We start from the raw sequence: 121,896 nt of genomic DNA on the forward strand, positions 1-121,896 counted from the left end.
CCGAAGCAGGCTCCAGGCTCTGATCTGTCAGCACAGAGACTGATGTGGGGCTTGAACCCCAGAACCATGGGATCATGACCTGAGCCGAAGTCAGACACTTAACCGACTGCGCCACCCAGGTGCCTCTGTCCTAAAGTCTTAAATGTTGGACTATCTTCAGCAAAGTTCAAAATGTGTCTCTATTCAAATAGCAAGTTGGAGCACCTATGATTAAAAATCCCTTCTTTCGGGGCGCCTGGGTGGCTCAGTCCGTTGGGCGTCCGACTTCAGCTCAGGTCATGATCTCACAATCCGTGAGTTCAAGCCCCGCGTCGGGCTCTGGGCTGATGGCTCAGAGCCTGGAGTCTGCTTCCGATTCTGTGTCTCCCTCTCTCTCTGACCTTCCCCCATTCATGCTCTGTCTCTCTCTGTCTCAAAAATGAATAAACGTTAAAAAAAAATGTCTCCTTTCTTCAGAATAGGAATGAGAAATGTTACTCTAGAAGTATTGTCAGTGGAGAGTTTAGCTGTGGCATTAAAAACCCTGTTTCCAGACCCACAAATTGCAGATCTATCTGGATGAATCTTTTACACACATGGGGCTTTTCCCCTCAATCCTGGAAAATTATGCAAACAAAAATGTATTTGTCTGGGTCTGTTTATAAAATAGAATCCTTAGCTGCAACATCATTTATCAATAAAGGGCATTCCAGAGTAGCTTTCTGTTCTCTTTATTTAGGAGGGAGATACCTAAGCATTTACACATCCCTATTTTTCTAAAGCGACCTTCCTCTCCAGCGTTAAGCAGAGTTGCTTGTGATAACACTTGCTATCATAACATAAAATCAAGCAAACAGAGATGTTTGGTATCATCTGTAAATACTAAAAGATCTGATTTTTAAGAGGTTAAAGAGGGAGAGAGCCAAAGCATAAGAGAATCATAAAAACTGAGAACAAACTGAGGGTTGATGGGGGGTGGGAGGGAATCTGTGGCACATTATTATCTACCCCTAATATATATATATATATATATATATATATATATATATATATATATATATATGGGTGGGTGGGTTATGGGCATTATCTACCCCTAATATATATATCTATATATATGGGTGGGTGGGTGATGGGTATTGAGGAGGGCACATTTTGGGATGAGCACTGGGTGTTGTATGGAAACCAATTTGACAATAAATTTCATATTAAAAAAAAAAGATCTGATTTTTAATGATAATCACATGGTGTAAACTCTGATGTGGTCCTCACTACTCTCTAATTGCTTCACAAATATTAACTCATTTAAGCCCCACATTCTATGAGGCAGGTGAAAAAACTGAGGCCAAGAGGCAAGGTGCCACGCCCAAGGTCATGTGACTGGAGACCGAAGTTGAGCCCGCGCTCAGACTCAGTGAATCCCAGTCTCTAGGCAGTGGAGGGTAGGGGAAGTCTGGAGAATCAGATAGTTTTCAAAGGTTCCCAGAGATTCTGATGAGCAGGCAGGGCTGAGAACCTTTCTTCCTTTCATTACGCAAGTGTAAGAACCACCTGGAAGGCCCATCAAAGCACAGACTGGGGGGCTCCACCCCAGAGTTTCCGATCGAGTGCTCCCAAGGCGATGTTGGTACCATTGGTCTAGGGACCACACCTGAAGAACCACAGATCTAGGACGCTTAGGACAGTGGCTCCCAGGGCATTGCTTTTCAAATTATATCTTACCACATCCTTGCATTTGAAGAGAGAAAAAATTAGTGGTAGTGGCATGAAGAACAAAGTCTATGGAGCTTTGTTCTCCTTGCCTGACGCACCATCATTCCTACCTACCCCTGCTGACTCAACTGTAGGATACATAAATCAGTAAAACCTTGAGCATCTTGTTATATGTTGCTGCCGTAGCCTCAGTTTTTTTCTTTATGTAGAAGACCAATAATACCTACCTCATTGTTGTGAGGATGTAGCCACAGATTAATGTACGTAAACATCCAACACGGTACTTGACACAAACATGTCACCTGAACAATCTTAGGAGTTTTTAGCAAAACATCTTTTAAAAACCATAGCTTATGACTGCTTTCATCCCACATACTTTGGAAAAAAAAAAAACAACTAAGGGATACTTACCACCGAATTATCTTTCGCAGATCTGTATGTTTTTATACCGGGAATGTTTTTCTCAAAGAGTGCTAAGAGCCACTTTTTGGATTTCGACCAGTGACTGGGTGAGGAAAAAGCAGGTGCGTAAGTTAACGGGAAAGCACTTCAGGAATAACCGGTCACGGCGCGAAAGGGGGAATATCTATGGAATTATTTCTCCAAATTTCTTCTTCAGTTTTGCCAGAATTTCATGCGAGGTCTTCCTTCATACTTACTAGTCCACAAGAAAAATCGAGGGGGCAAGGCAGCCACATTTTTAGTGATTTTTTTTTCTTTTGCGAATAAATGTTTGCATTCTTACAGGATTGGCATCGAATATGAAAAAAAAAAAAAAAAGAGTATGACCTGCTTGCCCTACTTTTACTCGGGCTGTTGTCAGTTGCTAGAGGATGAAAAACTTGCACAGGGACCGAGGACTGGCTTAAGCCGGGTGAAACAAACTGGCTATGATTTTTTTAATATTATCTGACCAGCCACTACTACAGACCAGCTGCTAAGGCATTTAAGAATTCATGTGTTATTTTGCATTCAAACCATGGGAGCCAACCGTGAGAAATACATTTGACCATGTCTCCTTTTGCCTCAGAGAGACTAAACACAACAACATCTATGATCGGTGATACTTGGTCATTTAGCATGGTTCCAAACTATAGCCACGAGTGTGATAATAATAAGCAGTAAATGAGAGAAATTCTTCGCTTCATTCTGACACTCTCTCTCGCTTTCCCTCTCTTCCGTCTCATTTTTGCTCCTCAAAATTAAAAAAAAAAAAAAAGGAAAGAATGCATCTCTCTCTTCTTCAGTTCCTCCAACAATTTAAACACAAACCACAAACAAAAACTGATCATGAGAAGTAGCTTTTGTGTCTTCCACTTGGATGCTGCTCTCCTACTCAGAAGAGGAAAATGAGACAGGTATGTATTTCTGGGAGGAGCTTGGTTGGTTAATTAATTATAGGGAAAATCTCTCTACCTTAGGAGACACTCTGGCATCTGGGACCCGTACTCGAAACCTTCGTCGTAAGCTTGAAAATGCTGATGGAACTCCCTGATTTTTCTCTCATTTGTGGGGAACAAACCTTTTTGAAAGAGTATATTCACTGAAACCGGATAAAGCAGATGCCTACAAAGATAAAAACACATAAAAAGTCAGACCCAATGACCAAAGAAGAAAGGTACAGGATACAAAAAAAGGGAGTTACTTTAATAGATATATATTAGGGGTAGATAATAATGTGCCACAGATTCTTTTGGGAAAGTGTTACTCTTAAAAGGTTTTAATATTTGCTCACTGTGGTCAAGATAACTTAGGGGTAACTGAAATTTTGGTTTATTTCTCTGAAGATTTTAAAATGCTTTTTAAGCAAGCATTGTTAGATCTTGACAAATGTGAGATGATACGCCAGAAATAAATTGACTCAATAATTTCAACAAGCGCTTACCTAGCAAGTAATACCAATAACTAAGATACAGCCCATGATTTTAGAGAGCAGCAAAAAATAACCAAAGACTCAGGGCAACACTAGTTACCAAATTTCCTAAGCTCTCACAGGATCCCACAGAGCTGAACCACTGCGTACTGAAATATAGTACCTATCATCATTAAGTTTTGCCATAAGTAAATAAAATGATTACTGTGGCATACTTAAGTGAAAAAAAATCAAAGATTATTAATAAGACTTAGACTAGTGACACCAAGTACTGTTTCATTTTTATTTACCATCCCTTCTTCACTAGTTTTTCAGGATCTGCTTCCCCCAAAGTTTCAAAGACATCCAAGAATTTGCTTTGTTTTGTTGTAGGTACTGGGCATGCTACAAGTTTGGATGGCTGCTTATTTTGTTTTTGGTTTGTTTTCCTCTCTCTCTCTTGTTGTACCTCTAACAAAATATTAAACGCTGTTCTTTTATTATGAATCTGAATTATTGAATCCTGCCCTCGGCATCCCAATGAGATGGAAAAATGGCCGACGCGGTAACTTCAATTTACCAAATCTCCTTATGCATGCTGGGAATTTTTCTCATGGCTCCCTATGCCCAGCCCTGACCTTTGCCAGAAAGCTTCAGAACACAGCTGAGGCCATTTGGCTTCCTCCACTGCCCTTCCTTGTCTCACCTATCAGCATCCCCTCTAGGTAGATGTGTTCTATGTGGCATGGCATCACTAAAGAGAAATTACTATAAATGTTTTTAAATGATTGTATGGGCTTATTTGCTCACCTTAAAATTGGTGTGCTAACTAAAAACTACCTGTTAATTAGAATTGAAAAGATGAATATAATCTCATAATTACCTAGTTAGACTTCATTAATCCACCAGATAATTTTTTACGTTCAATGCACTGGCTGCAGAATTTTTTATCCCCCCCCCCCAAAAAAAGACCCACATGCAAGAACCCTACAAGATTAAACCATACTAATGCAACAATTTACCTTACGAAGTTGTTCAGCTCCATTGTCCCATGAGTGCCTAATTTCTCCAGTTGCTCATGTAGTTCCTCAGTCAGTTGTCCAGTGAGTTGATATAGGTTCACAGTCCCTATTTTCCCTTTGATCGTGACATAAAGTTTTTCATGCAGTGTAAAAAAAGTATCTTTTGGAATTGATGCTATAAACAGAGAAAACTATTTTCAAAAGAAGCAATGACTCCTTGAAGCAAATAGTCAACGTACATCTACTATTACTTGGTCAGGAAGGACTAGATCCAAAGTCCTCCCCTTACATAAAATGGCCTCCTGCAAATAAGAGCAGATGAAGATTCGACCTATCCTGTGAGTCAGTAAAAGTCTGTAGGGAGATTCACTCTAAGGGGTGATCTACAAGTGGGTGATTCGGAGGACCTCTGGGAAACATAAATGTAGTGATTTTATTTTTATCTTTATTTATTTAAAAAAAAAGTTTTGATGTTTATTTTTGAGAGAGAGAGAGAGAGAGAGACAGAGCATGAGTGGGGGAGGTGCAGAGAGAGAGGGAGACACAGAATCTGAAGCAGGCTCTAGGCTCCAAGCTCTCAGCACAGAGCCCAACGCAGGGCTCCAACTCAGAAACTGAGGTGAGATCACGACCTGAGCCGAAGTCGGACCCTTAACCGACTGAGCCACCCAGGCACCACTTATTTCCATGTTAGGCTTTCGTTGGCTTCCTATCCTTAACAAAGTTTACAAGGCATTCTACTACCTTTCTAGTTTTCCCGTGACATTTCCAGCCCCTTCCTGCCCCCCCTCCTGAGATTTGTATTCCAGGTACAGTGTATTCTAATATTTATATTTCCCATCATTTTTATAAGATGTACTATCTGCTCAAAACTCTTTACTTGACCAGCCTCACCCCATTCCCACACACCCGCAACTATAAGCCACACATTTATCCTGCCAACTTCTTTTTCTCCTTCAAGTGTTTTACTGAATATCACTTCCACCAGGAGGCCTTTCCTAATCCCATGAGTAGCTCTTGTTCCTTTGCATTAGTGTTTGTTCATGATCCTTCCATGATACATACACACTCTGGCTTGAGTTTGGCCAGTAAGAGTATGAATTTTTAAACTCACTAGTCTTACATATTTTTCTTTAATCCTCTTTTATTGTCTGCAAAGTAACTTTTGCAAAAAAATAATGTTTGGTTTTATATTTCATCAGCCTATTATGGGTAGGTTACATTTTATACAAGTTCATTAAAAATAATGTTTAGATCTCCTGAGCATACATCTCTGTAGTAGGGGAATGTACGAGAGGCAAAGGAAGCTGGCTCAAGAGTACTTATATTGACATATTTTGTCTATTAAATAGAAATATTTAAACATGAAAGTCCCCAATGGAGGCAGAGGTGAAAAAACTTGGCCACTTCTATGCAGCCCTAACACAGGAGAGGTTGGCACATTTTTCTGGAGGGATATATGAAGATACAGATCAAGAGCCTTCAGAATATTTCTATTCTTTGATCTGGAATTCCATAGTTTATTTATTTAACTTTTTAAAGTTTATTTATTCTGAGAGAGAGAGAGAGAGAGAGAGAGAGAGAGAGAGAGATGAGACAGCATGAGTGGGGGAGGGGCTCGGAGGGAGAGGGAGAGAGAGAGAATCCCAAGCAGGCTCTGCACAGTGTGGAGTCCTACGCGGGGCCTGAACCGCGAACCGTGAGATCATGACCTGAGCCGAAGTCGGACGCTTAACCAAATGAGCCACCCAGGTGCCTCTGGACTTCCACAGTTTAAATATTAAGAAGCACTAAATCATCAAAGAATTTGGCCAACATGTTGTGATTTTCATGCAAGCAAAAAGAAATGATCATCATGCTATCGGTCACTCACAGCTTTTAAAACTGTTCTGTTTTAATGGTAAGAAATGCATGAGAGGCTACATGAAGAGAAAAACTAAGAAAGAAGCAAAAACAAAAAACAAAACAGAAAAGAAAAGAAAAAGAAACCAAGGAAAAGAAGAATCAGGCACAAAAATGCAATCGCTCTGCATTCTTGGGAGGACAAATGGCTTCAGCACCACACATTTGCAGCCTGGGAAGAAATAAAGTGGACGGTCACACCAGAAGCATGCTGACAAGTACAATCCAGCAGTCTCTGAGGATGGAGAACAAAAGGCCGCCGATTACATGACGCCAAGCCCCACTTACCTTAATAGCCCTATGGAATGTGCCAGGCAATGCCATAGTAAAGGGCTTACTAAGCAGTGGAATTCTACTTTCAGTGAGCAGAGTAGCAACATGTGATCAAGCCAAGAGCTATAGCCTGAAGAACACTGTATACACGGCAGCAGATGTTCATGTCCCAGCGAACATCGTGGGAGCTGTAACAGGATACAGATTCCGAATATTTTCCAAATAAACAGCAGCGAGGTAACCTCGTCTCTTACACACGTCTAGTTAAGACTGAAATGAGGCTGCCAAGAATTCGTTTGTCAACTACCAAAATCATCAGATGTTCTTTCTATCTTACGTTCCCACTTTAGAGCATAAAATAAGGGCTGTCATCATTCTCGGTAGAGGAGTGAGGGGCTGTTACCCAAAGCTGCTCTTGGACCAATGCTGTATTCAAACAAACTATCTGAAAATATTCTTTACCTGTACGATAGACGGGCTTTTGCACTGCTAGTTCAAAATTTACTTCTTTGGATTTTAGAAACACATTAATTCCCTCTTCTTCAGTAACAAAGGTCATTCGGGTGCCCATAACAAAGACTGTAAATATTGGTCCATACTGGAAGAAAACACATAAATACAGATATTAGGAAGCATTTCTAATAAAAAGTTATGGGCCACGGGTTACACAAGAACCCCAGTGCTGAAGTTATAGACAAGACACAAATTATTATGCTTATATATAGTAACATTATACATTTTGGCAGATTCAGCCAAATATAAATTATATAAATCATGATTTCTTCTGTCCTGATACTTAACCTTCCTTTTGATCATGTTATTTGTTTGAAGCTTCCTTTCTTGTAGTAAGAAATAATAATTAGAAATAACTATTAGAAATCATGTCAACAGTGATGTTTGAACCTTGTTTTCCAGATAGCAGTAGGCTTACGAGCAATCTACTGCTCAATTTTGTTCAAGAAAAACATACAAAACAGCTGACTGATTTTACCTTAAATCTGTGGGCACGCAACAATGTCCTGCGATCCTGAAAAGTCCTCTAATGTGTTCACTGTCTCACTTTCCAAAATTACTATTTCCCTAGGATACCTGCCCTACCCATGCCACACAGAGATAGTTCTGGCTTCGTAGCTCACGAGGAAAACGGAGGCAATCAAGTAAGGGCACTCTCAAATTGTCACCACCAGATCTTGCAAAGATACACATTTGTATCCATTCTCCATGCTTCCCTTTGGGTTAGGACAGAGGGGACGTCCTGCTCCTGTGGAATGTCTGCACTTGCTCACTTGCATCATGGATTCCACACTCTTACCTTCTCTTAACTCCATGTTTATGCACCCTGTCATCCCACATCATCACTCCTGCCCTCCATCAGGTCACCAGCAGCCTACAAACACTAGCCCAGAGTTTGATTTCGGGAAGTCTGTGACTTTATTGGGAGAAAAATATATCATTATTTTCATTGACTTCAAATTGTAATTTAGTATTTTTTTCGATGATGAATGCAGGCAACAAACCCCAATCTTATCTGTGACTCTATCATCGAAAGAAACCATTGTTCCAACTATATTCTCTTATATTCTGTGTCTCTTTGGCATCCATTCATCACAGGGCCATTATATTATATATATTTCTTATTCTTGATGCTCTGGCATTGGAGTTTCACTACTGGGTAGAGATTGTCCTCCTGGGGCTAGCCAATTCTTTGAGGGAGCAAAGGGCTCAGCCATCCAGGAGCATACCTTTCACATGCAAAATAACCAACCTTGAGTTTATATCACCATCTACTTCCTTATCTAACCCTCACACACCAAGTCAGTATTTCCCCTGCCCGAAATCATCCAAAGGCCAGGTACCAGGCAACTAGACCCCACCAGTATGGCCCGACACCTGCAAGAATTATTCAAACTAGCCAGTCCTAAATTGTTTTCCCTGCCCTGCTTGCCTTTCTTGAGGAAGCCCCAACAAAGGCTCAGGCACAGGCTTTTCTCTTGCTGTTAATGTCTGCCTCCTGACTCTTTCTTCCCTGTGGCCCTGCATGGTACCCAGTGGCCACACTCTCGGACCTGTGAGTATAATACACTTCTTCCTTCCAATCCCTCCTTCTCATTTCCTCCTATGGCAGCTCTGACTTTACAATATCACATGCAACATATACATTCTTAGAACAATTACCCATACTTTCATATCCCATCATTGTCACTGTAAGTATTTCGAAATATTATGCTTGTCACTACTTCGATATTACAACCATTTCTAGGACCACCCTGAAATGGCACGAGATCATTCCTCTGACACACTGTTGGGCCCCATCAGGCAACTGCGGGCTTGTAACCGTTAAGCCACCTAACAGTGAAGTCTCATTTTCTTACACTGGTGATCTGGACATCTGCATTACTTTCCAGTATTCCTTATCTATAGTTATTTGTTAGTCGATATTTAGAAGCAGATGAAGGATTTCCATTGTTGGTTAAAGTTTTGTTCAAATGAGAATTCCAATTAGGAAAGTGGCCTCTGTAACACATATAGGTACCCAGGCCACAGTGCAGAGCAGATGAGTTCAAACACATTGAATAACTGAGGTAACTGCTGATGCATGGTATTTAAGGTAACTTATCGCAAAACTGTATCGTGCAAATGATCATGTGCGATGTTATAAATCCGTTTTTTGGGTCTTATTTGATTTGCTTTTGTTCTTCTGTGCATGATGTCTGAGTGTTATGAAGCAAAGGCAAGCACATACAGTATGTCATAGACATGGCCCTTGTGTGTTGTTTCATTAAAATTTTTATTTTGAGATAATTACGGACTAGTGCACAGTTATAAGAAATAATACAGAGCAACCCCACGTAGCCATTACTCTGTTGTGCCTAGTGTTAACATCTTGCAAAACTACAGTATGGTGTCACATTGGTATTGTGGCCGCTGGTATTGATGAAGTCAAGGTACAGAGCGTTTCCATCATCACAAAGATGCCTCATGCTGTCCTTTTATAGTCGCTTCCATTTCCCTCTCACCCCCACCTCTTCCTTAACCCTTGGCAATTGCTAACCTGGTCTTCATTTCTATAATACTGAATTTCCAGAATGTTATACAAAGAGAATCAGATAGTATAGAAATTTCTCAGATTGGCTTTTTTTTTTTACTTGGCAGAATAATTCTTTCCTTCCTTGGGGCACCTGGGTGGCTCAGTTAGTTAAGTGTCCAACTTCCACTCAGGTCATGATCTCACGGTTCATGAGTTTGAGTTCTGCATCAGGCTCTCTGCTGTCAGCACAGAGCCCACTTGGGAACCTCTGTCCTCCACTTTCTCCGCCCCTCCCTCACTCTCTCTTTCTCAAAAATAAATATAAATATTTAAATAAAATAATTCATTCCTTTACATTTCTGAGTAGTACTCCATGGTATGGATGTACTACAGTGTTTTTTAAACATGTTGAAGGGCATTTGTGTTCTTTTCAGTTTGGGACTATTATAAATACAGTTGCCATAAACATTAATGCACAGATTTTTGTGCGAACGTAAGTTTTCATTTCTCTAGGATAAGGGCCCGGAAGTGAAATGGCTGGGTCATATGGCACCTGCATGCTTCATTGTTGAAAGAACTGCCAGAGTGCTTTCCAGAGTAGTTGTACCATTTGACATTTCCACCAGCAAGATATGAGTGATCTGTATGAGTTTCAATATATGAGTTTCTCTGTATCCTTACTAGATCTGAGGTTGTCACTATTTTTTATTTAGCCATTCTTATAGGTGTGTAGTGATAGCTCATTGTGGCTTTAATGTTTATTTGTTTATTTATTTATTTTTGAGAGAGAGATACCGTACACACGAGCCGGGGAAGGGCAGAGAGAGAGGAAGACAAATCTGAAGCAGGCCGCAGGCTCTGAGCTATCAGCGTAGAGCCTGATGCGGGGCTCAAACTCCCGAACCATGGGATTACGACCTGAGCCCAAGTCAGACACTCAACCAACTGAGCCACCCAGGCAGTCCTCATTGTGGTTTTCATTTGCATATCCTTATTGTCTAATGATGTTGAATGTTTTTTCATGTGTTTATTTACCATCTGCATATCCCCTTCAATAACCTGTTCCTATGTCATTTGCCATTTCTTTAGTTGACTTGGGGTTTTTTCAATGCTCAGTGTCGAGAGTTCTTTATATATTCTAGATAGCAGTCCCTTGTTGGATATGTGGTTTACAAATATTTTCTCTCAGTCTACAGCCTGTCTTTTCAGTCTCCTAACAGGGTCTTTCACAAACAAAAGCTTTTAATTTGGATGAGGTCCAATTTATCAGTTTTTGTTTTTATACATTGTGCTCTTGGTGTCAAGTCTAAGAACTAGTTTTTTTGGCCCCAGACATTCTCATTCTTTTCTAAAAGTCATATAGTGTTATGTTTCACATAGAAGTCTACGATCTAGTTTGAGTTAATTTTTATATAGATGGAAGACTTAGGTCAAGGTTCATTTTGTTTTGTTTTTGGCTTAATGGTGTCTGATTGCTTCACTGCTATTTGCTGAAAAAGCTATCTTTATTTCATTAAATTGCATTTGCAATTAAATTGAACATTTAGCGCATCTGAGCTCTCTATTTTGTTTCATCAATCTCTGTATCTATCATTCCACCCACATAATCTTGATTAATGTAGCTATGTAATGAGTCTTGAAATCGAGAAGAATGACTCTTCCCATTTTATTCTTCTTTTTAAGATTATTTTAGCTATTCTAGTTCTTTTGTTTTTCCATATAAATTCTGAAATGATCTTGTCTATATCCACACCTTACAGGAAATTTGGTAGGATTTGCATTAAACCTGTATATCAATCTGGGAAGAATTGGCATCTTTACTATGTCGACTTCTGCAATATGTGAACACAGTATGTCTCTTCATTAACATCTTTGATTTCTCTCATCAATGTTTTGTAGTTTCCAGAATAAAGTCCTATACACATTTCATAATTTTTACACCTATTTCTCTTTTTGAGCAACGGCACTGAATTTTTAACTACCATTTGTACATGTTCATTGTTACTATGTAGCGATACAACTAATTTTTGTGTGTTGACTTTGTATCCTGTGACCTTGCTGGATTTACCGGTTAATTCCAGATTCTTTAAGTAAACAGCCACAGCATGTGCAGAGACAGTTTTATTCGTTCCTTTCCCTCTGACTCTTATTTATTTTTCTTGCTTTATTGCACTCATGGAACTTCCAGTACCATGTGGAATAATAGTGGTGGCAGTAGACATCCTTGCTTTTTTTCCAATCAGAGATGAAGCATTTATTCTTTCACCATTAAGATTGCTGTTAGCTGTAAATTTTTTGTAGATATTCTTTATCGAGTTGAAGAAGGCTCCTCCTATTACTACTTTTCTGAGAGTTTTTAAAAATCATGAACGGGTGTGGGATTTTGTCAAATGCTTTTTCTGTACAAATTAATGTTAATGTGTTGGTTTTTTTTTTCTCCTCTTACCTATTAATATGGGAGCTTGGACTAACTGATTTTCAAATATTGTACCAGTCTTAAACCCCTGGAATAGACCTCACTTGGTCATAGGTCATATAATTCACTTATACATTGCTGGATTTTATTTGCTGATATTTTAAGGATTTTGCATCTTTATTCATAAGGAATAGTGATCTGTAGCTTTCTTCTTTTGTGCTGTCTTTATCTGGTTTGGTATCAGGGTAATCCTAGCTTCATAAAATACACTGGGACATGATCCCTTCTTTTCTACTTTCTGGAGATTGTAGAAAATTGATGTCAACTCTTCCTTAAACATTTGGCATAATTTCCAGTAGAACAATCTGGGTCTTAAGATTTCCTTTTTTGGGAGTTTTGAAATTATGAACTCAATTTCCTAAATAGTATAGGGCTATTTAAATTATCTAATTTATACTGAATAGTTGTGGTAGTTTGCATTTTGGGGGGGGAACTTGGTTCATTTCATCTAAGTTGCCAAAATTTCTATGTGTAGGGTTGCTTATGGTGTCCCCTTATCATCCATTTGATGTCTGCAGTGATATGCCCCATTCTATTCCTGACATTAATAATTTGTGTCTTCTTTTTCTTGCATAAGGTCTTTCAAAGTAATTGATCTTGTCAGGGATTGGCTCTTTCTTTCACTGGTTTTCTCTATTTTTTTCCTGATTTCAATTTCATTGATTTCTGTTCTTTAATATTTCCTTCCTTTTGCTTGCTTGGGGTTTATTTTGCTCTTTCGTGGGGAAGGGGTTGAAAGACAAGCTTTATTCATTTCACACTTATGTGCTTTTATAATGAAAATATTTAGTGATAATAATTTCCCTCTCAGCACTTCTTTAGCTGTGCCCCCAACTTCTGATAGGTTGCATTTTTATTTTCTTTCGATTCAGCATGATTTCTTATTTCGCTCAAGAATTTCCCTTCAACTCATAGGTTATTTACAAATATGCTGTTTGTTTCCAAGTGTTCAGAGTTTCCTGTCATCTTTCTGTTATTGATTTCTAGTTTCATTCCACTGTAGTCAGAGAATACATTGTACAATTTGAATCATTTTAAATTTTGTGCGGTCTTGTGGACCTGAATATAGTCTATCTTGTCCTATGTCTCATGGGCACTTGAAACGAATACATAACCTGCTTTGTTAGGTAGAATGCTCTACACATATTCATTAGATCTGTTGGGTTGGTGGTCTTTTATAGTCTAGCTGATTTTCTGCCTAGCTGTTCTACCCATTGTTAAGAGAGCATTGTTGAAATGTCTAATTATAACTGGATTTGTCTGTTTCTTCTTTCAGGTCTGGTTTTTGGTTCACATAATTTACAGCTCTGTTGTTTGGTGCGTACAAATTTAGAATTGCTAATTCCTTCTGACCATTTTATAATGGTCATAAATTATCTCATAATGTCTCCCTCTGTCTCTGGTAATTTTACTTGCTCTGAAGGTACTTTTTCTGCTATTAATATAGCCACTCCTACTTTCTTTTGACTGATGCTTACATAATATATCTTTTTCCATTGTTTTTTGTTTTTCACCTGCCTATTTCATTATACTTGAAGTGAGTTTCTAGTATATATCATAGAGGTGGATCACTTTTAAATCCATTTTGCAAATGTCTATCTTTCAATAATTGTATTTGTACCATTTATAACTTAAATTATTGATATATTACGGTTTAAGTCTCTGCTATTTTATTTTTATTTTTCTGTTTATTCTCCCTGGGTTTTGTTTTTCTGTTTTATCTCCTTTCCTGTGTGTTATTTTAACATTGTTTAGAATTCCATTTTAACTTATTTATACTATTTTTAAGGGGACCTTTTGTGTAGAGTTTTTTAGTGATTACTCTAGGTATTACATTAGATATATATAACTTATAGTCAGTTAGTATAGTCACTTTTTAAAGTTTTTTATTTTAATTTCAGTATAGCTAACATACCGTGTTATATTAGTTTCAGGTGTGCAATATAGTGATTCAACAATTCTATACATTACTCAATGCTCATCATGATAACTGTACTCTTTAATCCCCATCACCAATCTCACCCATCCCTCCACCGCCTCCCCTCTGGTAACCATCAGTTTGTTCTCTCTAGTTAAGAGTCTATTTCTTGGTTTGTCGCTCTTCTTCTTTTGTTTGTTTGTTCCTTAAATTCCACATTTAAGTGAAACCACATGGTATTTGTCTTTGTCTGCCTGACTTATTTTGCTTAGCATTTTACTGTTTAGTTTCATCCATGTTGTTGCAAATGACAAGACTTCATTCTTTTTTATGGCTGAATAATATTCCACTGTATGTATATGTGTGCATGCGTGTGTGTGTGTGTGTGTGTGTGTGTGTGTGTGTATCATTTCATCTTTATCCATTCATCTGTTAATGGACACTTGGGCTCCTATATCTTGGCTATTGTAAATAAATACCGCAATAAATACTGGAGTGCATGTATCCGTTTGAGTTAGTGTTTTTGTATGTGGAGGGTAAATACCCAGTAGTGCAATTACTGGATTATAGGGTAGCTCTATTTTTAACTTTTTGAGGAAACTTCATACTGTCTTCCACAGTGGCTGCATAGTGTAGCCATTTTATCAACTCAAGCAAATCTCTCTTTATGTCCCTTTACCCTCTCCCATTTGTAATGTAATTTTCTTAGGTAGTTCCCTTACATACAACTAGGACAATATCAAATAGTGTTATAATTGTTGCTTCAGGCACCGATAATAATTTAGAAATCTCAAGAAGAGAAGTCTGTTGTACTTACACATCTTCTGTTTCCTGTGTCCTTTCTTCCTTCTTGATGTCCAAGATTCCTTCTTTCATTGGTCCTTTTCTGTTTAAAGAACTACTTCTACTCATTTGTTTAGGCTAGTCTTCTCGCAGCAGATTCTCTTAATTTTCCTTTAACTGAGAATGCCTTGATTCCTCCTTAATTCCTACAGAATATTTGTCCTGGAGATAGGACTCTAGGCAGACAGTTCTTTTCTTTGAGCCCTTGAAAAATGGTATGCTAGTCCTCCTGGCCTACATGGTTTCTGATGAAGAATCTATCATTCCAGTTTCTTTTCCTACCATAATAAGGTTCCATTTGTCTTTTGCTGCTTTTAAAAATTATCTCTGTCTTTAGTTTTCAGAAGTTTGACTTTCATTCGCTTTGCTATGGATTTCCTTGGGTTTATCCTGTTTGGGATTAGCTTGGCTTTTCAAATCTGTAGGCTTATGTCTGTTACCACACTTGGGAAGTTTTCAGTGCTACTTTCTACAAATACTTTTTCAGCTCCACCCTCTTTCTCCTTTCTAGGACTCTGATGACATAAATACTAGGTCTTTTACAGTCCCTGAAGTTCTGCTCATTTGCTTTCAATCTTTCTTCTCTTTGTTTTTCATATCGGGTAACTTTTATTGACCTATGTTGAAGTTCACAGATTCTTTTCACTCTTCTCCATTGTGCCATTGCACTCATCCACTAAGTTATTTTTTTCTTTTTTAGTTATTGTATTTTTCAGTTCTAAAATTTCCATGTTTCCTCTTTATATGTACTATTTCTTCGCAGAGACTCTCTGTTTTTTCCTAAGACTTTGTTTTTTTTTTTTTCATTTGTTTCCAGCATGCTTATAATTGCTTGTTGAAGCATTTTTATTATAGCTGTCTTAAAATCCTTGTCAGATAATTCTAATATCTGTGTCATCTGTTGATTGTCTCTTCTTATTCAAGTTGAAATCCTCCTGGTTCTTGGTATGAGGAGTGATTTTCTACTAAAATCTGAACATTTTGGATATAATGTTATGACACTGCATTTTATTTAACGGTTACATTTTTCCAGGCTTCCTTTGGCATTATTCTGATATGGGAAAGGGGATGCCACCTCATTGTTGCCAGGTAGGGGGATGGAAATTCAGGTTCATCACTCAGCATGGGGAGAGAAGAACTCCTTATTACTGCTGAGTAGGGGTGAATGCTAAGTCTCCCTTCTAGGTTCTTCTTATATCACTCTGGCTGGGAGAAGAAGGGGTTCTTCATGACTGCTCTCACATGACACCACTGGCCTGGAGGTGAGGTGTTTGAAGAGCAGCCTCTTTATTGCTGAATGGTGGTGAAAATCCTGGCTCACCCTCTAAGGTTCATGGGTCACCACCTCAGTGAGTAGCAGAGGGACTGCTTGTTATTCCTCAGTGGTGGTACAGTCCATGCTCTAGGTGTGGTCTCCATTAACACTGTTGTGGGGGTGGCCTCATTATTGCTGAGCAGTATGGAAAGTCAAGATCCCCCTCTAGGTCTCTTTTGCCACTACCATTGCTAGGAGGGGACGAGTTTTACTTCATTTCACCCTGGCTAGGAGTCAGGGGTAGCCTTTCCACTTGGCACTTGCTGACTGTGGTGACACCATGTTTTTTTTTTTCTTCCCTGTGGTGTTTGCCTGGAGCAGTTACAGCCGAAAATTTTTCTATCTTGCTAGGCTGCTCTTTTTTGGACCTTTACCTAGAGAGAGTCGGCTTTTCTTGGGGCTTACTTTTTTGCCTGTGCCCACTGGCATCTCTAGGTTGCTGGCGTTTCTAGAGCCCAATCCAGATATATGATGCAGAAAAAAAAAATCAAGGAAATTCACTACCATATTGTTCATCAGATCCTGTCCATAGGTCACTAGCCTATCAGCCCTCCTCTCTCCACCTTGCAAAATCATCTCACGTTTGTTTTATATATAATGTTTAATTCATATTTAGCTGTACTTAGTGGGAGGAATAGGGGAAAGTACAACTACCCCATCTTTTCAGAAGCAAACATCCCTAATTCGTTTTGTTTTATTTTTTCACTCACAGAATATCTCTGAAAGTGATACAAGAGAATGGAAACATTCTTGTTGGAAGAGAAAGTAGGCATTTAGAGGACAGAGATGAGACGAAGACCTTTCGTTGTATATATGTTCACGCCTTTAGAATATGGACCTATTTGAAAAAAAAAACACACATTTCTTTAAAGAAGCACACAGCCTTTCAATTCTGGTGGTGATGTCACAGCGACGTGTTTCTTAATTGTTCTACTTCTTTCTTGGAAACCACACAGAGCCACAAGGAGAAAAACATATGTGCACAAGCAACATTATTGAGCTAGACAACAAGAAGAAAATCTACTAACTACAAAAAGCATGACCCACGGCACTTGAAACCAGTAGAACTCTTCTCTCTGCTCTTAGAAGCTATCACAGCACCGTGAGAAAGACGAGGAGCATGTGCAAGGAGTTCGACAATGGAAAAGCCCAGAAACACCCACTCTGAGATAGGAGAAGGAAGTCTACAGAGTTGGAACCACTATGAGATGGGCTAGGATAAACAGCCCATGGATACTGAGGGACGTAGCAAAAGATAACACAGAGAGTGGGCTCCCAAAAGCACTTTCTTGTAAAAGCGAAGAGTACACCTGAGAAGACAAGGGTCACCTCTTTTCCTAGCAGCCGCTATTGAAGAAAGGCAGTGAGAGCTCAAGCGTGAAAGATTGCATCCTAAAAAGCAGAGGAGCCATGGGTGCACAGAGGCACTATATTTTCACTGTAGCAAGGGAGGATAGGATAAAAGAGCTCTGTCAAGAAACCTGGAAAGCAACTGCCCCCAGCCAAAACCTCCTGCTGACAGCTGGTCCAAGACAACTTAACGCCTTAAAATACAGTTAAATGGAGGCACTTAGGCATCCGACTTCGGCTCAGGTCATGATCTCACAGTTCTTGGGTTCGAGCCCCACGTCGGGCTCTGTGCTGACAGCTCGGAGCCTGGAACCTGCTTCAGATTCTGTCTCCCTCTCTCTCTTTCTCTGCCCCTCCCCTGCTCATGTTCTGTCTCTCTCTGTCTCTCAGAAATAAATGAATGGTAAAAAAAAAAATAAAAATATGGTTAAACAAAAAAGAAAAATGTCACCACTGTAAGAAAAATTCTTTAAAAAAGGGCAAAAAAGGACATCAGAACTTCCTTACAGATGAAGTAACTCACCAAAAACATTCTGCCATAGGGCACCTAAAACCTGTAATGCAAAATTATTTTTGGAATAAAAAAAAATTAATCTAATAATTTTGCCAACTGCGAAAGAAATAAGCAAAGAAGAAACATAAGAAGCCATGGAAGAAACAGCCAGACAATAGAGAAAAATTAGGAGATAAAGGAACTGAGGAAAGAAACAAACAATAAAGACATTTCTAAATAAAAGATAATAATTACAAGAAGCACAAAGGAGACTATAGGAAATAGTCTAAAGACAATACAATATAGAAATGCAAAAAATATTAAATAGAATTATGTGAAAAGAATTTTAGGGGAAATGATAGCTATAGAAAACAGGCAAAAGAAGTTGAACCTGTGCATCACGGGACGTCTTTTGCAACTCCAAATTCATTTATCCAACTACTTAACTCAGCATTTCCACTTAGATGTCAACATTCCAAACTCCTATGTATCTAAAGCTGCACGTCTGATAACGTCTTCCCTTCCAGTAAGTTCTTGCAATCATGGCGATCTCACTGGACTCCCATTCCCTAGCTACTCAGACCAAACTTCTTGGAGCCATCTTGGACCCTTCACATTCTTCTACACACCACGTGCAATTAACCAGGAAATCCTGCTGCTTCCACCCTCAACATATACCCAGCCGCTTCTCAAGTTTCCACTGCTTTCTCCAAACCACTTGACCTCAAGTTTGAATTACTGCAAAGAACCTTCAAATTATCCTGCTTTTATTCTTACAGTCCTGTTTTTAACAGAGCAGCCAAAGTGAACCTTTAAGATTTAAATCAAATCCCATCATTCCTCTGCTCAAAACACTCTCAAAAGATTTCCTACTTCACTCTAAATTATAAATGCTTTTATACTTTGAATCTGATCATTCATTCTATGGATACATTTTCACACATACAAATGGGAAACAAACTACGGTATGTCAATTATTAAGTCACTGTTGAAGGAAACTATAATTTAGGGAATACTCTGCAGCTTTTAAAACAAATGCAAAGGCTTCTGTTTTGGTGTAGGACGAGGTAGAACCAGGTGAGATAAAGATTTCACTGGCAGTTAGGAAAAGATGAACAGGTGATAAATCACTATTTAATTCCCTGGTGGCATCTGTGAATTCTTGGTATGGATTGAAGGTCAGGACTGAAATAGGCACCTTTGAAAAATCTACTGCTAACATCACACTCAAATGTGAGATACTGAATGTGTTTCCGCTAACATTAGGAAAAAGACAAGCTTGTCTAGTCTCACCACTTCTAGTCAACAGCATGTTATGAGTCCTACTGATGGTAATAATATAGGAGAAAGAAACAAAAAGCATAAAGATCAGAAAAAAAGGAAGTACATTTATCTTTTTGTAAGACATATCGTTTATGTATAAAAATCCTAAGGAATCTCCAAATTAGCTAGTAGAACTAATAGGGTGAATTTAGCAAAGTCACAGGGAATAAAGTTAACATAAAGAGAACAGATTGTATTTTTTATGTTTCAACGGGATACAACTGGAAAACAAAAATTAAGGCAATTTTATCCACGAGTGCCTCCAAATATAAAATACTTAAAATAACTAACAATCGCATCACAAAAAACTACAGAATATTTCTGAAAGAAATTATATAGCTAAAAAATGGAGAGATAGACAGTATTCACAGCTTTGGAGACTTAATATTATTATGAAGTCAATTCTCCCTAATTTCCTAATAGATTTAACAAACTTCCAATCATAATTCCAGCAGTCTTTATGATACATATTGACAAGCCAATTCTAAAACTTATAATAACATGCAAAGAATCTTGAATGCCAAGTCAATTACAGAGAAATATGGACGGCTATCACTGCCTGGTTTAAACACTTACTATAAAACTACAGTATTTAAGACAGTGTACTAGTAACAAAGGAGTGGGCATATAAATCAATGGACTAGGATATAAAGGTTAGAAATAGATCTACATGTATATGGTCAACTAATTTTTGAGAAGCGGCAAAGGCAACCAATGAGGAAAGGAGAGTGGAACAATTAGAATAACGAGACCATCCAGATTGGGGAAAAAAATTAACTTCACCCCTGACTCTTACCACACACAAACACACACCAAAAAAGTAATCACTCAAAATGGATCATAGGCCTAAATGTAAAATACAAAATCACACACCTTTTAGAAGAAAACAATAATCTTTTTGACCTTGCTTGACCTTCTGAGACAAGCCAGTGAAAACGTTCCTTAAAATTTATTAAAATCATATGCCTAAGAAAGGCTACCAGAGACAAAGAAACATTCTTTTAAGATATCATTTTTCCTATATCTGGCTCTCAATAATTATGGTATCTAGAGTGGGCTAGAATATGAGGAGGTAGGCAATCCCGAACACTCAAAGGAAAAGGTGTATATTGTTACATTTTTTTTTTTTGCAAGGGTAACACAATAATATAAACAATTTAAATATTTATGTCACTGGACTAGGCACTTCCACTTTTAGGAATTTATTCTGAGGAAACAACTGGATAAGTGCCAACATCACAACCACACGACACACATACAGCAATGCACACTGAAGCACTGGTAGCAATAAAGGGAAAAAGTTGGCAGTAACTTATATCCTGTTTTTGAAAGATACACTGTATTTAAAAGCTATTTTAAGGACAAAAACGTCTCTACAACAACATTACTAATCTTAGTATGCAGTGAAAATGGATCTCATCATCATCAAATAAGAACACCAGCTGAAAATACAGCGCAGGCTAAATTTGAAAAGACCGTTTGTAAGCAATTTTTACAGCAGCCTGGTGTTCATCTCAGTTCGGACACGTATTTACTACACGTTTTCATAAATTTAATTTAACTGTATTTCACTTCTGTGTTTCTGAATTATTGCAAGTTGTTAGCTAATGTGTATACACTTAGAACTTTTAAACTACGGTGAAGTAACTAGCATTTATAAATTATGTATCTACTTCCAAAAGGGCAGCTACGAGCTGATAAAAATCTGTTCATAATCGATAAAAATCTATTTCTTTCGAAAACTCTTGCATAAGGTACAGCTGTCAATATTTGAGTAATGATCGTCTTTATCTGTGGATCTAGGTATGTTCTCCGTATTCTAGTACTGCATTTGAGAACCCGGGAAAGAAAATAAAAAAGAAAACATTACCTCCTCCGCAAACCCCACCTGCTAAGGCCACATACCTTGATTCTTGCTTTCTCTATAAATTCTAGAGGGGCTTTCCCAAACTCAAATCCAGCTCCAATCCAAGGAATCCAGCCCCTTATGCACGGGGGTCCACGCAAATTCTTCCGCTGAAAGAATAATAAAAGAGCAAGGAAACCCAGGATTATAATCACTGTTGGGGAAATTAGTTCCATGTTTTTGTCTAGCGCCTTCCACAATCAGAGAAGGTAAAAATCCTGCCGCCGTGGCACTTGCTCATTCCCTCTTGGGAGGGTGCACCTACTGGACCTGCCAACTTGTCTGCTACAACTTCCGCAGTTTGTCTGCCTTCTAAACTGTAGCCTCTTTTCCCCGCCCCAATTTTTAGATGACTTTTGCAGCATCGCTCCCTCCTCCCACCTCCACTTGTCTTTCCTGCCCTGGCCACCCCGGACCAAACGCTGGGGCTGGACCGAACGGGCGCGGGTGAGGCGGGGTGGAGGGCGGGGCGAACTTGCGCCGTTGCCATGGAGACCGGGGCCGGCGGCGCGGCGGGAGCTTCGCTCCCGGCCAATTGGAGAATGGCGCCCAAGAGGCGCGCAGCCCGGCGGACTACATTTCCCAGAAGCCTCGTGGGCTTCGCGTTGTTGTTCTGCTCTCAGTCCGGTGCACCGCTGCAGCCGGGGCTGCTAGGAAGGCTGCAGGTTCGCGGGGCTGCCTGACTGAGCCGAGCGAGGGAAATGGTCCCCGGCCCGCCACTCGCCGCTTGAGGACGGGCTGCCCTGGCAGAGGGGCAGGCCAGCCGCGGCGCGGGGCGCCGGCCAGAAGGGGTGCACTGTCGTCCTGTCTTGCTGCTGAATGTCGGTTCCAGAGGATGAGGAGAGGCTTTTGCCGCTCGCCCAGAGATGGCCCCGGGCGAGCAAGTTCCTTCTGTCGGGCTGCGCGGCTACCGTGGCCGAGCTAGGTACCCGGCCGCCCCCGCCTGGGCCTCCCCCGCGAGTCGTCGAGGTGCCGCGCTGGGGGTGGGGGTGAGGGGCACGGGGGTGTTCGGCCGGCTGGGTTGCGCCCTCTTCTTGCACACCTGCCTGGCAGATGTGGCAGGGCGGGGGCAAGGCCGGCCTTGCGAGGAGGACTGGAGGTCACCAAGGTCTTTTCCTTCCAATTGCGTCTCCCTCAGAGGTGTGCCATTGTGCCTGAGTGTCTACTCTTGGAAGCTTCATGAGCGGTCATTCCTCTGTAGGAATCCTTTTCCCTTCCGCGAGGATGACCTTCTAATAAAAACACAATCCACTTTTCATCCTTACTGAGATCATCTGATTCATATTCTTACATAGCTTCACTAGATCATTGTCTTTTGGGTCCAAGTTGTGGAACCAACTTGTGGGACTTACGTTATTAACCTGTCACTTACGGATCGTCTACTCAACATCCGTCAGTTGTCCTCCTTGAGCTTAGCTCATCTATACTGTGGTTACCTTGCAGGATTCTGAGAAGTCAAATGCTAAGTCCAAAGCAGGGCACTTATTAATTGCAACATTGTCATAATAGCTACAGTACTAGACTGTGGTGATAGAGCTTAAAAGACTCAACCCTGACCTTACAGGCGGGTGGGGACACATGCAGAGACAGACAGTTCCATTGTGCTAATTATTAGTAATGAAGATATCAAGTACCATAAGAGCGTAGAAGATGGACAGTTACATATGCATAAGCAAGTCAGAGAAAACTCGAGACCACCTGGAGAGAATTTGGATGCCCTTGCATGAGCAGGTGGCGTTCTTTCCAAGGATTTTGTAAGCGGAGTGCCTATGTGTTCCCTCTGAAGCCTTCTGTGTGCATTTTAAGAATACCCTTTCATTTTCTTGCCTGTTGCGGGGGGGGGGGGGGGGGCGGGGAGCAACGGCTTTGATGTGTTACCGTTAGGCAATGGTAGTTTGTCCTCTTGTGAAATGAGTGTATTATTATGTATTTCTGCAGAGCCAGAACGGTCTGTTGTTTTGCCCTTTATGCTCCTCCACTCTTGCCCTTTGGACCCTCTATGTTTTCTTCATTCTTTTCTAAAGCTGATGGGAAATTTTTGTTATTCATTGCTTTTATTGAGATACACTTCATCGGCTTTTTAAAACATGCAAAATCAGATTGCTGAATTAGGTATTTGCACTTCGTTTGTTTGCTGGTTTGTTTTTTAACTTGCTAGTTTCCCCCTGTGACCAATGGCTTTGGCACAGAACCCTTCCTTTTGTTAAAAATTTGTGGAGAATGGTGTGGGGGCTGGGCATGAGAGGTGGGGAAATCAGAGTATGAGATGGTTTGAGTACAAAACAATTTAGGATCGGAACCTGAAGCGTTATTTAAGTAACCAGCAAGTAAACGAAAATTATTTTGAGAGGCACATGGTATAGACGTGCCTATATCATAAGACTTTTCGGGGCTCATCTGTTAAGAAAGCATGGCTTAAATTCTCTTCATGCAAACGACTTCTGTTTTAGGGGAACTATCAGCAAGATATTTTTTCCAAAGACCAGTGGTAAGATTTAATATTCCCTTCCCCCCTACTGTCTTCTCTTAGAAAAAGCGTAACTATGGTTTTGTGTCAGGCTGTGGTCATTGAAAAGACTCATGTAATGTCAATAATGTGCATGAACTTCTCTGAATCTGGTTATTTAAGTTATTCAAGACATTATGCCTATAAAGTTATGAGCTTGATCTTCCTAATGTGGGCCAGTTAGCTTCATCGTTTCGAGGTAAAATGTCTAGCTTGAATTCAGAATATAATTATTAGAAAAATTGTTTTCAAGTACAGTGGGTACTTGTGAGGAGGCCATACATAAAACTTAGTGCTGGAAAAACGATTCAGTATGTGCCTTAATCGAAAGTATATTGAGCATGCTGCCCTTGTATAAAAAGACAACATTATAAACTCTGTATTACATCTTCCATATCTCAAACTTGGGGTCAGTGAGCATCACCCATGAAATTATAGAATTCAGCTTCACCTGCATTTATTAGGAACCTGTCATAAGTAGTATAGTATTCTAAAAGTCACATTGTGTCCCAATCATGGTTGCAGTCAAGGGGGCATCACAGAATATGAATCTCTGAAGTTATTCCTATGGGAATGCAAAAATTAAGGACTGAAGTATATTTTAGGCTGAAATTTCTGAGTAAAAAAAGCCCAAATCTTGTCACTTACCCCCCCCCCACCCCCAGTGATCTGGGGGGTAATCTGGGACAATGATTCTTAAATTTGGGAGTGCATAAGAATCAGCTGATTTCTAAACCCCCCTCAACCTACTGAGAATCCATAAGCATGGGGCTGGGAAATAAATACTTTTTCACAATTTCCCCAGCTGATTCTGATGTACTCTAAAATTTGAGAACCGCCCATCTTGTAGTGACTAAAATATTAGACCTATGACTTTAGAATTTTAGAATTTTTGTTGGTTTCTCTGAATGTTGCGGGTTTCCCCCTCATTTTGTTTTTCTTTGTTAGCAACCTTTCCCCTCGATCTCACAAAAACTCGACTCCAAATGCAAGGAGAAGCGGCTCTTGCTCGGTTGGGAGACGGTGCAAGAGAGTCGGCTCCCTATAGGGGCATGGTGCGCACAGCCCTAGGGATTGTTCAAGAAGAAGGCTTCCTAAAGCTTTGGCAAGGAGTGACACCTGCCATTTACAGACACGTAGGTATTTATCTTGATTCCATCTGGTAAGTTTGTTATGAGTGCTGTGTTTGTGTCCTCTGCTTTTGTGTTTAGCCGTGTCCAAAAACCAGTAGCTTTTTTCCTATTAATGTGATAAATGAATATATATTCTCTTAAGAAAATTGACTACCAATTTAAGGCAGTTAAGGAACGATCACCTTAAATTTTTAGAAATGCACATACAAGTGTTTAGGGATGAACTGTCATGATGTCTGTAATGGACTTTAATTAAGAAAAAAATGAGTCATAAATATGGAGAACAAACTGAGGGTTACGGGAGGGGTTGTGGGGGGGGGATGGGCTAAATGGGTAAGGGGCACTAAGGAATCTACTCCTGAAATCATTGTTGCACTATATGCTAATGAATTTGGATATAAATTTTAAAAAATAAAAAATAAAATTTAAAAAAAGAAAGAAAAAAATGAGTCAAATATGGCAAAAATGTTAGCAATTGATCAATCTCAAGGATATAGAGGGAGTTATTTTCTCTACTTCTTCTACATTTTTGAGATTTTTTTAACGTTTATTTATTTTTGAGAGAGAGAGAGACAGCATGAAGGGGAGAGGGGCAGAGAGAGGGAGACACAGAATCTGAAGCAGGCTTCAGGCTCTGAGCTGTCAGCACAGAGCCCATGGTGGGGCTCGAACCGCGAGACCATGACCTGAGCCGAAGTCAGACACTTAACTGACCGAGCTACCCAGGCGCCCCACATTTGAAGATTTTTAAGAAAAAAAATGAATAATCGATACATTTGTCTACTTTGGAAACTTTAAAGCACAAAATTTAAATTTTTCATGTTCTTTGCAAATTAAAATTTATTTGACTTAAATGCCAAATCTCGCTAGTGTCTGTCCCGTGTGTTAAGACTAGGTAACTCTGAAAGAAAACAAGGATGACTAATCCTATTCTGGCAATGGAGTAATTGCAGCGCAGCTGATTTTTGCCTCAGTTTCCAAGGCTACCTAACTACCTGTGTGGGCCTTCAGTCATTCTTCAAGGAAAATAGTTGTAACTATGTCATAGCCAGTAAAGATGCTTTTCTGCCCTGCTTCTAAAGTGGCACTGACAAACATAATAGTTGTTGGGTTTTCAGCTTGTGCACGGGAGAACGTAAAACTTGGTTTCAAAAGGAGGTAGGACAGACATGGCATTTTACTCCTCTACATTCATAATATTTCCTCAAATATGTAGGGACCTTTGACCAGAAAAGTGTCCAGACTTAATATTCACCAGCTTATTATTTTTAAAGTTTCAGTTCTTCAGATGAGTAAGTTAAGAGTGTATATATCAAGAGCTATCCAGAAGTATGTACAGAGACTGTTGGTGTTTTGGTGCTTCGTATATTTTTGCATACATTAAAACCCTTGATCAGACTTCCTGAAATATCACGAAAAGTGCTCTCTGTGAATACCATGTACTGATTTTAATGATTTTTATTTTCCATTCTTTTTTTTTTTTTAATTTTCTCCTTTGCTTCCCATGATTGTTCTGATTTCTTTTCATTGTATTTTGTTGATCATCATATATGGCTTTCCAGTTACGATTCATGTCATATGTTTGATACTTGACTGAAAAATTAATATAATAAGTTATCTGGTGAAGTTATGCATGTTTGTTCAAGGAAAATCCCTGCTGTGTACCAAGCTCTGTCCTTGAGAGGGCACACAGAGTAATGAAAACACACAAAGCCTGCCCTGAAAAGCTCACGGTCTGATGGAAAGATAAGCAACAAAGCCAAGTTAATCTCCAATTAATGTGATAAAAGTCCTATTAGATGTATGCCTGGGTGGTTCTGGGAGAACAGAGGAGAAGCATGGCAGGTGCAACGGCAGCCTAGAACAGAGCACTTTTTAGACAACATGTTCTTTGAATTGAATCTTGGAGGACTAGGAGGAGTTAGCAAAGCAGAGAAGGGAGAATCCATTCAAGAAAGATCAGCCAGCCCGTGAGAAGGCCTGAGGCTTGATGCGTGCCACATTTAGAGAAACATCAAGAAAAACCCACATGTTTGAAGCATAGGGCGCATGAGGGAAAGACACAGCTAAAGAGATCCACTAGCTCAGGTCAAAATGTCCTCTTGTCTTATTAAACATGTAGCCGAATTCACGTTTTAAATGATCTGTTTTACACAGTGTACTCTGGAGGGCGCATGGTCACTTATGAACATCTCCGTGAAGTTGTGTTTGGCAAAAGTGAAGATAAGCATTATCCTCTTTGGTAAGTTTTGTTTTGAAAATAGTCTGTGCTCTTGCCCCCGAGGCTTTCATGTTTACCCATCAGATACATATAAAATTGTACATTTATGCCACAACTGCCTTGTCATAGGCTTAAAATAAAGAATAATTATAATGTAAATTCAAGTAATTGAGCGTTTACTGCATACAGCATAAAACAAACATGTACATATGTATATTAAGGTTTTATATATAGTATTTAATATTTTAATGTTAAAAGAACTCTTACAGAGCACCTCCTTTATGCCTCTTTCTACTGAGAAAAGAGCTTTCGAGTCAGAGAGAGGCTCAAAAATTCCTGCTCTACTAGTATATATGTAAGCTGATTAAATTACTTGATCATTTTTATCTTCAGTTTTCTTAGCTGTAGAAGTAATACCTACCATCAGGCTTTTGTGTTTGTACAATTAGATGAGATAATGTATGTAAGTGCATATCACTTACAGTGTTTATAACAGGAACAGAAACACAGGTTATTATAAATAGATTAAATATAAATAAATTAAAAACATATAAAAACACAAAGAAAAATAGGGAAAGGATATCAACAGGCAAAATTCACAAAGGGAAAACTATGTGTTTGTTAAACATGTAAAGTGTTCAACCTCACCAGTAATCAAAGAAATTAATTAAAATTATCTTTTAGCCATTACATTAAGCTATTAATGGGAATATAAGTTATTAGAGAGCTTTTTTTTGAGAATAAAATTTCTGTTAAAATGTTTAAATGTGTAATTCTTTGACCCAGCAACTCTTCCTTTATGATATAATCACATTCAGAAATACTTGTACCTATGCATAAACACACACACACACAAAGATATCGACTGTAGCAGTGTTGATAATAGTATTTTTTTCTTTTTTTAATGAAATATATTTTTAAATTTTAAATTCAAGTTAGTTAACATACAGTGTAGCGTTGATTGCAGGAGTAGAATTTAGTGACTCATCATTTACATATAGCACCCAGTGCTCATTCCAAGAAGTGCCCTCCTTAATGCCCATCACCCATTTAGTAATTTTTTTTAAAAAGTAAATATCGGGGCACCCGGGTGGCTCAGTTGGTTAGATGACCGACTTCGGCTCAGGTCTTGATCTCGCAGTTTCTGAGTTCAAGCCCCGTGTTAGGCTCTGTGCTGACAGCTCAGAATCTGGAGCCTACTTCAGATTCTGTTCTTCCCCTCTCTCTACCCCTCCCCTGCTACGCTCTGTGTCTCTCTGTCTCTCAGTAATAATAAATAAATGTTAAAAAAATCTAAAAAAAATAAAATAATAAAAAAAGTAAATATCAATTGGGAAGTGGGTAAATTTTGATATATTTATACAGAAAAGCATAATGCAGAGCTTTGAAAGACTGAGGTAAGTTTTATATAACTAACCAATAATGATGTCTGTAATAATATCTTTCCTGGCCTAAAAAAAAAAGTCGAAGTCACAACTGTAAGGAAAGGGCAATAAGCAGAATTTCACCTTCCACGTGAAATCTGTTGGCTTTGTTTTTTAAAAAGTATAATGTACTAAGTTACACTAATTGCTTTCCCAGAACTAGTGATAGAATAGATTAATAGTCCTTGCATTTTGTAATCCCCCCCCCCCAGCAGAGAAAGGTATAGATAAGGGGTTCAAAGGAAATATTTCACTATGAAGTCACCTCTCAGGGTGGATGGGCTTGATGTCCTTTGACCCGGTCCGAACAATTAATTCAGTCAGTAAGTATTTATTGAATGATCATGGCATGCCAGTTCTGTATTTAATACTGAGGCTATTCTAATGAAAAAGATACAGTCCCTGCCATCACTGAGCACACAGTAGTAGAGACAGATGCCTAAAGAATTACAATTATGTCACAATTACCAAGGAGGCCATGGTTATGAGATTCTCACAGAGAAAAACAATCATGGTGTACCATGTTCATGATTGTGAGAACCAGGCACTCTGGTAGGCCACTGGTGGCAGTGGAGATTGATATAAAGTCTATGGAAGATAATTTGGCAGGGCCTATCAAACATCCTGTAAATCTTCAAATTTTTTTAAACATTACGCCGTTTAAATAAATTGTGGTGTGTCCATAAAGTGGGATGCTATGAAACAATCTTTTTAAACGAGGCAGCTCTATATGAATTGATAACCTTTGAGATACAGTATTAGGAAAAAATATCTTAAAAGATATTATTAGGGAAAAATCAAAGTGTGAAACAGCATACAGCCTGGCATTCTACATTTATGCCTTTAAATAGGAGTATTTATGCATACATGTTTGTGTGTGCACTATCAGTTGTAACTTAGTGCTTAAGACTCTGTGGTCCAGGGGCTCCTGGGTGGCTCAGTCGGTTAAGTGTCCTACTTCAGCTCAGGTCATGATCTCACAGTTCATGGATTCAAGCCCCACATCAGGCTCTGTGCTGACAGCTCCGAGCCTGGAGCCGCTTCGGATTCTGTGTCCCCGCCCCCCTCTTGTCCCTTCCCTGCTTGCACTCTGTGTCTGTCTGTCTGTCTGTCTGTCTCTCTCTCTCTCAAAAATAAATAAACATAAAAAAAAAAAAAAAGACTGGGTGGTCTGCACTCAGACTTCCTGGCATTATTTCTTGGCTGTTCCACTTATATATAATATATATGTTCCACTCACTTATGTATAATATATAATATAATAACTTATATTCCCATTAATAGCTTAATGTAATGGCTAAAAGATAATTCTAATTAATTTCTTTGATTACTAGTTGTGTGATTTGAGTTATCATTTAACTGCTTTTATGTCTCAGTTTCCTTATCTGTGAAGAGAACGTAACAGCTGTACTAATATCATAGATTTGACATAAGAATGAAATGATGTTTTTAAACCTGCTTAGAACAGTGCCTGACATAATAAGCATTCAGTGAATGCATTACTGTTACGTCCAGGACACCATAAGAAACTAGCAATTGTGATTACTTCAGAGGAGGGGAACTGGTGATAGGGACCCTTTTTACTCTATACCCATTTGTACCTCTTCTAATATTGTTTTAGGGTAAAAGGAAAGAAAATACCCCCTGTCTCCTAAGAAAAGGTAAAGCATGTTTAAGTGCAGTAGTCTAGACATGATCACTATTGGCTTTGGGAGGTGAGGAGAAGAAAGTCTAGGGACAGAGAGAGCTTCTTCAAAGAGAGGAAAGTTTTCAAACCCCTTTTACTTTGCAAGTACTAAAATGGTAGTTTACAAAATTTGACCAGCTTCTGTCTGTTAGACTGATTACATCTATGCTCTTTTTATTTCCCTGTGGTCAGAATTAAGCAACGATTAAATGGTCAGTTCATGTATTTATGTCTTTGAAGCAACTGCCCTTCCTTTGAATTTCAGGCTATGGAAGGCCCCTGAAACCAGATTTGAATCTCAACTCCTTCTAGTCCTTTAACCCTCCCTTCAGTAAACAGACAAACCATCTGCCTTCCCCTGTGATTTGTTTGGGTCTATCCTTTTCTGCACTTTGTCTGAAGTCCCCTATGCAGGGGCTGTACCAGCTTGGTACTGTTCACTACAACATTTGTGAAATTGATAGAAACTATTAAAAATGTATCTCCTTTTACAATTAGGAAGTCAGTGATTGGAGGTATGATGGCTGGTGTTGTTGGCCAATTTTTAGCCAACCCAACTGATCTAGTGAAGGTTCAGATGCAAATGGAAGGAAAAAGGAAACTTGAAGGGAAGCCTTTGCGGTAAGTTCTCCAATTAACTGATTGATACCTTTCCTCTCCCCCATCATACTTTGAACACTTACCTAATGATTTATGCATTTCTGCAATCCACTGTTCAGTAGAGACATTAGTTCTGACTTTTTCAGCTTGGAAGATATATTCATTAAGAGGAGAGTTAACATGGATCATTTCTTTGCATGTTAAGGTGCACGTGTTCTCTACCAGACAAATTCTATGCGTGCGTAGCTCTTAGCTGCTTTTCCCAGCCAAGTCAGCTAGACTTGTTTCCTGCTACAGCTTTTGATATAGTGTCTGATCACTAAAATTTGCCCTAGTGTGAATCCCAATTTTGCCGTTATGGGTTACTGCTCTGGAGGTCACTTAGCACTCCTCGTCTCTGTTTTTTCATCTTTGAAAAGGTTAATATCAGAAGGTTTGCACGACAGATTGCCTGGCTCATCCATGTCTAAAAGCTAGGTTTCATTCCCTTTCTCCCTGAAAGAAGGGAAATAGCAAGACTGACCTTGCAAGTTCTTTCCACTTCCCTAATTCTGTTCCGTCTCTTTTCCCCAAGTTGAAGGAAGGTTTTCATTTTGACTTTGTGATATAAAATTCTCCTATAGCATTACTCTACATTATTGAAGTCTGCCTTTCTTCAAAGGTTTTATGTTAAATAATTTATGAAAACACCACTTGGACTGTTTCCCTGGAAAAAGGGCAAAACCTTAGAGATTGATAGACCTCTGTCAGAAAAGAGGAAAAGTGCAGGATGCCTTGGACTGAGTACAAAGAGGTCTGCTCCTCTGAACACTGCAGGTCTGTGACTGGGCCAGAGGGGAAGGAGGCTTTGGCGGCCCCTTCGAGAGCCCACCACTGACCACTGCTCTCCATTCAGCCCCTCCTCCAGCTGGCTCCGTGAAAAATGAGGTTGGGCTTGGCAGTCCACATCCCCCTTGAGCCCTGCAAACAGAGAGGACACCCACCACAGAGGACAAAAGGGTACCACTCTGACTTAACCGAGCAGTTTACAGAATCCCAGGGCCCATTTGATTGTCTTGTAACAACTTTGAGTTAATTACTAAGTAGCAGGGCACAGCTATGTTGCCATGGTTGGATATATGGAGAGAATTATTGGGATCCATAAAAATCTGACTTTTTAACTAATCTCCTCAATTTTTCCCCCTTGTCTCCACTGTTGGAAATTTTTGGTTTGATGTAGTAGTAAAACATTTCATGTACAGAACATCAACCTTGGGGTCACACATCCTGGGATTCATATCCAGCCTTTGCCACCTTTTAGCTCCAACCCTAGTCAAGTTCCTTAACCTCTCTAAGCCTCAGTTTCCTCAGATGGAAATTGAAATATTAATACATATTTCATAGAGTTTTCAGGAATAAAATTTATCTTATGTATATAAAAAGTCTTGTGCTTAATAAGTGCACAACAGATTTTAGCTACAAGGGCCATCATTTGTGAGTATCGCTTCCCATGTAGCATAAGAGCCATTATGCATGCCCAGTAAATATGTCATACTATCTTTTTGCCGAGACTTAGGGAATGTAATGCCTAAGTAAAAGCCACTCAGCTAGTAATGGTAAAGGAGGCATGGAACTCCAGGTCTTTCTGACTATATAAAACCCAGACTTTTATTTTATAGCAGAGGTTTCCAGATTTGATTCATGGTTCAGCCTCATTTTTTACTTGTGTACCATAAACAAGAGCAAAATCAGGATAGGATAGTAAATTTTTATAAAGCCGTAAGTACTCAATTTTAAGAACTCTTATTATGACGTTACCCTCCCTACTCTTTGGGCTAAAAATGTCATTTCCTTTCTGAGAATATTTGGGGATTGATTTTGTAACATTATTTGGTGAAATTACAAAATTTGCAGGTCTCACGTAGTACTAGTCAAATGAACCCAGACATTTGATAGCTTCCCTCCTGGATTTAATATGTGCGTTGATGGCTAAATATCAAGAAAGGAATTTTAACCTGTTTAATAATCTAAGAAGAGGATGAGAGTTGATAAAGACTTCAGTAAAAAAATGTTTAAGTCAAATGTCAGCTTTTTTTCCCTAAAAAAAAATGTGTTTTTTTGGAAATTGACTTATATGGATTGCTTTAATTTCTAACAATTCTGGATAATTAAGATGTTATTTTACTCCAAATCATAACAGCTATAGGCAAAGCTTATCCAGCTGCATTCCATGCACAGAAATGCATAGAATTTTCACATTTAATTATTATTTTTCCTTTAGATTTCGTGGTGTGCATCATGCATTTGCAAAAATCTTATCTGAAGGAGGAATACGTGGGCTTTGGGCAGGCTGGGTACCCAATATACAAAGAGCAGCACTGGTGAATATGGGAGGTAATGGAAACTTTATTGAATTCTGAGAAGTCATACTGCCTTGATCACCGTAAGGTTAAGCACTTACATTGGGGAAAATGAAATTTTTTTTATCAGTTTTAGTAATGTATATTGGCAACAGTCTTATTTTATGTTGTTAATATTTTAATTGAATATTTTCCCTAGAGCATTTTTACTTTTCTCCATGGTGATCTATGAAAAGGATTTCCTAAAACAAGCAAATTGTGACAATAAGGATATTAAGACTAAATAATTTCTGAGGTCTCCTCTCCACCTATACCCTCCTCTAAGACTCAAAGTGGCACATGTAACCATGTGGTAATCACTCTATCCAGACTGTCCAAATCGTTCCCCCAGTAACCCTGCTCCTACTGCTGTATAACCCAGCTTGTGCAGCCAGGCACCCCAGGCTGGAAGCCTGAACATTTCCTTAACTCATCCTGTCCCTCACCTTTGATATTCAGTCACTAATTGCTTCTGTCTTCTAAGTATTTCTTAAAAGCGTCCCCCCCCCCCAATACATAACACCATAGTGTCCTTAAAACCACCATTTTTACTATACTCACCATCAAAGCCACATAGCTAGAGCACTGACACAGCCATCCAGCAGATGTCATTCTTTGTCCTCATTATTTGTACCCAATACCCAGAGGGATTTATCGAAAATACACATCTGAACATGGTACTGGGACCCTTAAAACCCTTCACTGGCTTCTCATCCCTCACAGAACAAAGTGGAAATTTCATCACATAACTCAGAAAGTCTGCACAATCCAACTGGTGCTTCGGGGAATTGAGCAATTCATTGATGGAGGAGTAAAGAATGAAGTAGAGAGTCACGAACTAGAAGGTTCCACTGCCTACACATATCACACTGTTCTTTACCTCATACTTTGTTCTTCCCTCTCTTCTTCTATCTAGTTTTCTCCTGCAGATCACTTAGCACCAGCTGAAGTGTCTCTCCACCATGTGATTTTCCTGAACCCCACAACCACCCTGCCCTAGCCATGTTGTGTTAGATGTCCTTTCATGTGTTTCTGAAGTTCCCGGTGCTTATCTCTGTTATTGCTTGTACCTCATTCCATTGCTTTCTAGTATATGTTTATCTCCACTAGATTATGAGTTCTCTGAAGGCAAGGACCATGTTTTATTTATCATTATTTTCCTAGTCCCTTACATGTAGTCACTAAACAGTTGATGAATGAATTAATGAGTGAAAGAATCATTTCTAAGACCAAAATTATATGATTCTAGGAAATTAACAGATAGCCTTTTTGAGGGGTGTAGGAACATATCACATAAACCTCAAAGAAAGCAAATCTGTTTTTTTATTATTATTATTTTGCCATTTCAGTCCATCCATGTCTACTGTATCATACTTGTGGATATTTTGGTATCAGGAATCTTGTCTGATTGTAGTTTCTCAATTCGATGCTTCAAAATCTCTTGTAGCTCAGATTTCTCTCCTAGGTTCCCAGTTATTTACTCAGAATGTTCACTTAGGTTTTCTCAAATACATTGCTTTGTGTCCAAACCACACTCATTTATCAAACCACTTCCTTCTCCATTCTTCCCAATCTCAGAATATGATAAAATCACCTTCTCATCTGACCAACGCAGAAACCTAAGCATGATTTTTGTCTGTTTCCTTTCACTTCAAGTCCAGCCACTTCTGTCTCCTAGCTAAATCTCACATCCACCTACTTCTTCTTGTCCAAGGAGCCACTCCTTTGTCCAAGTATAATTTATCTTCCCTCACTGGATCACTACAAAAGCCTCCAAACTGGTCTCCCCATACCCACCCTACAGCCATTGTGTGCCACCTTGCATCTGAAAGTGCTCCCATCAAGGTCACCAATCCATCATCTTACTTAAAACATTTTAAATTGGCCAGTTCTCATTTTCACCATCTCCAAAAATGTCAGCACTGCTGACAGACAGAGTGTTAAACCCAAAATGTTATAGTCCCCTTTGATCCCTTTCTTTCGATCTCTATACAGTCTGCTGGCTAATCCTGTTGATTCTGCCTTTAAAACTTGTCCTGAATCTGACCAGCGCTCCACAACTCCCTTGTCCAAAGCATCATCATCTCTTCCCAGAATAAATGCAATCGTCTCATGTCTCATCTGCCTTGTCTCCCTATAGTCTCCTCACAGCCAAATAAGCAGAGTAGTCCTTGTAAAGAATAGCTTAGATCAGTTCACTGCTCTGCTCAAAACCCTCCCTTGGCTTCTGTTGCTCTCCATCTCTGGACTCGTACTTCTCTGACACTTACTTGCTTCTGTTAGACCAGTATTCTTGCTGTTCCTCCAACGCACAAAGCTGACTGTCACCTCAGGGATATAATGCATACTGTTGTTTTTCCTGGAACACTTTCTCTTAGATTATCTCCAAGGTCTATTTTCTCATGTTTTCTTTAGGCTGCTGCTCAGGTGTTATTAAGAAGCCTTCTCTGATCACCATCTTTAAAATTGATATACATCCTTCTTCTCCACCCTCTGGTCGTCTTATCCCCCTTGCTTTGCCTTATTGGTTATTTGTATCTGAAATGCCATGTGGTTTACTTCTTTGTTCATTGTTCATCCCTCAACAAAGAATGAGAATTTTGTTCGGTTTGTCCATGGCTCTTTCCCCAGCGTCTAGAATAATGCCTACCACATGCTAGACACTCACACATTTAGTGAATGATCAAATGCATCTATCCATTCTTGCCTCTTTACAGTTCACTTCCCTGTGCTTCACTGTAGGTAATCTTTATAAGACTCCAGTGTTGTGAGATACCACTGCCCTGTTTAAAACTCTTTAACAGCTCTGCATTGTCATTAGGAAAGAAAAAAAACATAAAAAGCTTAACAGAGAGTAATAGTCAGGACCTTTTATTATAAGTGACAGAATTGCAACTCAAGTTAAATTAGGATTAAAAAAAGGAATTTATCAGCTCAAATACTGAGAAAGGCCACCAGTTGAGCTGACTTTATGCTTAGCTGGATTCAGATGTTCAAACGATATAATTGAGTGTCTGTCTCTCTTCCTCTTCTCCTCCCCCTCCATCTGTGGCTTGCTTTCCTCTGCTTGAGAACAATAATGGTATCTTTCATTCCTGCCCCCAGCCTAACATATTCACAACATGAAAGACATTTGTTGTCAAATGAATGAATATTCCAGCCTTCTTTTTCTTGTTAATTGCCAGATTTAACCACTTATGATACAGTGAAACACTATTTGGTACTGAATACACCACTTGAGGACAATATCACGACTCATGGTTTATCAAGGTAAGTGATTATTTTAGTTTGATTGATTTTTTGTGTGTGTCACTTTCCTTGCATATTTGGCATCAATTCTAACCTTCTGTCTCTTTTGATTGAGAATCTAGTGATATTGGGGCGCCTGGGTGGCGCAGTCGGTTAAGCGTCCGACTTCAGCCAGGTCACGATCTCGCGGTCTGTGAGTTTGAGCCCCGCGTCGGGCTCTGGGCTGATGGCTGGGAGCCTGGAGCCTGTTTCCGATTCTGTGTCTCCCTCTCTCTCTGCCCCTCCCCCGTTCATGCTCTGTCTCTCTCTGTCCCAAAAATAAATAAAAAACATTGAAAAAAAAATTAAAAAAAAAAAAAAAAGAATCTAGTGATATTACCCTTAGAGTAAGGTGATAGTACAAAGGACAGATTTTCTTTACAAAGGACAATTTTCTTAAAGATAGTTGCAGTTATTATGCTAAGTGAAATTAGTCAGAGAAAAGACAAATATCTCATGACTTCACTCATATGATGACTTTAAGATACAAAACAGGTGAACATATGGGAAGGGAAGCAAAAATAATATAAAAACAGGGAGGGGGACAAAACATAAGAGACTCTTAAATACAGAGAACAAACAGGGTTGCTGGAGGGGTTGTGGGAGGGAGGATGGGCTAAGTGGGTAAGGGGCGTTAAGGAATCTACTCCTGAAATCATTGTTGCACTATATGCTAACTAACTTGGATGTAAATTTAAAAATAAATAGATTATTGGGGCGCCTGGGTGGCTCAGTCGGTTGAGTGTCCGACCTCAGCTCAGTTCATCATCTCGCAGTTTGTGAGTTTGGGCCCCGCGTCGGGCTCTGTGCTGACAGCTCGGAGCCTGGAGCCTGCTTTGGATTCTGTGTCTCCCTCTCTCTCTGCCCCTCCCCCACTGTTCTCTGTCTCTCTCTGTCTATCAAAAATAAATAAATGTAAAAAAAATACATTAAAAAATAGATTATTAAAATTAAAAAAAAATAGTTGCAGTTAAAACGGGGGAGAGACAGAGGTGCAGAATGTTTCATATTAAACCTTTCCAAATATTTGCACCTTGATGGGACCCTCCTGGGGTCAGATTCTGGTGATTCAGTTCTCAAATTCAGTCCCACAGATATGTTTGAGCATCTTTTTGATAAAGGCACCTGCAGGGCTCCGCAGTGGGTACAGAAGGTAACCCAGGCTCCTTTGCAAGGAGCTGACCAAGGGGAAAGCAAGACAAGTATAAAAACAACATAAGGTAAATGCTGAAAGAAAGTGATTACTTACTGTAGCATTCAAAGAGGAAGAAAAAAGTAACCATCTGGAGGGGCCTATAAAGAAGACAGGATTAGCTAAGTGTTTTGAAGGGCTGGAGTGTTGACAGAGACAGGAAGTAGAACACTCCAGGAAGGAGCAGTACCTTAATCTCTTTGCAACACAATTTCAAATTATCCATTGGAGTGGTTACTTTATAAATATCTAGTATCCTGAACATTATGATGATTTTATTTAGCTTCTGATCATGTGTCCAAATTCCAGGACCTTTATGCCATTTAAAGAACCCCAAAAGTATATTAATAGTGTCAAACCAATGACATTTGGAGATATAGAGATAGAAGTCATTCCTCATTTCAGATTCACCTTAATATTCCTTGAGTGGCTTTTCTTTATTCCTCCACTTTAAATATAAGTGTTATCCTTAGTGCTACTAGGGCAATCTCTGTATATGTCTTTGCTTACCATCCTTTCCATTCCAAATTCTCACCCACGTGTGTTCCCAAGCTACACCATACTTTCTGTAGCCAGTAGTCTGGCCTCCTCTTTCAGAGGAAACTGAGGATTTCGGCTTCCTTCTGCTTCTTACTTCCATCCTTGTACACATATGTATTACACGTGTACCCACCCTTACCATCTTTCCTGCACCGTCTTTGTTCATGCTGTTCACTCTGCCCAGGAGTTGTTCGTCTCCCATTTTGACCTAGTCAGGTCATCTTGTGAGACTCTCTCATCTTTCCAGACACTGTGTGTTCCAGTGTTATGATCTACTCTAGGAGCAGGATATTCAGATCTGTCCTGGGGTCCCACACTGATATTGCCACTCTTTCCTTTTCATTGTCTTTCTATCCAAATGGTCTCTGAGGTACCACACTTCTAACCAAAGAACCATGGATTTCCCAGCGAGCATAAATCTTCCTACCGTATACTACTCCACCAAACAAGTCTGTCTTTTTTAGAAAGACATAAGATTTTCAGCTATATATATTCCAGCCCTAATCTGAAATAACATAGTCTGATTATTCTCTAATTCAGGTTTTAGGAAAATGAATTCTCTAATTCAGGTTTTAGGGCATTTGGTTCATTTTTGAGCTCTACCCACCAGATCAGGTTTTTTAATGGGTTGATATGAATATGTGTGGTATAATGAGGCAGCTCAAAATTTGCTAACCATGAACTCTAAGTAGGTAAACAGTGCTGTGTGATCTGGAAGTTCTGGATACTGTGTCATAGAATAAAATGAATGCTCATGGAGGCTTGAAGGGGATTGCAGCTGTACAATCAGAGAGCTTTATATGAGCCATCAACACCGAGGGAAAAATGAGTTTGATATAAATAAAAATGATATAAGCACTGAACTGCGCACTTAAAAGTGGTCAAAATGGTAAATTTTGTGTTGTGTCTATTTAACCACAATTTTTAAAAATGGTGTAAGTAAAAGTACCTCTCCCAGGGTAGAGCAGGAACAGTAAAAGACAAGTCAGGATTTTAGTGAGGTGAGAAAGCAGGTGACACGTTATGTTTAATAAAGAAAGCAGAGGAACAGTGGAGAGTTGAATTAATGGTCAGGCGATGATAAAGAACAGAAAGGCCAGAATAATCTTTTTTTTTTCTTATTTTTTTAATGTTTTTTTTTTTTTTTTGAGAGGATGGGGTGGGGGGGGGGGGGGGGGAGGGGGAGAGAGAGAGAGAGAGAGAGAGAGAAAAGAAGAAGGAGAAGAAGAAGGAGGAGGAGGGGGAGGGGGAGGAGGAGGAGGGGAGGGGGAGGGGGAGGAGGAGGAGGAGGAGGAGGAAGAGAGGGAATCCCAAGCAGGCTCTGATCAGGCTCTGCTTTCTGACCAAAGTGGGGCTCAGTCTCAAGAACCACGAGATCACGACCTGAGCCGAAACCAAGAGCTGGACTCTTACCTGACTAAACCACCCAGGCACGCCTTTTTTCTTCTTTTCAAATCATGAGGCTATTGAGAGGTAAAACTGGCTAGTTTACTCTCTGTGAAGACGATACATGAGCATGATTATTTAGTTCATCCTTGAGAGGATCACTTTCTCTGAAACGGTGCTGATGGAATATCTGACACTGGTCTTGCAGATAAGCCATTGGGCCTTCTGGAGAAGACTCCCCCGGTCACTTTCTGTCCATTATCACTTCAGCTGTGGCCTGGGCTTCATTTGGGGGTATTACTCGCAAGGAGCGATAAAGGCCAATAGCAAAAAGCTGCAACGTCCATTTCAGTGCAAGTAGCTTGAGCAAAATCCATGTTCCTTTTATTGCCCTATCTTTTCATTTTGACCCTAGATACCAGCTTATTTGAGGCCTCTTTAACACATTATTTGCTCGTTCAATGTTTATTTTTTTAAAGAAGTCTAGCCAAAGCACACTATATCCTTAGGTGTTAGTTAAGATTTTCTGTGTGAAAATATGAAGGTGTATTAAAATTGATGGTATTGGGGCGCCTGGGTGGCTCGGTCGGTTGAGCATCCGACTTCGGCTCAGGTCATGATCTCACGGTCCGTGAGTTCGAGCCCCGCGTCAGGCTCTGTGCTGACAGCTCAGAGCCTGGAGCCTGTTTCAGATTCTGTGTCTCCCTCTCTCTCTGCCCCTCCCCTGCTCATGCTCTGTCTCTCTGTGTCTCAAAAAAAAAAATAAATAAAAAAACGTTAAAAAAAAAATTAAAATTGATGGTATTAAGCTTTCAAAGAATCTGAACTAACAGGAAAGAATATGAAAAGAGCAGTTGTGTGCACCTACTGGAAAGTATATGGTGAAACAAGAGCTCTTCCCATAGACAATGGCTGTTATGTGGACAGAGACACAAGGAGTTATTAGGTCACTTGCTGTAGTATATGAAATAGGCTGTATGTATATGACATACAGTTGGGTCATTTGCTGTAATATGAAATAGGTTATATGATTTCCTTCTCTCGAATTCAAGTATTTCTAAAGTAATTTTCTCCTTTGAATTATAAATCCTGGCTGGAAAGAGGTAGACAGAGTCTGGGTACTTCCTAGAGTGAGAGAGAGTATGAAAATTCCTAAGGTAGCTTCAACTTCCTGCCATAGAGCCTTCAGAGATTTCAAAAGCCTTGGCACAGAAGCCAGTGGTCCCTGTATTTGTGAGGTATTTGATGTCCTAGAAGGACCTAAAAGTTTTCCACGGTTTTCCTTTCCAGCTTTCCATTGGCCGTTTATGTTTATAAGCCATTATGCTTACTTCCAGGATCCCAGTCTGCGGATTCGGCTTCTGGGACATGGGACTTCCATTCTCTATGACTCAGGTCAACCACCCTTTTACTCATCATATGTCTTTCTCATGGAAAAGTTTCAAGAAGTTCATGGGTTTTCAGTGTGTGGATGCTCATGCTCTGTAATTGCCTCTCATGCCCACATATATAATGAACTGCTGGTGGTTTCTTCACTTCTCAGTCTCTTGATTAACTTCTCAGTATCTTCTCAGAATCTTGATTTACTCTGCAGTAGGCTGACCATATCCATTTTGTCTTTTCTGAGTAACTGACATGCCATGTTCAAGAAGCAGTGATTAGCCTTGGTGGATAAAGGAAGAAGGGATAAGCCTAAACTTCTTAGCCCTTATGCCTGAACATAGATTCAAAGAAAAACAGGAATTTTCCTACTGGATGGGGGTGCAGAACATTCCAAATGGAAGAACTGAAGACACGGAGGTGTTACATAGTATGGGAAGTAGAGAGAACTACACTTAGTTATGTTGTTAGAGCATAATGGGCAAAGAGGGATGTGATTTTGGAGTAATGTGTGCGGCAGCCAGTGTAGAAGCTAAATCAGGTAATAGGGAATGAGTCTTAGATGCCTCTAAGTAGGGAAAAATGGCATAGTTAGACTTGTATTTTAGAAAGATCCTTTAGGCTGGCGGGAAAAGGTAAGGTTATTATATTCAAATCAAATAGCTTAGTGAAGTGAGGCTTAAACAGTGGTCAGAGTGAACTTTTTCTTATTTGTTAACTATTAACCAAAGTAGGTGATTCCCTTGCTTCCGATCCTCTCGATGACTTCCTTTCATATCTAAGATAAAATCAGACTCCTTAAACAAGCTTCATGGGCTGATCTCTGCCTGCTTCTTTAGTCTTTCCCATGGCTGGCCTCCCTCCTTCAGGACGCCATAGCCCTGCTGGCCGCCTTCTGGCTGTTAAGCACACCAAGGGCACTTTCCGACTCACGGCTTCTCCTGGGCTGTTCCTCTTGCCCGCAACATTCTTCCTCCGTGTCTTCACACGGATGCTTCTCACCAGTCAGGTCTCGGTTCTGCTGCTGCCCCAGAGCCTCTCCCCGGCTGCCTGTCACCCAGTTACTCCCTAGCACACTGTCCCATTTTGTTTTTTTGTTTTTTTTTCATTGCACTTACCTGCATCTGAAATTATTCATTTCCTCTCTGCCCCTTCCCAACTAAGTGCCTCAGGGACAGGACCGGGTGTGTCTTCCCCACTGCCTAGAAGAGTGCCTGCCACCAGCAGGTGTTCCGTGTATACTTGTCGACCGGACATTATTTTTAGTTTTTCTTTTTTCTACCTCTTTAGTGAATTCATTAAGCATTGACTTTAAGGTAAACTAAGATCATTATGAAGAATAATACAATGGTACATACATTCTTTCTGTCTACATATCAAATTTCCCTTTCTCAAAATTTAGAAACCCCTATGTTTATTATCTTTCAAATTCGTTTCTTTGTATTTACAGTTTATGTTCTGGACTGGTAGCTTCTATTCTGGGAACACCTGCTGATGTCATCAAAAGCCGAATAATGAATCAACCACGAGATAAACAAGGAAGGTAGATAGAAAGTCTTCGCTATTCATGTGTTCGAATGTCTGTAATAATAATGTTTCTTTAAGATGTTTCCCTGCATTTATTCTTGTTAGAAATGAATACGTGTGTTCGTGTGTTCAACCAGCAAACTGTTTGTATGTAATTACTTGCTCTTTGTCTGAGGGAAAAGTACTGTGCATTTGAGGATATAAACTAATTTAATGATCATATTATTTAGACACAAGGTATTTATTGTGATTTTATTGTTTTCAAAGAGTTTATGAAAATATACTCTGCTGAGAATTTACAGAGCACTTTCTTCAGAAGCTTATGACTTACAGGTAACACGGAGAATTTGATTTGATATAAAACACTATATTCTCTCTGGAAGAGATCAGGTAGAGCGAATTCTAAGTATAAGACTAAGGGTGGGATGAATCAGAAGAGTCAGCCTTAGACATCTAAAGAAAATACCTTTAAACTCAAAAGAGGTGATTTATATATACTGAACTACAAATATTATTTGTTCTAAGCTAGCAGAAAATATTTAAGTTTCATTAGAGTAACTTTGCTTAGACTATTTTTTATTTATGTTTTCTTTACACATCCATTTACACACAAGAAATTTAGTAGAACTGTCTTCTTTCCTTTTTAGGGGACTTTTGTATAAATCATCAACTGACTGCTTGATTCAGGCTGTTCAAGGAGAAGGATTCATGAGTCTATATAAAGGCTTTTTACCGTCTTGGCTGAGAATGGTAACGTCAGGTTTTTCCTTTGTTTTTGTTTTCTTTGTACTTAAATTGCTTTTAATCTGTAAATATTTTCCCCTTTCTCTTTTAGTTTTTAGCATGGCTCTGCCCCCAAACCACAATTCTTTCTCTTTTTTTATATCTTTTTTTGTTTTCTTTTTACCTCTCCTCAGAGTCCTGTTACCTTTCTTGGTAGAATAAAGTAAAATAATTCAGTTACATCCAGAAATAAATAAGTTGATATTCTGTTGTTATAAAGCCAGAGGAGAGGGTTTTTCTGCAATTTAAAAACCTTTAGTGGTCTATTTAGTCAAAGTACTGTAGTTTGGGACAGGTATAAAGATTTTATGCTAGAGACCATTCCTATGGAAATGTTACTGTTTCAAACAAATTTTTGTTACTTTGATGGCAAATGTTGCATTATCCATTAATACTTATCACCACAAAGCTCTGCTTAGTAAGAAAGCCTTATGTCATTTTTATTAGGTCTGGATGTTATTTTTTATGGAGGTGAACAAAGATGTAGTGTGAGACTTATTCAAGCAACAACATATATAATAAACGCAGGGTACTCAAGGATTTTGTAAGTTGGAACATATTTGAAAGACTGAGTCGTGCATTTAGAAATTCAAACAATCAATACTTTACACAATATGATAATATTAATTGAGCACCTACTCCATGCAAAGCCCTGTACTCAACGCCTGGTTTGGGGGGATGAACAGAAGAGTCTCACCCCCTGCCCTAGTGCCAGAGCTGCTGGTTTGATAAGGGCCAAACACTGAATAAAAAACTGGAAGTGATGAGTGGTAGAGGAAAAGTGCATGGTGCTATGGCAATATATAGCAAGTGCATACAGCCTAGGCCTGGAGATTAAGAATACCTCCATGGACAATGGACTTTAGAATTGAGTTTTGAAGAATGGGTAGGACTTAGCCAGATAAAAAGAGCAGAAAAAACATTCTAGGTAGAGGGAATCATTGGAATGGACAGAGAACATGAGGAGTTCGAGGAACTGAAGGAAACCCAGCCGGCCGAGGCATGAAGACATGGAGGAGAGAGGTACAAGGTGAGGCCAGAGAGAGGCAGAGATCGGTGTGGGAAGGGTCATAGGACCCATAAGAGTGAGGGGCACCGGCTTGATGATACGTGTATTTTTAAAAAGATCATTCCAGCTGCCATGTGGATTAGAGAAAGGCCAGGAACAGTAGTAGATGAGACATAATGATAGTGCGGACTAGAGTATCACAATGGGGAAAGAAAAAGATAGATCTACAAAATAATTTAGGAGAAAGCAAGGAGCTGGAAGCATGACAAGCATGAGTGGATGAGGAGGGGAAGATGGTCAAAGAAGGCAAGAAATGCTGGGTTTCATTCCCAGGTTCCCAACCTGAGCAACAGATGATGTAATATCCTAACACGGAGATCATTTGTAGGGATGATTTCATGGTAGAATAACAAGTTTAGCTCTAGATTTGTTAAGTTTTGAATACTCATAGGACATCTAAGACCAGAGGTCTAGATAACTAGCTTCGTATATTGATCTGGATCTTACAGAAAATATGGGGATGGAGATTTAGAGGGGAGCACTGTCTACATATAGATGGGAATTGAAGCTCTGAGAATAAGTGACATCACCAAGCAATAGTAGGTATCTATTAACATGGATTTAGTAGCCAAAGCCCTGGGCAATAGCTGGTCCAAAAGTGTACCCAAGTGTAAAACCTTATTTTGATTGTCTAGATTATATCTTGAAATTATCTCAAATCTATGGATGTTTCTTAATGGAAAGGAGGATTTTGATTTGGCCTGCCATGAACCAGGCACTATCGTAAGTGCTGGTAGCCCTAGGGAATAAGTTTTTTGCCTGAGACGAGCTTATAATGTGATGGAAAATGTAGACATGTAAATAGTGAAAATTACAGAATAAAGTTAACATTATTAAATCACTTGGTAAGAGCACCAACACCGTGCTAATCATTTTCACGGATTAACTCACTGAACTCTCCCAACAATCTCTTCAGTAGGTTATTGTGATTTCTCTCTTAGAGAGGAGTAACAAAAGCTTAGAGTATAAAGAACTCAGCCAGGCTAGGTAGTTATCAATTCGTGGCATCAGGGAGGCAAACCCAGCAAGTCTGACTCCAGAGGACATGGTCTTACTAAGCAGTTTGTATTACTGCTCTACTAGTGGTATAAACAAAATGTGTTGGGAACACGGGTAATGAAGTAAACATGGCTCTGACTGTTTGGGAAGGCACAAAAGTCTTCTGCAGAGGTACGTTTGATCCGAGCTTTGAAAGATCAGTAGGCATTTATCAAGAAAAGCTGTATGAGCCTAGGGATCAATTCATGCGTGGACCCAGTAGGTTGGGGCAACTGCAGAAAATTCGGTGTAGCTGGAGAATAGGTCCTCGGGGGAGACGTGGTGGGACAGAATTCTAAAGAAGTACCTATGGACTGGGTTATAAAAGGACCTTACCGGGGTCAGTTTGCTGGTTTAGGTAAAACCCCGGAGCAAGCAAGCAGCTGTTTAATCATGGGAGGAAAGTACTAAGGTTTGTATGGGGACAGGACTACTTTGGCAGCAATATAGAAGATACATTTAAAGCCAGGACCCAAGAAAGGAAGTTTTATCCGTGCTCTATCCTGGAGATGATTGTAAAAATGGAGCAAAGACATATTCTAGAGACATATATGGTTAACTCCATAGGACCATATGGTTAACTGACTCTATGTAAAAGGTGGGGAGGGAACAAAGGAAATGGGACTTTTGTATGTCTAGTGTGGGAGACTGTGAGGATGGTGAGGCCATTGGTGAAAAAATCAGGGGCAGGAGGCGTGAGGGCAGGGAGAATATCCAAGTCCAAAGGAATACCGAGACCACTGAATCTGACCCATTCTCTTTGTGCGTGAGACTCAGGAAATATAAATGAGAAAAAAAAGAGTACTTCATATAGGACAGGCACTGTGAGAAGTCTTTGAGAACCTAGTAAAACAGGTGGTGTTATCCTCATTTTTCAGGTGAGAAAAACATGGCTCAAAGGATGAGACGCTTGCCCAAGTTCATTTAGCTGGTATGTGGCAGAGCTGGGAACTAGCTGTGGGTCTGTTCAGCTCTGAAGCCATGCTCCTAGCTAATACAGTGTAGTGAATCTCTCAAGATCCCGCAGGTAGCTATGGAAGTCGTCAGGGAAAAGAGACAGTGCGTGCTGATAGAGAGATGTTCCTAAAACAGCCGGCTAACCAGCAGAGATCTCCAGGGTGGCACTGCCTTGTTGGTCTGCCACAGTGCATGACCCTGAGCTTAGAAACCTGACTCATGAAACCTCCAAGTAAATTGGCCTTGCAAATACAGATTCACTTTGACCGTACTCGTTGAAACTGATGATCGGACCACGGCACTGGCCCCTTCACACTGAGAAACACACTTGGCAAGTGATCCAGACGCTGAAGTCCTTTGGACAGTGTGCTTCCTAAATTCAAGCTGTACGTGAAGGCAGGTCACAATCAGGAGGCTGCTTGCTGCACACAGAAAAGTAACAGGAAGAGCTTGTTTGTAATCTTAGTATTTAAGAATATCAACCCAAGAGCCCTTATGTGTTCAGCCCCACAGTGAAAGGCATGGAGAAGGACTCTTTTGAGCAGTCACAGCAATAGCCAGACCAGAGCAGACCACATGGGTTCATATTCACTTGGATTCTTTACGGCAGTATAACTATACTGGTGAAGAGAAAACAAGTGCACATGCACCACCCACGTGTGATCCTGCGCAGACGCTCCAAGGATCCCATCTATGTAGTACCCCTGTTAGTGGCTGTTTGCTCTCCCTGTCCAACTCCCATTCATAGGCCAGCTAAACTCAAGCCCAGTCCCTTCCACTACGTGAAAGTAGTATGGCCTTGCTTTGCTCAATCCCTAATTAATATTTCTTTCATTCGCATACAGAAGTCTGATTACCAGAGCAGTTAGGAAGGATTATATAGTCCAGTCTTAACCAAGACCTCTAATTGCTTGATCTGATTGCAATTGTATCCGTGGCTCACTTGATTTTTGTTGTCACAAGGATATGATACCGTCATGGCTTCACCTTCTTTACTTTGTGTCCATCTTCACACATTTAACTAATCAAGATGTGTTCTCCTAAGCCCACCGGTAAAGTCTCCGTCTCCCATATAACATACTCCGTATTTCTAAACACGTGACCTAAATATTGCTTCACAAAGTGTCTAACCAAATACATTTTATAGTCTAATTGCTCAGGCTTCTATTTTGATCCTAGTGTGATAGTTTTTGTCTGATCTATATTACCTATAACCTATGAACTAAACCATACGGGAACTGGATCCAAGATACTCTTTCCCTGACGATTCCTTCCAGTGTTTCCTCTGTGATTTCCTTCCACGTTTATATCTTCTATTGTTGAATAACCCCCTTCCCTTTAATTCCTTTTGACACAGGTATATCAAGATAGGCATGTCTCCCTGAGCTGGAAGCTCTTTTCTCTCTTTAGTGTGAATTTTTCTATCCACTTTGTGAGAGATCAGGTGTTGAGTTTATGGTTTATATCTCAGGGGCTAATCTTCTGTCTTCAGTTTCAAGTTCTTAAATGTCTCCTTGTCCATCTCCACACAGAAAGTACACACAGAAGAGCCCAGCCTAGAATTCAGGCATGGCGAGTCCTAGCCTTTTAGCTAGTAATGGTTCAGTGAAAAGAACCCTAGAATGGAAGCCAGAAGCCTGTAGTCTAGCTCTATCATATGTTAATAGGTATTCGATTGCCGAGCCTTAGTGCCCTCATCTGTAAAATAGGGGTGTCAGTACCTTTCCTTTCTATTGTAAATTGTTCAGAGAAATCTATGAAAAATAAGATATGAAAATGCTTTGTCAACTATAAAGTGCTCTCTAAAGGTGAAATACCAAAATATTTGTTTGCAGCCTAAGTGGATTCAAAATGACTTCGTCATTCAAAGATGTATATGCATATATGTAGAATATTCATAATCGCTTTGAAATACGCACTAACTTCTTTGGTTAATCTTTCAGACCCCTTGGTCACTGGTGTTCTGGCTTACTTATGAAAAAATCAGAGAGATGAGTGGAGTCAGTCCATTTTAAGCCCTTAAAGATACAGTGTTCAGTATCATTGAAATATGGGCACCTACAACACACACCCCTATTATTTCTACCTCTTTAGGAAGACACTGTACTCCACAGAGACTGTGATTTATAGGGGGCAGCACTTTATTTTTCTCTGGAAACCCAAGTTCTCTTTGACTCCTCTTTTTGTTCAAAAGCAATCTGGTTGGATTACACAAGGCCACCCAGTGAGACCCAGCACAGAATTTTCAAGAAGATTGAATCCTGAGCACTTCCCTTGGGCCAGAAGATTTGACCTTTGAGATGCTTTTCTGTGCTGAGGAGCCTACTTAGAGAAGTGCCACAAGGGGGCATCTCAGACCTGAAGTAGACAATAGGAATGTGGAAGAATACATACATACTTAGTGATTAAGAAATACATTGAAACTGTTGTATTTTCAGCTGAAACTCGGGGATTCATTTTTGTTGTTAACATGCACATATTGTAAATTAAAGGGAGGTGACTGAAAATTCATGAATAAACATTTTGAGTCTCCCTAGTGGTGACGGAAGTTGATGCACCTTTTCTTGCCAAGAGGACCAAAAAAACGTCAATTTGACATGATGTTTGGATTTCAAGGAAAGAAGCTCCTTTCTGTCAGTGTCCCATCTTTAGTTAGATCTGCGTTATTGGTCAGCACTCCACTGCACACGCTTAGGACTTCCTGCCAGCTACAGACCGAGTCTTGATGAAAGCAGAGAAGAGTGTCTGCTTCGTTACATATGCCATTGCGACCAGAGTTTGCTGCTTGCTCCTGAGAATCTCGATATATAAGAACATGCAACTTGTTTGATTAACGCTTAAGCGGACAGCTTAAGTTGCTTGAGTTGCTCAAGCTTAAGTTGCTTTTCATAAAGCAACTTGTTATTATCATTATCAGCCTTTGAATTTTAAACCGTGGCATTTTAAAAGCAAGGCTGAGATGATGTCAGCCACTTTTGACAAGCATCCTTTCTTATCTTCCCTTCCTTAACACTAAGGGCCCGAAGGAGAGATAACTAAGGAATCATACTGAAGCCGTCTCTGGCCTGAACCTTACTCCATTTTGTCAAAGCTTCCTGCCTAGTGAGAAGTATAAATTGCCTGTGATATATGGTTATGTCTCTAATCATCAGATCAAACCCTTTTTCTTACTTTATAAAGCTGAGAGATTTCTTCAGATTGACCTGTATACCACCTGCTCCCACACCCACAGACAGTGGGCATTTCTGGATAGATGGATACAGTTGTAGGTAGAGGCTATGACTGTCAACATAGGAAAACCCAAAACGCTTAGACCCAAGAAAGACAGTGGAGTTGACCAAACAGAATTTGTTGTCATGGACATGGGTGATGTTGAGCCACAAAAAAAAAGTTTACAAGTGCTCTGTGGTTGCACTAATGTATAATCACTGCCATTTAAAAGAGGATGTATACTTTAAATATATATTTTAATGTGATGTACGAATATGCAGTGGCTTATTGTTTTTCTATGAAATTTTCAGATTGTGGAGTTTAATCAAAATCTGTTGGTGGTCTACTTTTCCATTGCATCTGTCAATCTGTGTGAATTGAGTTGTTAAATATATTTAAAATAATATTGTGTTCTTAAATTCCCAAGTGTTCTGCATTGGGACCACTTTGGGGGACTCTTGGGTTTTCATGTTTTATAACTTTTAAAATTAAGTAAAGACTGGATCAAAATATGCAAACTGGACCATGAAAAGTTTGTTTAGCTTTATTCTTTGAGGGGTTTGGGGGTAAAAACACTGCTTAAGTACTGAGTACTATTCCTTGATCTGTGGATTCAACATGAATAATTGGAATTTTTAAACCTGAAGTGACTCCTTGGGATCATCTGGTTTAACCTTCTCATTGTACATGTTGTGAAACAGAGGGCCAGAGAAGTAGAGATGTTCATGCTCATAGGTCACTTGATAGCAGAGCCTGAATAAAAATACAGATCTCCTAATTATTACTATAATTGGCAGTTATTATATTCTAATTAGGTATACAGCAAATGCCTTATGTTATCTTCACAACAACCCAGTCCAGTGCTCTTGAATCTTCTAAAAGTAGATTTTTCTTTATGGCATTTTTTTTTTTGTCTCGTACATTTTAAATAAATTTGAATGGTCTTTAATCCAAATTTTAGAATGGAGTCACCATGCCTTATCTCGAGCATTAAGACCCTCCATAATCTGACCAAATCCTTTATATCCAACACATATGTCTCTTCCCATTTCATACTTTTCCAGTGAAGTCATTTTCATTAATGTATCTTGGAATTTCACTTTATTTATACCAACTTGAAATCATCTTGATCTGCTTCAAAATAATCCACAGTAAATAAAAAGGAATTAAAATTTCAGTAAAGACGTAACCATTTCAATCTCACTTTCTTATACTAATACTGTATGTAGTATTTATCTTCAGTATTGATAATAACTAACATTTAAGTTTGTTTCGCTTCTAGCTTCCACATTTTTCTCTTCCCAAATGATTTTCTCTCATTGAAAAATATATAGCGATTGTTAGTTACATACAATTCTTTGTTCTTTATACATATAAGTGAATTAGCATATATATCTAAAGAGAGATAACATTACTGAAATTTGATTTCAGTAAGGAATAAAGTATCTGTCAAGTGCTCCAAATCCTATTTGATTATAAGCCACTAGTGGTGGGGCCATGTCTTATTTTTATATACGTCTTTATGCTCATTGGCAGCATTTCTTTGCTGTGAGGTACTCAACAATTTTTTTTTTTTTACAGCTACAGATAACATAAATCAATTAATTTTGTCTTCATTATTTTAAGAATGTCCATCATAAGACTAGTCTGAAATTTCTTTCACTTTGCTAAGAAAAAAAGGAAACAGGGAGAATTTAATTTTAAATGTCAAAAAATGCTATTCTGCCATCATCTTCAATTTTTTAACCACAACATTTATTTACAGTCAAAATAGTTATACATGTTCTTTTCTGTTTGTGAAAACAGATTACCTCCACTGGAAAAAAAAATGTGTATTTTAATATATGAGGGTTAAAAATTGGGTGGGAGGAGGGAAGTATTCAATTCTCTTCTCCTCAGTTAAACTAGGATTCTTTAAAAATGATTACCAAACAAATATATGTTATTATTAAATGCCAGGTAATGTGGAGGAATGACTGAGCTTGAATTCTAAAGACCTATATCCAACTCAGGTTCTACTTATGACAAAGTAGTATAACTAGATTAAGTCCTTTCACTTCTCTTGATTTCCATTCCTTTATAAGATGAAGTGCTGGAACTCTAGAATCTTCTAGAATCTTAACTTGCACATACTTGAAGGGGGCCATTATATTGATGTCATGTGGAAAAAAAAAAAAAAAACAAGATTAAAAATTTGTTGGGATTTGCTTTTTCCTGAATTTGATTAACTTCTCATATTTCAAGCTTGGCTAAGGTTTACTCAGGCCTTAAAGTACAATGCAAATTTTTATATAGATGGCCTGCGTCACGGGAAAATCCTCCCTCACAGAGTGGCAGCCTCTTCTTCCTTTAAGCAATACTGGACATGTCACTCTATGTTCTTACCTTCAGCTGCTCCTCATACACACATAATAAAGGCAAAAATCTTTAATACCACGTCCGAGCCCCTCTCAATCTGACTCCAAGCCATTTTCCTAACCTTTGCATTTCACCGCATACCTGCACTCCACCTTCTTGCAAAGGCATTCCTCCACTTCTTTCTCTGGAGCTGTTCTTCACTTGGCCGCTTCTCATGCCACGTTCCCACTGTGTGCTCCCGTCACCACTGCCCATTCATCCTCAGGTTGGGGTTAAAGCCTACTTTAATATCTAGAATGACCTCCGGAGACTTCCACATTTGCAACACCTCTGTGCTCCCATTGCCTCCCCTCCTAAGAACACATGACTGTGTATATGGATTTATGCCTCCTTCCCCCGTACAGAATGAACTGCTTGCAAGCAAGGACCATGTAATACATCTCTGTTTCTCTTAAAACTCCAAATAGAAGCCACTCAGAAGGTATTTGTTGCATTCAGAGAATTTTTGGGGGGTGGAGAGAGAAAAACATTTATGCACACACAGGATTCTTTAAAAACGATTCCCCCAAAATATATATGATTACTAAATGCCAGGTCGTGTGGAGGAATGATTGAGCATCAATTCTAAAGACCTTATATCCATAAAAACTCATGTGTTGTTTTCCTCCTACCTTCAGAATAATTGTGTTGGGTCAGTAACACTTGATTTCATGAGATTCTTCACCAAACTAACTGTTTAGCTGCATTTTCAAAAGATCGTGTGTTTTTGAACGTACGTAATTATTACAATGTTTACGAAGTAGTCATCAGTTTAATAGCTATTCCACAAAACTCTAGGGTTTAACACAAAGTATTTGGTGAGTTAATAGTTAATAATGGGACAAGTTTATATTATTCATTTTTGAGTGTGTATGGAAATTACATCACTATTTTGGCCTTCGTTGGTGACATACAAATGCACATGTACCCGCTCAAGTGTTTTATTATTTCTGAATTTTGAGGAATACGTGATTATTTTTCTCTCCCCATACTTTACCCCCAACAGGCTGCTGTGATTGTCAACAGCAGCAGGAGCCACTTTGAAGGTTTGATAAAAGCAGATGAAGAGGCTTAAAGATGTCTGTTTGCTGAAAATATCTGGTAACAAACAGGAATATATGTGAGTAAATATAGCGCATTATTCTGATTTTTAAAATAAATGTTTTAAAAACGCCTGATGGGTTGTAAAAGGTTTTGTTGTGTCCTGGTGCGGCTTTGCCCTGGTGTTATTTTTAAATGATGATAATAAATTTAGAGATGATTTTTAAGTCTTAATCTGTACTTTTCACAACTGAAATAAAAACAGGCTTAATTTAGATGTCAGCTTTGAAATATTAGCAAAAAGGATGCTCACACCTTGTCACTACAAGCTTGTTAATTTATAATAAATCCAGCTCTGCCATTGACCCAGTTTTCCTATTAATTCGGTTCTGCTGGGACTAGAAAGGATATCTAATAAATTACAGTGATGGACATGATCACTGGCTGAGGATCGAAGGGGAAAATAACACTGGAATTCCTTGAAACATTGGAGAATCAGCTCTCCTTTTTAAATACCATATTTTACTTTGATTTCAAAATACTATTCCCTCCTGCTGCTTCCTATTTTGCAGTCTCTATTGGCTATTTCTTTGCTGCACAGTACTTAAATTTTGGTTCTTTGGGGTTCTGTTCTTGGCCCTCTTGCCAACTGTCACTCTCTCTGTCTCTCGGGAGAGTCCTGCAGTTCTGTGACTCCAGCTACTACACTTAGGCTGGGAATTCGTGAACATTTACCATTACTCAATAAATGGCAGATGCTCCCATCATCTGTCTTCCTGGTTCTTACTCGTTCTCAAGTTTCGATCATGTTCCCTCAGCTGCCAACTATATACCTCCTCCAGGAGGGCCACAGTCCTTGTGAGCTGAACTTTCCCAATATTACAACAGTACTTTTTGTACACATCCTTCCTCCCTGTCCTTTAAAATCTGGTCCTGCTCCAGGATTCTCTGTGGCACTAGAAACTCACCAACACAACCAAGAAACCTCAGGACAGCCCTGACTTTTTTTTTTTTTTTATTGTCCCAAATGCTTAAATCTGTTTATAAAAAAGACCACTACAGACCAACGTCTTTTATGAACATAGGTGCAAAATTCATGAGTACCACTTCATACCCATGAGGATGACTGTTAAAAACAACAACAGAAAATAACAAGTGCTGGTGAGAACGTGGGGAAACGTGGCTGATGAGAATGTAAAACTATACAAAACAGTGTAGAGGTTCCTCAAAAAAAAACTGAACATGGCATTATCGTATGACCCAGCAATCCGGGTCTAGGTCCCTACCCCAAAGAATTGAAATCAGGGACTTGAACAGCTACTTGCACACCAATGTCCATAGCAGCGTTTTTCACAGAGCCAAAAGGTGGAAACCCAAATGTCTGCTGACAGACGATGTATGAAGGGATAAACAAAATGTGGTGTGTGTGTGTGTGTGTGTGTGTGCGCGTGTGTGTGTGTGCGCGCGCGCACACACACACAATGTAATATTACTCCACCTTAAAAAGCAGGGGAATTCTGAGACATGCTGCAACACGGATGAATCTTGAAAACGTGGTGCCGAGTGAAGTAAGCCAGGCAGAAACGGACACAGACCGTATGATCCTACTTATGGGAGATAACCCGGGGTAACCGAATTCATAGAAAGGAGAATCGTGGTTACTAATGGGCTGGAATGGGAGAGAATGAGAAGTCTGTGTTTAATGGCTACAGAGTTTGGGATGAGGAAGACGTTCTGGAGATGGACGGTGGTAGCAGGAGCTTAATCCTCACGGCACAGTGGTCTGATTTTTTAAGCTCCCTGTCCAGCAGCAGAGCAATGCAGGGCAAATAAAGCTACCTCCCCCAGACACAGAAGAGGGGGGACATTGGGAACATCTGGAAGGATGGGAGGAACAGGTTCTCAGCCCATTATAGCCACATGATATGCCCTGACATTCAGGAGTCAAGGCACTGAGCCATGGAAGGAGGTTAGGAGACAAGTTCAACAGAAGACAGAAGTCATTTCCTCTATCTACAGCCCTGTGCTCTCTGTAAGGGTTTGGTTATACTGCTTGAGCTGAAACAGAGAATTGAAACCTCCATTATTCCGTGGGATGATCAAACAATTCCAGATGATAATAAGACCATTTTATAATGAACTCCTTCCTTCCACCATAAAGGACACAGTGCCAGATAATCTGCGTATTCTCTTGTTCAACATTTATTGCGTGCTGACTAAAAGTCCAGTACTGTGCTAGGCCCTGAGAATATAAAAAATGAGAGGAGTTCTTGCCTTTAAGAAGTTCATACCCGGGTAAAAAGGAGAAATAGTAAACAATTGCATGGTGTGACATCATATGTCACAAAAACTAAATGTAACAGAGGGGGCGGGGGACTAGCCAGTTCTGCCTGGGTGAATAGTAGAGTCACGAAGAAGAGACATTTGAGCTACATCTTGCTATATTTTTTTAACGTTTATTTTTGAGAAGGAGAGACAGAGCACACGCGGGGGCAGGGGCAGAGAGACAGAGACACAGAATCTGAAGCAGGCTCCAGGCTCTGAGCTGTCAGCACAGAGCCTGACGTGGGGCTGGAACCACAAACCGGGAGATCATGACCTGAGCCGAAGTCGGAAGCTTAACCGACTGAACCACCCAGGTACCCCTAGATCTTGCTAGATGTTTTTAAATCAAATGTTTTTCTTCTATCATGAATATAAAACATTACAGAAAAATTGGAAACCGAAACTGAATTGTCAAGGATGAGTTTATCAGATAAAAATCTAACTTCTTAAAGAAACCAAATGATTCTTGTATTTATTCATCCAGCAAGTACTTACTGTGTCAGCCCCATGTTAGGTCCCAGGAATGCAACCAACATTTATTGCCACAAGGAGTGTTTAAGTTGGCGGGATGCCAAAGTGCTCAAAGCCAACGGCAACACAATGTGAAAGTGCCATTAAAAAGTATGGGGGGAGAAGGCTGGGGGATACTCAGTCTCTAGTCCCCTCAGACTGAGGGGATGCTCATTCCCTAGAGCATGTGCCTCTTGATCCCAGGGATATGAGTTGAAGCCCCACCTAGAGCTTACTTTAAAAAAATAAATATTAAAAAAAAAAACTTGAAAGAAGTAAGCATGGGAGGTTTCGGCAGAAGGAGGTTACTTCTAACCTGGATAGATTGAAAACGCTGAGATTTAATAGCCCAGGATTATATTAAGAACTTTCTTGATTTTATTTACATTGTATTTGATGGTATTTATTTTTCTTTTTTCTTGTTTTAATTTTTTTCATGCTTATTTTTTGAAATAGAGAGCAGGGGAGGGGCAGAGAGAGAGAGAGAGAGAGAGAGAGAAAGAGAGCAGCACAGAATCTGAAGCAGGTGCAGGCTCTGAGCTGTCAGCACACAGCTGGGAGGGACCGGAGAACCCACAAACCGTGAGATCATGACCTGGGTGAAGACCCACCCTTAACCGACTGAGCCACCCAGGCGCCCCTTGATGATATTTCAAAATGTGAAGGAGTGACACGAGAAACTCCCACGAACGTGACTGGCTTTGCGAATGAACAAAAATCTATTCTAGGCATATGTCTGGGAGCTACTCACAGTCCCCCCGACCACCACCACCCTGCACTTTCCCCTTCCACTCCCTCCCCCTGCAGTCTTCTAAGGGTTATCTTGCTAAGATTTCAATGAGGGAACAGAACAAGAGGACAGCCAAGAGGTCCCCTGCCGTAGTAGATACAGCAAGATACCAAGCCGTGTTTCTTCCGTTCCTCTAGACCTCCTTTTGTTAAGTCCGGTTCTGCGCTAGCCCTGTGAGTAAAAGAATAAATGCCTGCAAAACCGAGAAGCCGGAATTAGGCCAAAAAAGCAGAGCGAGTCAAGCCCAGTAGCTGTGGGGAAGATGTAACAGTCTCCAGATACATTCATACTTTACTGTAACCCTCTTAACAACTTCATCAATTCAAGCTACTAAACAGGTTCAAGAAGAGGGTAAGCAACTTGCTCAACGTCACAACACCGAAAGGGGAATGGGCCGCACGCAAGCACCCCGCCCGCGGGACGCAGGGGCATCCCGGTCGGCCTCCGCCCTTGAGCCCCGGGCCCTCTGAGCGTTAGGCCCTAACGCCCAGGCACGTGCCCTCGGCGCCCCCAGGTCTCCTCCCGTTCCTTCGGAGCCTAGCATGGGCACACGGGGCTCCAGCAGCACTAGGTGGACGGCCAAGAGCCAGCCCCCCTTCGGTGTCGCCCCCCACCCCCACCCCGCCCTCCGCCAGGCCCGCCCACTGCGCCCTCCGCGACGGAAGGCGCTCTTTCGAGAAGTAGGTTGGATCGCGACCCCGCCACCGCGTGGCCCCGGGGACAGCCCTCCCAGCCCCTTCGGCAAACCCGCAGGCCTCGCCCCGCGCCGCGCCGCGGCCCAGCTCCCCCGCGCCGCGCCGCGCCCGCGGGCCCGGCCGGCCTCCCGCACCCGGAAGTGGGGCGCCGCGCGCTGCAAATGCCTGCGCGGCGCGACCGCGGCGGTTGGTCCCGCCGCCGGTCTTACCAGTCGGCGCGAGTCCCGGAGATCCGGCGTCGGGGATCTCGCCGTGGGGGCGCCTCGCCGGGCGTCCTTCCCGGTCCCTCTGTGCCGGGAGCCTGGGGCCGTGGGGCCGTCCCTCCCGCGGCACGGGTGCGGGGGCGCTGGCGGGCCTGGCGGCTGGGTGCGCCAGCGCGGAACCGCGCCGCGGAGATGTCCTCGACGCCCGGGCTGCCCACCCCGGGGACCTCGCTGGTCCTGCGGGTGTCGTTCGTGGACGTGCGCCCTGAGGTGATCCCCGTGCAGCTCTGGGGGCTGGTGGGCGAGCGGCGGGAGGAGTACTTGCGCCTGAACCGGGAGATTCAGGAAGCGGCGGCCACGCGCCTCCCGTGGGCGCCGGGCAGCGCCACGGCCTCTCCGGGCGAGCTGTGCCTGGTGCAGGTGGGGCTCGTATGGCACCGCTGCCGCGTGGTCAGCCAGCAGGCGCAGGAGAGCCGCGTCTTCCTGCTCGACGAGGGCCGCACCGTCACGGCGGACGCGGGCTCCCTGGCGCCGGGGCGCAGCGAGTTCTTCCACCTGCCCTCCGAGGTGCTGGGCTGCGTGCTGGCCGGCCTGGTGCCGGCGGGCGGCGGCGGCGCGGGCGGGGGCGAGCCCCAGCACTGGCCGCCCGGCGCCGTGGACTTCCTCAGCAGCCTGCAGGGCGGGCAGGTGCACGGGCGCGTGCTGGACGTGCTGCTGCTCCATCGCCTGGTCCTTCTGGAGGTGCCCGGGCTGTCGCAGCAGATGCAGGAGCTCAGCCTGGCGCGGCAGGTGCCCGACAGCCTCTTCCGCTCGCTGCTCAAGCGCTACGTGACGGCTGCCGCTGCCGGCCTAGGCTCGGGGGCCCGGGTCCTCCCGCGAGTCCCTCCGAAGCAGGAGCACCCTGGCCTGGACTATTTCTACCCGCAGCTGCAGCTGGGCGTGACAGAGCCGGTGGTGGTGACCCAGGTGTGCCACCCCCACCGCATTCACTGCCAGCTCCGGAGCCTCTCGCAGGAGATCCACCGCCTGTCCGAGAGCATGGCCCAGATATACTGGGGTTCCACGGGGACGGGGGATGAGAACTCTACCAGTGCCACCCGGGAGGAGAGGGAGGAGAGCCCAGACAAGCCTGGCTCTCCGTGTGCCTCCTGTGGGTTGGACGGACATTGGTACAGAGCGCTCTTGCTGGAGACGTTTCGGCCCCAGTGCTGTGCCCAGGTGCTCCACGTAGACTATGGAAGGAAGGAGTTAGTGAGCTGCAGCAGTCTCCGCTACTTGCTGCCCGAGTATTTTCGAATGCCCGTGGTGACCTACCCCTGTGCCTTGTATGGGCTCTGGGACGGTGGGAGAGGCTGGTCCCGGTCACAGGTGGGTGACCTGAAGACACTGATACTGGGCCAGGCGGTGAATGCCAAGATTGAATTTTACTGTTCCTTTGAGCACGTGTATTATGTCACTCTGTATGGAGAAGATGGGACCAACCTGAACTGTGTATTCGGGCTACAGTCCTGTTGCCTGGCCGACCAATTCCTGCAGAGCCAGGGAAGGGAGGAGGAGGAGGAGGAAGGGGAAGAAGAGGAGGAAGAGGAGAAGGGACAAGCCACAGCTCTTCAGTCTCAGTCTCCTGCTGAAGAAGCGGATGAAGAGATTCCACTCCCGGCCTTAAGATCTACCAGGTTGAAGATAAACGCCTTCTATGATGCCCAGGTAGAGTTTGTTAAAAATCCGTCCGAGTTTTGGATTAGGTTGAGGAAGCACAACGGCACCTTCAGCAAGCTGATGAGGAGGATGTGCAGGTTCTATTCCTCAGCCAGTAAGCTGGAGGGGGTGGTGTTGAAACCCAAACCCGATGACCTTTGCTGCGTCAAATGGAAAGAGAACGGCTATTATCGGGCCATGGTCACCAGATTAGATGACAAGAGTGTGGCCGTATTCCTAGTTGACCGGGGCAGTTTGGAAAATGTGGATTGGTACGACGTGAGGATGCTGCTTCCTCAGTTTAGACGACTGCCAGTGTTGGCTCTGAGGTGCACGCTGGCCGATATTTGGCCTTTGGGGAAAAGCTGGAGCCAGGAGGCAGTTTCCTTTTTCAAAAAGACTGTGCTCCACAAAGAATTGGTTATCCATGTCCTTGATAAGCAGGATAAGCAATATGTTATTGAGATTCTTGATGAATCAAGAACAGGGGAAGAGAACATTAGTAAGGTAATGGCTCAAGCCGGATATGCAAAGTATCAGGAATTTGAAACACAGGAGAACATTCCCGTAAGTGCCCATTCTCCAGGGCGTGTTTCAAACCATTTTACTGCCAAGAATAACAAAATCTCTCCTGCCAAGAGGGGAGACGTAGAACAGAAGGCCCAGAGAGACAACACAACTAGCTCTGTTGCAGAAATTTTGACTGATCCACCAGTCGCTGCAGATACCCCAGCTGGACTAGTGGTGCAGGAAAAAGAAAAAAGAGTATCTGTTTATTCTCCTCTAGTGCAGAACTTCCTGGAAATTACGCCAGACTCTTCTTGTAAAGGAGAGGTGAGAGTCGGAAGTACAGTAGGAGTCAAAGTGTCTTCTGTTGAAAACCCTGGCTACTTCTGGTGCCAGCTGACCAGGAACATTCAAGACTTTAAAACTTTGATGTGTGATATCCAGGACTACTGCGAGAATACAGCTGCTCCTTACCAGGGGACCACCCCCGCTTGTCTGGCAAAACGCACGGTAAATGGAAAATGGTCCAGAGCTGTGATCCGCGGGGCACAATCTTCACAGCGCGTCAGAGTAATGTTTGTAGATTATGGAGACGAAGATGTGGTAGCTGTGAAGAATATTTGCTCAATTAGTGAAGAGTTTCTCAAGGTTAAGGCTCAGGCTTTTCGGTGCAGTCTTTATAATTTAATTCAACCAACGGGTCAAAATCCTTTTGCTTGGAATGAAAAGGCAATCCAAGCTTTTAGGGAATTTGTAGACAACGCATGGGAAGACAATCTCGAGTTGAAATGCACAGTATTTGCTTTGGCTTCAGCACATGACGAAGAGCCGTTTAACATAGTGGATTTGCTAACACCGTTTCAGAGTGCCTGCCACTTTTTGGTAGAAAAGAGACTCGCAAGGCCAGTGAAACTTCAGAAGCCCCTGGAGTCCTCCGTTCAGCTACATTCTTACTACTATTCGACACACGAGATGAAAATTGGAAGTGAAGAATTGGTGTATATAACGCATGTGGATGACCCTTGGACATTTTATTGCCAACTGGGAAGAAACGCAAATATTTTAGAACAGTTGTCCTGTAATATTACACAATTGAGTAAAGTTTTGCCAAATTTAAAAACATCCCCCTTGACCCCTGGAACCTTGTGCCTTGCCAGGTACACTGATGGAAACTGGTATAGGGGGATGACAATAGGAAAAGAACCAAAGAAAGTCTTTTTTGTTGATTTTGGAAACATACATGTGGTAACCAGCGATGATCTGCTTCCGCTACCTAAGGATGCGTATGATGTCTTACTTCTGCCCATGCAAGCTGTTAAGTGTTCATTGTCTGACATACCCGCTCACATACCAGACGAAATTACAACATGGTTCCAGGAGACTGTTTTAGATAAGTCATTGAAGGCTTTGGTGGTGGCAAAAGATCCAGATGGGAGACTGATTATAGAACTCTATGACGACAGTATCCAAATCAACGCTAATATCAATGAGAAGTTAGGGTTACTTGGCTACAAGGGTGGGACAAGAAAAAAAGAAGAAAGCAAAGATCTCCTCACCGCGACAGAAACTCTTGAAGTAAAGAAGGAAAATCTCAAGTTGTCACCTACAGAGTATTCAAGTAGATCAGTAGAGAACTCTGCATTATGTAGCATGGAGATCTTGGGAGAACCACACAAATCTAAGACCAGCCCAGCATGTAGGGAACCCAAGCTTTTACGAAGTTTGACCAAGACAAACTTCGTCACTCAGTATCAGGACTCCGTGGGAAATAAAGATAATCAAATGTGTCCCTTCACAGCCGAGAAGAAAGAAGAAAGTTTTGCTGAGTCGCCTTTGAAAGCCACAAGACTAGAAGCTACCCTTTCAGAGAGAAACATAGGAGATTCGTGTAACAAAGATTTGCCTCTAAAATTTTCTGAGCTCCCTCAGAAGATTATAATGCCTGGCTTTAAAACAGTGGTGTATGTTTCCCACATAAATGACCTTTCAGACTTTTATGTTCAACTAACAGATGACGAAGCTGAAATCACTAGTCTTTCAGAGAGATTAAACGATGTTAGGACCAGGCCAGAATTTTATTCAGGTCCACCTTTGCAGAGAGGAGATGTAACATGTGCCATTTTTCCAGAAGACAGTTTGTGGTATCGGGCTGTGGTCAGGGAACAACAACCCAATGACCTTCTGTGTGTACAGTTTATAGATTATGGCAATGTTTCTGTGGTCCATACTAACAAGATAGGTAAGCTGGACCTTCTTAACGCACTGGTACCAGCCCTGTGCATTCACTGCTCCTTGAGAGGACTTTGGGCTCCTGAGATTTTAAACTGTAAGGCAGTGACGCGTTACTTTTCCCGAAGGACAGACGAGGTTCAAATAAGATGTGAATTTGTTCAGTTCCAAGACAGATGGGAAGTTATTCTTGCTGATGAACATGGGATCATAGCAGAAGACATGATTAGCAGATATGCTTTCAGTGAAAAATCTCAAGTAGGACTTTCTGACCAAATCACTAAAGGTGCCTGTTCAAAGTCTGTCCACAAAACAGACATTGGCACTTCACTGTTTCTTAACTGGTACAACCCAAATATGAAGATGATAAGAGCATACGCCACGGTGATAGATGGACCTGAATATTTTTGGTGTCAGTTTGCTGATACCGAGAAACTTCAGTTTTTAGAAGCAGAAGTACAAACCGCTGGAGAACAAGTAACGGCTTGGAGGAGTTGTGTCCCATGCCCTCATATCGGAGATCCTTGCATAGTGAGATATAGAGAAGATGGGCATTATTACAGGGCACTTATCGCCAATATTTGCGATGATTATCTGGTATCTGTCAGGCTTGTGGACTTTGGAAACGTCGAAGACTGCGTGGACCCCAAAGCACTCTGGAATATCCCTTCTGAACTCTTGGTGGTTCCCATGCAAGCCTTTCCATGTTGCCTCTCAGGATTTAATATTTCAGAAGGTGCGTGCCCTCAAGAGGGAAATGACTATTTTTATGAAATAGTAACAGAAGATGTGTTGGAGATAACAATATTAGAAATCAAAAGGGATGTTTGTAATATCCCTTTAGCAATCGTTGACTTGAAAAGCAAAGGCGAAAGTATTAACCAGAAGATGAAGAAATATTCTAAGATTGGCATCAGTAACAGTGATCTGCCCTATGAAAAACATGACCCGGAGATAAAGGGAGCTCTGGGGTCCCTCAGTCCTGAGGTTGGATTTAAGAAACCAAGTAGTAAAGCTGGACAAGAGAAAGCCCTATATGTCGAGTCACAGACAGATAAGCTCTCTGAAAGAACTGAAAAAGATTTAAACATCACTGAAGCCAAACCAACTAAGTTCTATGACCCTGACACTGACAACCTTTTTGAAGCTTTCGAAAACCCATGCAAAGATAAAATTGGCGTCGAGGTACTGGAAGGTAAAAGAGAGTGCCGTCTGGTCGACGAAGCAAAGTTTGATGATAAACACCTCATGACAGGATTTAACACGTTACTACCACTGCAGGCTAGTGAAACAAAGGAGATATTAGAACTGAACTCACTTGAGGTACCACTTTCTCCTGATGATGAATCAAAAGAGTTCCTGGAGCTGGAGTCCATTGAGTTACAGCATTCTCTAGTCGGGGATGAAGAAAAAGAGCCAGGCCGGGTGCCTCCACTTGTGCCCCTCCCCCAAGGCTGTGACACAGAAGCCACCCTGCATCCGTTTACAGTGCAGCTTCCCCTCAACTGTGAATCTGAGAAACAGCCGGAACTAGAATTACCCACAGCCCAGCTGTGTTTAGATGACAAAATAAACCCTTTGTCTCTACCAGTTGGTCAGAGAGCCCAAGACCCCATGTGCGCTGAGGACACAAGGAAGTCAAGCTGTATGGAATGTTTTGACGACCAGCCTAGGTTACCCTTGCACCTACACGGAAGGAATTGCGATCCCAACAGGCAAATTGAAATGAACATATATAAAGAAGAATTTACAGAGTACAAAAGCAGAGATGCCATTTCACCACTGACTTTGTTCTCCGAAGAAGAATCCAGAGACGGAAGGAAGCGCAATAATGCTTTACAAGATCATGTCTCAGGTATGTAATTTCTTCTACTTTTACTTAACTTAGTGTTTTTCAAAAAATACCTACTTGTCTTCAAGACAATAATTCTTATTTACTTTTTGCCTTGTTTTCTTCTTAATTAATTTTTTGGGGAAAAGATTAAAACCTGAAAAGAGAATCAGATTTGGATTTCATGACGAGCATTTTAAGTGTGGGGAGATGAAGTTGCGAAATCAATGTAGAACCATACCTTGTAGGCTGGATGAAATGCTGCTAAATTATTAATTTTGTGTTTAAGAATAAAATGCTTAGAATCAGTGTTTCCAAAAAGTAATCAGGTTTCAAATGTAAGCAAATAATCTTTAAAATCAAAAGTTCCGTTTTTTGGTAAGTCTTAAAAAAACATGTTGTTCCTTTGCTAAGCACTACTGTAGGCGTGAATTGACGATAGGGATCATTTTTGCAGAGTTTTCAAATTTAACCATTTTGTTTCATGCATACACCTTGTCATTTATTTCGAAACCCCTAAACAAACACTAGATTTGGGGAGCTTATAGTAACCAAGCAAGAGACCGGCCATGAGTAAATATTGGAGAAAATTTATTATGAACTTTTTAAGTAAGCTACATGTATTGCCGTTTTCTTTCTACTTAATAAGATTTAAAAGTTACATGAAATGGGGGCCCCTGGGTGGCTCAGTTGGCTGAGCATCCAACTCTTGATTTGGGCTCAGGTCGTGATCCCAGAGTCGTGGGACTGAGCCCCACGTCTGGCTCCGCGCTGAGCATGGAGTGTGTTTAAGATTCTCACACTCTAAATTAAACAAGCAAACAAACAAACAAACAAAACAAAGTTACACGAAATGCCTAACTTTTAGGGTTTGGGAAATAATCAATGTTAGACTTCTTATATGTCAATTTTTACTTATTATCATTATTATTATTATTATTTTTATCTGAGAGAGAGAATGTGTCCTGGGGGGTGGGGGGAGGGTGGGCAGAGGTGGGGAGAGAGAGAGAATCTTAGATGGTCTCCATGCTCAGCACAGAGCTCGATCCCAAGACCCTGGGATCATGAGCTGAGCCGAAATCAAGGGTCGGACGCTGAACCGACCGAGCCAGGTGCCCCATATGTCAATTTTTAGATTATTAAATTTGAGCCATCGTACAAAATAGAGAAAACAGTAGTCTAGGGAGAATGAAAATCTCCCATATCACCATAAGCCTGCCACTATTAAAACTGCAGTGCACTTCTTTCCTTTTGTCTTTCACCCTGTGTCTATTTACATACAGTTTAAAGAACTAAATAGAAATCACATTATTGGGGCGCCTGGGTGGCTTGGTCGGTTAAGCATCTGACTTTGGCTCAGGTCATGATCTCAGCGCTTGTGAGTTCGAGCCCCGCGTCGGGCTCTGTGCTGACAGCTCAGAGCCTGGAACCTGTTTCGGATTCTGTGTGTCTCTCTCTCTGCCCCTCCCCTGTTCACGCTCTGTCTCTCTCTGTCTCAAAAATAAATAAACGTTAAAAAAAAAATCATATTATCATAGTGTCAAATCCTGCATTTTAATCCCTTAAACATGTTTTCCAAATATTTTAACTCTCTAGGATTCCATTCAGTGGCTGTACTACAATTCATTTAAATATTACCCTAGGTTTTTAGTCCCCCTTGCCACATTTTATTAATAATAAGTAATAGCTCTGTGATAAGAATGTCTACCAATTTGTAATATGCTGCTTCAGAAACAGCTGTTGTAACCATAGACCACATCGCATGTGGCAACAATAACCAGCTGCCAACAGTAAGTTTCGAAGTCAGGAATCAGATTCATATATTTTTTTTTAATGTTTTACTTATTTTTGAGAAAGAGAGAGAGACAGAGCATAAGCGAGGGAGGGGCAGAGAGAGAGAGGGACACAGAATCCAGAGCAGGCTCCAGGCTCTGAGCTGTTGGCACAGAGCCCGACGCGGGGCTCGAACTCACAAGCGCTGAGATCATGACCTGAGCCGAAGTTGGACGCCCAACCAACTGAGCCACCCAGGCGCCCCCAGATTCATATTCTTAAAAGACGCATCACATCATGCTGGTATTTTTTGAAGAAAGCGATAAGGAATTTTATTGGGAAAGGGCCCTGGAAGAATTTAAAATAAAATCCAGGAAAAGATACAGACTGAGACCATCCATGATCTTGATTATATAGGAATAGTCAATGCAGATAAGAAAATGCTTTGCTTGTGTATTTAACATCAAGGGATTAAGAGGTACACACTGAGTCTTTATTCAATTTGGCAGCTCAAGCAGAGAAGACCTACACTCTGGAAGGATTTGCTGTTGGATCCAAGTGTGTTGTGTGGTCAAGTCTAAGAAACACATGGTCTAAATGTGAGATTCTGGAAATAGGTGAAGAAGGCACAAGGGTAAGTGAAATGGAAGCACTTTATCTCAAAAGATACTGACTGTTGAGGAAATTTTAGCCAACTTTACCACACTAGAAAATGCACTTGAACAGACGTTTACCTGATCATTCCCCTTAAAAATTTGGTGCAGTGCAGAACTCATCTCAAAGGTCAGATGTAAGCATCCTGGCAAGAAATCATCCCCGACTCTTGTATCTCCCTTGCCTCTGAAATCCTATCAGTCACCAAATCCTATCAGTCACACTTTCCACTTCTTATCACTTAGTTAAAACTTGTTACACCTACTGTCACTGCCTTGGTGTGAAGTCCCTTATTTTACAAGTGGATTACTCTATTAACCTATTTTGGTTTACTTCTTCTAGTGTTCCTTCAGCTGAGTCTCTACACTACCAGTGTGACACTTGTCAGATGCAAATCTGACGGCAGGATTCCTGTGTGTAAAACTTCTTGGGGACGTCCAGTTGATTGAGTTTCTCCTGTGGTCCCAAAAAACCACCTGTGTCAGAATCACCTGGTGGGTTTCTTAAGCTGTAGATTCCTGCACCTTGCCCTGGCTGGCTACTACAGAATTTCTGGGGGTAGGACCAGGAATGAGCATTCTCTTACCATTAAAATTTGAGAGCCACTGGTCTAGGATAGAAAAGCCAAGCCATGCTCACTAACATGGCATGGTCCTCTAGGGGACCTGAGGTCTTCTAGGGCTGAGTGTCCATATTCTTCTCCAGTCTTAGGTTCACTCCTTTGTGTTTTGTAACTTATATTGGATGGGCACCAAATTGCTTGCTTTCTCTTATATATATCATTCCCCAGGGCTTCTTCAATATATTTCATAATGCAGATCCAGTCACTTGTATTCTATCCCCCTCCCACACTGGCTCATTTTCACTTTTATTTTTATTTTGTTATTATTTTATTTTTAGATAGGCCTTATTTTTGGAAGAGTTTTAGGTTACAGAAAAATCATGAAGATAGTACAAAGACACCTAATTTCCACTATTGTTTTTTTTGTTGTTTTTTTTAAATTTTACATCCAAATTAGCATCTAGTGCAACAATGATTTCAGGAGTAGATTCCTTAGTGCCCCTTAGCCATTTAGCCCATCCCCCCTCCCACACCCCTCCCGTAACCCTCAGCTGGTTCTCCGTATTTATGAGTCTCTTCTGTTTTGTCCCCCTCCCTGTTTTTACCTTATTTTTGTTTCCCTTCCCTTATGTTCCTCTGTTTTGTCTCTTAGAGTCCTCATATGAGTGAAGTCATATGATTTTTGTCTTTCTCTGACTGACTAATTTCACTTAGCATCATACCCTCCAGTTCCATCCACGTAGTTGCAATATTTTTATTTTTTTGAGAGAGGAGAGAGTGTGAGCAGGAGAGAGGGACAGAGGGAGAGAGAGAATGAATCTTAAACAGGCTCTGTGCTCAGCGAGGAGCCCAATGCAGGGCTTAATCCCATGATCCTGGAATCATGGCCTGAGCTGAAATCAAGAACCAGACTCTCGCCAACTGATCCACCTGAGTGCCCCGATTTTCACTTATTTTTGGAAGATTTTCATTGCGTCTTCATTTTCGTTTTGCATTGCCTCTTCCAGGGAGCATTCACTAGCATTATTTCTAAATCTCTCCATCTCTTCACCCTCCCCACACACCAAAAACTTTATACCTATATTATATTCCCGTTTCTCCTGCTACAGAGGTCTGTACTTACTACGATGTAATGGTCTGCTTAGAGATCTGTTTCTCCACAAAATGTTGAGCTTCTTAAGATCTCATTTTTAGCTACCTTTGATATCTAGGCATACTCAATATGTTTTTTGACCAGAAGTTCCATAGAGTTAAAAGCGTAAAGTTGAAGTTTAATAAAATTATTTTCATTGCCTTTTGAGGTATTTCAGTTGAAGAAGGATTGCCATGGTCCATAAATCAGTTACAGTTTTTGGAAACTACCAAGTTTTATTAAATACCTTTTTTCTCTTGTAGGTTCTGAACCTTTCAAATGGTATGGAGGAGATAGTGAACCCTGAGAATGTCTGGAATGGCATACCCAAATTAGATAAGAGTCCATCTGAGGTATGGATATAAATACTAATTAATGAGAGCATTGTGTTTCATTTTGAAAGGTAGTTTAAACTATTTCCAAAGCCCTTGTGTTTGGGAATAATCAAGAAAAAAGAATACTAATACTGGAATTAATGACAATGAAAAGGAGCAATAACAAAATCAGTGATTCTGGACTTTATGCCAAGCATCCCTTTGGGCAAACTGGTTATTAATGTTTTACACCTTGATTTGGGGAAGAGGGGGATTTTAAAAATGAAAATTGTTTGGTGTCTGAGATCTTTATAAAATACATCTGATGTAGAAAATCTGGAAAAATGGCAAATTTGAAACAAAGTATCTATCACCTGTAATACATCCATCTAAGACAAAGAGCTTGATCGGTTTCATTTTATTTCATAATTTTTCTGTTTATATGGAATGTACGTATGTCATCGAAATATTTTGTGCATAATTGATTTCATTCTGCATAGTTTTATATTTTGTGTTCTGTGTTCTATATTTTATATTTTGTGTTCAATTTCCCACGCCATTATAATATCTGGGCATTTGAGTTTATTCTGTTTGACATTTGTTGACGTTTTTACTTTAAAATATGTATCTAATAGTTCCAATATCTGGTCGCCTCAGGGCTTGCCATCTACTGATCACCTTGAAATATGATTAGCTTTTCCTAGTTCTTTGTATGTTGAGTAATTTTGGATTATGTCCCAAATGTTTTGAACATTATGTTGCAAGACTTTGGATCCTATTAAAATCTTCTAGAAAATATTGAAGTCTTTATTTTAGCAGGTGGTCAACCCAGTTGGGTTCATACCACAAGTTCTGTCTCTCCTTCTTTGCTTGTGGGTTCCAATGTCAGTTTAGTTTTCAGAGACTTTGCTTTGGTGTTTGCATCCGCCCAGAGCACAAGCCTCCCAGGGACTTAGGTAGCAGTTTATATAGTAGATCGGCTGTTAAAGATTGCTATCTTTAGTTGGTTCTCTTCTGCATATGCATAGTTGAGGGTTGACCTTGGGATTTATATCAGTTCATTTATAGTATCAGGGATTCATATTTTTCAATTCCTTTTCTCTCTGAGATTTCCTCCACACTTGCTGGCCTCAAGGATCTTCTTTATTATTATTATTATTATTATTATTATTATTAATGTTTATTCATTTTTGAGAGACACAGAGTGTGAATGGGAGAGGGGCAGAGAGAGAGGGAGACACAGAATCTGAAGCAGGCTCCAGGCTCTGAGCTGTCAACACAGAGCCCGACGCAGGGCTCGAACTCAAGAACTGTGAGATCATGACCTGAGCTAAAGTTGAGTGCTTAACTGACTGAGCCACCCAGGTGTCCCTCAAGGATCTTCTTTAATCCAGCTCCTAGGGGCTCTTTTTCTTGCTCCTCTAGACAGAGAGTATGTTTCTCTCAAGGTTTCCTTCTTTGCTGTCATGCAGTTCTGTTTGACTGAGCCTGCCTTTGGAGTGAAGCAGAGAGAGAAACAAGAAAAATCAATCCCCACCCCCCATTTCCAGATAACAAACAGCCCTTTTCCCGTTCCACTGGTCAGAGTCTTCTCTCAGACTTTCAGTTGGGGCTGCTCTCATGACAGGGTCAGAAGGTAAAAAAGAAAAATAGTGAAGAGATTTCCCATTCATTCGTCACTTTCTAGCATTCAGGGGGCCTCTTTTCCCAATCTGCTGGCTAGAAATAGGGATCTCCCTCAGAGTTTTGCCATCCACACAGGCTGGGCAGCTCTGATTTGGTCCAGGCTCAAGTCAAAACTAAGAGACAAAGAAGGAAAAAAATAAGGAAAGGAAAGGAGAGGAGAGGAGAGGAATGAAGAGGAGAGGAGAGAAGAAGGAGGGGAGGTGAGAGAGGAGGAAGAAGGAAGGAAGGAAGGAAGGAAGGGAGGGAGGGAGGGAGGGAGGGAGGGAGGAAGGAAGGAAGGAAGAAAGGAAGGAAGGAAGGAAGGAAGGAAGGAAGGAAGGAAAGAAACATCTGTGAATCCACCCCTGTTATGAGTCATTATTCAGGTTTTTACTTCAGTCCTCAATCTGCCTGTTCCTATTTACTTTTCAGAGCCCACGGTTACTTTTTGTATACTTTCCAGAATTTTTAGTTGTAGCAAGTATAAGAGAGGCAGGCTATAGTCAACTTACTCCATCTTGGCCACAGCCAGAAGGCCATAGTTGCATAATCTTATATGACACAAATGGTCAGTCATTTGTTAAACCATTTCTTGTAGTGGTGCACATTTAAGTCATTTGAAATTTTTCCACTATGAAAAACCACTGAACATCTTTCTTCGCCTTCTTATATTAATTTCATGTTTTTGTTTACTTGTCAAAAATAACAGCTTACTTCACTTAGGTTGCATAAGTATTTACTAAAGTTTTTCTTTTACATTCTGATCTTTTCCGTTCATTACTTTTCAAGAATCCACAGCCAAATGCATAGATGTACACATATGGGATTCTATTTGGATAAACTACCCTATGCCTGCCAAATAGAGAACTATGTAAGGCAACTCAGAGTGTTCATAAGATAGTGTAGACACAACTGGCTTTTACATCAGTTAGCAAATATAGAAGCTACTTATGGATAAGGCTTTACTTTTTAAAATTTGGTTATTAATTTTATTTATTAAATGATCCTTTCCTCAAATTTGAAGGAACTCTTAGATATGTGTCTACAAATAAGCTGGTTTTCCTTTACAAGTGGATATTGTGAGGTATTAAATTATGCATGACTTTTTTGGTCAAGTCACTGTGATCTGATTGCATTTTTTAAGGATTTTTTTTGTATGTGAGAGATTTCATTTTATTGTAAGAATATGTCTCATGAATCAATTTCTGTATAGACTTCATGCATACACACAATGCTATTATTTGTTGAAAGGAATATAGGAGAAATATCCCTCTTCAGTAAGTCTTTAGTAAAGGATCTGTGGCTCACCGTGGATAATGTGTTTGCATAGGAGCCCTTTGAGAAAGGTATCAGACACCAAAGTTGTGGGAGATTGGGAGCTGAAAATTGGAAAAGGCCACTTTACTCCCGGTATGGGACACTCCAGTAGAGATGTTCCAGAGAAATGAGTATTGGAAGGATAGAAAATGTTCTTGGGTGATTCTTCACTACAAAATCAGATTGCCACACTTTCAAGAGGCTTCGTTTTTCATTGTTTACCATTTTTTCCTGGCTTTTCTACGGTCCCTTTCTGATTTTAATCATTTTGTGTCTGTAACAAAGAATTGGTGGTAATGCAAAGGTTCCTTTTGTTAGGCTGTATTCCAAACAGTGGGGAAAGATCTCTACTTCATGTCATTAGATTGCACTACAATCGAAGGTGATTTGTGTTTTTAAAAGAAAATAGCTTTTATCAACAGATTGCCAAGCCTTAAAGGTACCATTATTCTGAATCCTCAAACAAAAATGGTTTATCAATTTCCTTGGATGTTAGTAGTAGAAAATTTTTAGCTAAAAATGTTAAATGTGCATCTGGGAATAAATAACGAAGAAGAGGATTTCTTGAAATATCATAGAAAATTTGTTTGTGGGTTGAATTAATCTTGAAAGTTAAATTGTGAATATGATAAATTTATATTTTAAAGGATTTTAAAGAATTTTCTCAGCGTTGACTAGCTCATACATTCAAGTGACCTTCATATATTAAATGATCTCTCAGAATTTCTTTCTGGGTTTTTAGTTTATCTCGTGATAAGATTCAATTTGTTGGAAGTTACTGGTTATTGCATGATCTTGTTCATAAGTAGCACATGGTCCTTAGAACTGAGGTACATTCAGAGTGAAATCCGCTCTTTGTGGCTTTCCCATTATTTGAAAAACACATACTAGTGAAAGAGAACAAAGGACTGTTCAGTTATCAGCTTTACTAACATCATTCTAGAAAAATATAAAATATGCCAGTTATATATTTTAGAGAAACTTTGATAATAGGTAGAGTGTGAGAACCAAAATGCTAAAAGACAAAAAACGTTTCTGTAGGAATAATTCTCCATAGAATAATTCTCACCATTTTGAAAGGACATTAAATTTGTTGTGGTAGCACTTGTGTAGATAATTTTCTTGTTTTTCTTTCTCAACTTGAGGTTTCTCTCTCCTCTCTCTCTCTCTCTTTTTTTCCAGAAAAGGGGTCTGGAGGTGATATAAATTTAACTGTGGATCTATAGACGTGGCCAATCTGTCCGAAACTGCTCTTAAACATGTGGCATCTTGCCCAGACCGGCAGAGTATTTGAGCAAGTCGAGAGCATATGATCACAAGAAGTTGTCATTTTTGAAAACTCTGATATGCACTGAAAACAAAATAGATCTCAGGGCCACTACGAAATGTATTTACAGTGGTTTTGCCATACATATGGATCTGGGATCTTTCTTCTCCCTTTAAATATGTTATGTTTCTAATCAGTTAGGTGGATTTATTTTGCTAAACAATATGCTAACACATTACTCAAATTTAAAAAAACAAAAAACAAAAAAAAACAACCCACCCCTATTTCTGTTTCTTTTGAATATAGTGTTTAAATTAAAATAGAAAATGCTAGGTTTATGGCAAGTATATTATATGATACTACTTACAGGGATGGCTTTGTTAGCAATAACTCCTTCAGATTTTTGTTTTGTTTCTGAGCTTTGTCTTGTCAGTCTAGTTAACATTTGATTAATATTCTGTTTGATTTTGGAAGTATTCTAATATGACACAACATTTGAATAAAGTTTCTCCTTAAAGGTGTGGTAGTCTCATTTTATTAAAAAAGAGGGGCGCTGGGGTGGCTCAGTCAGTTAAGATTGCGATTCTTAGTCTTGGCTCAGGTCATGATCTCACAGTTCCTGAGATCAAGCCCCACATTGGGCTCTATGCTGATTGTGCAGAGTCTGCTTGGGATTCTCTCTTTCCCTCTCTCTGTCCCTCTCCGACTTGTTCTCTTTCCCTCCCTCCCTCCATCCCTCCCTCTCTCTCAAAATAAATAAATAAATAAATAGACTTAAAAAAAAATAAAAAGGAGGGGTGCCTGGGCAGCTCAGTCGGTTAAGCGTCCGACTCCAGCTCAGGTCATAATCTCACGGCTCATGAGTTCAAGCCCTGCATCAAGCTCTGTGCTGACAGATCAGAGCCTGGAGCCTGCTCTGGATTCTGTGACTCCCTCTCTCTCTCTGCCCCTCCCCTGCTCATGCTCTGTCTCTCAAAAAATAAATAAATGTTAAAAAAAATTTTTTAAAGTTAAAAAGGAAATATGGGACACAGCAAAGGCAGTCATAAGAGGGAAGTATATAGCAATCCAGGCCTTCCTAAAGAAGGAAGAAATGTCTCAAACATATAATCTAACCTTACACCTAAAGGAGCTGGAAAAAGAACTGCAAATAAAATCCAAAACCAGCAGAAGAAGGAAAATAATAAAGATTAGAGCAGAAATCAATGATAAAAAAAAAAAAAAAAAAAAAAACCAGAACAGATCAACGAAACTAGGGGCTGTTTCTTTGAAAGAATTAACAAAATTGACAAGCCCCTAGCCAGACTTATCAAAAAGAAAAATGAAAGGACCTAAATACATAAAATCATGAATGAAAGAGGAGAGATCACAACCAACACTGCAGAAATACAAACAATAATAAGAGAATATTATGAGCAATTATATGCCAACAAATTGGGCAATCCGGAAGAAATGGATAAATTCCTAGAAACATGTAAACTACCAAAACTGAAACAGGAAGAAACAGAAGATTTGAATAGACCCACAATCAGTAAAAATATGTTGAGTCCGTAATCAAAAATCTCCCAACAAACAAAGAGTCCAGGGCTGGATGACTTCCCAGGGGAATTCTACCAAACATTTAAGGAAGAGTTAATACCTATTCTTTTGAAACTGTTCCAAAAAATAGAAATGGAAGGAAAACTTCCAAACTCATTCTATTAGCCCAGTATTACCTTGATTCCAAAACCAGACAGAGACCCCACTAAAAAAGAATTACAGACCAGAGACCCCACTAAAAAAGAATTATAGACCAGAGACCCCACTAAAAAAGAATTACAGACCAATTTCCTTGATGAACATGGATGCAAAAATTCTCAACAAGGTACTAGGAAAATGAATCCCATAATACATTAAAAGAATTATTCACCACAATCAACTGGGATTTATTCCCGGGCTGCAGGGGTGGTTCAATATCCACAAATCAATCAATGTGATACATCACATTAATAAAAGAAAAGATAAGAACCTCTCAATAGATGCTGAAAAAGCATTTAACAAAATACAACATCCTTTCTTTATAAAAACCCTCAAGAAAGTAGGGATACAAGGAACATACCTCAACATCATAAAGACCATATACAAAAGACCCACAGCTAATATCTATCATCCTTGATGGGGAAAAATGAGAGCTTTCCCCCTAAGGTCAGGAATGTCCTAACGACAGGGATGTCCACTCTCACCACTGTTGTTCAACATAGTATTGGAAGTCCTAGCCTCCGCGATCAGACAACAAAATGAAATAAAAGGCATCCAAATTGACAAGGAAAAAGTCAAGCTTTCACTCTTCACAGACAACATGATACTCTGTGGAAAACCTGAAAGAATCCACCAAAAAACTGCTGGAACTGGCCCATGAATTCAGCAAAGTTTCAGGATATAAAATCAACATACAGAAATGTTGCATTTATATAAACCAATAATGAAGCAGCAGAAAGAGAAATCAAGGAATCTATCCCATTTATGATTACACCAAAGCCCGTAAGATACCTAGGAATAAACCTAACCAAAGAAGTAAAAGACCTGTGCGCTGAAACTATAGAATGCTTATGGAAGAAGCTGAAGAAGACACAAAGAGATGGAAAAACATTCCATACTCATGGATAGGAAGACCAAATATTGTTAAAATAGCAATGCTAACCAAAGCAATCCACACATGCAGTGCAATCCTTATCCAAACAATACTACCATTCTTCACAGAACTAGTACAAACAATTCTAAAATTTGTATGGTACCAGAAAAGACCCCAAATAGCCAAAGTCATGTTGAAAATGAAAACCAGAGCTGGAGGCATCATAGTCCCAGACTTAAAGCTGTATTACCAAGCTATAATCATCAAGACAGTATGGTACTGGCACAAAATCAGACATATAGATCGTTGGAACAGAACACAAAACCTGGAAACAGACCCACAAATATATGGCAAACTAATCTTTACAAAGAATGAAAGAGTATCCCATGGAAAAAAAGACAGTCTCTTCAGCAAATGGTGTTGGGAAAACTGGACGGCAACATGCAGAAGAATGAACGTAGACCAGTTGCTTACACCATACACAAATAAACTCAAAATGGATGAAAGACCTAAATGTAAGACAAGAAACCATCAAAATCCTACAGGAGAAAACACGCAACCTCTTTGACCTTGGCCACAGCAACTTCTTACTAGGTATGTCTCCAGAGGCAAGGGGAATTTGGGGGACCTCATCAAGAAAAAAAGCTTCTGCACAGTGAAGGAAACAATCAGCAAAACTAAAAGCAACCGATGGAATGGGAGAAGATATTTGCAAATGACATCAGATAAAGGGTTAGTATCCAAAATCTATAAAGAACTTATCAAACTCAACAGTCAAAACCCAAATAATCCAGTGAAGAAATGGGCAGAAGACATGAACAGACACTTTTCCAATGAAGACATCCGGATGGATAACAGACACATGAAAAGATGCTCAACATCACTCATCATCAGGGAAACAGAGACCAAAACCACAATGAGATACAGTTGTGAGGACACTTGTCAGAATGGCAAAAATTAACAACTCAGGAAACAATAGATGTTGGCAGGGATGCAGAGAAAGGGGAACCCTTTTGTACTGAGAATGAACACTGGTGCATCCATTCTGGAAAACAGTATGGAGGTTCCTCACAAAAATTAAAAATATAACTACTCTATGACCTAGCAGTTGCACTATAAGGATTTTATCTAAAGGACACAAAAATGCTGATTCAAAGGGGCACATGTACCCCAGTGTTTATAGCAGTGCTATCAACGATAGCCAAATTATGGAAAGAGCCCAAATGTCCATTGACTGATAAATGGATAAAGAAGACGTGTATATACAATGGAATATTACACGGCACTGAAAAAGAATGAAATCTTGCCATTTGCAACAACGTGGATAGAACTAGAGTGTCTAATGCTAAGCGAAGTAAGTCAGAGACAGATAAATATATTTCACTCATATGTGGAATTTAAGAAACAAAACAGATGAACATGAACATATGGGAGGAAAAAATTAAGATAAAAACAGAGAGGGAGGCAACAATAAGAGACTCTTTTTTTAAAAGCGTATTTATTTTTTGAAAGGGAGGGAGGGAGGAAGGGAGACAGAGAAAGAGCAGGGAAGGGGCAGAGAGAAAGGGAGAGAGAGAGAATCCCAAACAGGCTCCACGCTGTCAGCACAGAGCCTGAGGCGGGTTCAAACTCACAAACTGTGAGATCATGACCTGAGCCAAAATCAAGAGTTGGATGCTTAACTGACCAAGCCACCCAGGTGCCCCAAGAGGCTCTTAAATACTGAGAACAAACTGGGGTTGCTGGAAGGGTGGGTGGGGGATTTATGGATGATAGGCATTAAGGAGTGCACTTGTTGGGACTGGCAATAGGTATTATACATAAGTGATGAATCACTAAATTCTACTCCTGAAACTAATACTACACTATATGCTAACTAACTTGAATTTAAATTAAAAAAAGAGAAGAAAAGAAAAATTCCCTGTAAACTCACATTAGCATTGTTCATGTAAAAAACCTGAAATGGGGCCCCTGGGTGGCTCGGTTGGTTAAGTGTCCAACTCTTGTTTTCTGCTCAGGTCATGATTTCATGGTCTGTGAGTTTGAGCCCCGTGTCAGGCCCTCTCTCTGCCCCTCCCCTACTTGTTCTCTCACTCTCTCAAAATAAATAAACTTAAAAAAAATTAAAAAATCGGAAATAAATGGTGATGAGAGTCTAAAACAAATAGGAAATACGATTGTGGAATATCTGTGGTTCTGGATTATCTGTAGTAATGGAACCACAGTTCTAAAAATGGGGGAAATAGTAAAGTCAGTATTAGCTCTTATGTGTCAGTGACTCCGCTGGTACTTTAAGTGCATTTTCTCCTTCAATTCTGATCTCCGAGGGGCGTATTAATATTATCCATGTTTTATAGGTGAGAAAATTGAGTATTTATTTTTGAGAGAGAGGCAGAATGCAAGCGGGGGAGGGGCACCGAGAGGGGGACACAGAATCCGAAGCAGCTCCAGGCTCCGAACTGTCCGCACAGAGCTCCACACGGGGCTCGGACTCACAAACCACGAGATCATGGCCTGAGCTGAAGTCAGACACTTAAGGGACTGAGCCACGCAGGCGCCACAGGAAATTGCAGGTTTTTGGAGAAGTTAAATAACCTCTCTAGGTCAAAGAGCTGGAGAGTCTCAGAAACCTGATCAAACCCAGACCGATCTAACTTCAAAGCCCATGCTTTGAAAACATGGTTTTGTGTAGGTGGTGAGACAGGTCCTAGCTTTAGGACCTCAGCTATATGCTGCTGATTAGATATGTGACCTGGGCAGGTTATACAATCTCTCTGAGGCTTCATCTTCCTCATTTGTCAGATGGGGTTAATAAAACCTTTCTCGAAGTGTTTTTAAGATTAGAAATAGTATTCTTTTCCCTTTAAGATACTCAGTGCGCGCACTAGGTCATTATTGTATTTGTAACCTTTAACTCATTGGATCTTTCTCCTGTCAGCACCTGCATGTACCACCCACAAAGATGCTACCGAATGGGCCATCACCACAATTGGAAGGACCACCCATTTCTAAAATGAGTAGGGAGGTTTGCTCCGTGAGCGGGGAAAAGATCCCTGCCTCCGAGACATTACCAGACCCTGAAGCCTGATGGGGTAATGGTGAGAACTAAGGACATTAAAAGCTGGGTGTAATTTCAATAAGTAGAAAGGAGAGGGTTTTGCGTTGAACAGAGCTGAGGGAGAAAGCGTGTTACCTGTTCCTGGGATGAGAATAGACAAGTTTGGTTCACTCCTGTAGGAGATACAGTTGTGGGGTACTGGCAGAAAAGGTCAGAGGAGATGCATTAGGGCCAGATGATAGAGAGGCTTCAGTGTCCTGCTAAAGAGTTTAACTCTTAAAAATTTTAGAAATCGGAAATGGCTATAGCATGGGAGAAATTAAATTTCTCAAAAAGAGCGATTTTGCACCCTACAACATTAGGATAGCCCGAAGTGCCAAATCAAAACACACCGTTGCTTATTAACTGAGCAAAATAAGTAGGGATGGAATAGTTACAGTTAACCTGGTTTGCTTATGAAGTCCCGGTTGTCCTGTTCACACAGACTTAAACAAGCTTAATTGTGAAGAATTCATAGGAGTCAGACCATAAGCCAAAATATACTTAACTATGAGTGGCATAAATTTTTATATTCATCGGGAAACAAACTATTTCCCATGACGCCCGACGTATAAGCGTGTGAAGTTTTAAGCCAGCTTTTTACCTCCATTTACAGCTATACCTGAGAGATATGTGGGTTCGGCTCCAGATCGCCACAAACACCACAATGAAGCACGTCAAATAACTTTTTTGGTTTCCCAGTGTGTATACAAGTTATGTTTACACTAGAGTGTAGTCTATTAAATGTGCAATAGCATGTCTAAACAAAGCAACGTACATACCTTAATTTAAAAATACTTGATTGCTATAAAAATGCTAACCATCATCTGAGCTTTCAGTGAGTCATAATCTGTTTGCTGGTGGACAGTCCTGACTCCATGCTGATGGCTGCTGACTGATCAGGAGGCTGCTGATGGCTCGGGTGGCTGTGGCACCCAAAATGGGGGCGCCTGGGTGACTCAGTCAGTTGAGCACCTGACTTCAGCTCAGGTCATGATCTCACGGTTCGTGAATTCAAGCCCCGCATCAGGCTCCGCACAGACAGCACAGAGCCCACTTCAGATCTTCTGTCCCCCTCTCTCTCTGCCTCTCTAAAAAATAAACAAACACTTAAAGCGTCTTTTAAAAAGACAATGAAGGGGGCGCCTGGGTGGCTCAGTCGGTTAAGCGGCCGACTTCGGCTCAGGTCGCGATCTCACGGTCCGTGAGTTCAAGCCCTGCGAAGGGCTCTGTGCTGATGGCTCAGAGCCTGGAGCCTGCTTCCGATTCTGTGTCTCCCTCTCTCTCTGCCCCTCCCCCGTTCATGCTCTGTCTCTCTCTGTCTCAAAAATAAATAAACGTTAAAAAAAAAAATTAAAAAAAAAAAGACAATGAAGTTTGCCGCATTGACTTCCTTCCATGAACAATTTCTCCGTAGCACGTGATGCCGTGTGGTAGCATTTTACCCCCAGTAGAACTTCTTTCAAAATCGGAGTTCATCCCTTTACACCCTGCTGCTGCTCTGTCAACTAAGTGCACCTTGTATTCTAAATCCTATGTTGTCATTTCAACAGTCTTCCCGGCATCTTCACCAGGAGTAGATTCCATCTCAAGAAACCACTTTCTGTGCTCATCCGTAAGAGGCAACCCCTCATCCGTTCAAATTTGATCATGAGCTTGCAGCAATTCGGGCACATCTTCAGGCTCCCCGTCTGATTCTAGTTCTCTTGCTATTTCCACCACAGCTGCACGCACTTCTTTCCTCCACGGAAGTCTTGAACCTTCAACGTGTAAAAAATTCAGTATCTGCCCTGTGCAATAAAGCAAGGTATGCCTGTGTTGTGCTATTCCACTTCTACCACTGCATACACAATTTAAAACATAAATAAAACCAATTGGAAAAACAAACCAATTAAAAGCAATTCTGTTTCCTTTGTTATCCTTCACAGCCTTCGGCTGCATAACTAATATGTTATAACTGGAATCCCTGGCCCGGGTCTCGTGCACCTTTCTTGAGTAGGTGGAATCCATCAGAGATAAAGCATTAAGTAAATGCAAACAAATTATAAACTCTCTTTAATCCATTTTAATCTGCTGCCTTTGCCTTGTCTCCAATATTCTTATCCTTGGCCACTCCCCTAATTTAGTTTTCCTATTGAAATTGTACAGTATCCCTAATCCTGTGGTAAATCAGTGCTTTTATCATCTGTGTGATCTGATTTTTCTCACCATGACCAAAAGTCAAAGGGGAGTGCTTCCAAAGTCTACCTAGAATACCAAATTGCCAAAACTCAATTCTACTCATAATAGAAAAGAGAGGCAAAAAAAAAAAAAAAAATCTGTATTTATTGTATTTGGGGGGAGTTATGTCATTGCAACATGTTTTCATTAGCATTGTGCCTGTTTTGATATACTTGTCCACTAAAGGAATGTAAAAATAGTTATTAATTTTGGCACTGAAAAAGTATCATTTTAGTAAAATAAAAATTTAGGCTGGTATGATTGTTATACATAGCAGTCGTTCTTTACATTTAAGGAAAAAAATTCCAGTACAAGCTTCAATCACTGTTATGATATAGTCTACATTTTACAATAGAGTTATTTGAGAAAAAACAAACAAACAAACATTAAAATCACACACATACACACAATTTTAGACAGCTTTTTAAAAAGTGCTCTTGATCTAAATTCTATTTCTCTCTTCCTGTAGAGTTTTGTAGAGTGACATGTTGGTTGGTTGTGTCAATGTTGGTCCCTGGAATAAGATTATCATCTTCTCCTTCAATTAAAGAATCCCACTGATCAAAATCTTTCTGCAGTCCTGGAAGAGAAAAATGTTAACAAGAATATGAAGCTTTGGAGAGTATGAGACAGCTCAGTGCCTCTAGGTGGCAGGACAGCCTCACAAATTACACCACAAACGGCCACCAAGTCTGCACAGAAAGACGATTCCCTTTAACAAGCTAGACTTCCAGGGCGCCTGGGTGGCTCAGTCCCTTAAGTGTCTGGCTTCAGCTCAGGTCACGGTCCCACGGTTTGTGGGTTTGAGCCCCACGTTGAGCTCTGTGCCGACAGCTCAGAGCCTGGAGCCTGCTTCAGATTCTCTCTCTTTCTCTCTCTCTGCCCCTCCCCTGCTCATGCTCTGCCTCAAAGATAAATTAACAGGTAGACTTCCTATCTGTGATATGTAGCATGAGAAGCAGCAAAACTCAATCTCTCAAGTTTCTTTCTTCAAACTGATTTACTGTTCTGGGACATTGTAAACCAACTGGAGACAGTTAAAATGGGACTCACACTGCAATAAAACAGTTTTGTCTTAAGAAGCACCTGGTTTGTGTCATGAAACACTCTTAGTTTCTTACCTAAATGCTTTTGTAAGAATGCTAATGAAGCTTTGTTGCTAAGATCAATTGCTACATTTGAATCGATATCTCCTTTTAAAGTGAACATGTATCCAATTATTTTGCCAGTTGCAAAAGTGAAATCCACAAAATTCTGATGCACTGAACCCCTGAAAGAGAAATGAGAGGTTTATAAATCACATTGTTTGACAAAATTATTTTGGTACTTAGGGTGCAGGAAGGATACTGGTCTAGGTAGCCTATTGAGTGAAAACTAAGGAAACAAAACTTGTAGATTTGATCTCTGTAGATGTGTTTGTGGGTCACAGGCTGTGCATCTTAGTATCTATACATCTTCCCCTCTAGATAAACAAAGATTCCTGAGTTCCTTGGCATCTTGGTTTTAGAAGAAATGATTCCAGCTTTTTGGTGGGCTAGAGTAGTCCCAATTTGAGCTGACAAAATGTGTTACGTGTTGCAGGGACTGTATACTCAGAGCCAGAAGCCTTTACCAACACTGTTTAACTTCGTATCTATGTGATGCCATTCAAAACACACTGCACCTAAACTTTGGATTAAATATTTGGTGGGGGGAACCTCTTTTCCTTGTATTATTTAAGCTGTAAACACCTTACAGATATCATTTACACTGCTCTTTAAATCTACCTAACATCAAGTAAATGGCCATTTTTGGTGATCGCTTTCCACTGCCTCTAAGACATTTGACACTTTCTTGCCGTTTTTTTTTCCCTTTTGTTTCTTTGATCTCCTTTCTCTTGTTTGTACCTTCCCTTCTTCCCCTAACAACTCTGTTCTCTTCACATACATATAGACATTCCTCGATATTCTGCTCTCAGACCACTTCTTCCCCTACTTGGTGGTCTTATCTACCCCAAGGTTTCAGGTGTAAGACACAAATTCTGTCCTGCCCGGTTTGTGGCCAGACACCTCTACTCTGGTTTCCCCGTCCCAAGCTAAGAAATTCCGAGATGAAAACGTATGTCTCCAGCCCCGAATGGTGCAACTCTTCCTCTTCACTTTGCTGCTGCTTCTAAGCAAACACCACTCTTTCAGTTATCTGTACTCAAACCAGAGCCACCTGCCTCCTGCTCCTTCTTCCCTGCTTTCAAACACAACATGAATGTCAGAAGGTAGAAACCCAGTCATGAGAGGGCTGGGAGTAGAAGGCTGGATGCTACCAACAGTGGAGGAATGGCCTCAGGAGAAGGAGAGGGTCGGGGAGAAAGGGAGGGTGCGGTCTAGATGGAGGGAGGACCAGGAAAGAGTAGGGGTGTGGTAACCAGGGGAGGAGAAACAGGGGGAGTCCACAGTGTGTAACGGATGCAGAGAGCAAGGCTGAGGCTGCGAATAGGCTGCTGGGCCTTTTATGTCCTCCACAGGACGCATTTCAGTACATTGGTGGCGTTCAGGAAGCTGGTCCACAGGAGTCAAAGTGGAAATGGAAGTCAGGATGAGCTCTTAAGTACGGGCTATTCTTTCCAGGCTCCTCGCAGAGAAAGGATGAAAAAGGTAAAGAGCCTAGTAAGGAAGTGGGGTTGAGGGAGGCTAGGCGTTCTGCATTACCTCTGTTTTAGGATTAGACTTATACACACAAATATTGAAGTCCTTAACTAACTTGAAGCTAAATTGAGGTCCTTAACTAAACCACCTTAGACCCTCCTCACTATCTGTTTAATGTCTCTTGATCCTTCAAGGCCAATTCTATTCCCGTGTCTTCCAAGGTGTCTTCTGACCACATCAGATAGAAAAGACTCCAATTCTCCGACCCTATCACAGCGTTTATCACCTATGCTCTTTGTGTTTCCTTCCTGCCACCACTTGTCTTCTTTGAAATAAACCATGTTTCAGATAGAAGAGAAATGCCCCCTACCTTATAACATCACATTGTGAGTTCAAAACTCTTTTGGGATTTCTTTTTCACATTCATGATATACGCGTATCACGGATGCTCAAGGGGGCCCCATTATAGCTTTTGGGAATTTCAAAATTCTTTCCAAACAGGTAAACACATTGCCGATCTCAACAGATGCTCTGACTTTTTTTCCAAAGAGTTCCCAGCCTGGTTTAATGATACAATACCTCTCCCTACCCTCGCCCCCCAAATGCATAAGCCTGCTCTTGTGTTTACATAAAAATAGCATGTATCCTAATGCAAATTTTAATGATCAATATATGAATGACATATGTTAACACTACTCAAAACATTTGCATTTTAAAGAGTAAGCACAAAGGCTCTTAGACCCTGAAAGTATCTAATATTCTCCCTTATTGAAAGTCTAAACAGTGAATTTAACAACTCTGGGACGGCTACCAATGGTATCTTGGGATGCTTATCCAAGTTTCAACTTTCTTTTCAGAGGATGAAATAAATCACTAATACTTACCTGATTGTAATCATTTTTCTTTCTTTGTCAGGTGAGTAGCATTTTTTCATTTTTATGATATTAGCAGGATATTGGAACCGTTCCGAGTTGATAAAAAAGAGGGGCTGAGGAATTCTGGAATATACTTCATCACCCAATGGAAGCATCCATGCATCCAGGGCAATACCACACCTGCAGGTGTTTGTCGTCAATGATAAAAGAAAGCTGGTTACACGCTGGCCGACATACAGCGTTCCTGATGATGCCAGGATTAATGGACATGCACCACACCGGTTCATTACAGGTTAATCTCACTGGTACTATACTTCAGTGTGGGAAGGGAATATGATTAGCTTCATAAGACAGTCGACTTGGCATCACGTAATCATTTTCTTTAGGAGACATTTAGGAATCGTGACCTTTAGAACGATATAATATGCTTAAAATGTTTTCATTTTTGTTACGGTCTTCAAAATACATTCTCGAACAAGTAACGATTTCTTCAGAACTGTAGGGTGTCTGAAGAAATACAATACATGCACTATTGCCCCTGTTGCCAGCACGTTCGGCCAGTCTGTGGTTGATTTATTATGCCTTTTTCAGAGCAACCGTTGGACCACTTGCTTTGAGGTACCACACCTAAAAAAGTGGGGCTTGAAGAAAAACATAGGGGGCGTATCATTCGAAAATGTAACTTTCTTTTTAAAAGTAAGTTTATCCTGTTTCTGGACCTTTTGGACACTCGGTTTTATGTGCTAAATGGGCAAACTAAGATAATTCCCTTAAATGGAAACCGATTTTAAGGAAGAAATGTGAGATGAAGTTTCAGAGATGATCCTACCCATTTTCTAACTGGTTGGCTCTACATGATCTCATTAGTCTGTGATGACATAGTTCAAGAAAGAAAGTATTTTTTTCTGGGGTCTGGTCCTGACTCTCACCCAAGTTAAGTGTAATTTAAGACCTCTGTCCATCTTAAGGATGGGAAAAAAAAAAAATTAAAAATGCCCTGCATATTGAGGAAGTCTAGAAATACTACAAGACGCATTACTGGCATCACAATCATATGTCATATATGAAATGTATACGGGGGCGCCTGGGTGCTCAGTCGGTGGAGCGTCCGACTTCGACTCAGGTCATGATCTCGCGGTCTGTGGGTGCGATCCCCACGTCAGGCTCTGTGCTGACAGCTCAGAGCTGGAACCTGCTTCAGATTCTGTGTCTCCCTCTCTCTCTCTGCCCCTCCCCCGCTCACGCTCTGTGTCTCTCTCCCCAAAATAAACAAACACTAAAAAATAATAATAATAAAATACAATGATGTATCAAGATAAATTTCCAAGTGAAAATGTTAAGTCCTTAAGCAGATAAATAAGAATGATGAAGAAAAATATATAGGAATGGGGAGATCTTATGATAGCAAGAGAAGTAGATTATTTCTGTCTAGGAAAATTCATATAGAGTACTTACGGAGGCAAAAGAACAGACTTATAAGCCCTGAAGGGTCCCTTCCTCATTAAGAATTTGAAAAATACTCTATCTCACATGGGTTCTCACTTCCTCTCTTCCAATAGCTTACTGTTTTCTCTCTTTGCCTCCTCTTACCTGAATCTCTGGTCTTCACTAAGAGTCTGAATAACTGTGGCTCCACCAAAAGAATGTCCAATTACTGCTAATTTATTCCTGTCAATAGAGTCCTATATGAAAAAGCATGATATATATTCATAACTATCTCACAGGTTGTTAGAATAGACTAAATTAGTTTTTAAATTATAAAATTATTAATAATTTCATGGGCATGGTTAAGTACCTTGATTTCTTATAAAAGAAATACATACATAAATGCACACAAATACACATATACGTACACGTGTATGTACACATATATGTATATACGTATACACAAATAATACACACACACATACACACACACACACATTGAGCATTCATAGAAGTTCAGAAGTGAACTTAATGATCTTCTAGGCACCCACACTTGCAACACCAGCATCATTGCTGACTTCTGCCTCTCCCTCCGTCCACATTTAATTAGTTTGTTCATTTCATGAGTATCTATTGAACACCTGCTCTGTGCCAGGCACCGTAGTTCATTTTCAATGAGCTCCCAGTCTATCAGTGAAGAAAGAGACATGGACACGTGATGCAAATACAACAGGGTGGTGCCAAGGAGCTAGGAGGGTGATAGATAGTTCGCCAGTCCAGGGCGGGGATGACAATGGGGTCCAAGAAGGCTTCTCGGAGGAGGTGATGCCTGACTTGAGATGAAGATTAAGCAGGACTCAGGGAGAAGAATGTGTCAGGCCAAGGGGAAAACATGTACAAAATCATGGAGACAGGAGAGGGAGTAGACGGTCGAGGGACAAGAAACTCTTCACTGTGTCAGGAGAACAGACGATCATCTTCTACCCAGGCTGAAGCCCTTCTACCTAGTCCCCTCTACTCCCTGTCCTCCGTCCTCCATACACACTCTTGGGTCTTTGTGCATGCCGTCCACTTTGATACTCTTCCACCTCCTGTCCATATTCTGCTTAAAACTTTTGGCCACCATTTCAGGATCACGCTCAACAATATGCAGGAGCCATCCGAGAAATGATGACACTTCTGCTGGAGCTCTTGAGTTGAACCACAGAAACGGCTGCTTCTGTAGCTCAAAGCTGACTGTGGGCAATCTCATCTACAGTTCAGCCTAGTTCATTCCTCATCACTATAATACTTCACATACACTTTTTTTTTTTTTAATTTGCAGCCTTTTGTCACACGGTTCCATGCATTACAGCAGAAAAGCAGATGATAAGGAATAAAGAACTACAGGACAACGGAAATGACTTTTTTCAAGCTCACCTTCAGTTGTTCCACATCAAACTCTACATCTAATGCATTCTTCACTGGCCTTCCACGATCAATGTCCAGAATCAAATCGAGAGCTTGGGAACACTCCTTTGCCCTTTGGCGCACCTAGTGTGATTATTAGAACAAGGAAATGACCAGTAAAGAAGCTGCGATACTTATTTTAAAGAGTGTGTACGAGTTGCGTGTGGGAAAGACGATTGATTGCTTATAAACTACAAATGTCTCTCAGTGATTAGTGACTGGAACACAACCCAGGCTTTAGCCCTGTAGGTAGTTATAGCTGAGCCCAGAATCTGTCTCTGCTGCTTCCCCACGGTGTGACTTCAGACGGTTTCCTTAACTTCCGGAGCTCCCATTTGTTGTGTAATAATGCCTACCTCAGTGAAATGTGGGCGGGGTTAGATGCAATGACATATGGAAAACGCCCATGGTAGTAAAGCTTGGCACAAAGGTGGAAGCCAATGTGCCCTCTATCACTTATCTTCCAGACTCCCCCGTGAGCCAAATACGGTTATTATTCACTATTTTGCAACAGGTAAAACATAGAAGCAAAATAGACTAAGTCGCTTGATCGAGATCATCCCACTAGGAAGCGAGGGCATCAGGATTCAAACATAGAAATTTGGATTCTAAGGCCTGGACTCTTAACACTACCCTATACTGCTTCTCCGAAAAGTAGTGCTTTTAATATTGCCTTGGCAGCGAGGGTATTTATGGATTCCTTTTCTAGCACCTCTGAGATTCTAAAATTAGAAGTTCTTTTTCTTTTTTAATTTTTTAAAATATTTATTTATTTATTTTTGACACAGAGAGAGACAGAGCATGAACGGGGGAGGGTCAGAGAGAGAGGGAGGCACAGAATCTGAAGCAAGAGCTGTCAGCACAGAGCCTGATGCAGGGCTCGAGCTCATGGACCGTGAGATCATGACCTGAGCCGAAGTCGGACGCTCAACCAACTGAGCCAGCCAGGCGCCCCTAAAATTAGAGAAGTTCTGACGCCAATGATTTCTGAGTATCTACTGTCATCTCTCAAGATTTTTATGTTGGTCTTTTGTTTTTACCATGATCCAGACTTTTCATCAAGGGAGCTGTATCACTCTGAAGATCTTCCCACAGGCCTTTTGGGAATGGGAAATGGGAGAGCTCCGAGCAGACCTTACCATGTGCAAATTAAATCAGCAAGCATCATCATCGCGCATACGATTTTTAGTCACCACGCTTACTCTTGCTGCTGCAATGTACCTGCTCATTTCGTAGAGGCACCTCCTGGTCCCCTGGTTTTAGGGTTTTAAGATAGAGCCAAGATTTGTTCCCTATTTCTACAGCAGACTGGTCCCTGAAATAGTAAGTCGCAGACGCAGATCCGTCTCTACAACACAAACAAATCAATTACTTACATTCGCTCTTCCTCATCCCCATCCCGCACTTCACTCTGATCTTTCCGACTTCCCTTTCTTCTTCCACTCTACCTTTGTTTTAAAACCGTTCTCACTCGTCTGTGGACTGTGAGGAACTTAACAGAAGACCGTGGGGGAAGGGAAGGGGAAAAAAAAAATAGTCACAAACAGAGAGGGAGGCAAACTAGAAGAGACTCTGAAATACAGAGAACAAACTGAGGGCTGCGGGGGGAGGGGCGGAGGAGAGGGGGAAAATGGGTGATGGGCATTGATGAGGGCACTCGCTGGGATGAGCACTGGGTGTTGTAAGTAAGGGATGAATCACGGGAATCTACTCCCGAAGCCAAGAGCACACTGTGTGATGGCTAACTTGACAATAAATTATATTTTAAAAATAAATGAAAATAAAAATAAAACCAAAGAGGCCCCCAAGGGAGTCCTCAGAAAGAGCCATCGCTGCAGGTCAAGTCAACCCGTCATATCGTCATTGTTCTAGGAGGCCCCCTCGCAAACTCATGTGTGGAATCCAATCCCAGTGCTGCCATTTTTTCACTGTGTGATTTACAGCAAGTTACTCAACTTTTCCCAGCTTCATTTTTCCTCCTCCTTAAAAGAGTGATAACAGTTACCATTTCAGAGGGTTGTTCCAAAGATTAAATGATGTATGAACATGGCACACAATGACAACTCTAGAAATGCTAGCTGGTTTTCAACTCTTGACAATTTAACTCAGTCCCCTTTTTTCCCCTCATCACATAACCATAGTTGACAATTTCATTGATTTCTTTTTATAAATCTTCTTGGAAGTTAGAGCCCAGGCGACATACCTGTGTTCTACAGCAGCAACTATGAACCCATGAGATGCAAGATCAATGCCAACAGCAGAATAAATTGTCCTTCAAAACAAAACAAACAAACAAACAGGAAGCACTGAAATAGCTGTCATGCAAAGGCGGGGTCCACTAACAAGCCTCGGAATGTGGAAGCCATCACACCCCTGTGGTAGTGTCCAGGGGTACACCAGAGAGCTGTGGTTCTCAAAGGGGGCACACTTCTGCCTCTCGGGGGATACCTGACAATGTCTGGAGGTAACTTCATTATCATGACCGGGCAGAGGGTGCTGTTGGCACCCAGTGGGTAGAGGGATGCTGTTAAAAATCCTACAGTGCACAGGGCTACCCTCCACGATAAGAAATTCTGAGAAATGTCAGTAGTCCTGAGGTTGAGAAACCGTGATGCAGTGATTCTAAATATTGCCTTTGAGAGCGCTGGATTTTAATCTTGGTCCTACCACTGACCAGGTATATAACTTTAGGCAATTGCATTACCAGATCTTTGTCTGCACCTGTAAAATGGGACTTTATAAAGCCTTTGCTTTAGAATAGTTAGAAGGTTTTGCTGAGACAGCATAAGTAGGAAGGCAGTGTAGTGTGGTGCTTAAGAGAACACGACCTGCTGTCTGACCACTACATTTTAATCCACCACTTATTAGCTGTCTGCTTTGGATAAGTCACTTATCTGTCCTCTGTAACACTATGATAACTGGTGGGATTCTTGTAAGGATTAAGTACATTAATATGTTTTCAGTGCTTATAACCACATCTAAAACAGGGGAAAGGCTGAACACGTGTCAACTGTTATTTATTTAAATGACTGGAAACAATCATGTGCTAAGTAGCTGCATTGACCCCTTCCAGTTCCTCATTCTGGACGATCTTCTCATGTCATGCATTCAATAGGAAATGGCAATAGAGAACCAAAGAGAGGTAGTGGGAACTATGTCCCCTATTGTTGAAGATACGCAATCTACCCAGGAAGGGGAAATGGGTCTAGTACAGGGATCAGCAAACGTCTACTGTAAAAGGCCAGAGTGTAAATATTCCCAGCTTAGTGGGCAATACAATATCTGTCACAGCTGCTCAACTCTGCTGTCGTAGCACAAAAGTCGCCGCAGACAATGCGAAAGACGAATGAGTGTGGATGTGTTTCAGTAAAGCTTTATTTATAGAACTGAGCAGCAGGCTAGAGTTGGTCCTCAGATTCTAACGTGCCAACCACTGGTCTGGTAGAAATCAAAGAAATGGCTCCAATTGAAGTACCGAAGATAATTTCTTATTGCAGAAGCTACCCAACTTCTGGCCAACTAAAAGTCACCTTTTATTTTCTGAAAGTCTTATAATCCTCTGAGGTAGAAAGAAAGGTAGGCAGTTGAGAAAACAGAAGAGGCGTGGGTGTGGCGGTCATGAAAACGTGCCACTCTGAGATCATGCCACAGAAAGTGTAGTTGACTAAAGACCCCCACTGAGCCCCTTCCCCTTTGGATCCACCACCACCAGCTAAGCTTCCTGTGGGCTGTGCCCAGTAACTGGGCATGGCACGGGTTGCAATGGAGACCCATTCCTGTGAGATGTGAGGCTCCTTTGATGAGCAACTTCGAGTTAAGCACTCTCTCATTTGGCCTGGTCCAGTCTCTGCTAGAACTGTGCTGTAATCTGGGATTCTCCATACCCAATCTCTCCATTCCCCATCTCCTTCCCAAGTGTCCAACCTGCATCATGGTCTGAAGATTCTGTCTTTTCCTCTCTGTTCCCTCTATCCTTCACGGGCATTTCTCTCCATAAATGTCTTTTATAGCCAATCCAATCTTGGTGCACGCTTCTCAGAAGACCTGAGCTAATCCAGGGGATGGTTTTGAGAGTGTATTGTACTATAGAAGGGTGACAGCCCCAAATGCCACCTCTTCTGTCCTCGTCATGAGGCTAGTCCCCATGAGCTGGAAGGAGAGAACAAACTACTTGACCAGATAGGGCTGGACTGATCAACAGACCATGGCCAACATTTGAGGAACCCCAATTCCTCCAAGACGGGGGTGACCATGATACTCCAAACCCTGCTCTTCTTTTTGCGGGGGGAGGGCAGGGAATGCATTCCCAATGGACCTTAGGGGTTAAAAGTTTTCCTCTCACACGTTACCGGAATGCTCCAAGACCATGAGAAAAAACTATTAGTGGGTATTTTTCACCAGTCCTCAGAGGAGAATTCCAGTTTGCAGGAGTTGTCATTGAACCTAGACAACAATGAGAGATTATAATTAGTGTTTGCTCCGACTTGAATGTTGCCGCCTAATTTGCATCTTCTTAGTAGAAATCCTAACTCATGGAATTTATACTTATGTTTTTATGTGCTAATAGTAAATTCATTAAAAAGTCTGCTGCTAGATGCTTAACACCCAAAGACCTGAAGCATGTAGTTTTTCCTAAGACCGTAAAATCATGAATTATCAGTTTTCACTGCCAGCTCTGAACTGAGGGTGAGACACTTTACCCCTTACAGGTGTATTCAGAAGGCTGTTCCTGAGCACCAACCCCGGGTCTTGGTGAAACTTCAAAGGGAATATTCTGAAACCAAACTACCGAATAAACCTCAGGAGCGTTACCCTGAGAGCCAGACTCTTCAAATCTCCTTTCATTCCATGCTAATTTGGTAATGATCAAGACAGACCACTGACTTCATACTCGGATGTGCCTTTGGATGCAGCTCTACCACTTACTATTGACCCTGAGCAAGTAACGAGAACTCTCCGAGTCTCCGACTCCTCTTTTGCACAATGGAGGAAATGATCCCTGATAGGGCTTTTGTGAGAATGTTATCTAAGTAGGCAACATATGTAAAGCGCCTATCTCGTGCCGTAAGAAGGGGCTCACAACGTGGAAGGCATTGTCTTCCCTCGTTTCACTTCTCCATTGCTATTGTCATTATCACCACGAGTTATTTGCGTTTCATTTTCTCATTTATAAAATGGAGAGGCAGTCATAAAGCTTGAACGTGATGATTGCCATGGAAGTGATCTGTAACTTATTCGGCACCATAAAGAGGTGTTAGTTACGGTTCCATCATTTCTGTTATTAGGTGGTTTTTAGGAAAACTCCAAGGAGATGTTTCAAAGAATGCCAAAAGTGGCAGGTAGTTTTGAGAGGGAAATTTGAAGATGTAGTTAACACCGGCCCAACAGTAGTGTCTGGTCAAACAGATAAAGAAGGAAACGTCTATATTAGTTATAAGTAGACAAATGAAGTGGGGAATGCACATCAGATTGTCTTGGTGAGGGAGGCTGGTCCCTTGGCGGGTAGGAGATGGGAATGAGAGCAGAGTCTCATCATTTATGACAGGTGAGAAATTAGTTTTCACTTTCGTACAAAGCATACAAAAGGGAAGTGGGCACTTACCAGATTATTGCTTCCCTGCAGTATATGAGCAGGAATATCAAAGAATATCTGCCATGGGCAGATATTACAGCCGCCTTTAAGTCTGGCACTTTCCCTACCTCCATATACCCCGATATATGCAAAACGAACAAAACAAGAACCCCTGCTTCTCTGACAGTTGCCTGGGCTTTTAAGAAACAATTTGTCATCTTAGAAGTTTAGACTGGAGAAAATCTACTTTGATCTTTGCCAGAAACTTCTGCTGTTTTCAAGGTTTTCTTATATTCTAGAGCCTACCAAAGCAGGATCAACAGAAATCTTACCAAAAAAGCAGCTCAGTATTTTGCCCATAAGCCAGTGTGTTCCAAGAAATTTACTAAGACCAAAAAAATATTCTTTGTTTGGGATCCAAAGGGTGTCAGAGTGGTCATCCTCTTGGGATGGATAATACAAACGCAAGAAGGTGCCCTGGAGAGGAAAAGAAATCAATGTACTTTTAGTGAAGTTGCTTCTCCATTATGTCCCAACAGCTATTTGGCATATTTAATTAGAGGGGAAACCTCGGCTGTTCACAAGGAGGTCCAGAGAGAACTTTTTAAGCTGCTGTGGTGCCTGAATACAGTAGAAAGAGAAGGTGAAACATGCTTTCTGAGTGAAAAGAAAGCACGAGCAGGCTGGTTTCAACCATTAAGGAAGGGGAAAATAGAGCTTATAGATAAATAAATCAGATGACGGCAACAAATCTGGGAAAGACTTAAGTAGCAAAAGGCTTCTTATGCAACAACATAAATAACAACATGAGTCATTCTCAGGTGAGGGCAAGAGCAAGTTTCAAAACCTTCTAGGGGACCACAGGAACAGTCAATGTCAGAACATAAAGATTAGTGCTATTAATCAAAGCATTACCTTATTACTGTAATCAAACATCAAGTCTGTACAACCGACAGAATAAGAGCCATTTCCTTTGGGAATTTTAGTTTGGCCTAAGCTTGCAGCAGCCATCAGAGCTTGTATTTTATTGACCCATGCTGGAAAAAAAAAAAAAAAAAAAAGTGAATATTATCTCACTGTCATCCATTACACCCCAGACTTCATCATGCAAAAGGAAATTTCAAGGGAATTAAGTTACACCCCTTAGTTTTTGGCCTCCTTCATTTCTTTACCTAGCTAGTAAAATATACAAATAATTATTAAAGGCCTGATATAAGCAAAGTATTGTGGGGGAATAAAGATAGAGGTAGACATTTCTTAAGATGCTTAAGACCATCACCTCCTAACACTTATAGCCTTGCCCTTAGCCTCTGCTCTGATCCAGATCATGTTAAAAACCCCTTCCCCCAACTGTTCTTCCCAAACAGGAACCTTATCTCACACTTCAGATTTGGGCTTACAACTTCCCATTGGGTGCCTCTACCTGCTATCCTTCCCTGAGGAACATCAAGGCCAATGGTCCAAAATAAGATTGAATGGCCATCTCGCAACTCTCCTTCCTCATCCCCCAACTGCACAGCCCGCAGCTCCAGCATTTCCTAGCTCGTGTATCCCGAGTCAGAAACCTGGGAATCCTCCTCCTATGTCCTTCTCATCAAACCCCTCCATCCAACGAGTCTCAATTTTAACATTTTGTTTTTAGCCTAAAATTCCCTCTCCAGTATAGCCCCGATCCCCTAATTGTCTATTTACACTTTCAAGGTCTCAGACAGTTGTCATCTCTCCTAACTGTCCTATTCATCTTGGATCTTAACCTTCAAATGCATCCTTCACATTTTACCAGGCTACTCTTAGAATTTGTCAATGGCTTCCGATCACTAAGTGGCTATTTCTGAATGAGGAATATATTGGAATCTTTTTGGAAGGCAGTTTGTAGGCGGTATTTAAATCTACACGTCTTCCTAAGCTACTTCCGTTGCTACTTGAGGCACAAATGTGGCCTATCCTTCCAATGTTCTGGAGTTGAAATGTGTAGATTTCATAGGCGCATAAGTTACATCCCAAGTTCTTGGGCACTGTAAGAAAGACCCTCAGTGATCTGAAGGTCTACTGCCTTTGTACTCTTCTGCTTTTTCTTTACCTGCCTTCCATGGGCTCCAGCACTCCTGAGCGATACACGGAGCTGTTCGACGCCTCGGCACCTTTATAAATTCTATTCCTTGTGTTTGAAATCCCCGGGGCAAACTCCTGTTCGCCCTTTAACATCTTGATCAGATGTCAGGTCTTCTCCAAAGCCTTCCCTCATTCCCCAGACTTGTTTCATTCTCAGTATTAAATCAGTTCCCTCTATGTGTTTCTATCATTCTTTTTTTCCTATCATATTAAAATTATGTGTTTGTACACTCTGCTTCCCACACTAGGCTATTTCTTAAGAGCTGTGTACTTTTGTATCTTCAGATCTTAATGTTGGCACACAGCTGGTGCTCCATAAATCTTTGTGAAAGTAAGCTGAGCTGAGCTTTTCTACGGCTCACCAGGCTCTCATCTGCATCAACCCCTTTATGGTATATATTCTTTTACCCACCCACTCTTGAAACTGTTTCTCCTTCTTTGGTGCCTAAACTCTTCGACACATCTGCAGTTTTACCTGTTACCCTCCTTTCTGAATCCCAGTTGAATCCGTATTTACTTGGTAAGATGGTAAGTCCAACTATCATTATAGCCAGACTTTCACTTTTCTATTTGTCTTTCCGAGCTTGCCTACTTGATATCGTGTGAGTTGATTTCACTGCTCGACAGACTCCTTCAAGCTTTCCATCGCATTCTGCCTCTGCCACTAAGACACAGGGAGCCGTTTTAGGTATGGAACTTATGTCGATATCATGGGGCATCACCCAGAAATGTTCTGAGGTCTGAGAAGAAGCCTGTCTTTCATGTCGGTGACTAATGTGTGAAGCACTTGCCAGCGATGAGCCCTTCAATACACGAGGCTTGCTAGTCAAAGTTGGTCCATGAATCAGCATCACTGGGAGCTTGGAAATCAGGATCTTCAGCCGTACCCCAATTCTACTAAATCGGAAAAGCTGTGCCTATTCAAGTTTGCAAAACGACTAGGCGAAGGTACCAGACCACCTGATCTGCCATTCATAGTCCAATAGTAGGAGCTAGTTCCAAGGAAGGTGGGAGTGAGATGAATGGCCTGGGGTATTAGAGCCAGGTAATCCTATTTTGGATTCCAGCTGTACCCCTGAGAAGCTATGGTGCTCTGGTCTAGGCAAGTTGCTCCCCTCTCTTATTCTCATTTGTAAAATGGGGGAAAAAAAAGCACTTGACAACCTGCAGGACAGCTGTGAGAATGAAGTGATGGTGGAAGTCAAGGGCCTAGCACAGAACACATCAGCAGCAGACAACTGACATTGTGTGTCCCTTACCTAGAGGGAGTTAACTCTGGCTACCCAAATTCAAGCCCTCAGAAGAGTTTGAGCAGATGGAAACTAGACCATACTATTTTCCCTTTGGGCAGATTCAAAACCCAAAGTATTTCCTCAGACATTTAAACAACAACAACAACAACAACAAGCCACTTTACCTGTAAAGGCTAACAGTTTCAGTCCTATTTAGAATCACAAAAGGCTCTTTCCTTCCCATTTAAGATTGCCTACCAAGTCAGGCTTCTTGGTGTAACAGGGAGATGTTAAGCCCTGCCTTTCCCTCTGTGAGGGGCAGGCTGTGTCTGGCTGTGCCCCCACCCACATCAGCCATGATGTGATGGTACGGGAATCGAAGGGAAGGGCTATGGCTCATGGAGTTTGGTGAGGAGCCCAGAGAACGCACAACCGCCTTGGAGGTACTCTACCTCTGGAAATTAGGAATTCAGTTCTAGAGTAATGGGAGGGTTCCAAGGCCCACAAGGTTTCTCTTGTGAGATCTCAATTCCACCTCGGCTCTGGGAACCTTCTCCAATTACCTAGGAGTGCCCTGGTTCTCTAAATCCTGCTCTACCAAAAAGCCCCCTCGCTCAGCATTCAGGAGCCGCAGGTCAAGGTGAGTCTACAGTTCTGCCCATTTGAAGACGGCCCCTCAGGAATCTTGGAGCTAACCCAGGTGTGGGTGTAGGTCTACAGAGCCCTGGGGCTGTTCAGTGCCAGGGGGGTACAGAAAAGTTTCATCAGCCTGCAGGTAATCCAGTCACTGTCCCCGGTTTCCTGTTCTCCAATCATCTATCAGGACTCATCATGAAGGGAGAAACGAGGAGTCTTATCAGGTTGAGCGTCCATCCTCTAGATGATACAGTTTGTGGTTCAGAACTCATAGATGTCGCTCCTTGTTTTTCTTCAACTTTATTTTAATAGGAGCGTTGGAACCTCTGGACTATTTATAGGCTATTAATCTTACGATACATTTTTTGGGGTGTTCATTTGTCAAATATTCCTGATACTCGCTCCTGGGTTTCGAGATGGATTGTATACACACTAGGAACATTACATTTTCTTATTCAGCTTTATGTCCTCCATTAACAAAAAGGATATTTCTAGCCCATACTTTACCTGCATAACCATGTTTTCTACATACTCAGTTAGGATATGAACAACCGTCTATTATCTTAATCCTTTATTTAATCAAGGATTTCTAACAATTTACAAAATATGTATGCATTCGGTTGCTCAAGACTGAATGGGACACTGGCCTTGACTGTGGGACTACAAAAGGTAAATAATGTAGTGTCGCTGTTCTTAACTTTCTGCCAGTCCAATGACAGCCTTCCCGTGACTTTCAAACATGGGATATAAAACATGTTTTGAAATTCCCACCCTGAGCCAATAAAAAGTGCATGATGTAAATGTCTCCTAGCTGATAATCTGTCCGTCGGGTAAGATGTTACTCGTTTCCAATCCTTGGAAAAGGTAATGGGAAAATTAACTTCACTAGGCTGGAAGGTCCTCGAGCTTGACCACAAGCTCACTGTCTTAGTCACCGGTGTATCAGCGATGACTCAACTTCCTGATAAGTGTTGTTGAATGAATGCACCTGTGAGATACTATGCCATTTCCTATGTAAATACAGATACAACATATAGTCTGTCCGACCGACGCATTTGCTTTGCCAACTACAAAGCAAGGCAGTATTTATCAGGTGCAGGGTTATGAAAGCCCTTTTGTAAATGTTACAGTAAGGAGTCACCCATCAAACCTGAACAGCTAGATCCAGAGTCACCAGGTCTGTGGCTTCAGAAGCCACCTACACTGCTCACCTGAGAAGAAGCTGGACAGAGAAGACCGTGCATCACCATGCTCTGGGATTCGCAGGAACCCACAAAACTCCGGAAGCAATCTCTTTGCAATACAGGTCCTTCTCGGTGATGGCAGATGTACCTTTCTAGAGGTGGCTGTCCCACTCTGGCCACTTCTTCTGGGCCTGACTAAACCTTCCCCTCCTCCCCTTCCCTCCCACCACAAGGTAAGAGAGAGCAAGAGATGTGCATCCATTCTCCCCTGGAGCTCTTCAGCTGGTCCCTGCTTCCCCTTGTGATAACATAGAAAACATGGTTTCCCTCTGGACCCCAAGAGCCTAAATGGTCATCTTCTCACATCACCCCCCCCACCCAGTACTAACCAGGACTACACCTGTTGATCAAGACACCTGCCTCTCCTTCACCTTCATGGGAGCAGGTTTTGAGGTTGCCTCTGAGCAAACTCCAGGGGCGTTGTGTCACTGCGCCTGAGTGAGAGCGGGCTAGGGCAGTGAGGGACAGAAGGGGCCACGCTGAGGAAGTTCTCCACAGCGGTTGCCAGCTGAGCTTCCAGTCTGTCTGAAAATGCCTCATCTTGGTTCTGTCCTGCAGTCATGATATTGAAGAAGACAGGCGCTTCTTCAGTTTCAGGTGCAATGAGGAGAAAGTGAGGCTCTCTCCCCGACCCCAGGAGAACAGGTCTCCATGAGCCTTTTTGTAATAGAACTTGGTTAGAAGTCCACACATGCAACTTCTCCGGGGCCACGTGGAATCTGGCCACAGATCAGTTGCTCAAGCCCTGGAACAAAGATGCCTCTTACCTGATGATCTAATATGGGCAACAGGATTTAGGTCTTTCCAGTCAAAAGGATGAACCAGTGCGAGGCTGCTGCAGAGGCAGAAAAGCGCATGCAATTTGGATGGCAACATCTTGGAAGCTGAGGAGTGGTTTCAGCTTAACCTTCTTCAAGGCAGGTTATTAAAAGAAAAAAAAAAACACACATGCAATCAAGAAGACTTTAATAGGCTGACAAATCAGGGAGATTAAGGCATTAGCAACATGATTTTACATACAATTATGGGAAGAAACCCCCTGGAAAAAAATGGAATATGCATTTTCTGGGCCGGGTTTTTGAAAGGCATCAAGGTGGCCAAATCCTTGGGAATGCCGGATCATATCATAGCGCGTAGAAATAACACTTTGAGGCAGTCATATTAGGTTTCTGGTCACTAATTCTCTAACTCTGTAGCAGTCTAGTTTGGTTATAAAGAATAGCATCAAAATAGAATAATTGTAGCAATCACAGATGGCAGTCAATAATGTCCACACACATCTAGCGCATTCGTAAACACTCCGGAAGTTCTGGCTAATGTTTCCGTCACAATTATAAAATGATCATATTGCTGCAGAAATGATGTTTCATTTTTGGTGATCTCTATGCCTCTTCCACACTGAAACCTTCCCGGAGGCAGCGAGGTCAGGCCTTATGTATTCTTCCCACTGCCTACCAGGGGCCTGGCATGCCGTGGGTGTTGCATAAATGTTTACAGAATTTGTGAAAGAATGATTGTAGTCCAACACGTGGTATATTAGACTCATGATAATAACAAATGATGTTACAACTAGGCGCTATGCTAACATCTTATTAGCAAAAGCCTATCTTGTATTTGTGCATCATCTTTACCTTCTAGAATTTCTCCCTTCATAAAACTGAATTGTTTCCTCACTGGTAGTAACTTGCTAACAGACTTTTGTTTTCAGATGTATTTCTATGCTTGAATACATGCATAGAATACATACATAGCTATAAATACACACATACATATAAATATCAATATGTAAAACTATACTCTTAAAATTTATTTGCAGAACTTCATTTCAAGTTACCCTTTTATTTATTTATGTTAACGTTTATTTAGTTTTGAGAGAGAGAGAGAGAGACAGAGCATGAGCAGGGGAGGGGCAGAGAGAGAGGGAGACCCAGAATCCAAAGCAGGCTCCAGGCTCTGAGCTGTCAGCACAGAGCCCGATGCGGGGCTCGAACTCACAAGCTGTGAAATTATGACTTGAACCGAAGCCAGACGTTTAACAGACGGGGCCACTCAGGTGACCCTCAAGTTACACTTTTAATTTGATAATATGGTTAGAGTCTTTTCATATGAGTATATGGCACTATAGTTTGTCTTTTTATGTAAAATGGCACTTAGGAGTTGCTCAAAAGCTTGTTCACTAAACAAATGATAATATTGCCAACATTTGAAGGCTTATTATGTGCCCAGCATTTTTCATAGTTTCTGGCATGTGTTTTCTTATTCAGTTGGCCCTAAAACAATCTGTGAGGGAGATTTAAGTATCCCCATTGTATTGGTGAGGAAATTGAGGCAAGGAAAAAACAATTTTTATATAATTTATCAGGTTGGCTAACATACATCGTATCCAGTGTGCTCTTGGGTTTCGGGAGTAGATTCTTGTGATTCATCACTTACATACAACACCCAGTGCTCATCCCAACAAGTCCCCTCCTCCATGCCCATCACCCATTTTCCCCATCCCCTTTCACCCTCAGTTTGTTCTCTGGATTTAAGAGTCTCTTATGGGGCGCCTGGGTGGCTCAATCGGTTAAGTGTCCGACTTCAGCTCAGATCATGATCTCACAGTTCGTGAGATCGAGCCCCGCGTCGGGCTCTGTGCTGACAGCTCGGAGCCTGGAACCTGCTTCGGATTCTGTGTCTCCCTCTCTCTCTGCCCCTCCCCTGCTCATGCTCTGTCTCTCTCTCACAAGTAAATAAACATTAATTTTTTTTTTTTTTTTAAAAGAGGGTCTCTTATGGTTTGCCTCCCTCTCTGATTATAATTTTTTTTCTTCTCTTCCCTCATGGTCTTCTGTTAAGCTTCTCAATTTCCACATATGAGTGAAAACATATGATACCTGTCTTTCTCTGACTCATTTATTTCATTTAGCGTAAGTCCCTCTAGTCCCATCCACATTGTTGCAAATGGCATGATTTCATTCTTCTTCAGAGGCAAGGATAATTTAACTGACTTGTCCTGATCAAACAGCTAGCAAGGGCTGGAGGCGGGGCTTGAACCCAGACTATCTGAGGCCCTGCTTTTAACCACAACTTTGGGCGGCACCCATTTCTCTTCACCTTAAAATGATAATCTTCTAAAGTTAACGAACACAATGCCTATTTTAATGACGCTAATGTGTTTAGGAACTTCCTGGATTGAAAAGAGGGGTTAATAGGGGTGCCTGGGTGACTCAGTCGGTTAAGGGTCCGACTCTGGCGCAAGTCGTGGTCTCCTGGTTCATGGATTCAAGCCCCACATCAGGCTTTGTGTTGTCGCTTGCTTCAAATCCTTTCTCCCCTTCTCTCTGTCTCTCCCCCCTACAAAAAGGAATAAACATTTAAAAAAAAAAATTTTTTTAACGTTTTTATTTTATTTTTTTTGAGACAGAGAGAGACAGAGCATGAACGGGGGAGGGTCAGAGAGAGGGAGACACAGAATCTGAAACAGGCTCCAGGCTCTGAGCTGTCAGCACAGAGCCCGACGCGGGGCTTGAACTCACGGACCGCGAGATCATGACCTGAGCCGAAGTCGGCAGCTTAACCGACTGAGCCACCGAGGCGCCCCTAAACATTTTTTTTTAAAAAAGATGACTTAATAAAGGGCTAGAAACTGTTCTCTAAAGAGAGGAGACTCTGTCTCATTGTTCTTGCCCTAATTCATATTTGGAGCAACATGCTAGAACCCTTGGAGATGGCAGAGTGCTGTGTATGCATCCAGAGAAATAGCTACTGAGTTTCCCAAATAAGCAGCAGATGAAGTCGAACAGAAGTCAGGCGATCCGCTCCCCAGCCTCCACCAACCACCCTTCTGTTATACCGTCACAACTGGGGTTTTCACCAAATGACACCATCCGCAGAAAGTATTTACAGGGGCATGAGCAGAGGGCTTTAGAAAATTCTACCCCTGGTGCTCCAGCCCATGGCTGAGTTAGAGGAGCTTCATTTGGCCATCTGGAAAATCACTGGGGATGAAGATGAGGAAGAAGGAAGGCCACGTGAAACACACAAGGAGATCAACAGAGTGTTTTAGGAACACAGCACTAACCCAAAGAAAGTTAGCTTGCCCACAGCTCTGTGGTACTCATGACAGCTTCCCTGTTAACAACCTCAGGAAGAGTTAGAGACGGCCAGTTGCTGGAAGGGCTTCGCCAGGTCCTCCACGCAGGACTGGGGTGCTCTGCCCCCCCCCCCATGTTTCTACCAGAACTGTTCCAATGCCATCACCGTCGGTCCTCAGAGTGAAGCAGGACAGACTGAAGGCCAGGTGAAATGGCACGTTAGAGTTCCCACCCTGACCTCATGCTAAGCTACAATGGCTCTTGGGGAACCTCAGAACAGACTGCTTCTTGAGTCCCACCCAGACCTACTGACTCGGAATTTTTAGAAGGCACGTTGGGGCATCATGTTGGGGCTTCAGCTCTTGAGGGATCCCAACATAGCCACTCCCAGAATGTAGCATTTGGAAACTGCTGCAGTGGGACGAAAAGAGTACTATTCAGTTAGTATTATTAATTAACTCACTATTTTTTTATTTAAGTCATCTCCACTCCCCCCATGGGGCTCGAACTCATGACCCCAAGATCAAGAGACATGTGCTCTGCGAACTGAGCCAGCCAGGCGCCCAGAGAGTACTTACTACCTGTTTAGAGGTTTTCACCACCCTCTTATAATGTGCTATCTGAGCTCATCCTCAAGAGAGTAAGCCTCTAAATAATTTAATGATTGGCTGACTCATTCATTTGTTCATTTGTTCACATACTCATGCACTCAATTTTAAGAGCGCCAATGTGTCAGCCCACATTTGGGGAAAAAATGCCTTTTAAATCCAATTTTTTTTTTTAATAGATGTGATTTTTTTTATCCTAAAAATTCCGGTGGGGAGAGAGACTTTCAAACAATTGTGGTAAATGCCGTAACAGATTATTTACAAAATGTAGGGGGAATAAAGGTTTAGTGGACATAAAGGAGAAGCAAACTTTAGCACCTGATTTTTCCTTTTGGGGGAAGATGGTCAAGGAAACACAGAAAGGCTCCAGCTCTGGCCTGAGGTCACCTAGTCACTGTCTGCAGCCAGGAATGGACAGCGGGTCTTCTTCCTTTGGCCCCCGTGTACCAAGTGATAGAAGGATCCAGATGGGTCCTCCCTGCTTTCCACCCCCCCCGCTCCCCGTGCCACAGAATGAACTGCCTTCCCCTGCTGCCTCCTGCTGGTGTGCTTTGTGGGATGAAACGATATGCCCACCCTGTCCCCAGCTGATGGCAAGACAGCTGGGTCCAAAGCAGTGGACAATCGTCACCAAGGTTTCCCTGCAGTCGGGAAAGGAGGCCTTCTCTGGTCCTGGCTCCTCAAGGACACCAGGGAAGAAGGCATTTCCCACCCCAGAGAACAGGGGCTCCTGTGCCGTGGAGCCACTACCAACACAGAAGTCTGCCCCCTTCTGGTAGCATTCTTTTTATTTTTATTTTTTAACTTTTTTATTTACTTTTTTTTTAATGTTTATTTATTATTGAGAGACAGAGAGAGACAGAGCATGAGCATGGGGTGGGGGGCAGAGTTGGGGGGAGGCACAGAACCCGCACCAGGCTCCAGGCTCCAAGCTGTCAGCACAGAGCCCGACGCGGGGCTTGAACTCACGAACTGCGAGATCCTGACTTGAGCCGAAGTCGGATGCTCAACCGACTGAGCCACCCAGGCGCCCCTCTGGCAGCATTCTATACACGTCCTCCTTTGGATACTTTGCAGCCTCCAGTACAATGCTCTGTTTACAGAATTGTTTCACCCTTAGCCTGTGAGCTCCTCCAGGGCAGGGATTGGTCTCATTTACCTCTTTACTACTTACAAAGGGGCCAGTATATAGCAAGTATGAGTAAATACTTCCTTAATGAGGATGAAGAATCCTGTTTTCTTTTTGGTGCGGGCTACCAAGCAGCCCAGAAACACATTCCCAGATGATTTCACACCAGGGGTGACTTCTCAATACACCACAGTGGGTAGGGGTCAATTACTTGGGCTTTAGTGCCTAGAGCCCAACTGCCTGGGTCTGAATCCCAGCCTGGACGCTGGTAGCGTGACCCTCGGCAAACTATGGAATTCCTCTCTGCCTTATTCCCTCATCCGTAAAATGGGGCTGAGGATGATAATAATATTACCCAGGGTTAAGTGATTAACATGCGTAACACAGTGTTTTTGCATGGAGCTAGATGCAAACATTAGCATACTCGTTTTGCATTCCTAGCACCATGGGTCACTCCCAGGTAGGGAGTTGCTCAATAAGTGTCATCCAAATAAAAGCTAGTGTGCCAATCGAGACCTTGAGATAGAAACAGGAAGTCATGCTTGGTCATTATCCCCTTTGTCCATAGGTGGTTCTGCTGAATAGATCTTCTAGGTTTCATTAAGGGCTCCAATATCTCCCAAACACTGTCATTAGCATCTCCCCTATAATTCTGGGGGAACTTTGTATTCACTGGCCTTCTCCCCCTCTGCAGGCTGCTGGTGCCCCCATAATGCCTGCGCGCCTCTTATGATCTACAACCTGCCTCTTAAGACTTCTCAAATGTTCCACCTTTCAGCTCCTCACGTGGCTTCTCGGAGTGACAGCTCCCCAGTCTTGCAAGCTGCTAAAAGGTACTGGTGTGTTCATGGGGGCTTTCCTCATCAACTTCCAAAATAACAGCCCTTTCCTTTAGCCAAGCTCTCCCGGAGGCAATCTATCAAAGCCCTTGAAGATTTACTCCCAAGGAAAGAATCATAAGCTATTGGGAAGAAATGCTTTGGGGAAAAAAGGCTTTTCAAAGTCCTGCAAGTCAGATCCTGTGGTCAGTAATCCACTCTGGCTACCCCAGCACCCTCTGGCCTCCAAGCTTCAGACAAGAGCAAGCTGTGCTCTACCATTCGGTACGGCACTGAAGAGACACTCTATAAACTAGGGGACTAAATTGTCCCGAGTATAGTTTGTGATGTAACTTTTGTGTTTGAAGGTGATAGGTAACAGACAATACTTAAGGGGTACAAACAGCTCTGTTCTTGGGATGCAACTTCTCATAATTAAAAAAAAAAAAAAGGGAAAATTGGTTTTTTTGAAACCATTCTTTTCTCTCTGTATTTGGGACAGTATCAGCCAGTACTCTCTTAGGAGGTTTAGTAGTGAAACAGGCAATTCTGGGCAATAAGTCCTTTTAAAACTAAACTAGGGAGGGGTGCCTGGGTGGCTCGGTCTGTTGAGTGGCTCACTCTTGATTTCAGCTCAGGTCATGATCCCGGGGGCGTGGACTGGAGCCCCACCTTGGACTCTGTGCTTAGCATGGAGCCCACTTAAAATTCTCTGTCTTCCTCTGACCCTCTCCCCCAGCTCGCGAGCACACTCTCTCGTTCTCTCAAATAAAAGAACAAACAAACTCGTGATGTTATGAAAAAAGCTAAAGAAGTAATAAGATAATAAGAAAGAGGATTTTGATACACATTTTTAAATGCATTTTAATCAGTTTTACATTTTCTTTTTTTTTTTAAGATTTTATTTTTAGGTAATCTCTACACCCAGTGTGGGGCTCGAACTCACAACCCTGAGATCAAGAGCCACATGCTCTACAGACTGAGCCAGCCAGGTGCCCAGTTTTACATTTTCTTAAAACCTGAATGAGAACTCCCTGGCCCAGGAGAAGGACTTGCTGCAGCATGCTTCTGGAAGTCTCTGGCAATGCTCCTGATTAACATATCGTAGGCATCTGAGAAAAGACTTGGAGATTAGTTTTCCAGTGTCTCAACTTGTTGCCTTTGGTTTTGGTTTACGTGACTTTTCGCAGAAACTCTAAAGATAAACAAAGAAGTATGTTCACTGCAACTCGGTTCTCCTGAATCCAAAACCTGATTACTGGTTAAGAAATTTTAAAAAGGATACGAGGTGTAAATGACTATCTTACCTACTTAGGTGAACATGAGCCCCACTCTGGGTAAAATACGAGTCCTGCTTCAGGTGAGCCCCGCTTCTCTCTCTCTCTCTCTCTGCCCCTCCTGGGATTCTCTCTCTGTCCCTTGCTCACTTGAGCCTTCTCTCTCGAAAAAAAAAAAAAAAAAAAAAAAAAAAGTGGGCGAAGGAAAAGACAGGCCTATCTTACCGAGGAGATGGGGCAAAACCACATAGTCAATAAAGACCAGAGTTGAAAACCATCGATTTTAAGAGAAAGAACTTTCAGTATGAGCCCTCTTGCTAAGCAGGTAGGTTGATCTAACAGTAAACATAGGGTTGGGTGGTTGGTTTAGGTTTAGGTTTACTAAGAGATGTGAATTCTTCAGTAATGTATTCAACTTGTGATATGCACGCGCCCTCACACTTGCCTTTCATCTTACTCTCCCTGTAGTCTAGTTGGGGATCTTTTGCCGAGATGCCCATGATGGTTTCCCGGAGCGGAGGCACCTGCCCCTCCCCACAGTGCCCACATATTTGTTCCTCCCAAAAGGTGTGTACTTTCCCCCACAATGCACCGTGCCACAACAGCCTCTATGCCAGGCCATCCGTTGGCCCATCCTTCCACTCAAGCATTTCCTAAGCACCATCACTGTGCCCGGTCTTGAGAGCTAAATGGATGGCTGGCACCTATACGCCAAACCCTGTGATATATAGATATAGATCTAGATCTAGATCTAGATATAGATATAGATATAGATATATAGATATATATCTATCTATATCTATAGATATCTATATCTAGATCTATAGATCTAGATAGATCTATCTATATATATCTAGATCTATAGATCTAGATCTAGATAGATCTAGATAGATCTATAGATCTAGATAGATCTAGATATCTATAGATCTAGATAGATCTATCTCTATAGATATATCTATAGAGATAGATCTAGATAGATCTATCTCTATAGATATATCTATAGATAGATCTAGATAGATCTATCTCTATAGATATATCTATAGATAGATCTAGATAGATCTATATCTATATCTATCTAGATCTATAGATCTATATCTAGATAGATCTATAGATATATCTATATCTATATCTATATCTATATCTATATCTATCTATATATATAAGCACGCCAAACCCTATGAAGGGAAATTGTGTGGCAAGGGCTCCAAAGCTAGGAGAAAATTTCAGTTTTGATAAATTTATTTATTATATTTCAATCAAAAAGTCTATAAACAAATTATTCTAAATTAATATATGCACAGGTTTTACGTGTGATTTTTGGCTTAGGATAGTCTTCATCTTGCATTACAGGTAGAGGACTGGGACGCTGTAGTATATTTGCAACACCTGTAGCTTCTAAAGGTCTTAACCCTGCTTTGGCTAAATGCAGAGGAGGCACAGAGAGAGTCAAGGATTTATTAAAATGCAATTTGGAGTATGAGATGTTTTGATAAAAGTGGGTGCGGTGCGGACACCAAGGAGGACGGTCAATTTCAGGGGTGGGCATGCCGGGAGGTGTGGAAAGCCCTAGAAGAGGAGGTCACGCTGGAGCTGAGGCTCCCAAGAGTAGGACGCCTTAGCGGACTGGCCTGGGTTGATGAGGAGACGGAAGGCATGCCCCAGAGGAGGCTGTAAGTGAAGGCACTGTGGGGATGCAGCCTGGGAATCGGTGAGGCGTAGAGGATGCTAGGAGACTGGAGGCAAGGGCAGGGGCCAGAGCACAGAGACCCTTACAACAGTGCATCTCAGGGGGGACTTTTGTCCTACACATAGTGATACTTCCCGCTGCACCCAGCAGTGAGGGCCTTTCAACCAGCAGGTGACCAATGAAGATGTGCTGAATTAACACAGGAATGACTTGGGCAGTGCACAGTGCTGTCTGTGGGTGTCCTTAGCCCAGTGATGTGTGTATGCATGTGCACGTGTGTGTGTTTGGGGTTTACAGGGGATGTAAAGTGCAGGGCTCTGGGGCCTCAGCACAGCCACTGAGCACAGCTGTGTCCCCAGGCCACAGTTCAGTCTACGACTCGTGTCCCCGTGATGTCATGGCCGCCCCTTGACCCTTTAGCTCATTTCTTCCTGCTAGGTGAAAATCGTGGCTCCCTTAAATGATGCACTCTCCTTCTCCCTGCCCTCCTGTTCCCTACAACGGAAGATGTGAAAGCTTCCCCAAGGAAAACGGAAACCCCAGGAGGACACTCCCTCCGGAGCCTTTCTCTCCGCCTTCGATTCAATTCCAGACCACGGCTCACACCCCCGCAGTCCCAGGCTGTGGCCCCACACCTCCTCATCAAGGGGATCTGAGCTCCTTAACGGTAACATCCGCTCCCCCAGTGTCTCCTCAGCACCCCAAAACCATGCTCACTCTATCCCATTACGTTGCAGTTAATTCGTGTGTCACTTTGTCACATTTAAAAACCGTGTCCATTTTCTTACCCCAAATAGACTGAAGCTGCTCCTGAAAAAGGTCCAATATCCTTCACCTTTTCAAATTTCACCGTTTTATGGACCTTCACAATACATTCTTTTGGTTTCTAGTCCATTTCTCTAGCTTTATTTCTTACATGAGCTGTTTTGTTGCTTCACGTGATTTTATTATAAGCAACTACCAATCCTCTCTGGAGGTATTACCCATTTTAGATCAATATGACCAAATAGTTCCCATATTATTAAAATGAAAAGCGCAAAAAAAAAAAAAAAAAAAAGAAAAAGAAAAAGAAAAGTGCTTCTGCTTTTCTGAACAAAGGGCTACTGTCACCGGCGACAAGTCCCTGGCTTTCTCAAACACTGGCTTCTTTTATCTTCTGATGGCCATTGAGATGTCTGAGAAGAGGACTAGGGAGGCCTCTGAATCCAAACAGAGGGATAATTCATAAGAAGTCTGTTAGCTGTCATGGTTCCCCTTCCACAGAAAAGTACCTTTTTCCCAACCGCGGGCTTTGAGTTAGCTAGAAATGTATTTACATCTGAAAACGAGGGCCCTGAACAGTCTAATATTGACTTTGTATATGTGCTGCCGAAGCGAGCACTCTAATATTGACTTTGGACATTTACAACTGGAGAATCCAAGGCGACAGTGCTAAAACGTTTGATCCTGCAACCTTACTAATCATGTTTGAGGATTCGTTACTAACGGCGCCAGCCAATACGAAATCTTCATTGAGAAAGATGTACCTGGCCAGGCAGAGCAGTAACTGGTAAGCCAAAGGCTGGAGAACACAGGATTTACCTTTTTCTTTAACACTGTGAAATTTACCAAAGCAAAGTCAGCAGTTCTAGCGGGAGTATAAATAGGTACTCTGACTTTTGGAAGGCGATTTGGCAAGCTTTAAGTTGTCCATATCCTTGGACCTTTTCACTTCATTCCTGAGATCAGCACACACGAAAAAAATCTTATTCACAGGGAAGGAAAAGCCTAAAAATATAATGCACTATGGTGTTCATTCCAATTCCATTTATGAGAGCCAACCCGCACATATACACATGGAAACCCTACGGATTTCAAGCAATATGAGAATATCATCAATGGGATTTTATTCAGTTACTAACAACATATTTACAAAACAATTCATTATGACTTAGGAAACTCTTTACAATGCAATTTTGATTGAAAAAAAAAAATAAAACGATGCTGTGTAAAAATTCACACTAAAAAGACTATTGATATAATAAGGGTGATAGAATTATGTGATTTTCCCATGAAGTTTCATATTTTCTTTTACAATAAAACATAATGCTTTATTGTTGACAATTTAATTTTTTTCTAAAGTTGATTTGTTTATTTTGGAGAGAGAGAGAGAGAGAGAGTGAGTGAGCAAGTGAGACAGGGGCAGAGAGAGAGGAAGAGAGAGAGAATCCCAGGCAGGCTCCGAGACACCAGCCCAGAGCCCAACGGGGGCTTGAACTCACGAACGGTGAGGTCATGACCTGAGCTGAAATCAAAGGTCAGACGCTTAACCAACTGAGCCATCCGGGTGCCCCCTAACAAATAATTTTAAAAGAATATTTAGTAGAGTTGGTATGACCATGAAAAGTGTTTACGTTTAATATTAAGTAAACTGTTATGTGGAAAATAAAAAGGATTACCCACAATCTCAGATACATAAAAGAGGAAGAAGGAGTGTGGGTGGGGTGGGGGGGGGGGGGGGGGGAGGACGGCGGGACAACAAGAAGAAGACCCAAAATCAATAAAAGAAATAACAAACATTTACAAAGTTTACCTTCTTGGAAGAGTTTTGTATAGGTAAAAACTGAAGGTAACTTTCTACCCTTTCTAATTTTCTCTTGGCCCATATCTTAAATCAATGTGAACATTTACTTTAAAAAAATCACTACTTTTTTAAAATAATAAAACCTGAGAAGCATTTTCTTCAATTTTGACGCCCTGACCATGACATAAAATGCCATGCTGATAGATCAAGAAGACCCTTTAAAGAGAGCTCAAAGAACATATTCTTTCTAAATCCATCTAAAAGTTAATACCTTCTTGGGGCGCCTGGCTGGCTCAGTTGGTTGAGCATGCCTCTTGATCTCAGGGTCATGACTCCAAGCCCCACGGTAGATACGGAGATTACTTAACAACAACAACAAAAAAGTTGATACTGTCTTTTCTTCTGTACTTCCTTCCGTCTGTCCCTCAAGCCACAGTCCCCTACTTGTCCTTTTAATCTCAGCTGAGATCTCTATATAATGCCATGACCTCTGCTAACCCTCTGTTCCCCTATCGGTCACTAGTAAACTCCTATCAGGCATCATTTCCCTTTTTGAAACAAAAGACAAACCAAAATAGTAAGCAAGATGTCCACTCTTGAGTCCAGGATTTATGTCAAGAGCTGATAGGTAAACCTGTGTAAATCCCAATCCTGGTGAGAGATTAGGGCATGGGCCTTAACTCTACTGTTCTTGGTAAAGAGAAAAGAAATGGTTCTTTCACAAGTGCCAGTACTCTGTTCCTCAGATTCTTTCTGATGAACTTCTGGAATGGGGGTATAAGGCAGACAGAATAGCGACACTCCTCAAATTCCACATCTTAATCCCCAGAACACATAAATATGTTTTCACGTGGCGAAAGGGAATCACGGTTACATATGGAATTAAGGTGGCTAATCCGTTGACTTTAAAATAGATTATCCTGGGGGTGCCTGGGTGGCTCAGTTGGCTAAGCGTCCGACTTCGGCTCAGGTCATGATCTTACTGTTCACGGGTTTGAGCCCCGCGTCGGGCTCCGTGTTGACAGCTTGGAGCCTGGAGCCTACTTCAGGTTTGTGTCTCCCTCTCCCCTGCTCACATTCTGTCTCTCTCACAAAAATAAATAAACATGAAAAAAATAGATTATTCTGGGGACGCCTAGGTGGCTCAGTCGGTTGAGCGTCCAACTTCGGCTCAGGTCATGATCTTGCGGTTTGTGACTTCGAGCCCCCCGTCGGGCTCTGTGCTGACAGCTCGGAGCCTGGAGCCTGCTTCAGATTCTGTGTCTCCTCCTCTCTCTGCCCCTCCCATGCTCATGCTCTGTCTCTCTTTGTCTCTCAATAATAAATAAATGTTAAGAAAAAAAAAAATTAAAAAAAATAGATTATTCTGGATTATCCAGGTGGGCCCAATGTAATCATGTGTCCTTAAAAGTGAAGAAGGGGGCGCCTGGGTGGCTCAGTCGGTTAAGTGGCCGACTTCGGCTCAGGTCATGATCTCATGGTCAGTGAGCTCAAGCCCCGCGTCGGGCTCTGTGCTGACAGCTCAGAGCCTGGAGCCTGTTTCAGATTCTGTGTCTCCCTCTCTCTGACCCTCCCCCATTCATGCTCTGTCTCTCTCTGTCTCAAAAATAAACGTTAAAAAAATAATAATAAAAAAATAAAAAAATAAAAGTGAAGAAAGAGGGTGGCCAAAGAGGGCTTTGTGTCTCGAGACCAGGCACCATGCTGTGTGGTCCTTGGGTGCAAGCCAAGAACCCTGGGTTCAACACAGCGAAGTCCCCGGTCCCTGGCAGTCCCTCGAGGCTCTCCAAGTGCCTCTGTGGATGCCTGAGACACACACGCAGGGTGACCACCGCAGTGGGTGTGGATGCATCCGATAAGATGATGAGCCAAATCCTAGTGGTGCTCCTGGTTTGTGGCTCCCTCAGTCCCATCCCCAACAAGCAGCAGCGTCTGTCTGAGGTGGCCAGAGACTGCCGATGCCAAATGGGCAGGTCAGTTGGGGGGGGCCAGGTCCAACGGAAGAACCGGTAGGACTGGGCCTCCTTGGGCTTTGCTGACGGTTGTCATCATTGCCATTATTAACACTGCTCAGTTTATGAACTCACGGCATAACTGGGGCTGTACGTTTCCTTCATCATATTTGAAGAGCTGACACCCCGTGGCCCCGTGACATGTGTACAAGTCCTATCCCCGGCCATAGTTGAACACTTCTCAGCGTCCACCACCCACTGCCATCTCCCGTTGCCCATGAATGCCAAAAAGACCTTGGGCACTTTATGGGGCACCTGGCTGGCTCAATCAGTAGAGCTTGATCTCGGGATTGTGAGTTTGAGCCCCACACCAGGTGTAGATTACTAATAAATAACTAAGTAAGTAAATAAATAAAATAAAATAAAATAAAATAAAATAAAATAAAATAAAATTAAATTAAATTAAATTAAATTAAAAAAGAAAGATGCTGAGCACTTTCTAGAAACTGTGTGTCAGGGCATTCTTTCTGGTATTCCCAGGAAGCATCTACCTACACAGCCAGATGAATGGGTAGCATGTGCCTCTAAGAACTCTTGTGATTCTTCAGTGGGAAAGCAAATATGCTGTAATGGGAATTTCGGCATTATCTCCTTTGAAAGACTAGATGTTAGACAAGTACAAATTAACCATCTGGCCTGTGGGGCGTTTCCAGTACAGCTGGTATGGCTTTGCAAGACATATTTAATCAGCTGGGAATAGTTAATCTCGAAATACTTCATCTCTTTGACTTCCCAGTTTATCTTTAAGAGAATAAGACGGCGTTTGGGATCTGAAAAAATAAATAAATAAAAGTGGAACAGGCGGGAAGAAGAGGAAGTCAGAGTGATGAGATGTGAGAAGAACTTAACCCACAACTGGTGGCTTTGAAGATGGAGGAAGGGAGTCATGAGACAAGGAATACGGGCAGCGTCTAGAGTCTGGAAAAGGTAAGGAGACGAATTCTCCCCTAGAGCCTCCAGGAAGGAATGAAACCCTAAAGACACCTTGAGGTTAGCCCAGGGAAGTCGTGTTAGACTTCCGACCGATGGAACATTAAGGTAATAAAGTTGGGTTGCTTTAAACCAATAAATTTGTGATAAATCATTACAGCAGCAATAGAAAACTCACAGAGCACATAAAGCTACAGAATGAAAGCAGAGAACAAATATAGGCTGATTCACTTTCAACCAAAGTTAAAAAATAAAAAGTGCTTTAAATATCTCAAAATTGACCCAATATCAGACTGAATGATTGAAGAAGATAAAATCTTCTGCTTTGGATCTTTTACAATAGGATGAAGGCAGGAGACTGTCAATTTTCCAGCCCTGATTTCTAAGCAATCTAGTACTTTTTTTTTTTATGTTTATTTATTTTTGAGAGAGAGAGAGAGAGACACAGCACCAGTGGGGGAGGGGCAGAGAGAGAGAGAGAGAGAGAGAGGGAGACACAGAATCCGTACTAGACTCCAGGCTCTGAGCTATCAGCACAGAGCCTGACACAGGGCTCAAACTTAAGGACTGCAAGATCATGACCTGAGCCGGAATGAGATACTCCACACTCACAGCGTGGAGCCTGCTAGGAATTCTCTCCCTCCCTCCCTCTCTCTGCCCCTCCCCCACTCACTCTCTCCAAATAAATAATAAATAAACTTTTGAAAAATATAGGGGGAGGGGCACCTGGGTGGCTCAGTCAGTTAAGCGTCCAACTTTGGCTCAGGTCATGATCTCAATGCCCATGGGTTCAAGCCCCACTTTGGGCATTGTGCTGACAGCTCTGAGCCTGGAGCCTGCTTCAGATTCTGTCTCTCTCTCTCTCTCTCTCTCTCTGCCCCTCCCCCACTCATGCTCGGTCTCTCCCCATCTCTTAAAAATGAATAAACATTAAAAAAAAATTTTTTTTTAATATATAGGGGGTGCCTGAATGGCGTAGTCAGTTAAGCATCTGACTTCAGCTCAGGTCATGATCTCATGGTTCATGGGTTGGAGCCTGTGTCGGGGTTGAACCATATATATATATATGGTCCAAAAGGTCAGTAATGCTGTGGTTGAGAACCCTGGTCTAAAGGCAGACTGGAGAAACTATATCCTTATTTAATAAGGAAGATATTTCTTTCATTCTGAAACCGGCTAGAGGAAGGTGGATGCCTCATCAACACAAGGAAGAACTTTTTAATGATCAGGTTGTTTGTGACGTATACCTTACAGTGTGGAGAGAGTCCTCTGTCATGAGAAGGGTTCAAGCATTGCTAACTGGCCCTCTGCCAGGGACACTGGAAAAGGGATCGATGCATTGTTCTGGCTGGACTCCGAGGTTCCATCTTTTTCTAAGATATAGGACTCCTTTTAAAAGCATCAGCAAAAGGGCATCTGGGTGGCTCAGTCGGTTAAGCATCTGACGTCAGCTCAGGTCATGATCTTGGGGTTTGTCAGCTCGAGCCCTGCATCGGGCTCTGTGTTGACAGCTCAGAGCCTGGAGCCTGCTTCAGATCCTGTGTCCCCTCTCTCTGTGGCCCTCCCCTGCTCACACTCTATCTCTCAAAAATAAATAAACATTAGAAAAATGTTTTAAAAAACTTAAAAATAATAAAAATAAAAATAAAAGCGTCAGTAAAAAGTTCTTGCCTCAGACTTGCTAGTACTGAAACTCAAAAAGAAAAAAGATAGTACCTAATCCATTAATATCATTTTTGCTCTGCCGTTTTAGCTAAGGGAATCAACACTTCATCTGGACATTGTCTCAAATGAATGCAGGACTCTCAAGGGACTTCTGCAAAGTCTCTAAAGCCTCTTATCTTGGGCACAGCAGACACAACTCTTGTGTAATCATTTCACAACCCAAGAAAAACGATAGATTCCAAAAAGCAAGATAAGAAGCAGTTCCCTATTGTGCGAGTAATTTAATAAAACACACGCTCATAAGCGTAAGCACTGAACAGCTGCAAACAAAACGCGATGACCTGATTCTACTCACACGTTGAAAATGTGCACTCACCTGCATCTGGTTTCCAAACGTTTGGTGCCCTACATGGCTTCCAGGCCACAAATATTAACAGTTACCTAAAGTCGCTGGACAGTTTGCGGCCGCGCTGGAAGCATATCGGTATATTCCACACCGGTTAAACCCCACCTCACTGAACTGGTCAGGTTTTGAGGACTTCAACAAATGACAGTTTATGGAGCAGGATGATTGCTGAACAATAACCAGACTGATAAGGGAACAAGGCAACAAATCAAAAGAAGAGCTGTTCAAGGCACCAGGGATGTTTACTCTGGGGGAGACACGGATGGCACATGGCCGCCACAGTTCCATGGAAAGAGGACATGTTGTATATACTCCCAGACTGGAGAACTCTGTATCAGCAGCCTTTCAACAGTTACCATGTTCAATCAGAGGAGCAATGTAAATGCAGGTCTGGGGACTCCTAGCAAAGACACTGAAAAGGGGACTCTTGCATTGGCTAGAGGTAGAAATGGGATGCACAGGCTGGGCTAGGTAACCCTAAACCTGAGGTTTAAGATCAGACGTCTGCAAGGGCCAGCCAGGTAACTCAGATGAGCTAAACGGGACGTGCGTAAAAGAAAAAAACAGTGGTGGGGACAGGGGCAAACAAGACCAGCTGAAAAGGAACACCACCACCCTGTTCCAGTTGATTGCTGTTATGTAAGGTTGATAGCTCCATGGTACTAGATTTTCTTCTTTCCAAGAAAAGCTGGGAAACCGTATTTGTATGTACAATCTACTGACTCTATTGATTTTTAAAGGATAGCGGCTAATTCAACATTTCAAAACATTACGGAAGTCAAAGAGAATAATTACTCGTCTCTAGGAGAAACTATAATCTCTCCCTCAAAGATGCCCCCATTACTCCCAACCCCAAGGGGAGATACAGATCCCACAATTATTGTCATATTTTGTCTGCAGTTTGAATCCCCAGACTGGCCACTTCAAGCTAAAATCAGATGCCCCAGCCAATAAATAATTCATGGGGTCTGGGGCGCCTGGGTGGCTCAGTCGGTTGAGTGTCCGACTTCGGCTCAGGTCATGATCTCCCGGTTTGTGAGTTCAAGCCCCACGTCCGGCTCTGTGCTGACAGCTCGGAGCCTGGAGCCTGCTTCCGATTCTGTGTCTCCCTGTCTCTCTGCCCCTCTCCTGCTCGTGCTCTGTCTCTCTCTCTCAAAAATAAATAGACATTAAAAAAATAATTAATGGGGTCTGGCAAATGAAGATAAATGACAGCCCATTCCCAGAGCAGAATCCTCCACTGCACACAGTGTAAATGAGGAACGACTTCTATTTCCTTGTAAACAGATACATCTCCTCTTAGTATGTTGCATGTCAAAATGAGGCAGGAAAGAGAAATAGGGTTGCCTCATTGTGGCAGTTAGTTGTCCCGTCCCTGAGACGGTCATCCCTACCCCAGTTGGTAAACAACTTTGAAACTCCTCCCTGGCCCTCTAATATTTAGTCAGTGATCAGTCAGGGAAAGTTCAAGAGTCCCCTCTGAGAGAGAATGCTTCACTAAGGGAAGCAACTCTTATTCAACTCTGGGTCACAGCCCTCTCCAGAAATTCTGCGGCCACGAATAGACTTTCAATTATCAACAGACCTTTGCACTCAGATCTCTGCATACAGCCCTATCCAGGACAAAAGGAAATCTGCTAACTTCCTCGTGAACTGTTTTCAGATTCAAATACTCTGTTTTGAACTTTACCCGATCACATTCGACTCCTCACAGTAAGTCAGTTATTACACCAGCATCCTTTTACTCCACTCTGAGATGGCGCGTTTAATTGGTAACTCTTAGTGGAGATATTCCAATCTTCTGAGCAGATCAAAGTATTTTTTATGTGCAATACACATAATTTATTGTAACGGATAAAGTAAGTGAAAAGAATGAAATCTATGGTAAACTTTTTGAAAACGAAGCACAGAAAATTCCAAGTAACGCGGCATTAGCAAATAATGCCGGTAATGAAGTCTTACCTCACCCTTAAGAGCATAATCAATCGCTAGCTTATTTATTTTTACAAGCTAAGTGGACCAGACGTAGCAATGGCATCCCCACCAAGTAGAAGGGAAGTTTGAGACAAAAACATTAAGGAACTTCCTACTCTGCTTCCCCAAACAGCTTCTGCCCACCTACGGCTACCATCATCTTCCAGGTCACCATAAAAAGCCTGGGGCTAGTCTCCTTCTTGCCCTTCTTTCCCTGCAACCCATTCTTCACAAGGCACCGAGAGTAACTTCTGAGGAAACGTTAAGTCTATTATGGCACGCCCCTGCTTTTGGTTTACCACTGCCCTTGAAGTCCAGACAGTGTACCGGAGCCCAAGAGGCTCTGCATGACCTGGCCCCTGGCCCTCACCCTGACTCTCTTCCCTCACCCTGTTCCAACCTTCGCTCTCTTCCCTCACCCTGTTCCAGCCACGCTGCCCTCCGACTATGTCTGGAACACACTGAGCTCTCGTGGTCAGAGCTGTGTGATTGCGGTTCCTTCACCAGAACAATCTGTCAATGTTCTGGGAGCTCATCTCAAGGCCATCTCTCAGAAAAATCTCTCCTTAAAACCCAATCTAAGAAGCTGGGCCTCTCCCACCATCTCTGTCTCTGTCTCTCTCTGTCTTCCTCCCTCCTTCTTTCTCTCTTTCTCTCACACACACACTCATCACAGTACTCTACCACAGCACTCTGTTGCCTTTGCTTTAAAACACCTAGTGGTATCTGAATTTACCTTGCTCATCCCTCGATTCTAGAAGGTGAACTCCTTAAGAACAGAGACCACATCTGTCTTATTCACCGCTCTATACTCAGTGCCAGGCACACAGTAGGTGCTCAATAAATATTTCTTGACGTCAATGAAGGAATGCACAAACTTGTATGAGGAATCAACTAGCCCATTGAATCCAATCAGTATTGATTCTTACAGCTGATTTTTTTCTTTCTCAACTAAGTTTCTTTTTTAAAAAAAACGACAAGCCCATATATATCAGACTGTTTCGATTAGTGTGTTATGAGTCATACCTGTAAAATGCAGCAAAGTGACAGTGAAGGTACATAATAAGTGCCTGGCTTCATAGAGAGAGGCGGTAAGACTCTGCTGCCCGTCCCTTCAAAACACAAAGGTTCCTCAGAATTCTGGTACAATGCAGTTTTAGAACCAGACATTCCCCTTCAAATGCCCTTCACTCAATACTTTCTCTTCAATGCTTCACTTTAATGTAAATTTCTCAATACCTCCAGAGGTCAGTCTAGCCAATAACCATGGATCTTGGGGGGAAAAAAAAGGTTCATCAACCTTCAGATGAATCAAAGTATAAATAACCTGATGATCACCTTCCTTTCCAGGAAATAATCCGTTTTCTGGGGTGTCACTGAAAGGAATACAGATTCCTAAGCTCCGGTGACATTCCCAAGGGTTCCACTCGTGTTGCTCAGGTACCTAGTCAGCACTTGTCTCAATGCTCTACCAGGAGACTCTCAAACAGTATGGTAAAACCTAACTGGGTAGGGAAGGCGTATTCCTCACTACTGAAGTTCAAAGGGCACAGACATACAATGGACAGGAAATGAGGAACCAGCTGTCCAGGGCTCTCTTTACAGGAAAGCCTTGGGGTGCTGGGCAAACCCCTTCGACACCTCGGAAAGGATTCCTCAACTGTAAAATGAGTGGCTGAACCAGATTAATATCCCTCACAATTCATAGTGTCCGCCTTGAGTACAAAGGGTCCCGTTCAACGAAGAGCATCACCATGCCGTCCACGGCGGCAACCCCTGCCCGAATGTCTGGGGAAGGGAGAGAACCTACAGTGCCCACATGCAATGAGTGGACGCTGGGAAATCCAAGGAGGTAGGTTCTCACCAGCTTCTAGGGGACCACCAGAATTCCCTCCGTGAGGAGATCTGCGGGGTGCTAGCAGCTCACCAGTCCCTTGTGGTGGCCAATACTTAATGCCCTGGTCTCTTGAGTTCAAGGGGAGCCCAAGATTTGGTCCTGAGCCTTTTGGGATTGTCAACACTTTAAGGGATACGCTTTCCAGCTCCTACTCCCATACCAGTCTCCCAGCTCAGGATTCTCGCTTGGGTCAAAGGTAATTTGCACAAGTCTGATTTGTCCACACAAATCTCTCCCAAACCTGAGCTCACGTGTCCTTCAAAAATGGTGAGCTCCCCTTTATGAACCCTACACACCTCTCCCTCCTCCTGCCTCATCACCTCTGCAGCAACCGCAAGAACCAAAGACCTGAATGAAAGCCTGACCTTTTCGTTCTCTGGGGCTAGAACCTTCTACCAGAAGCTCCAGAGTATGATGGGAGGAGAATGCTCTCTGCTGTGTGTGACTTTTGTGTGACTTTTTACAAGCAAGCTTCCCCTTTACTCTGGGTAGAGCCGGGGTGATGGTGTCTGAAGGGAGGGGGGGGGGCGGCGGGGGGAGGCGTGGGACCCGCGGAGCCTGTGAGCAAAGCAGAGGTAGTGCTTTTTTATTATCCTAGTGGTATGGCAGCTACTCGGAACTGGGCTCTGGAAAACGCCACACTCCCCAAAGAGAAGTGTCCGTTTTGTCCCAGCACAGGAGACCTAGCGATAAGAAACCTCCCCGTGTCCCCTGATTCCCTCTGGGCACCGAATTCTTAGGTTAGGAGGGTTGCCTCCTCGGTGGGGGGGGGGGGGGGAACAGGCGTGGGAGAACTGGGCTCCAATTCCGTGACCCTCCCCGCAAAGATCCCAGAGCGCTGTCGCCAGGCGGCAGGGACGGCGAGCCGACCCCGGGCAGGACGCGGCGCGGCTTCCCCCCTCCCCCCCACCCTCCCGACGCCTGTGGCCGTGGCCGCTCCGGGATCGCCGGCCTCCCGCGCCGGGGCCGCGAGGGTCCGGCCCTAGCCCGGCGCGCCCCGCGTTCGCTCCTCACCCGGGCGCTGCGGTAAGCTGCACGTCTGAACCAGGAGCCCTGGACCGCTCCTCGCCGCCAGCGCTGCAGTTCCCTCGGGGCGCGCGGCGGGCGGGTGGGCTGCGCGCGGGTTTTGCCCTCGGTCCGCCCCGGTGGGGGGGGGGTGGGGAGGGACGGGGCGGAGCGTGTGGCCGCCGGCCTCCCATAGGCAGACGCGCGTGGGAAGCCAGCGCGCTCGGGCGCACCCAGCACCCTCCCCGCGGCCCCGGGGTCCCGCACCCCGCACCCGCTGGATAACGCAACACGCCCCAGGGATGGACCCAAACATGCCTCGGGTGGGTGCTGTGCCGCCCAATTTCTGTTCCCAGACTCCGGCCTGATCAGATCCGCTCCCTGCTGCACTCCGCATCCAGCCAACCTTGTCTGTCCTGCTCACTTTCCAGGCACTCTGCTTCCATCTGTAATCCCAAATAGCCTGCGCCTTCCTCATTTCCCGACCCTTGTGCGTTCGACTCCGACTCAGACACACGTGGGCTGTGCTCAGGTTTGGAAAGCCTGCCACCGTGTCGGTTTCATTTCTGCGTGGAGATGCGGGGGAGGGCCATCAGAAGAGCATTTATGACGGGAAACGTAAGAAGGGCCAATCTCGTAGCTCAATTTAACGCAATTATTTGGGGTTTAGCTGACATTTCCTCCGTTTCCCAATGCCTTCTCCTCAATCTGCTTTCTAATGAAAACATACTCATTTAAAACTTCATTTAGAGACTCAGGGGAAATAGTTTGAAATTCCTGCGTGGCGTTATTAAAGTTCTGTACGTTTAAAATAGTGATTTTTGGTTTTGGGTGAGGTAACGGAATGACTCTGGGCACGGTTTTGTTTTGTTTTGTTTTGTTTTGTTTTTTCCCTTAAATCCCTTCTGCTTCTCAGTTTCCTCACTAGTAAAATGGAGATAATCAAAACACATCAGTCAATGGCCTCTTGGAAGAATGAAATGCCTGTGCATGTGAAATGCAAGGACAGAGGAGTCACCTGGGAAACAGTCACACTGTTATCTCATATCAGTATCTTTAAAGAAGCAGGCACTTATTTAAACCTAACAGTAGGTGAAAATTCAAATAAAACTTGATCAGCTTAACGACATTTTCCTGTACTTCCTGGGCTGACCTCCTGTGAAGCAAACTGTCCCAGAATATTCATGGAAAAGGGTACATGTGCCCTAGGTAAGAGATCTCTAAGGACCTCAAGACCTGATGAAGAAGCTGGAAATTCAGCATCACACCTAAAAATGTGGTGGGCTTTGAAAGCAGGTCTGGAAGGCAAGTATGAAATATTGTATTTGTTTCTTTCAGTGCCAGCCAGCTCTATGCTTTTCCCATCATAATAAGATCAGATTCTCTGATGGGATGACAGTGGTTGGCATTTTATAGGTTAGTGCCCTGAGAAAATACCCAGTGTAGGGTTGCCAGATTTAGCAAAAAAACAAAAAACAAAAAATAAAAACAGGATACCCAGTTAAATGGAATTTCAGATAAACAACAAAAGCTAAAAAGCTTTATATATATGTATAAGTAGGTTCCATGGGACTTGGAAACAAATGAGCAGAGAAAGGGAATCCCAAGACGACAGCTAGGCCTAGCCTGGAAGCCAACCCATCCTGATGAAAATAATAAGCTAGAGGAGAAAATGGGATTCAATAAAACTGAAGATATGATTGGGAACTTGGAAACCCCTGAAGCTCTTAGCTGGTGACAGAATGCAAAAAAAAAAAAAAAAATTAAAAGATTGTGGGGGGAATAAGCTTAGAAATTCCCTGGCTTACACCAATGGGTTACTAAGGCATAAATAAATACAAAGCCATAGGATGCCCACACACTGAGCTCACAAGATTAGGTGAATAAGGATAGAGAAAGGGGGCTTAAGCCCCCAGAATGGGGGGGGGGCAGTGAAGAGCCCCCAGGATAGAGAGGGAGGGGCAAAGGCCCCAAAATAAGGGCACAAAGGTGAAATAAATAAGATTAGGTATTCAGGGTGGAAGCACCCCCCCCCAATTTAGTACTATAGCATCAGGAAGATGCTATCTTAGTACTTAGATATTAGTACTATCTTCACAGGAAGAAAGGACCAAGTTAGGTAAACAGGTAAATTGG

The 121,896-nt window shown here is 41.9% G+C and overlaps 4 protein-coding genes across 14 annotated transcripts in view; 2 read left to right on the forward strand and 2 right to left on the reverse strand.

Moving 5' to 3' along the window:
* The window catches only part of LOC125938524 (24-hydroxycholesterol 7-alpha-hydroxylase), a 94,303-nt gene extending 72,515 nt beyond the window's left edge, over positions 1-21,788 (reverse strand). The window contains exons 1-5 of one of the 2 annotated variants that reach the window (XM_049653748.1): positions 21,390-21,788; positions 7,201-7,336; positions 4,564-4,738; positions 3,106-3,255; positions 2,101-2,194 (exon numbers count right to left, since the gene is read on the reverse strand). In XM_049653748.1, coding sequence (XP_049509705.1) covers positions 2,101-2,194; positions 3,106-3,255; positions 4,564-4,738; positions 7,201-7,336; positions 21,390-21,566 — 732 coding nt within the window. In that variant the 5' untranslated portion in view covers positions 21,567-21,788. Of the gene's footprint in view, positions 1-2,100; positions 2,195-3,105; positions 3,256-4,563; positions 4,739-6,753; positions 6,899-7,200; positions 7,337-21,389 lie in introns of those variants that run through there. The other variant, XM_049653749.1, reaches the window with a different exon arrangement.
* Positions 21,789-21,981: 193 nt separating this feature from the next.
* On the forward strand, positions 21,982-50,995 carry SLC25A27 (solute carrier family 25 member 27). 4 transcript variants are annotated; one of them, XM_049653753.1, is made up of 9 exons: positions 21,982-22,315; positions 24,845-25,036; positions 27,187-27,271; positions 30,860-30,982; positions 33,222-33,334; positions 36,525-36,609; positions 42,576-42,668; positions 43,300-43,402; positions 48,443-48,514. In XM_049653753.1, the coding sequence occupies exons 1-9, from the start codon at positions 22,210-22,212 to the stop codon at positions 48,512-48,514; spliced, it is 972 nt and encodes a 323-aa protein (XP_049509710.1). In that variant the 5' UTR covers positions 21,982-22,209. The 4 variants fall into 4 exon arrangements, with proteins under 4 accessions (XP_049509710.1, XP_049509708.1, XP_049509707.1 ...); XM_049653751.1 differs by lacking the exon at positions 48,443-48,514 and adding an exon at positions 48,694-50,995 and having other exon boundaries at positions 21,983-22,315; XM_049653750.1 differs by lacking the exon at positions 48,443-48,514 and having other exon boundaries at positions 21,983-22,315; positions 43,300-46,112.
* A 6,774-nt stretch (positions 50,996-57,769) lies between these two features.
* Positions 57,770-88,087, forward strand: TDRD6 (tudor domain containing 6). 4 transcript variants are annotated; one of them, XR_007462728.1, is made up of 5 exons: positions 57,770-63,959; positions 66,218-66,342; positions 68,320-68,409; positions 86,793-87,431; positions 87,968-88,087. XR_007462728.1 is itself a non-coding variant. In XM_049653754.1 (4 exons), the coding sequence occupies exons 1-4, from the start codon at positions 57,863-57,865 to the stop codon at positions 86,835-86,837; spliced, it is 6,357 nt and encodes a 2,118-aa protein (XP_049509711.1). In that variant the 5' UTR covers positions 57,770-57,862; the 3' UTR covers positions 86,838-88,087. The 4 variants fall into 4 exon arrangements, 3 of the variants coding, with proteins under 3 accessions (XP_049509711.1, XP_049509712.1, XP_049509713.1); XM_049653754.1 differs by having other exon boundaries at positions 86,793-88,087; XM_049653755.1 differs by lacking the exons at positions 86,793-87,431; positions 87,968-88,087 and adding an exon at positions 79,881-80,197.
* On the reverse strand, positions 80,869-119,859 carry PLA2G7 (phospholipase A2 group VII). Of its 4 annotated transcripts, none has more exons than XM_049653758.1 (12): positions 119,770-119,859; positions 98,481-98,623; positions 93,405-93,526; positions 92,822-92,966; positions 91,267-91,360; positions 89,121-89,189; positions 88,139-88,265; positions 86,888-87,001; positions 85,634-85,725; positions 84,053-84,223; positions 81,669-81,817; positions 80,869-81,127 (listed from the first exon to the last, which is right to left on the reverse strand). In XM_049653758.1, the coding sequence occupies exons 2-12, from the start codon at positions 98,587-98,589 to the stop codon at positions 80,997-80,999; spliced, it is 1,323 nt and encodes a 440-aa protein (XP_049509715.1). In that variant the 5' UTR covers positions 98,590-98,623; positions 119,770-119,859; the 3' UTR covers positions 80,869-80,996. The 4 variants fall into 4 exon arrangements, with proteins under 4 accessions (XP_049509715.1, XP_049509716.1, XP_049509714.1 ...); XM_049653759.1 differs by having other exon boundaries at positions 98,481-98,620; positions 119,770-119,856; XM_049653757.1 differs by lacking the exon at positions 119,770-119,859 and adding an exon at positions 98,043-98,265 and having other exon boundaries at positions 98,481-98,569.
* Between the last annotated feature and the right edge of the window lie 2,037 nt (positions 119,860-121,896).

This window comes from Panthera uncia (assembly GCF_023721935.1).
Source record: "Panthera uncia isolate 11264 chromosome B2 unlocalized genomic scaffold, Puncia_PCG_1.0 HiC_scaffold_24, whole genome shotgun sequence".
Lineage (NCBI taxonomy): Eukaryota > Metazoa > Chordata > Mammalia > Carnivora > Felidae > Panthera > Panthera uncia.

Excerpts from the sequence above, each read along its gene's own strand:
- TDRD6 (XM_049653754.1), top strand. The coding sequence starts at position 57,863 with ATGTCCTCGACGCCCGGGCTGCCCACCCCGGGGACCTCGCTGGTCCTG. Across the intron at positions 66,343-68,319 it reads TAGGTGAAGAAGGCACAAGG|GTTCTGAACCTTTCAAATGG; the intron begins GTAAGTGAAATG and ends TTTCTCTTGTAG. Across the intron at positions 68,410-86,792 it reads TAGATAAGAGTCCATCTGAG|CCTTTTGTCACACGGTTCCA; the intron begins GTATGGATATAA and ends TTTAATTTGCAG.
- PLA2G7 (XM_049653757.1), bottom strand. The coding sequence starts at position 98,253 with ATGAGGCATTTTCAGACAGACTGGAAGCTCAGCTGGCAACCGCTGTGG. Across the intron at positions 91,361-92,821 it reads AATACTGAGCTGCTTTTTTG|GTTCAATGACAACTCCTGCA; the intron begins GTAAGATTTCTG and ends ATTGTTGTCTAG. Across the intron at positions 87,002-88,138 it reads TGCCTCTACGAAATGAGCAG|GTGCGCCAAAGGGCAAAGGA; the intron begins GTACATTGCAGC and ends TAATCACACTAG.
- SLC25A27 (XM_049653750.1), top strand. The coding sequence starts at position 22,210 with ATGTCGGTTCCAGAGGATGAGGAGAGGCTTTTGCCGCTCGCCCAGAGA. Across the intron at positions 33,335-36,524 it reads AGCACTGGTGAATATGGGAG|ATTTAACCACTTATGATACA; the intron begins GTAATGGAAACT and ends GTTAATTGCCAG. Across the intron at positions 36,610-42,575 it reads ACGACTCATGGTTTATCAAG|TTTATGTTCTGGACTGGTAG; the intron begins GTAAGTGATTAT and ends TTGTATTTACAG.